The following is a 144,179-nucleotide window of genomic DNA, read 5'->3' on the forward strand; positions in this document are numbered from 1 at the left end:
GAAAGACTGTTCCAAAACATCTTAGCGTTTGGGGGGGGGGGGGGGGGGGATCTAAAAAGTGTGGAGTGCTTTTGAATTTGAGGCGGGGCTTAGTGGAACCAAATTTGGCAGCGGTTACAGCTCCAAGTTGGTTCGGGTGTACGTCTCCATCACCTGTCCACGTCCAGAGACTGGGATCTTTACATATTCTCGATAGACGTGCACAGATTTATCGGTGCCGATTCCCTTCACTTTGGGAGATCGGATGATTTTTACATGTGAAGCCTGTCTTATCTAGCTCAGCAAATGTTTAAAAATCTCCCACAGTCCTCATCTGCTCTCCCTCCAGAGAGGTTTGGCTGACAGACCGGCCCACCAGGTCACGTCTGCACATTTACAGCTAGCAATCGTCACGCCACTGTTGCCAATTCAGCGACTTTCTCGCTATATTGAGCAACTTCTCAGGAAAAAAAAAAAGAAGAAGAAAAGAAATTGGTTTTAGCTAAAATCGGAATCGAGTCAGGTCGGACCTTTTAAAAGATCGGTGAATCGTCCAGGAAGCTGCAATCGGTGCACCCCTAATTCTCGATGCTTTGAGTCTGAAAATGTCACCAGGACTGGCCCAAACTTTGACTTGGTCGTTCTGTGTTTTCCATTTAACCCGTTCTGTTTTAGCTCTCCGAAAACAGTTCAGTTATATAGTGAATTTAAAGGTATAAACACAACAAACACACCATCTCAAATCCCCCCCTTGCAAAAAACCACAAAAACAAAAAACAACCGTGTTTAGCAAAAATATGATCCATTACTTTGTATTCTAAACATTGGACGAATCAAGTTGCCAATTTCCGCCAGAGCTGCTGCGATTACTACGACATTTTGTCTTATAAATGCACAACAACAATAACAAACGCACGCGGCAGTGGCTCGTCTACATCCACATCATCTCCTGAAAGAGCCCTACATTCACATGGCCGCCCGCGTTGACGAAGGCTTTTTGGAAACAGCCGTGTTGCGAAGCAGAGCCCGTCGGTTGTGAGGGGGAGAGATGCATCACCGGTGGGCTGTGAGTCACTGGCATGCGGCCTGCCCCAACCTGAACCCATGGCAACCAACACAAACGCACAGATGATAGCGAGGGGTCTCTGGAACGAGACCAGAGGTTTTATAATCTTATTTTTATTTTCTTTTTTTCTCTCTCTCTCTTTTAAACATTTGCTCAAAGGAACGCATCATCCTGCCCCTCCCAAGCATGTGGTGAGAAGAAACTAAATCCAGCGGGTTTTTTTAGGAAGTGGTGTCGTACGTTAAGTGGGATTACAGTAAAGCCAGGGACTACCGTCCAGGAGTATTTCACATTTCGTTTCAAGGAAAAGCTCATTTTTAAAATTGTAATTTTTTTTTCGTTGTTGTTGCAAATTCTACCGTTTACATATGATCAGGTTATTTTCCAACTATTAAATCAACTTTAAAAAAAAAAAAAGTTTGAAGATTATGAGTTCAGTCGTTCATCTTGACGAGTTCAGGCGTCTGCAAGTATATTGGTTCATGCATAAACAGCATTCAAAGGTCACAGCAGCAAAATTAGAAAAAGAGAACAACTATGTCTGGTTCTATCTATCTATCTATCTATCTATCTATCTATCTATCTATCTATCTATCTATCTATCTATCTATCTATCTATCTATCTATCTATCTATCTATCTATCTATCTATCTATATATATATATATATATATATATATATATATATATATATATATATCTTTCTATCTATCTATCTATCTATCTATCTATCTATCTATCTATCTATCTATATATATATATGTCAGAATTTAGATGCATAGTGATTAAAAAAATATGTAAATCTGAGATATTTATCTAAAATCGTAACTTTAAAAAAAAAATAAAAAATTAACAAATAAAAGATAAGAAAAAAAAGAACCAAACTGTTTTCTGCTGTGCTACACTGACATCTTCTGGCCATTCACCTTATCGCAGCTGTTTGTTAGTCTCCATGGCAACCTGGGACGTAAACGACAACGCGGGGAAAAGCCCTCCGTCTTTGTTTCATCCACATTAAATATGGATGTGGACTTAAATGTGGACTCCCAGTTATTTGCCGAAAAAGTGAAAGAGAGGAAATCAGCTTATAGCTTGTAACAAGGGAACAGGCTAATCAGTTAGTGTTTCATTAAATTAAAAAACAACAACAGAAAATCCTCTTTGCAACTTTATGTCGATCTATCACAGAAAATACCAATAAAATACACCGAAGCTTGTTGATAAATAATAAGATTAGTGCTGGCAACAATTACGGAGACCAAGTAAGTGTTTGAAACGGGGGAGTTTCTTAAAAAGACAGAAGCCCAATTTCAAGGCATTAAATTATGAAGTTAAATTTATTTCATATATATGAAATAAATTTAACTTCATTATTTATGTATATAACAATGGAAGGTGACATACCTAATAAATGATACCATGGGGCTGGAAAACACATAACATGACCCTTTTAAATATTCATTTTTTGCATTTAGTGTAATTCCTTATATTGTTCAAATGTGAGGCTTTGGATGTCCTTGGTATCCGTCGCTCTCCTTCAGAAACACACATCAGCAGCAGATCCAAACTCTGACACGAAAGGTTTTTTTCCTAGCAGTTTGTTACAGCGGCCACAAGAGGGCAGCAGACCCCCACTTGCTGCTGTAGCTTCCTCCATCATTAAACACGGCTGCAGCTTTTAAACCTGATGTTTGCTCGCGGCATTTTCCATCCATTGAGTTCGTGAAGTTTTAAGCAAACACGTTAGTGATGGGCAAATGAAGCCTCATGAAGCAATGAAGCTTCCGGCCCATTGCTTTGCCCAAAAGTTCATTACTCGATGCTTCATTCATTTCTCACTAGTGACACCTGCTGGTGAAGTTGTGACAGCCTTGTTACTCAGACAGACATATTTAAAAACAATTAGTAAATGCAATATTGTCACAAAGTTTTTGTCAAACTCACGTTTAGTAACAGGAGAGTCAATTAAATCCTATTTAACTAATCTGTTTTAGTTATTAAAATTATTTGTTGCCAATCCTAATGGCTGTTTTCTTCTGTCATTGACTGATTTAACAGTAGACATTTGTTTTGGTGTACTCGGAGTGCAGTGCTTGTTGGGGCAGACAGTTTTCTTCGAGTTTTGATTTGCCTCCTGAAAAACTTTCTATTGGCTCTCTGATCTGATCCCTTATATTTTTACTCATAAGCCAGAATTTTACTCATCCAACAGCTTTAAGTCTGTTTCTGCTGTGCAAGACTGATATATTTTTGCAGAACAAAGAAATAGTGGAAATTTCAAGAAGGTGAAAATTTTAGAGGTGAAGGGTTTAATTATTGTTATTTAAGAATCTTGTGAGTGAATCATCTCAAAGTATTCCCAGATGTCAGATTTTTTCTTCTTGCTGGCTCCTTTTCAATCAAGTTTATTTGTGTAGCACATTTCAGCAACAATGCAGTGTCAAAATGTTTTACATAATAAAAACATAAATATAAAGTCATAAAATATGCCACAATCAACCATTGAGAAAACTGGTAACAAACATTACACTTTGAGTGTCATCATCAAAATCATTATTACACATGAACTATAAAAGGTTCCTTTTATTTCGGCCACTTATGAAGACAAATACTCCACTCATGCGATCAAGCAGCGACTCATCACGCTTTTATTTTGAAAACCGACACGCAAAATGAAGCAGTCACGTGACCCATGCCAAACTCTGACACGAGGTTTTTTTCCAGTCACGTGGTTTTCAGTCGAAGCGGGGCTTCATTGACACGCCCTCCATTATTACTCGACGGCTGCAGCCTAAACCTGATGTTTGCCTGGCTTCAGATAGCCCATCACTAAAACACGTGTTCAGTTTATTTGATGTCAGCGTCAGCACGGCCGCTCAGTTCCTTAAAAGTACAGCGCGGTTCACAGCGGCCTGTGTTTACATTCGGTGCTGGTTCGTCGCTATTACGCCTGTGAGGGGAAAAAAAAATCTCTGACCACAAACTGTAACACTAATCTGTTATTTAAACCTCCGAGTTGTTAACATTTACATTCTTGTTTCTCTGTTTAGAAATTTGACTTGAACTAGGTCTGCATGTTTGAAAAAAATAAAAATTAAAAATAAAGATAGAAATATGTCGCATTATGCAGCTGGCGTGAAAAATGTCACACGATTATCTTGTCCAATCATACAGCGCAAATGGTGTTTAAAGGGCCGAATTAAGCTTTGTGGTTGTCGAAATTGTGAAAGCCGGAGAATTCTTTGTTTTAGCGAAGTAAACCAAAAGCTTAGCATGTGGAAATAAAAATAAAAAAGAAAAACTTCCCACAATGCTCCTTAGCTAGCTGACTTTAATGCGTGAATCTGAATTGTAAGTGGCAACCCAAATGTCCTCCGTTTAAACAAATTTCACATCCCTTTTAAAGCGCCACATTTTGGTGATGTGTCAAAATGAAACCATGATAAATCATTTTACAGCTTTCCCACATATAACTTTACAATGGGTTTGTATAATACGGCTAAAAAAGCAAAAAGAAAGGCAAGAAGGGAAAATGTAAAAACATGAGAAAAGCTACAGTAATCTCTAGTTCAGTTTTCCAGTTAAATCAACCAATCAACTTTATTTACACCAATAGGTTGATTTGGCTAACTTTGTTTATAGATTCTTCTTATAGTTTCCATTTTCCCATATACGTTATTGAACTTGAGCCACGGTTTGCAGGGCAAAGAATCCAAATGTTTTGCTTGTCTGAAAGTATCCGTTATAAAACAAATGTCAAACTCAAGGTCCGGGGGCCAAATCCGGCCCGCCATAGCTTCTTATGTGGTCCTCAACACTCCAGCCTCCAAATTCCTCAGTTTTTCAGAATCCATGATGGTTGAAATTTACGCAAACTCAACGGAGCGCCGCATTTATTCCGTGCTAATGCATAATTGTGAGTTTATTGCATATTTTTCACAAAAGTGGGTTTAAGTAACTCTCACCTGTAGGTAAAAGTATACTTACACGACACTGCTGCTTCAGCCTGAATGATGTCAAGTTATAGTACGTGATCAATATGGAGAAGAGCAAAAAGTCAAATGTGACGCCATACTTAAATGTGACGAATGCAAAATTCTTTGCAAATGCGTCTAAAATAGCCACACAAAATTTGCGACTTTGACATCAAAAGATCACAAGAACAACTGCAAAATCCCAGAGGGATTGATTGAGATGAAAATGTGTTCAATATCATTTAATTTTAAGATGTACAACTGTACTTGATGGCTGTTTAAAGGGTTTTATCAATACACTCTGGCACAACCGGCTCTTGAGTAAATTCATGGTCTGGATGTGACCCAAAATGAAAATGAGTTTAAGGCATTTCTTAGTTAATTGCAGTAAAAAAAAATTTAAAAAATTGAGAAAATACAGGACAACAGAGACTCTACAAAACTGAATATTTCTCCAGAATTCCCAAAAAGACCCGGACACATCCCCGGTAGACACACAGATAAGCACTAGGTGGTGCTGGGGCACTGGCACTTTTTTTGCCTGGACCAAAAAAAAAAGTGCCCTTCTGAAATTGATTTATTTTTTCTAACACTGACTAGTGTGCGGCCTGGGGTTGCTTGTGCCTTTTTTTATTTAAACTTGACCTCCCCAAATACATGTTTACATGTCTGTGCATTCAGATATGTGCAGCTCGAGTTCATTTGTCTTGTTCAGAGATTTCTCTTCCGCTTATTTCCAGAAGTTGGGACAATGATTTGTTTTGTTCGCTCCAGGGTTTCACCTTTACTTGATCGCGTCGTCTTAACTGTGACACGGTTTTGTGGCTTCTGCGTGCGGACGACGAAAAGCCGATCCTCATTATGGAATCCGTTGTCTTTATTCCCGCCTCAGTGTTACATGATGCCGCCTTTTGAGATGTAAAAGAGGGACAGAAATCAAAGTGATCTGATGAGCGTGTGTTTTGTGTTTCTCCGGCGGGCCGCCTGCCACGGTGGGGATGGAAATTCGTCTTCTCTGCCAAAATTACAATAAATGAATACCATTTTACTTTACAAAGCGGTCACTGGGTTTTTGTTTGGTTGTTTTTTTTTTTCACTTCACTTTGACTCGTTTGTGCCTCTGCCAAAACTCTGCTTCTTTTAACCAAGGGTTATTATGCTAAATTCATTTTTAAAATCCTCCAAAAACTAAGAATTGTCTGCAAATCAGATGGCTTTTTATCACTTAGCCATTGCTTCTCAATATTAGGCACTTTGGGATTGTTTTCTGTTTGTTTTTTCCTTTTTAAGAAAGCAACACATTTCCCTGCTGTCCAGTTAGTCTACCTAAAATATGCAGAGGTTTTTGTCGGTCTAAGAGCGCCTGTGTTTGCACGGCTTAATCGCAGCATTTAAGAGCAGAGACTCAGAAGAAAGGCGAGTCTTCTGAGTCTCCAGCGAGACATTTCAGGCAAGAGGCTGGACAGGTCGCCAGTCCACCGCAGGGCAGCTCAGCGACAGACAACCACGCAGAATTTAGAGACAGTCATAACCTGACAGTCATGTTTTTGGATCGGAGAACATGCGAACTCTGTGCAGAAAATCCCCTGGCTGGGAATCGAACCCCAGCCCGAACCCATTTTTCTACATCAGTCAATCTAAAAGTGTCTCCCAGAGCTGCTGGACCTGTTAACCCAGACAAGTTGGCGACACTGGGTTTCCTGCATCTGCTGGAAACCTGAAATTCAGTCTATGAGTCGTCATATTAGAGAATCCTCCATAAAGACTTTAGAGTAAAACTGTGTTTTTAATTCTTTTTGCAAGGAGTGGTTCTCTCTCTTTATTCTTTATTTTAATCTGGAGATGTTTAGTGGAACCTTTAAGAGTTAACACTTCTATCTTTGTTGGCCCAAAGACGGTTGTTTAATGAATGCACAACTACAGACCATGTTTATATTTTTCACTCTCTCTGTCTTTCTTTCTTTCTTTCTTTCTTTCTTTCTTTCTCCGTGCATCCACTCCCATCTTTCTCTGCAGCTCAGTCGTCCAGTGATAACATCTTTTTTTTCCCTCCCCTTTTCTTTCTGAGAATCTTCAACCTGACAAATGAGGAGAGAGACGAGAACTGTTTCTTTTCACGGTCCAGTCGGCACTTTGTGTGGACTCTGTTGCCCTGCTGCTGTGAGAGGATTTGAGTTTATCTTTATGCATATTAAGCAAAGGCAGAAAAAGATTATCTAATGTAGGGCAGCGTCACACCTTCAGTTCAATCCAGTGTCCTTTCAGAACAGATACGTGTTTAATCATTGAGACATATTATACCAGATTACTGTGGTATAAAACCATTTCGGCAGTCGCAGTTAGCACGCTTAAACTATTGAACCCCACGCTTCGCTTTTCTTTTTGGTGAGATCATTTGTATTTGTATTTGTTGGTTGTGGGGATGTTACATGTTTGTGCATGTAAACCTGAATCGTTTACATTTTTGCACGGCATGCAAAAATGTAAACTGTTTAGGCTTCGAGGAAAGTGAATTCTTTGTTGTGTTTGGGTAACCAGCTCGACACGAAGCGACCCTGAAAAGAAAGGTGCACTGTGGGACATGAAGGTTGGAGGTGTTGTGGAAGCGTTGACTCTGGTCAACGCCGGCGTTCAATGATACTTAGTTGCTACTAAAGAACCCTTCAGTTGGGCAAGAATATAACTCCTGCAATCTACTATGAGGCAAAATGCATCTAAACTTTTGTGTTGTTCACAAATTTTAACTCTATCGTGCAACGTTGTTGCTGAAATCTAGAGTCATCAAATCAAAGGCTTGTAGTTGTTCAATGCTGGTGAACATCTGTTTTCTCCTGGTGTCTTCTGCTGCTGTAGCCCATCTGCTTCAAGGTCTGATTGAGTTTCTCAATCAGTCAAAGAGACCGATCCACATTCCTTGGTTGTAATGGCCGATTCCTTCAGTTGCTTCTCTCTTTCTGTCTTTTTCAGACACTTCTCTGTAAGCATAAGGTTCAGCTTCAGGTTTGGTCGAGTCCCAAAGGGGAAATTAATGTTACAGCAAGTAAAGAAAGAAAGAAGACGATGACATAAAGATTAAGAAACGTACAATCAAAGTTCTAAAAATGAGGGCTGATCTGTCCACACAAGACAGGGAGAGTAGCAGCATTGTATCATCATCATCATCAACCGACAATTACTATGAGCATCAGTGCAATATGTGGAATAAATAAATGTAGAACGGAGCCAATCAATCCCAACGATGTGATGCAACTCGTCCTGTCCTCCATTAAAATGAGAAATCACTGTAGCTGCAACTTTTGACAGAAAAGCTGAGCCAGAGGCCAAAAGGCAGAAACGGGAAAGGATGAGAGCTATTAGCAAGAAGGACTCTAGTTTTTCTCGATGATCTTTCTATTGAGCGGTTCTCTGAGTGCGCATTGTTCAACTCCCAGAATATCATTACTTGTAACAACAGTTGCTCATGCTGCGTAACGTTTCAGCATTTCCAGAAAACGCGTGGCAGCTTTTCTAACCCCGATGATCAAATTACGCTCGTTCGCCAAAGGCAGAGAAACAGAGGTCTGGAAGTCTGTCAGTTATGCCGTCGCGTGGGTCTCCTCTGCTTTTCAAACACAGTCGATTACGTTAAACATCCAAAACCTACTGGCAGCTGGAGAGTTCATGTTGTCAGAAAAGATGGAAGTACAGATGCGGGGATAATGGTGAGGTGGCTCTGCACAGCGGAGGAATCATTACCAAGCAGAAACTATGTCTGGAATTCATTCTTTGGATGATGGGACGTTCTCGAAAAGGTTTCAAGTTGAAGTTTTAACCTATGACCTGGTTCAACAGCTGCTGCTTTAACCTGCCAGGACTCAGCATGTTGGTTTGTTTTTGTGAGTGTTTGTCAAATGCAAGAGTCCCAAATGCAAGAGTCCTGTTTAAGCCTGACTGTCTCTACATGTGTTGTCTGTAAATCATTTTTGCAACGTCTTAACTCACCTTTCCCCTAATTTAGATTTATTTTTACCAACCCTTTAGGGAATATTTTAGTAATTTTTTATTTTATTTTAATTTCTGCCAAACTTAGACAGCATCGCATTTCACCAGTTTACCTGTTTTATATTGATTGTTTTCTTTAGGTTAAATATGACCAATTTGTTTCCATTTGACATTCTTGTTGTTCCATCGACTCCCATTGAAGGTCACATTTCTAGTACTTGAACATTGCAGTTTAATTAAAATTAAAATTTGACTGATTATTTGATTATATGACTGTTATTTAAAACACTATAGTCCTGAAATAAAAACAAAAACAATGTTGTTGTTTTTCTATGCTGAAGATATTTTTCATGTCCAGCCAATATGAGCTTTATATGAGCAAAGGGATAGAAAAATATGTAAACTTTTTGAGATTTCTTAAACAGTTTTGCTAAAAAATAAGAAAAAAAATCAGAACAAAAATAAGAATCAATGTTGCTGCCTGTTTTTGATTACATTTTGGGCAAAGTATTTTAGATTTTAAGCAATCTAGAGAGAGATTTGCACAGTAAAATAAGCAGCAGGGTTTTGTTGCGACACTAATAGAGTCACTTCCTGCTCTGAGCCAGTCACCATACGGTTCCACCCTGAGAAGTTATAAACGTTGCACTGATCTCACTGTTGGAATTTCAGAGCTGATTTTACTTGCGCTGGAGTTGATCAACACTGTAAAATAAAACAAAATTCGTAGCAACAGTTGTTAAAACGCTTTACCTCTATAAGATGAATGGCATGTAATGGGAGTAAAATGAACTCTGAAGCTCCAGCAGTGAGATCAGTGCAACGTTTATAAGGTGAGATCATGCGTCGAGTCGCTCCGTGTAAAAACCGACACTTAAGGTCCAACTCTGCTTATTTAGAGGACTTTTTCCACGTACGCTGACATGTAGAGATGTTGTGGGAGAAAATATATCACATCCATGTCTTATCAGTTTACGACATTAAGCATTTACCTTTAAGCAACAACAACAACAAAAAACCCATAGCTTTCATGGGGCATATTCAGTTTATACACAAAGAGAAAAGCAAAAGATACAATATTTTGAAAGACAAGCTGTATTTACAGTGGCATTTTTAATCATTTAAAAAAAAACAACAACTTAATAATCAAGATGGTTCCAAGTGTTGTTCCAACAGGAGAGCAGCGAGCGGCTACTTCCTGGTTGATTTGCATAACTGGACATCAAACACCGCATCTGACCTCTGATCCTGATTGGCTCCTTCATGTCTAGACCTCATTCTGTCATGTGACGTCTGGGCTAGAGGCTGTGATTAATAACACTCAGGGAGAATAACTGCACTCCAATGTTGCAACGTTTGAATCAACACTTTAACGGAAAACTGGCCGATAAGGTTTGGTGTGTGTGTGTGTGTGCGTGTGTGTGTGTGTGATGTAGAGCTTGTTGAGAAACACGGTTTTTGTTTTTTTTTTCTTGTAAGCCTGATAGCTGTTTATAGCAAATGTTTATACCTGCAATAAATTCTGCTAATGCAAAGCGTTTCATCTCTAAAGACTAAACAAATGTGAAAACAAGTCAGGTCAGTCAACATCAATCAGATGGTCAGGTAACGTCATACACTGACCAGAAACAGTCTGAGAGAAATCCAGATGGATCACAACGCTGTGCTTCATTTGTGCTCTGAAGTTGCAATTTCCCAGTTATGCACAAATGCACCTGAACGCTCCCTGCAGCATCCAGCGCCACACCTCTGCACTGATGACACAAAAACCTCTGCATGTAGCGGTTGCGTGCATTAATGGAAATGAATTATCATCTTGTAGTGTAAATAATGTCAAGTCTGGTCACTGAGCACAAGAATTTTAGAACTTACAATGTAAAGTTGGGAGAAAAAAACCCAACTTTCTTTGTTTACAATTTTTTTGAATGCAGCAACAGCCGTTTTTGTTGTAGAGTTGAGCAGAGCTATTCACAACCTGATTTTTAGACTATACATACATCCAATATTAATATTGGTCTATATATCAAAAAAGAAAACTCTAGATCAGGGTATCGTGACAATGTGCTCACATAACGACCTCTAGAGATATGCAGTTCCACCAGGTGTTTGCTAATTGCGCCTGGCTAGTCTGAAGGAGCCTGAGGTAGGGAGCTGCAGGGGAGAGGAGCTACATGAGACAGAAGCTTGGAAACTGTCCTTGAAGACAGCGCTGGGTATTACCCAACTCTTTTGCACAGCTGAATGGTTGCCATGGGAGATTTCTCAAACATGCACAAAAGCAACAAGGCAAAACTACAGCCATGTCTTTGATGAGGGAATAACAGCATAACATGACATGAAGATCAAAAAAGTCAATTTTACCCAATGCTGCCCAATGTTTATCAAGTGTTGGTAAATTTCCTTTCCCATGTCCTCCAAAGGACTGTAAAATTTGGGTCAGTTAAAAACCACAAAGCTGGACTGTTTGAATTGTATTTTTTATTTATTTTTTGCTTTGCATTTCACAGTTTCTCTAGTCTATAAAAGGCAAAAAAAAATATGTTTTTTTAAAGGTTTCATTGGCTCTGGTGGCCCCCATCTGACAGTTAATTGAACTGAGCGTCACACGAGTGATCAACAGCCACATATTACTGGGGCAAATCATGAAGAAGAAGAGGACAGGAAGTAGTCTTTTTTGTGGTTTGTGGCTTGGTTTTGTATTTTTCCGAGAATGTGCAGCTGGCTTGGCAGTCCATAGAAAGCTATGTGTAATTCCAAAGTGTTTAGTAAAGTCTTCTGTAAAACCAGCGACTACAATTCCCCCAGACATGCAGCTTCACTGCTGTCAGTGAAAGAGGAATCCAATCACTCACCCGTTTGCAGCCACTAAGTAGTCAGACAAAGGAATGTGACATTTAGTGAGAAGCAGTTTACAAAATGTCGCCTGCGTCTCCGACGGCCTTTTCGCCCTGGGGTCACACTTGAAACCTCCTCCTGATCCACCGAGGGCGGACGATGGAAGCCGACCCGCAGTCGGCGTTCCGGCTGATCCCAAAGCTCTTTAACGGGGTCGGGGTCAGCGCGCCGCGCAATCCAGTCAAGTTCATCCACACCGCGCCGAGCAAAACCCGCGTCTTTATTTATGAAGATAAGCGCGCTGGTAATCTCAACTACATCCCAGCGAACACATTGGTGAGTGACAGCTGGTGACCCTTTGTGTAACCCTGACGACTGCCGGACCATGAGCCAACGGTGGCGTAGAAAGTGGGTCAGAACGGACAGATTACGCTGCCATCAGAGATTGAGGCGTGCCCGGTCAGTGGCTTCCCTCTTCCTTCATTGCTCAACTCCAGATTTGAAGCAATGATATACGCTGACGCCAAAATCCTCTTAGAGCCACTTAAAATGATGACATTAATCAGATTTGGTGGTATTTGTAAATCAAATCCTCCGAGGGATTTTATGTAGCGGAGGCTTGAAACCTTCGCTTGAAAAATTCGCCCCCAAATTTCGCCCCCTCCCCTTTCCACACCTGTTTTTATTGTTGTAGCTTCAAAACATTTAGTCCGATAATATACAGTTGGGATTGTATATACTGCTGCAGGATAAAACCCTCAGAGACACACAGCTCTGGACAGAGAGCTTGAAAAATAAGAATTTGGTGCAAACTTTATTGAGAATTTTCAATTGCACACAGGCTTAAATGTGTACGTGTAGCCTACCACTTTTGTATCTACCAGCATGACCTCATTTTGTCGGTATCCCGGCAACAAGTCAGCTTCTAAACATAATCCACAGATTTTCAATAGATTTTTAAGATGTGATGCTAGCCTGGTTTAGCTATTCCAAAGCCAGCTTTCATGTGTATTTGGGGTTGTTATACCAACAGTTTTGCTTTGTTTTTTCCAAATTTCAACCATCTGACCCAAACTGTCCCCCTCTGGATCAGTGGAACAGGAAAAAACCCAAAACAAGTTTCGTTGTCTAGTGTGAAAAGAAGTGAACATCAGCGTGGATACCAACCAAGAACGACATGCTTGGATGCAAAAATCAACTCCCCCTTTAAGCTCAACTGAACTTGTGCAGCTGCCCTCATCGACGGGCCTTTTGGAGAACGTTGTGTGGTCAGACAAAAACAAAGACTGAACCTCTTGGTCAAAAAGATAAGCATCTTTAGAGAAATAAAAGCCCCAAGTCTGCTTTGCAGCAGATCAACACATTAAATGTGCCAGATTCATTCATTCAGTAAAGTACACTGCTTTTCTGACAGACAAAAAAAAAAAATGCAACTCAACATTCACAAACACTCCGGTAACGTCCAGGAGAGTTCGGTAAAGCGTTCTGTCAAACAGCTCAAACACATTTACATACAGAGAATATGGGAAGCACTAACTCTCAGAAAACCTCCATAAAGGGGTTAACAGTTGTGAAATAACCACATGTGACCAGGGGGATAGAGTGAAAAATATGTCGGGATGAAGATTTCAGCTGCACCTCGTAAATACAGACGTTCCACTGGAAGGTGTTGCTTCACGTTCCAGGGACTCGTGTGTACAGACACACTCTCGTTGTGGCTGGTGGACCTAGTAGTCACTTGTTTGTCTTGCAAGTGAGAGGAAAAGTTTGTTCATAGGGCCAACGGGTCAATGAATTGATACATTTTAATGAATGCAAAAAGTTAATGGGAAGGCAACAAATTAAAATATCTCTATTTTTCTCCCAATTATGCCTTTTATTCGTATCCCAAACGCCCTTTCCCCCCTGCAGTGTCGACGTCGTGTCTTCAACGGCTTCATGGTGTATCCGTCTGGGATTGGCGGTTTGGATTTTTCCATTTTTATGTCACACTGAGCGTGTAGCAACACAGCAAAAAACTTTTATTAGCAGTCAGGACCTAAAAGAAAGAAATTCTGCTCCGTCAGAGGAAGCAGTGTCTGCTGCTGGCAAGTAAGGATGTCAAAACATGAGCAAGAAAGAACCCCTTATGTCTTCAACGCACAAAGCAAATAACCCACACTAAGCGTGACTCGCTGAATGCGTCACTCATGAAAGGAGCAGAGTGGGAGTCGCAGGTGTTAAAGGGGAGGTCGCTGGGTTTGAAGCCCTGATGTTGTGCTCAGAGACATCATACGGGGGTATGTCACTTCCTCACCTCCTCCTGACATGCAGGTGGAAGGTTGTGCTGTTTTTCCGGTGCCACGCATTTGAAGAAAAATTCAGATGCTGCACTGGATAAGATTGTACTTTAATGTTCAAAACATCTACATTTTGAAAGGCGGGGTATTGTGTAAAAATTGACTTTCTAGAGCTTTATATCATGTTGATGTTATTCTCTCATTAAAAACAGACCAGGAGAGTTGCTTTGATCCTTTTATGCATGTCTGAGGACTCCTTTGATCTCTCGTGGGAACCGTTCAGCCGTTGGGCTTAGCCCCGCCTTTGACGACAAAGCTCCTCCCCGGAGCTGCAGTTTCCAAGCCGAGTTTCTTACCCCGCGACTCTTCCACTAAGCTCCTTCAAGCTAGCAAACACCTGGTGGAGCTGCGCATCTGCTGAGCTCATTGTAGGAGCTACGTCTCAGTGAAACGCTTGTAGAAATGTTGCTAAAGGGTTAAGACAGGAATGTTGTGCTGAAGCAAGAGTGACGGAAAGAGCAGGAGCTTCAGAAACCCAGTTTCAAGGAATAAAATTGCAAAGTCAAATTTCATTTAAGTCATGTAGGGTATGTATAGCAACTGTATAAAGTAACACAGTTACTCGAGTGTGCTATGAAATGGCACGATGTGCCTGGTAAGTACATAACGCTGGCCCTTTCAGTGATTTAAAGGAAGATTTTATGCTAAAGACGTAATTAGAAAGCTACCTCACCCGCTTGAGTGGAAAAAACAACAGCTCAAATGACATTAAAACTAAAGCATGTAAAGAGAAACGTGTCACACCCGAGTAGAACGCATTCTTGTTGCATATCATCAGAGCCAAGTCCAGGCAGCGTTTGGTTTGGCTTTCCCAATCTCATATAAAGAGTTTTTCCAAATGAACACAATGAAGTCTTCATACCGCTTGCCATATGAGAGCAACACAGGTTTTATACTCAACAGTAAAAATACTCTAATGTGTCGCGTGACCCCGTCATGCGTTTACAAAAGAACAAATTCAAATTTCTTTGCTGAACGCCAAAGGAATCCTATCGCAGGGCTCCCCTGGTAGAAGAAAAGAGACCTTCAAAGGGCTTTTCATTTATTTCATGGGGCGCATGGATCGGCGGGCCGGCACTGGTGGCGAAGAGGTAGATAAAAGTGAAGCGTAATCCTTTTCCTTTATGCCAGCAAAGGTCACATTCGTGCCTTTCCTCTGCCTCATACATTTAAGAGAGGGGGCTCAGATGCACACTCATGAAAGTAATGAATTGATTTTCTATATGAATGTGCTCAGCTGTATTTGTTCAGTTGCATAATGCCACCTCTAAGCCATCATGTAAACTGTAAGCTTTTGTGGCTGGGTTAAACACACACTCAAAAAAATAGAAAAGAAAAAAACAACACAGAACTGGGAGTATGTGGCACTTTGAAGCCACGTACCCCATTGTGTACAGCTAGAAAAAACACAGTGGCTCTCAGGAAAAGCTAATACAGCTACTCAAAAATAAACAGAGTTTTAATTGGGTCTTATGTAAATCTTGGAGGCACATTTGTTGTCTAACAGGTATTGTCTCTCTGCGCCAGTTTTCCTTTGGTGGTCGCTGCCGGACATAAATCTTTTTTGTATTATATAAAGAGACTTTGTTGGAGGTCTTAAACTGCTCAAGCTGAAACAGTAACTTGTGTTGTTTACATGTAAAAACGTCAACACAAAACCGACATGTTTTCGGTTGCCGTGTATCTCCGCCGAGTCCCGTAAACCCACAGGATTGCATTTTGCGGCTCTGGCTTCTGGCAGAACCAAATCACGACGCAGGTTTTGATCTGCCTCCGCGGCCGCGCTGGAGTCTGCGTACTGAAAGCGCGAGTAATTTTGTGTCCCGGTATTTTTTGAGACGTAATCAACGTCAGATGCAAAAAAAAAAAAAAAAAAAAGGGGGACAGTTTACTTAACACCCGACGTTTTACGGCAACGCTTTTGTTTCCCGCAGGACGTTTTGTCGGATTAACAATACCTGTGAATTTCAACAACAGCAAGGCGAGGAACTTTAACACATTTCAATGTGGGTCAAGGGAATCCTAATGAGAGAAAAACACACTTAAGTACTGTTTCATAGAAATCTGTGAGCATGCCGAGTTTTATAGGGTGTGACTTCATTGCACAGCACACTTGGGGTTAGCTAAGTAATCATACTGACAACCTTTAAAGCATGTATGGAAATAAGAAAAAGCTCTGCGTTTGCAGAGGGTGCATAATACCCATAATACGCCTTCATAATAAGGCGATGAAGGTGTGAGCTGCACCTGCAAGACCAGCATCAGCTCTTAATGGGAGCAAGTGGGACGAGCGCTGCATCTTTAAAAGTGGGCTTAAGGAAGCCTTTCTTATTGTGTCATGTTTGTCACAAAACACAAACCTCTCGAGAGGAGAATCCGTGTGTGTGTGTGTATATATATGTGTATACTTGTATGTACTACTAACAGAGGACCACTTTTGCCTTTTTCACCAACAAACTGAGGTCATTTGTGGAAAGCGAGGAACATGTGAAGAAAGTTTTTGTAAGGGTTGAGATTAGAAATATACTGTTAATGGTTAGTGTTAGTGAAAATGTTTGGGTTATGCATGAAAATGAAAGCAGTTACTAAAATGAGAGGAAGTCAAAACAAAGTTGTAATGTAGAACAGAAAAAACACAACTGTGTGTGTTGTCTCTGCTGCATCCATCCGCAGCTGCATCTTGTTAGGCCTCATCAGGAGGCGACATGAACGGCAGAGGAAAAGGACAGTCACCAGTTTGCTCGTGGCGTCACGGTGATAAATTCCCTTCCTTCCTGACCTGCTGCACGTTCTCCCTGGATTTCAGAACTCCTTCAGAACAAGGTCTTCATTCCTTGTCTCGGCTTCAACGCCAGTCTTCCACCTCCTCAAGACAAAAAAAAAAACAAAAAAAGAAGAAAAAAAAACATCAGCTGGACTTCGTCTTCCTCCTGGGAAACATTTGCATGCCTGTCCGCCCTTTCGCCTGGATCCACACCGCTCCGAAGAGGCAAAGAACAGCGAAAACACGCGGCCAAATCCCCGTTCGCTTCTGCCAGCCTCAGACTCCGTCGATTACGCAGCATCCAGTCCTCCTGAGCTCTCGCCAAAGGAGTCAAGAGACACAGATACCCTTTGTTCCCATCCTGTCTTTACTCCAATCTCATGAACAGTTTTCAACGCAGCTGTTCTTCCTCTTGCCCTGAAAGCAGAAGAACGAACCCTCATTGATCCTTACAATAAAACTCTTAAAGTTCCAACGGGCTCTTTAACGGTCACAACAAGATGAATTATGTTTCAAAAAGGTTAACGCATAATACATACTTTTGACAGCAACTGCATTATGTTTTCAGGTGCCGCTGTCGGAGGGGATTGTCCGATAAATTAGAGTAAAAAGTTTCAGACTTCTACTGACGGGGAACGCTGACATCTCTTTTTTTGTTATACGGTGGCAGATGCATCAAACCTGCATTGACTGCTGGTGTTTACATACCAGGAACTCTACTATGACAGACGGCTCTCATTCACACAAAGAGCTGGCATTGCTCCATGAAAATGAGTCTGCCTGAAGTCCCAACTCTTCCTGGTTGTTCGTTTCAGGCTCCCCTGTTTACGTGGGTCATTTTTGGCCATGGGATTTTCAATGCAGAAGGAAACGATATTCTTCATGTCAACTTGACCTCTAAATTCCAGAGTCCACCAAAAGTGCCGACCAAAGAAGCCACATCGACTCACTTGGGGGTGTGGGGGTGGTTGAAGAGTTTTACGCAAAATTGAAAACCGTATGTGTTGGCTTAAGTGTAAGTCACAAGTGAACATGAGCTAAACATGTTCCATTTGGCATCCACTTGTATCTTTGAAGATCTGACCATCCAGTCAAACTTCCAGTAATCTCTGTCTGGAATACGTCCGTCTTCATGAGCATGTCACTATAGGTCAGACTGGTAACTTCAATAAGTCTTTAATAAGACTCGTCACCCGTTGTGACAGCTGACAGTGATGTATTAGCTGGGTGTTGCTGATGTTGACGCATTTCTTGCTCATGGTGATGTGAAGTTAACGTGTGGGTTGCTACATCGCCACTTTGTTTCCTTAATTCCCTGACATAATTCAGAGCATCCAACTGCCCTCAGAGGTCACATAATTATTAGGGAAAAAAAATCCATAGTGTGTCACTTAAAGAACATACATGAAGACGTGGGATCATGGAGGTCAACGTATGCACCAGGTAGGTCAAAAAACAAAGTGTTAAAACAGTATTCCCAGCTTTGAACGAGTCTCAAAGCTCTGGTCAACACGTCGTCTAAAAACAGAATATGGCACAACTGGAAAGATGCCAAGACACGGCCTTCAAGTTAAGCTAAAAAGTTCGAAAGGAGACCATCAATAAAAGAATCCGGTGGTCACAACACGTTGTGCCTGAGGATACCGCAAATGTCCAAAGTTAACGAGAGAAACCGATGTGCATTCTGGAGATTCTCTGGTGAACTTCAGAAAGGTTTCTAGGTGTTGCTGGACGAGACAACCCAGAGAAAAACCGTCTGTCTTGAGCTTTGTGACAAACCTTCCTTGTCTTGAATGTCAATCTGATCTTGATGCTACTGACGGGAGCACTGAGTGCAGATGACTCTTTGACTAGCAGCTAAAAATGTCAAGAATTTGACAGTCCAAGCAGGCCATCTGTAAACTTTCACCTCCTCCATTTGTGTTCTTTCACGCCGACCTCTGATAAAAGCCAATACCGATGGGAGCAAAACACCCACAAATACTTCAGCTGCAGGGTCCGATTCATTCTTTTCTGCCGTAAGGTGCGGATCTCATGATACGCAGCAGTTTGTGTTTTGGTTTTTCTTTGTGTTCGGATCATTCTGGGTTGTTTATTGCCGTCTTTAGGGTCCTTCCCTGTCCAGTCAATCCCTTTGTGTTGACTATCTTACTTGTTTCTTATTTTCAGTCTAAACAGTTCTTTAGACCGTTCTGTGCCACTGGTTAGTGTACACGGATGTGTTATTTTCTCACCTCCACTCATTTGCAAGGTGTGATTGGCGTTTGTTCTCCCACCGCTGACATGCATCCAGTTCAGTGGAGTGGATTTCCCTGAAACAGACACCGGATGGTTCCACAACATCACTAGTGATCAGGCTTCAACAGCAAGATCCTCTCTTCCGTCTTCATCCCATCTTCTGCCAATCGTAAAGAATTAACTTTTCACCTTTTATCCTCAGAAGTAAAACTTACTTATGCTTATCTAGCAACCAAGAAGTCCAGAGGATGGTTACTTACAACAGGGATTAGAAGTTGGAACCCAGAAAAACTACCTTAGCAATTTCTTTTAGACTCCTCTTTTTCCAAACCAGAAAAGGAATTAGACCAGAAAATACTTACTTATACTTATCTAGCAACCCTGAATAGGAGTATCTAGTTTATTTACTTTGGATCTACATTATTAGCTTTTTCTTCTTTTGCTCTTTTCCTTTGGTTTGTTATTTTGTTTGTATTTCCTTTTAATTCCTGTAAAGCACTTTGTTTTGCCTTGTTGCTGAAAATGTGCTATATAAATAAAATTACCTTTACCTTTACCTCAGTGCCATCCTGGAATCTCTCCTGAATCCAAGGAGAACCTCCATCTTCATCCCACATTTCACAAAACTGTGTAAACGCTCCTATTCGTAGTTGTTGCTTGCACCAAGGTCAACATAACCTCGGTTCAGCTGTCTCTGTGTTAACTGGTCTCCTTCCCTCAGCGACCCGTCTCAGCAGCTGCTCCTCATCCCTCTAATTACTCACCTGGCTTCACTCCTCAGGATTTGATGCTGGGAAGTGGGTAACTATAAGCAGCAGGGTTCTAGTCAAGAAGTCGAAATTTCAACACGGCAATAATCAGTGTGAGCAGAAACCTCTCACAAAAACATCATTTTAAGCACAAATAGCGCTTTCAGTTCGTCCACTTTACAGTTGGAGGCGCTGCATGCAACACCTCAGACGCACCCTGACTGGTGTGTCTTGTAAAATCACTTCTTACTGCTGCTGATGAGAGGAGCGGCCTTGCTAGTCCTAACAGGAGTAGTCGGAGTTGCTCCCGGTTTCCAGAGTGGGAAATCCGACTTCAGAGGGCGTTCCAGTTGATTTATTTATTTTTTTTCTACTTTGAAGTTGGAATTTCCCCAAATTCTGAGTACAACTGTAACACAGCATGAGTTCCTTGGTTTTCTTTATTCTCTGCTGGTTCCCCGTCATGTTCACTTAGTGCAGAGTGTAGGTTCCTATTTGTTTTCGTGTCTCCACCAACACTACGCTGGTTGCATACATAAGAATTTGTCCTATGATTTGCAGTCTGTACACGACGGCCGGCTCACATTTCCTCCATTTCTCAACCGTCATGCCAACAAATGTCAGCTTTTTTTCTGAGCCATTTGCTGACGCTCTCGTAGCTCATTCCACTGGTTTCCTTGGAAGGGCCACTCTAGGACTACCGTTGGTGAAGTCGAGCGAAAAATAAGGTGGATTGCTGGATTATAGCTCTTTAGTTTGGGTAATAAACAGAGAGATCACCTGCAGTTAGCTCCGATAAAACGTTCTAAAAAACTGAAACTTTCCTGGCTTTTATCTCTTTCCGGAGTTCATTCAGTGCGGCGAAAATGTGTTTCATGGCCGGGACACGCTTTCACCATGCAACACAGTTATGTCTGTGTTGCCGAGCAACCGGTGAAGACACAAAGCCAGGCGTGCGCCATTTCATTTTTACCCCCCCACGAACAGATGAGTCAACCCCGGCCACAAACAGCGACTGTTGTTAAAATATGTGGCGGCGGCTTTCAACAAAAAACAGCAGACAAAACCTGGAGGAAAGAACGACAAAAGCCACAGACGGTTGTTTCTTCTGTGGTGTCACAGTGAGAGCCGCGCCGGGTATCGCTTCAGCCATGAATTCATTTAGGAAATGAACGCTACACGCAGCACGTTGAACCTTTTCAACGGAGCTGGGAGCATTTCCAATCAAATATTTTAGAAAAAAAATAAAAAGTCCAGAAAAAGGCAAATGTGAGGTTGCACCATATATCTGTGTCGTTCTCCCTCTTCCTCCCACGGTGCTCAGTGTACGAGCGAAATCATTGCGCGCTTCAAAAGTAGTCAAGAGCGCTTCAAGAGCAACGTTTATTAAAATCCAAATTATTCCTCGTTCTTGTGAGCGTTGGATTTACACAATATACAAATGGTGCGTTTTATAGCAAATATACTATTAGGACAGCAGCAGCAGAATTGGCTTGTACAAAAATACATATTTTGTTTTCACAAACCATACCAAAAAGGATCAAGATAATATTATTATTATTATATATATATTTATACATATATCTGTAACATAAATATTCACAACTATACAGGCTGAACACAATTCAAGGTGGTGGAAATAAACAGAATACTTTTTGAGACGACACTTTACATGGACAATGACACCCGTCCTCTTGCAACACTCACCAAACCTGTTCTTTTACTGAGCTAAAATGACTGAATTACGTGTTTTTATTGTAGCAATTAAGTAAAATGTATTAATTGAGGTAAATTATTAAGAAATAAACTAATATAAACAGGATCATCTTGGCCTCACTTTAAAAACAAAAATTACTTTAGATAGGGAGAGGACTCTAAGAGGCATACGGACAAGATTTATTCATGTTAAATTGGTTGATTTTCCTTGTTAGAATATAGTAGTGACATAAAAGCATCCTCAAAAAGATTTTACCTAGAGAGGCGCACAGAGAAATCAGCTGGTTGGTGAAATAAGCTGCTCCTTCTAGTAGAAATCTCAAGAATCTGATATTTTTTTAACCATCAGTGAAAGCACCAAACCAAAAGTCAACCTGGGACACTAAACTAGATGTTCAGTGTTATTTAAAATGTCAATTCCTTAATAGTTTTGTGCTTTAAAATGATAGTAAAACACAAAAAAATGAATACCGTTGGTTTATGCATTAACCACGATAAGAGAAAATATCAGTATGTGTGGATCAAAACTTTAAAAACCAAGAAGATTTGGAATTTGGCTACAAATCTGTGTTCAGTGCATCTCTAATTTTAACGTCCTGTTAGAGATCAAAACCAGAGCTGTCAATAACAAGAACACTTGTGTGAGCGCAAAGACAGCTTATATATATATATATATATACATACATTTATATATATACATATATTTTTAATATATATATATATATATATATATATATATATATATATATATATATATATATATATATATATATATATACATATATATACACACACACATTCACATGTTTTGAAAAAGATTGAAAAATGCTAAAACACTTCCTGCACATTTAACCCATGGGTAAGAAAAAAGTTATTAGCTGGAACAGCTGTATCAACTGTTCATACAGTCAGAGCGATAATCACTGCTAAATATAATTTCTTGCTAATTGTGGTGCCTATTTGTACCTTTAAAAATACAGAGAACCATTAAAGTACTCAACACTGCAACATAAGAAAAACATGTAATAACATAAAAGGCAACAGCTGTACACAAAAAAACGAAACACATTGTCCCATTTACAGTTTCTCTGTACAGTTTTTATGTTACACATACGACTCTTCTGCAAAGAAGAGCTGTTCGAAGTCCTCCACTCGCGGGTCGCTGCACCGCCTGCTCTGCCACTCTTTCTTATTCTGCACTATCGCCACGGCAACCTCCTGACTCTTCCGCAGGCAGGAGTCGGGGTCTGCCTGACCCTGTGAGGAGAAGTAGTCCCTAACCACCTGGGTGGCGGAAGGAGACAGGCAGAGCTGGGGCCTGGTGTGGTCGGGGTCCACATGCGATGCCCTCCGTCTGCGGCCATTCGGCTGAGTTTTACCGCCCGAAGGTCTGTCTAGGGTGAGGCTCTTGGAGGCGTCCGAATTGGCCGAGACCTTAGCAGGCTCAGAGGCTCGGCGAGGAAGGGTCTTCCTCCCTATGTGGCTTTCGGCAGCAGGGATGAGGGAGTGGGATTTTGGCCTCTGGAGGACCAGAGTGGTGGCCGTCTGTCCATAGAAAACACTCTGCGGAGGTTGGACTCTCTCAGTCCGTGCCGGTCTTTGCGAGACCTTGGCTCCTGCGGCCGGTTTGGGATTGTCCGATGGGTTTGCGCCGGAGGATTTGGAAGCGCAGCTCTGGTCGTGGAGCTGCCTCAACTCTTTGACGGTCAGGGGTTTCTCTGCGCCTCTGTAAAACGGGGAGCGGTTACGCTGGAGCTGGATAAGAGCCTGCTGGTAGGACGGAGGGCTGCTGGACCGCCTTTGGCAGTTTTCGCTTGGCTCTGTGGCTGCTGTGTTATCAACAGCGACAGAGCAACCACCGCCGGTTGGGTAGGAATTTCCGTTCACCACAGGTAAGTCCTCCAAGGGTCCGCAGTCGGGTTGTCTCAGAGACAAGCAGCGGTCCTTCTTGAGCCAGGTGTTCGGGTGGAGTCCGTGGGATTGGGAGATCTGGTTCCCACGAGGCGGATGGACGGATGGTTGCCAATGGGGCGCAGCGTCCCTCTGAGGAGGGGAGTCTCTCGGCGACCGTTGAGTAGCTGCGGCGTTCGTGGCATAGTCAGTGGAGTACTGAGAAAAGGCAGAGTCTAAAGAGCTGAGGGAGGACCCTGTTGGAGAAGTCGCCGGTGAAGACAGGCTGGAACAGCTGGCGTCCAGTCGCAGCGGAGGCGGATGCTTCATCTTCCTCCGCCCACCGCTGGCTCCTTTCTGGACACACCCGTCCTTTACCTCCTCGTTTAGCTGCAGTCTGTTCAAACCCTGCTCCACAAACACCTCGTCCTCTTCCCCCTCCATGGCTGCGTCGTAGCTGGCCTTCCTTAAGGGTAAGTGGTGGTTGTCCGCGTTGACCGCCACCATGCTGGAAGACGGCACATTCGCTAAAGCCAAGGCCGGCTCGGAGCTTCTCCGGAGTCTCCGGGGAGCGTGCGACGAGCCGTTGCGGGGCTGCCGTACGGCAGGGCTGAATCTCCTGGGCCTGGCCAGAGGGGGGAGCTGCAGTAGGTGATCGGTGTCGGGGTCCGGCTCGGGGTCGCCATCGCTTAGGGTGATGACCGAGTCCCGGCTGCGGCTTTCCGGCTTGGCTTTTTCGCGCAGCAGCAGTTGTTCCTGGTAGGGAGACTCGGGGTCATCGTTGAGCTCGTTCTCCAGACTGTCGTAGGATGAGTCGTTCATTTGGAAGGACGAAACATCTAGGGAGGAAACGAAAGGAGAAAAATCAATTAAAAAAAACACCAAACTCAAAAAGTGGAAAATATTTTGGTCTAGTTTCTAGCGCAAATATTTTGGTACACTTGAAATATGAAAGCTAATTTAGAAATAACTTCTCACCGAGATATAGGAGCTTGTTTTACAGCAATAATTCTTGAATATTTATTAAAAGTAGTAGTTCTACTGGCTGATTATTTCTCACATATAACACAGGGAAAACGTCTAGTAATAAATAAAGAAATTTGCCAGAAGACCTGTTTTTTTTTGTTTTTTTTTTCAATTAATATTTAGTAATTATTGACTTAAAACAAGTTTCTATATCTTGCCTAAAAGTTATTTGTGAGTCTATGTTCTAAGATATTCACACAAGAAACTAGACCAAAAGCACTTGGTAAGATCTTGTGCTTTTGCAGTGTTACATGTAGAAACATATATGAAACGTTATCCCTTAACTCATCAGTCTGGCTAAAACAATTGTGGACTAGGAGATAATAAAAAAAAGATTACAGAGGCCCCGTTTGTAAATTCTCACAATACAGCAGCAAAAACGTTTTTTATGGGTAACCAGCTCGTCCTGACCCTGAATTTCAAACGGAAGTTGAAGAACTGAAACATTGTCAAAGAGACCAATTGCTTTGAACGTATCTTTCGCCTAGCTTAGCACCTAGCTAAGCTAAAGTAGCCTAGCACTACTTTAACCATGCTCTGTGTCTAATGTTGACGCCACTGCTACCTGGAGAGTAGGTACTGCAGCACTTTTTTAATTACTTTGTTGAACTTTTGGCTTTTATTCTATTTACAAGGGAGAAAGACTGAAGTGACTAAATTCAGATTTTTTAGTCGTAATGCGACCTGTATCTGATCTATTCAGGACAGTCTGAACAGCACAGGTCGGATTCTTTTTGAATGCGACCCATATCCGATTCGTATCCCATTCAAATGCGACATCCAGGTCGCATTCATCCAAGCTGAACGTCACCGATTCTCAACAAATGTCACTATTCTGCACCCTGACACACGCAAGCGGGAAGAAAAACAACAACTATGATGGATTATAATGAGGATTAAGTTGTTAATATGCTGGCTCCGGCCGGACTACAACTTCAAATATGTAAGCTATGCTCCACCGTTAGCATCCATGTTTACTTTCACAAACACTGAGCACTTCTTCTTTCTATGGCGGTTGGCAGAACACCGAGAACGCTGACGTTATTGCGCCCTCTGCTGCGCATGCGGGACACCTTCAGGTCCTTTGACGGTTCACAGTGGAGAACACACACAGGTCGCATATATTTAACAGTGTGAACGGCCCCGGCTAAAGTGAAGAGAAGGCCTGAGAGCAACTAATGATCTCGACCTCCCAAGCTGAACGAACAAAAATTGGCGAAGATGTGGGGAACAGAGGACAAAAGCTCCATCCTGCCGTGAGCTCTTTGACCTCCGACGGTTATTTTCGACACGAGGGAGAAAATCAGTGGCGTGTATGAAAGAGGGGATTCAGTGGCATTTTAATCAGCACCTGTGACCCTGGCAGTCACTGAAATTACCGGAGGTCAATCTGCTGACTGCAATCAGCAGGACTGAAAGGGCCGAGGCGACTCGGCTAGACAGACGGAGACGGCGAGTCTCAGTCCGCGCCACTTTGAGGGGACAACACAGTGAGGCTTTATCACCGCTTTCAGAAGGGCAACAAATGCTTGAAAAGCACAGAGCAAGCGTTTTTAGCTGCTTTACCCTCCAGTGTTCATAAAATGGGACTAAAAGTATGTCGTTTTTAAATCAAGCTGAAACTTGGACTCTGTCTTTTTCCGTCTCTTGAGTTCTTACCAGATCCGTGGTCGCTGCTGCTCTTCTGGCTGACGTCTTTGAACAACGAGGCCACGTCTCCCAGGACGCTGCTGCAGTTCTCTATGAGGAAGCGCACGAGCTCACACACCTGCAAAAAAACAAAACAAAAAAAAAAACACAGGTTGATTAGATCACATCAATCCCAACTGACTTTACTCATGTATTCTTTGAAACAACTACATGATGACAATCATGAAGAATTGAACTGTGTCTGTATTGGGATGAAAAGTGTAAAATTGATATCCTGTTTCAGTGAAGGGAACATTTTCTTCTTAATGGGTTGTTTCATTATTGGTCGCCTCATCATCTCAGAAAGTTTAGTGCTTTTGTACTCAAACTGTGAATCAACCCAAAGACGCCCCAATTCTAGCAGCTGAATTACTAGTCCAGTTCCTCTCCCACCTCAACCCCTCCAAGCATCCAGCATGCCGATGTGAGTGAGTCTTCACGAGTGCAGACAGCATTACTTAATCAATGTGGAGGCGTGCCATCAATGGGACATTGCAACAATATTTCTTTAGCAACTTTCTATGATTTTGTGGGAGTGGTGTATGTGTGTGACATTTATATCTGAAGACTTGCTTGATGTCTAAAAAGCATTGGAAGCAACCTGGTTCAGCTTGAGATACCAAGTGTGCTACATTGCGCCTTTGGAAAATCTTTATTTACTTAAAGACACACGTAGCAGCTTCTGAATTTCTGGTAACACATTCCTGTTTCATCATAATATTCACAACTGTAAACATGTAAGCTAAAAATCAAGGCCATTTACCATTTGATGTATAGAACATACTGTTGCATATTGACACTGCTTCAGGGTGCTGGAGAGCCTTTCAGCTTTGTTGTAACAATTAATAATTTTTGTAAAACAGCTATCAAAAGTGGTACTTTTTAAGTCTCTTAGTTTATCGTAGTTGTTTGTGCTGCGCTGACGTCAACTTCCCAAGTCCTTCAAGAGTATTTGCATTCCCCAACATCCCTGACTCATCGAGACATCCTTCTGGAACTCCTTCACTCCCTCCCCCCCATTATGGATGATGTCCTGCTGTTTTAATAGAGGTTCCAGCTCTGATATTTGCTCGCTCGGTGAGCAAGACGAGTCCAGAAGGCTCGTCCACTCATCATCCAGCGCCTATCCAGCGTCCTCATTTATCCAGCGCGGGATATAAACCGGAATGTTTTGAGGCTAAGAGGGTCCTAAGAAGTCCTGTTTACTGGAAGGAACGGTCATTCCGACGAGGTCAGGTTCTCGTAAGACACGCCGGCAGTTTCTTTGCTTTGCTATCACCTCAGACTTCAAACAAATGACCAAACTTTGTCTGAAGCTGCCGCCTAGTAAACTAAACAGATAAAATTTACTAAACACCAAAGACGACGTCCTACGCAAACACCGGAGTCCCAAACTGTGGAAAGTTTCCGCTCGAGTCTGCCTGTTGGGTTTACACAAGGAGGAGCTGCTGTTGTTCCCCGCCGCTCTGCCTCCGTGACGAATGCATGCGCAAAAACATTCAAAACAGTTACAACTTTCACCTTTTGTCACGTCGGAACAGCAAAACATTAATGCTTCACAGAACAACACAAAGCAAAGCATACGTAAATAAAGATTTAAGAAAGATGTATGGCAGGCATTTGTCTTCAGCTCCTTTTACTCTCACGCCCCTAAATGAAATCCAGGGCAACATTTTTCCGGGCTGCGTTGTGGCGACACCACAAGCCTAAAGACGCCAAAAGGGAGCTGTGAACAAACGGCTCCAAAATATGTTTCAGGGAAAATATCTGGCAGATAATTCCAGATTTTTGGGGCAGATTAAAGCTGAGATGAATTAGGAAGCAACAAATAAAGACGAAAAGCACCTATTAAGGAAAAACAAATACTACTGTACAATGTCAGCTTAAAGTTTAGAATAATTTCAGAAACATATCGGCAGCAGTGAAGTCTTTGCCGATTCCCAACTGTTCCAACTTTACCTCAGTAGGATGTTACGTTTACCATTTTAAACACGTTAAACACAAAGCTCATCAAATATTTCAAAGAATTAAAAGAAACTCGCTGGCCAAATGGGGACACTTTCATGCAGCGCATTCATTTCCTTTTTCCACATTTTATCATGCTGCAACTTTAAACTTCAGTAAATATTTTGGGGTGATTTTTGATCAACGCATGATGCTTCACTGCTTCGGCTGCAGACATTTTTAAATCATCTCAGTATGATGAATCTACACGCTTTAGTTAAAATCACAGACTTGTTTTCTGTTGTCACACTCACAGTTGAAGGGTTTCTGTATGTTATGTTTTCTCCTACATATTATGTTGTTTTTAAGTTATTTAAGTGCCCAAAGGTCTGTATTAATTATTATTATTATTATTATTGTTTAGACTGAGGAGTTTTCACATCCTGAGTCTAACAGATTTGTCGGTTCTCCAGCTCAGTCAGAACAGTGAAAAATGAATCTTTGAGTCTCGACACAGATTCTGAAATGGATTGATATCTGAACTTTGCCTCGGCCATTTTAACGCACGATTGTGCTAATAATATGATCTCAAATATTCAGTTTGCAGAAGCCTGCCCTCAGAAATGATGCTGCCACCACCGCATTCCAACTCAAGGCGATGACGGAGTCGACTCAACTGGATTCTGATCACGCGCTTCCAATTGTTTTTTAAATTGCGCAAATTTGAGTTCTGGAAATAAATTTGTATAAATGGAAACCTGCTAATTTTGTAAAACCTCACATTTTCCCCACCAAAAATAAATAAATAAATAAATTGCGGTAGGCTGAGGTGTTTTTTTTGGGGGGATCTGTTGAAATTAGTACATTTTTGGAAAACTGCAAAGGAAACACTTTTGTCGAAACTACCGGCGAAAAAGACGACAGGAAGTGGTTGGAGGATGTTTTTTTTTAATGACTTATTGAGTAGGGAAACTTATTCAAGGGTGATTTTATTTGTGTTTCTCACTTAATAAAACGCCGCGGTTCAGAAATTGTTTCTTTTGACATTAGTGGAACAGCGACAAAGTGTTGCTCAAGTTTGAAATGGAAACGCAAAACTTTCCATTTCTCTTCATTGTTTGATTTTGATCTGCAAAATCAAAATAAATCGATTTAATGTCTATATCACACACAAAAAATACAATGAAATGTATAGAGGATTGTGTTCAAAACTGGAAAAAGTCATAGATGCCAGGCACTGTAGATTAGTGCAACACGCTTGGTATCTGAAATTCACTTACGCAGCCAGAGCTGTGGGATAACTTCCTGTTTCAGCGACAGAGAGAAGTCAGCGCAGTTAAAAAAGAAAACAAAACAAAAAAAAAACAGGACTGGCCAGCATTTTTATATATTTTTAACCACAGTCAAGAAAAAAACAACAAAGTGAGCTCAAACTAAAGCTGCAATTACCTCAGAAGCTCCTACACAACTATGTTCAGCCAAAAGCATTTAAATTATATGCTGCTGTGAAGGAGAACCAGACACTCGGGCAAAACAAAATCTGCTAAATCTCAGGGTCCACGTGTCTGACGACAAGGTTAGCAGCCGGAGGGAAGCGTCCAAATCTGACTAGTTGGAAGAAAAGGCTGAATATTGGAACCGACACACACACACCCACGCACACGCGCACACACACACACACACACACACACACACACACACACACACACACACACACACACATCCACTGTGGTGGCAGGGAAAATGTGACCAGGGGAGTATTTGTGAAACTGATCTTCTGGTATTTGAGGGTGTTGAGGATTTTTGTGCTGACAAGTGTGTGCGTGTGTGAAGAAAGAAAGAAAGAAAGAAAGAAAGAAAGGAGGGCAAAAAAAAGAGGGAGGGGGGTTTGCAGTGACATTTCTACACACATATTTGGCTTTGGGATTGTGTAGGAAATTCTTTGCATGTTTTCTCAATGAACTTCAGTCACTCTAAGGAACACACACACACACACACACACACATTTTTGAAACGATAAGCAAATCAGCCACCCACAGAGATCGCATGATGTGCTCAGTGATAACATTTTAAAACCGACCACAAATCAAAACGGAAGTGGAAGTTGGGGTAGAAATCTGACATTTGTTTTATTTTTTGCTGCATTTTAACTGATTTGCTAAACCACCAGAATGTCTGTCATATAAAAATAATTGAAAATACTAACTACAAGAGGTTTAGTAAAAATAATAATAATAAAGACTTGTCAGGTATGGACCTGGAACTGCTCCAGTTTTTCTGCAGCATCTTGCTGTAACCTCAGAGGTTTTATTCTCATCTGAACACAAGAATGTGACGATTTCATTTCAGGTCCGTTTCCATACGAAGGCTTGTGAACGAGACTCTCTCCACGCACGTCTTCCTGCAACGCTCACGTCCATTTCAGAGCAGCGCACGCAGTCATCCTCAAACACTTTACTCATGCGTTAGCATGTCAACACACACTCTCTCGCTGCGTTACTCACACACTAAAACAGATCCGACCATCCAGAGTTTTGTGAAATACGCCTGCTGTATTCCTGGAAGTCAGGCTGATAAGGCTGTGGCTCAATGAGAGGCAGCTGCAGACTCAGGTTACTATGAAATGCAGAAACGAGGAAGCCTGTTTTATTGCAGAAAACTTCCAACGTTGCTCAATTTATTTCCATCGTATTGTTTTCTGTTGGTTAAAAATAAAAAAAATAAAAAACATTCAGAGTAAGAAGGAAAAAAGAAGGAATTTAAAATTTGGTTAATCTCTTGGATTTTACAATTTGGAATCTGAAATCTTGAGCCAACAGTTAAATTCAACAACAATGTTTGCCTGCAAAGGCATTTAAAATTGACTTAATTATACATTTAATTAGAATAAATGCCATCTTGATTTTTAGTCCAAACGCTAAAATTCACTGCCATCTCAAACAAATACATATTCCCAAATAGCCCCCCCCTTCCATCTCATTTTGTTAAATATTTCCACCAAATCTCATCTAATAACCGACCTCATGAACTGAAACACTGGGGGGGGGGGAGCTCCCGGGTTTCGCACCTTTTTCGTGGCCTCTCCCTCCATCTCTGGAGTGCTCGGGGTCGGAGGCCAAAGCATGCTGGGAGCGATGCAGACCGACAGGTTGAAGGCGTTCATCTGGTTGTCGTGGGCGCTGCCTTGGATGTGGTGCAGCACAGCGACCACGTGTCGCAGCAGGAGCCGATTCTCACTGGGCAGCAGCTGCAGCAGCCTGCAACAGGATGATGGACAGACGGAATATTTAACGACAGAAACACGCAGTCTGACGCAGGAGACTGATTCGTGCTCAGTCCCGTGTTTCTTTTTTTTTATAAATATGTAGTTATATGTACAGAAGAGGCTCTAGATCAGCAGCTCGGCTGCAGATGTTGCGTGTTATCTATTTTTCCTTCGGCGGAAGGAATTCAGTTTGCTGCTCCTGGAATAAAAGCGGCGCTGGACGTCGCGCCCTTTAATCTGCATCGCAAACAAACACGACCCCCCGGTGACACAGCTGAGCGGGAACATTCTTAGCAGACAGGAAGGATTCTGGAGCACAAGTATGAACCGGTCCAGGACTTCCAGCTCCTACCTGTGAACACGCGGCAGCCGCTCCTCTCCTCCGTCCCCGTCCATCGCGTCCATCGCGTCCATCCACTGGTCGTACAGATCCACACACAGTATGCTGCCCGGGATGCTTCGCAGGAAGTCCTGGAAGCACAGAACGTAATGACCACTTCTTTTTGTGTCTTTTAGGTTTAGTCGATCTTAAAGACATTCGACAATAACAACAGCAGGTTGCCGATGTTTTACTTTTTATTTGCAACCCTTGAGGTTTGTTGTCTTTTCTTTAACATACGGCTAAAAAAAACAAACAAACAAAAAAAAAACTTTTCATAGAAGCATTTGAACAGCTTCACAACTCTAAGACTGAGAAATAATTTTGCAATCGCTTGTGTTTGCACAACGTTTTGTTGCTGTGCAATCACAAACTACTTTCTATTGTATTGGGACAAACGCAAAATAAGTTCTTAACTGGTCAGACAGAAAGACAACACACTGATTTGCTTTAAAAAAGAAAAGAAAAGAAGATATTTCTCAACAAATCTTCATTGTGAGACACAGTGGAGACACCATCATGTTGTGGGGATGCCTTTTTTTAAAATAAAAGAAAAAAGAAAAATGAAAGTAGCTAAATACAAGGTTGTCCATTGCAGAAAATCATATGCAAACGTGTAGATTTGTATTTCATAAAATAACAACCCAAGTTGTTCTTTTGAGCATCTGATGGGGAAAAATTTCAAAGGGGACGGACATATTTTTAAGACGCTGCAAATAGTTTAAGGTAAATGTAGAAAAACCGAGACAATATCTCATGGATTCTGTTTTAAATTTGCTTGTTTTTCTTCCACCTCCTCCCCAGGCTGAGGGGAAGTGAGTTAAACACCTGAGCTGCTCCTGTGTGGCCTGGAAGCTGAACAAGGCGGCGCCTTGTGAGCGAGTCTGGCTCCCCGCCTGGCCGCCTGCGCCGACACACATCACCCCGTCTGGACTCGGGTGTTTGGACGCGCTTCAGTCGGACTTGCCCTCTGTTGTCTGGTAGCGGACGGGTGAGAGAGCTGGATGCGGGTCGTGAGGTGGCGTTACCTTGAGGACGGCGGCGATGACGAACACAGACTGGTGTGTGATCTCCGGCTCCTCCGTCCCGCTGTCCAGCCTGTCCCGAAGCTCCCTGCAGGCTTTAGCGCCAGCCGACCGCCTGAACACACCCTTGGTGTACGGCCCTTCCTGGTAGAGGAACACTAACATTTCCTAAAGAACAGAAGGAGAGAAAAAAAATTATTTTCACTCCTTTGGTTACTTTTTAACCAAAAATCTTCAATCTGAGTAACCTATAGTCATCTCACCATGACGGGCTTGGGCAAGCTGTGATCTGAAGAGCACACCGAGTTCAGAGGCTGCCCAAACAGCCGTCCCGGGTTAGGAGACAGCAGCGATGGGGAAAGAGGCAGGGCGTCCAGCTGGGTGCTGGAGCCCCTCCAGAAAGGCCAGTTGATCAGGGATCGCTTCCTCTTGAAGGTCTTCTGGTGGCCGGGCTCTAAAGAGGACAAAACGAGTAAAGAACATGGAGGTATTGGCTTCAAATAACGTGTCTTAAACAACATTAACCCGTATTTTAATTCAAAGCAGCTTTAGCTAAGCCTGTAACAATAACAAATTTTGCTGGACGATAAATTGTCCCAGAAGTTATTGCGATAAACGATAACATTGTCATTTTGAGACCATTTTCAAAGGCAATGGTGTAATAATACAGGAACAATTAAATTCAGATGAACATGTGACACTGGAACTGGACGTTATTTTAAATGTATAAAATAAACAAAACAGGAATAACAAATAAAATGACTTATTAAGTCTCTAAACAAAAGAAAAAATGGGCCAGTTGAGACCAAAGCATCAGACTGAAAACTTCTGTCATCCAGTTTTTGGTAGAAACAGAGAGACTGAGAAAAACAATGAATCAGTGGAACTTCCTGAGCTCGTTTTGATTTACGATGGGATTCATTGATTCATCGTTTACTTCTTGGGGTCTTCCTGCAGCTACATTTGAGCAGGTTGAGGTGAGGCGTGTGCAGGCAGGACGGATCCTTTTAGTGCAGCTCCAGGAAAGCAGAACAAGACAGACCCACAGAAGGAGTCGCTGAGGAAAACGAAGGAAGACGTGTGCCGGTGGTTGAGGACAGCGTTTATTTTAAGGCTTGTGTGCGCCAGTAGGATGTGGTTTTGTTTTTCCGTGCGCGGCTGTTCTCCGACACACATGCACGGGGGCCCCGTGGACGTCTCTTCATATTTGTCACTGTGTGTCCTCTGCTGCGTGCCGAGCGGTGAGGTCGCAGTCCGTGCCTGCGCTCTGCAAACACAGGTCTGCCATGCGTCTGCATGTCCTCTGTTCCCTCTGAACCGCCTGTTAGAATTTATGGGCTTGTTTAAAAAATTAATATAAGCATCTATATTTAAAACGTAATAATTGCAGGTCTGAAGGGATGTACTGAATGCAAAGTAGCTACGGCGTCATCTTTGTGGTTGCTGTTCTGTTGGAAGGCAAATCAAGTTCGACTTTAGAGTAAGCCTGTCACAATATAGTCCATTAATAAATGAAAATCAGCTCAATAATTTCCATTCTGATCATTCATATTTTTTGAAGGGTAATTTTGCTGACAAAAACGTCGTAATCCATGTCATTTATGGATTCGGTTGTGTGAGTTTTCTGCTTCTGTTTTAGTTCATAGTTTTTGGTTGTCGTGTTTATTAGTCCTAAGAGGGCAAACTTGAATTATCAATATATCGCTAAAAAATGGTCTCAAAAACAACAATATTAGTGTTTTTTCGCAATAATTTCTGGGACAATTAAGCGACCAGTAAATGGTCGGCCTGGTTTAGATATGAGTCAGAAAATTAAGTTTTGGTCTGAGATGACCCGAGGTTCTGGTTTACCAGATCACTTCTAGTATCTGGTTGCACCAGATTTCATTTGGGGGTCTCAGAGTAAAGGCGACTGAACATAAATGCTCTCTACAGAGCATTTCTTATTTGAACTAAAACTTGAAAATCACGTTTCATTTTCCTTGCAGTTCAGAGTTAACCTCTGCCTTTCGTGGGTGCGCTGGCACGAGTTTGCAGTTGCAACGTAAAATAAAATAAAACGTGTGAAAAGGATTCGAACGCTTCTGTAATCTGTTGATAAAACGTGGAAAATGCAACCGAGAACCGACACATGCAGAAAGACCCCAGGTCAGGATTCAAACCAATGACCTTCCTGCTGCAAGGCAAGAGTGCTTCCTGCACGTTGGGATAGGTTGAGCTAAAACTCGACTTCACCCTTTTCTTTGTGTGATTTACTTACACAAACCCCTAATTATTTCTATCGCCACACATAAAGGGATTTCATATCAACCAGTATCACATAATGTGCTGCTAATAGCAAGTGACCTGGCAAAAAACACGCAACCTCGCAGTAAATCTTTTAACAAGCAACTGCACTCGCACACAACTGCTGCGAATCCGACCTGCCTACGGCCTTGAAATGACGCCATTTGTTTCACTAGGCAGTTGGGATTCGTGTCCCAGGGTGGGGACTTGAACAAAAACAAAAGGTTCTTTAAGCGGGCGGAGGGCCTCGCGGCCAAAACAGGCCCCACGCAAAACACGCCGCATACCGCTCACGATTTAACAGTCGGCCATGGCGCCGTGCCTGAACGCACTCTGCAGCAAAAGTTCAACAGCAACACAGCTACTGGCCCGCTCTGGTACTTCTCATCAATAAGAGCCGCTGACCTTGCTGCGAAATTATTACAACTCAATGAGGAGGCGACAGAGAGACAGACTGTTTGTCCACACGGTGGGCCAAAGCCTCAAGAACACAGCGACTTTAATACCCTAAAACAAAGAAGCTCGTTCTAATTCTAGCCTTCTTCTTTAAGTTGAAACAGTGTCCATTACACTGAAGCTCATAGACTCGTATACGAGAAGCCTGACAGCCTAAATGTCACAGAAAATACGAGATTTGACAAACATGTAACAGAGGGCAACCCCTCAGTTACATGTGGTTGCTACTTTGGTTAGCGGACTAGCTTCAATTTTGTTGAGGTAGAAAGTTGTTCTCAATGGAGCTCAAAAAAAAATGGAATGAGGGAAAAAAGTAAGTGAAGGGATTTTGCTGGAAAAAAAAATTATAATCATAGCATCAAGGAACGGTTTGAAACCCTTGGACACGCACACACACACACACACACACACACACACGCACGCACACACACACACACACCGCAGGCAAAAATGCACCGAGCAATTCAGGTTAATTGCTGAACCTGATGTGCTACTTCTGCTCGCATTCCTGCACTTTGTCAACAACATTTCTGCACTGGTCCAATGTACTGAGGTCACAAACGCAACAAAAGTTCATTCTGAGTTTTCCAAGTGGACAAAATGTGTTTCTTCTACACAGTGTGTCGTTCTGTTTTCTGGGAACATTGTGAAAGTGTTTTATGTACATCAAGTACATTTTTATTCAACAATATACAGAGGAATAGCAAAAAAAACATAAATAAGAATCCTGTCCTTTTAGTGCTTAACTTCGTCCACCTGACAACACTTTTGAGGAGATTGCAAAGGCAGGAAGACTCGGCCATTTTCAATGTCAAGGAAAATGCAAAAAGCTGACAGTTTACTAATTTTAGGGGTTCACCAATTGTTTTCCATCTTGTTGGCCAAAATTTACCAATGAATAAAGAAAATAGTGACCACACTTTGACACTTCACTAGTGCTGCTGATTGAAACAACCTTTGGCTGTTTTGGTGAAATTGCGTTGTCCGAGTCGACCATAAATGTACCACAGTGAACAAATGTATATTTTCATTTATACCAGAAAACACTGAAATATATCCTGAGGTCAATAAGGGAAGTTCTTACAGTGGTTAAAATCAGCGCATCAAAGCTTCTGAAAAATCAGAAACTGGACATCGACTCCAAAACGTGGATCGATGCATCCCCAGTTGTTACATCGCCACGTATCCGTGTATGGTTCTGCTTCACATGCAGGGTCTCTGCATACAACAAACTACCTCCGCTTCAACAGTAGAACGGTAGAGATGTATCTGAGGTCATCAAAACCTAACACACAAACAAAGTAATGATGACAGTTTCCATTATATTTCATCTGATTCCATTGAGAAGCACAGCAGGCTCCATTTAGAGGATTTTGTTCTAAGTCTTCTCTCCGACCTCAGCCAAGAAGCTTCTTTAACCCCAGAAACCACATTTGGAGCAAATCATCTGGAATGTTTTAAAGAGAAATTATAAAGCATGTTTGGGTGACAGAGATGGCATATTGGAAACGTTTTCTTTTATCGGTGTTTAGAGAGGGAGTGACGTGGCGACCACACTTCTCAATCCCATTGCGCAAGCGAAAACGGAGTTGTGTCAAAATAATCCCCCCCCCATAAAGAACCTCGCAAGATAAACCAAACCTGATGATTCATATTCAGCTCCAAAGGATGAAGCACGTAGACGGTTTAATGGCTTAATAATCATGTGTGAATGATGAGGGCCGTGGTGGTCTGGAGAGTCAGACGACGCTGACAGGTCTGGATTAGGTGAGCATCTCCGAGACGTTGCAATGCTTTAGCAGAACATTTTGTATTGAAGTGATTTTTTTCTTCTCTTTTGTGGGCTCTAGTGTCAATTATATGACAGTAGGCTGACAGGAAAGGGGGAAGACATGCGGCAAATGTCGCCGGGTCTGGGAATCGAACCCGTGACGGACTCAAGGCCTCCAAATGTGGGTGGTGCTATCCACTACACCACCACAGCACGCCCAAAGTGATCTTTTGGATAAACGCAGAAAGCAAAAACTTCAAGGAAGGAAGGGTGTGACTGAACCACTTCTGTCATAGCTAGTTGCATTTACTTGACTCACTATTTTTATGGGAAGGGAGAACGTTTAGGAATAGTTTTACTAGATTGTACTTTTTACTTTTACTCCAGTAACTTTATTAAGAAGTGTTGTTACTCTTGGGTAAATATTCTGGGTACTCTACCCACTGTGAGTAACTTCACTAAATGAAGATCAAACATGTTTTAACCAAAGAGTCGCCAGACACACCTGAAGCTTTTGCTAAAATTTCAGAAGTTGGTAACACTTTATTTGAAGGTGTTCATGACAAAACAACTGTCATGAACATGAAGGAGTCTTCATGAATGTTTACAGCTGTTGACATGAAGTGTCATTCGGTAGACAAAGACCCTTTTAATAAAATGTTCTATCAAAACTCGCATTGAAATCCATTAAAAGTGTCATTATTTACCGCTTGACACTTCATGACAACAGTCAAAGCTTCATAAAGACTCCTTCGAGTTCCTAACAGGCGTCATGTTTATTATAATGCCGTGTCAGTCTTATGCACACTCCGTCGAATAAAGTGTCACCCAAAGGTTTCATACTGAAGGAAACAGATTTTGAAGTTTTTGTTGTTTACATGAATTATTTTCAATGTGGTTTTTAAAACGGCAAAACTTCCACATAACTTTACACTTTGGTCTGTCTGCTGATGTAATTTTTAAATATTAATTGTTTGATAAGTAAATCAGTACTTGAGTCACCTTGTTTGTTTTTTTTTACTTTTGAGTGATTTCTTGGATGGATACTTTTTACTTTCAAGAACACTAAAGCACTTGAGTACAATTCTTTTACGCCACCTCTCGCCATTACTTGCGGTGCTTTTCAAAGTATTCGTACCTCTGCAACTTTTACAAGGTTTTCAGAAAATCCTCCAAGTCGAGTACATTTTTTTTTCCATGTCTACATATTGATCCACCATGAGGAAGGACGAGGAGAAAGATGTTTGGTTTCTTTTCTACAACCTGAAAAGGGGATTTTGCCTTGCAGCCACTGGGTCGACGCAAAACACTTGGGAGCTTTCAGTGAGGGTGTGAGCAATTACCCCTCCACGGCTGCGAGGCTGGTATGGAGGAATTGCGTAACACGCTGTTATGGTTGAAGCTAAAGAATCCGAGGAGATGCTTGCGGTGGGTAAACTGGAGCCTCCTCGACTGGAAAACACAGTTTTTTGCTCCACAACTTGTTTTCCTTTAAATCCCATGTCATCCCACTTCTTCTTTTTTGTTTTTTCATTCCGGTTTTGGTATCCGCAGTTTGTCCTCGGCCCCGTCCGCCGCAGCCGTCGTGTTTTTCTTCCTCCCCCCTTACATTTCTCCATCCTGCTCGCATTCGAAGTCCCCCGTTTTCTTTTCCTCCCCCCTCTAGCCAAATTCCTCTCTCTCGCCATCATCCGAGATCGCTTGTTTTTTTTTCCTTCACCTCTGCCGGCCTTCGGTCTTACTCAATAGCTGTGTCATCTCTTTTCGCTTTCCGTCTTCCTATTCTCACACTCGTCTCTGTGCCTTCTGGGCTTTCTGTGCCTCTGTCCAGCTTGACAGGTTTTTTTTTTTGTATTTTGCCTCGGCGTCCGTCCCAAGCCCTGCTGTAAACCTTTGTCGTTTCGATCTCTTCCCACCGTTCTTCTTTTCTTCTCGTGCACCTGTTGCTTCGTCCGAATGACGCCAACCGAGTGCAAACGTGAGGCCGCTTATGTAGGGAAGTACTTTCTGTTCTGCATTAACGCGTCTCTACTCTCCTATTTATTCATGCAGGTTCACAGAGAATCGGACCGACGGGCAGAATCTGGTCAGGCGTGTCAAACTCGTTTTTCGTTTCGCGCCATCAATGTCCTCAAAGGGGAAAAAACCCACCAGCTCTATAAACTGTTCAAATTTCTCTACGTCCAATTAGCACATCTTAAAATGTAGCTACTTTTTTCAACAACTTTTCAGATTGATGTAATTTGGCCCGGTACAAAGAAAAAAGTCATGTTTAGCACAAAACTGTTATCTTAAAAGGTCAATTTATGTGGCCCTCTAGAGCAGGGAGTGGGCTGTCCTGGTCCTGGAGGGTCGGTGTCCTGCAACTCTTAGTCTTCCTGGTCCAACACACCTGAATCCAACAACTGAATCTCCTCCTCAGTGCAGTCAGGTTCTCCAGAGTCCTGCTAATGACCTCATTATTTGACTCAGGTGTGTTGAAGTAGAGACTCATCTAAAAGTTGCAGGAGAACCGGACCCTCCAGGACCAGGAGTTCCCAGCCCTGCTCTAGAGACTAGAAGCATAAAGCTACAGTTTGACCCCTTGGAGTCCATCGCTCCAACTTCATGACTCTCTGTCAGGTGAAAGGTGTATAAATAAAGTAGAAGGGTTTTGTCATAAGCAGTGAAAGTCTCCCTCTGCCAGTTCCAACCAAAGTGAAGGTTATCACCTGATTTTTGTGACCCTTAGCAGCAAAACAAGTGGCGCCAACTGTACATGCATGAAAGCAACAGAAAACTAAATCAAAAGCACAACTAAGAGTAGTTATCTGTTATATCTGGCGCTCATGCGTCCCTTTTCTAATGCCCCCCTGGCCAACTGCCCAAAAGGCCAATATCAGAATTCACAATTAGTTTTTTGTACGAGGAATTTTGTTCCTTTTTTACCAAAATATTTACATTTTTGCAACGTTTCTGATCAGAATGATGGCAATCAAGCACATTTCATCAACAGGGCTGTTCAAAGTGCTTTCAATCATAAAAACGTCACCAATTTGAGAACAAACATTACATCTTATCGAGTGCCATCATCAAAAACATCACTAGGCATCATGTGTTTGTTGGACAATGTTCCATTAATTACGGTTCAAAGGCAACAGTAAACGGGTTTAGTTGATTTAAATGACCTCTGTGTTTTGGCCGTTTTGCAATTTTCTGGAAGTTTGTTCCAGATTGGATGTGATTTGATGAAATGTTGATTTTAAAAACCCACAACTCACCTATAATCTGTGGAGGCTCAAGAACCACTTTGTTGGGTTTGAGGATGAACTGGCACTGGGTGTCTGGGGGAAGGCACTGGTCCAGCAGCAGAACTTCGGGGCAGTCGGTCGGACTCATGGGTTCCCTCCCCAGTCCTCCTCCGTGCCCGCCAGGGCTGCTCCCTCCGTCCCGAATGTGGCTCATCTTGATGCTAAAGGGAAACTCGTGGCCTGAATGGAAAGGTCAGAGCGCAAAGGTTAAGAGGCGGAAGCTGTGGTTTGTGCAGCGCGAGGAGGAGAAGCAAAAGAGAAAGCGTGACAGAAATTAGGGCCGAGTCGGCACAGGGCGACGGCGACGTCTTAAAAACGGAGGGATTCCACGTGAACTACAGAATAAAAAGATTATGGCGAAGGAATGTGAGGGAAATACCACCGCGAGTAAAAGGAAGAAAAAGGAAAATCATCTGGACTGAAACGCTCCCAGATGTTGGTACTTATACAGAAGCGACGCCCCGCTGAGCGGTTTTCTTAGCTTTTACTCTTGCCTGATGTTTTCAACTTGAAACTTGTGATACCATATATAGTAAATAAATAAAATTTAAAAAAAACCTCCGTGGATAATTTCTTAGGAATCATTCCTATCGTTTATTTGTTCACTTGAACTTTATTCTAAATATTAGATCACAAGAATGCTCACCAATGAGAGGATATGGAGGATCATCTTTACAGGAACTGACCCACAATCGGTGATCCTTCACACAACCCTAAACAGAGAAGAAGAAGAAGAAATTTACTTTTGTTTGAAAAAGAGGCAACACATCAAGATCTAGGAACTTGAAAACCTGATCTATTTTCCAGTGGAGTCGTTTACTGTAAGAAGAGTCACATTTGCAACCAGCAAGGCATGTAAAGCTGAAGAGTCTAAAAAGGTAAGCCTCGTGCTCAATAAACACATATCATGTACTTTAGCTGTTTTAAATCTTAAATTGCCATAGCTACTGCACCTTATTGCCAATTTCTTCACATTTTACGTATATTTTTTATGTCTATCTTTATTTTTGTCATTGTGAGGTGTGCAGGTGATCCTTGTGAAAAAGCCTGGACCTCAAAGGGTTTTTATCTGGTTAAATAAACGTTAAAAAAAAAAAAGAGTTTTACAGAAACCGTGTTCCTATCCACCCAGTGTGACAAAGCCTCTGGTGCTAAAGTGAATAACTAATGACTGGTCAGTGCTAGAAGCCTAGAAATCAAAATGTCGAATGAGAACTGAGATCTGTGTTTGCAACCCGAGTTTTACTGAATTCTTCCAGAGATTGTAAATCCTCCACAGCAGCCTGACAGACTAATCTCTGTTCACATGTACGTCACAGTCACTACGCCAAAAACCATGAGATTCTTTAGCATCACATAAACCTGGTTTGCGTTGTTACTCACCGATATGCCAAACTGCTGCAGAGCCATTCGAATCACATCGTCGGTTCTGTCATTGTTGTTGACGGCGAGCGTCTTGGCCTGGAGAAACGTCATGGGATTACGTGCGTGTTGCATAAAATAAAGCGCTGGCAATGCTATTAACAAGCGAAAACATCTCTGTGACGTAGGAATGAAAAGAAAGGGGAAGTAATTGTAAGGAAGCGTACATATGCACAATTTCCAATATCTTTGGCAAATATCTTCAGAGGAATGGTTTTGGGATCGTCCTTCTCTTTTCCTTCGTTTAACCGACTGAACATGGAGAGAAAAAAAGAGGAGAGCAATTAATTATTCTCCATTCAGAATGACTCTCATTATGAAATAACGTCAACGGCTGTCACATAATTCATTTTACACTGAGTTTCACTTTTTATCCACGCAGCGCTGGACCAAAAAACATCGGAACTATTACAAAACATGTGATCTGCATTTGTTCCAGGGAGCAACTCACCCAATGATGAGTGACAACCACTTGTCCTTGATCTCTTCAGAGCTGAAGATAAGAAAAGAAAAATGTTTAAGAAATAAAAAATAATAATTAAAGCTTTAGCGTCTCTCCAAATCCTGAACCGCAGACTTTGCCTGAAGCGAAGGCTTGATTCCTGCTAACAGAAAATGTGATGTGTGTGCGTGTGTGTGTGTGTGGTGCTGACAGGCAGGTGCATAAACACAGCATGGCATGTGCGACTGCGTTTGTTTGTGCTACATGTCGGGACCCGTCACGCGCACACCGCTTCGGAAAAAAAAAACAAAAAGAAAAACGGGAACAGCCACAAACGCTCGAGGGTTTAAGTGATTTTATAGGCGCGCGTTTGATTTGTAGATCCCCCTCCGCGATGTGCTTCTGCATCTCAGAACATTGTGTACCCTTTCAGAAACACAAGCCTGTTGACTCTCAAGAGCGTTTCACGTCGAGCTGGGTAACCTCGGGGGACAGCGCTTGAATGAAATTCTGGACGACGACAAACGACATCAATCTGCTCCTATTTGAATCACATCGCCCTCATTTAAGAATACAGCCTTCGGTGTCTCAGGAAGTCATTTTTCTTACTCTTACTCTGTTTTGGGTACAAGTCTAGATATTTACCTGAAAGTTGCCACAAAGTTACAGGTGGGCCATCCCATGACGAAGCTCCTCTCTGGGTTTGTGCTTCCCTCACACACTCTGACCTGGGCTTTTACTTTGAAATGAGTGGGAGACCTGCAAAGGTACAAAACAACCGTTAGCCCAGATAAAAACTGAAGCCTTGAAAAGCTTTCCAACCGTCGCAGATGTCTAAAGGAGACCCTGTAATGCTGCCTCAGACAGGTTGGGAGAAGTTTATGCAAAACGTGTTCATTAAAATTTTTTTTGCACAAAAACATTGTTGGATTATGAGATCTTAGTCTATTCAGTTCTGAGTTGTTTTAGGGCCTCTGTCTCTTTAAATAAGCTGCTGATGCTGGTCGCTTCATGCTTGCAGCCATTTTCATGTGCAAATGTAAACGGGCATGAATTTACACCACTGTACATCTTCGAAAAGCATTAGTGGAGCCTCCTGTACAACCAACGACAACGCTGTAAGATAGTGTGGTCAAGGATCCTCAAGATGAACGAAACAAACTGCAACAGTTCCAGGATTTTCTGATGAATTTTATTTGGTTTTTAACTCTCTGACAACCATCTGCTCTCCCCTGAGCTTCCAAAACACTGTTTTTAAAGTTTTTAAAGCCGATTGGCAACATAAGTGGACCAAACCACAATTAAACAGGTAAAAAAAACTAAATCTAAACAGAAACAAGAATAACATTATTAATCTAACTTACAAACTCATCAACATAATGAAATAATAAACCCTATAAAACAAGATAACTCCAAAGTTACTTTAAAGAAAAACAAACAAAGCAATACTACAAAGAAAACCCTCTAATTGGTGGAACCCAGCAAGGTAATCAGTGACAACATTTAATCAGGAAACACTGGGCCAGCCGCTCCCACACTCCTGACCTGCTGCAGATCTACAAGGGAGAATGATAAGTAAAAAGAAACACAAATACCATGAATATACTTTGAAACAAAATAAACAAGTTCAATCAATAGTCCAGTAGTAGTGGCTTTAAACTAAACATATAAATAGATGAAAAAACTGCAACATAATGCTAACACATTCAAACCCCGGATAGTCAATGAGGCAAAGTTGCAAACTAATGTTTAAATTTCAGCATTATGATCAGAAAGTGAAAGTATCCAAAACAAGAATGAGGGACAACAGTGAAGAAAAACTGAACCACTTTGTCACAAACGCAGCAAGTGGTTTCTGGATGGCAAGTCGACAACAAAACACTTGTCTTATGCGGCAGCCATTGCACAGCACACGCAGGAGACGAACCAGGCTCCGCTGGGGTTGCTAGGTAACGGCGCAGCGTGACTCAACCAAACGGGGACTTTTGAAACGGCTCGTTTTCCAGACAGCAAACTGAATGCCAATGTGAATTCTGCATCACAGGATTTAACCTTAACCTTAGATTTATTGTGGTGTTACCTGAAGAGTGTAAAAGACGAACGGTGTTCAAAGTACCTGTGTGAAAAGTGTGTAAAGTGTGTTTGTATCCAAACCCTTTTCCTGCAGTCGGGAGTCAAACCGAGAATTCCTGTAGCAAATTATTCATTGTACAAATCACCGACTCAGGAAGAACGAATGAATGTGACTATTAGTTTATACATTCAGTTTGCCTTTACAAAGCACACTGAATACCTTTAACCTTCTCCCAGTATTTTAACTGAATCCAATTTGAGTTTGGAACTTCACAATGTATTTCCGCTACGACACACTTTCTATAAATAAAGACATAAAAAGTTTCTATTTTCAGAGTAAAATGTGCATCCGTTTACCACGTCTCTAATTATAGAGGTAGATGATCCAGTTGAACATATTCGGTCGGTACAACGGAGGGAAAAGCACACATGTACCACTGGATGTCTTTTCCCCTCTCGCCGTTGCACATTCCTCTAACTCAACCACAAAAATATAAATAAATTAAAACATTAAAGCCAATTACAGTGCGTCGCCTCCGTCCTGGAAGCGTCATCTCCACCCCGCTGGCACATGACTGCCGGGACACGCCACAGCCGTCTTGCCGTGTCTGTGTGTACAGTAAGTGCAGAGCTGCAGCCTATTTCTGAATGCAGACCTCAAAAATGTCTCCGTGTGCCTCCAGTCGCTATTTTTGCGAGTCCTTGCGCGATTTAGCTTGTGGGTGGGGACTCCCTCACTGCGTTTTGATGTCGGCCAGGTTTCGTATGGATCTGACCGGCTGGGAAATAATTGTACGCTACGGGAAAAAAATAAATCTGTGAGGACCTGAAGGTGCGAGAGGTAAAACGTAACTAGATCTTTGGAACGCATCAGGAAGAACCAGAACACCCAACGAGTTTGTAAATGTTCTTCCAAAATATTCTCATTCAGATTGCTGTTTTTCCTCCCCCTCGTTTGCATCTTTCTATCTCCATAGATAGAAAGACCTGCTGGACAAACTGCCGCAGAAAGGGACAGTAATTTCAGGACGTTTGGACCAACGAGGAGGAGGGGAGGAGCTTACTTGGCCTTGGCGACTAGCAGCGCGTCGTTGAAGAGGAAGAGGTGTCTCTCCTGGGTCTGCAGGCCCGTCTTCAGCTGCGCCTGGGCGTGACCCAGGAACAGGCGGCCGAGGCATTCGGCCAGGAAAGCCTGGACAAGAGGACACGACTCGGGGCTGACCGGCATCATGCAGCTTTCCCTGGAGGGACGAAAGGAAGAAGAAAGAAGACACACAGTGAAGTTCAGAGCCAATTACCAAAGTACTGACTCATGATGAGTTTGGAGACATGAAAGACGAGACGTTTAGTGAAACAGTGTATTTCAGCTAAAATTCCCCTCAACAATCGGGGGAACGTCAGAGAACAACAAAACCAGGAGGATCGAATTTGCTAAAGGAGGTACAGTTTGGGTCATATCCTGAGTGCACAAGTCCAGGTCGTTTACTGGCAGAGTTAAGAGTAACGTACGACTGGTTTTATATATTTTTTACTCAAGTAAACTGTAACTGTCCAAAAAGGTATCCAAGAGCGAAAAAGAATCTGATGGGAACATTTGGTTTAATGTCTAGATATGATGTAATCAAAGAGACAAAAAACGTAAAATAAAAAAAAAAAGGGACAGATTCAGGCAGCACATTTCCAAATAAGAAAAAAAAATATTTACAGTCAGTAAAGCACATATACTGTATGTTAAAACAGGATGAAGCTGAGCGGGTGTAAAATAATAACATAACAACAAAAAGTAGTACGAGTAGCAAAAACAGCACTCAAGTAAAAGTAAAGTATAGTAAAAATACGAGGACTTTTGTTTCTAAAAAGTTACTCGAGTAAATGTAACCAGTTACTACCCAGCTCTGGTTATGGACATTTTCTAATACAGACATCTCTACCAACATCACGCCGAATCCCCACAGCATGATGCTGCCACCACCGACACGTTACACTGTGCTGCGGTGTTTTGAATGTAGGCCAAAGAGCCCAGAGCTCCATATTCAAAAGTTTGGGTTAATAACCAATGGGTGTAATAATATTTGTGAGGCGCTTTAACTGAAACTAAAGGAAATGAGTTCACAGAATTTGGAATAACAATAGTTTCCTCTAACTACTTAATGCTAAATCTGTCAGGTTAGAAGGAGAATTAAGATCATTGTTGTCAAGGTTAGCAATTAAATCAAATTAGCAGCCATTACTCTTTTAATATGTTTTACCTCAATGACAATACTCGGGTATAAACGTGAAATAGGTCTGGCAAATTGTGAACCAGCAAAAGAAAAATAAAAAAGAAAAAAATCACCCAGATCAAAAATAACCCTGAAATATTTTCCAGTGAGCTTCATCCATAAAAAAAACCCCAAACAAACAAAAAAAAGAACAGAAAATCTCCTCAACTCCACTGTTTTCATCAACACCCGAGTTTTTTTTTTTCCCCCTCCAATTTCATTGACAGTATAAAATAATGATCTGGCGGCGACCGCACAGCTAAAAACACGAACCCCGTGTAGCGGTGAACCAGCGCTGGAAGGGACTGAAAGGGGATTAAATGTCTCAATAGCTCCTCCAAAATTAATGGAATGGAATTTTCGCCGCAATATTTCCCGATTTCTTGCTGCAAAATAAATGCTGGGGCTCGAACAAAGCCACAAATCATGAGCTGCCTAAGCCAGCTGGAAAATGGGTTGCACACGGTTTGTATGGCTTAGATGTGCATAAAAAACCAGCTTTGGAGATGGAAACATTGAGGTTCCTGGCACTTTATAAAGCACCTATTAATTAAAAGAGCTTATAGTTTAAAATATGGTTGTTTTTTTAAAATCTCATTCTGAATTTCATTCAGACTCGACCTTTATTCTCTTGTCAATACACTCCACTGTTAAAGGAAATGAAAAGGAAGAACTTTTTTTTTTTTTAGAAGAAGAAGAAAAAGGAAACAATTAGTGCGCTCCATCCTTTCCTGTTTATCCATCGCTCTCCGATAAAAACACTAAGCTGTCCCCTTCCAGCCACATTTGCTATCTCTGTCTCTTTTATGTACACAAATGGGCACACGTTCTCTGCCCACAGGTCCACACCCTCGTATTAACAAAGCCTCCGCTGCGTGGAAAAAGAGAGCGTGCGTTATTGGTATTCTGGCAGAAAAGCGCCGAATGGTGGATCAGGCTTTGCTGAGGAGCCAAAGAAACTTGGATTCCCTCACAGAAAGATCCTTCCAGCCTCATCAGACGAGTGTTTGGTTGCATAATTAATTAACGAAGAGAAAAGAAAAAGAAAAAGGGGGACACGGTTATAGCGCTCTCTCCTCGTCTTCCAAATGTCAATCTCAAAAAGTGAGGGCCGAGAGATTTCTGGTAAACTGAATTAATGTGATAAATTAAGCACAGGCTTTCCGTGTGGTGCAGATATAAAACTGGAGAATGAACTGTAGAGACTATTCAGAGAGCTGCTCAGTCAAACAATAAAACTATGGAATTTATTTTTCTTTTTTTCTTGTTGTTGCGAAATAAGCTCCACACAGATGTGTTTAAGCCGCGGGCTTATCCCCAGAACAAATGTTTAAATGCCAATTTGTTTTGTTTGAGAGAAACACTCGATGCACTAGTTAATCCCTGAACACGTCATGGACTTGTAGTTTCGTTGTTCAAGCACTAAACTGACTTGCCTTGGAGCCCAGATCTGATGCTGGAAAGAAAACATTTCTAAAACGCAAGGCTTGGAGCAAAGCATGGTTTTCTTTGATTTTTTTATTTTTATTTTATTTTTTTTGTGACCCATGTCGTGTTCTTTTCACTGCACTGAAACTATATTGTCAAATCCAGGACCGCTCCAAGATTTAGGAGGTTTTACATCTGATAGTTTGGTAGACTCTGTTTGACTAGGGATCAAAACTGTAACTTTTGTAACATTTTGCTTTCACTCTGCACTCTGCCAAATGAAACAAACTAATTGAAAAACCTGTTCACCCCCTCGCCTGAGGTGGCGCTGCACCACAAATTACTGAAGGAAACGACAAGGAAACCTCTGAAGAAGACATGAGAGCAACTTCCTTCTCTCCTTGTGGTTTTCCTTCACAAAAAGGAAACCAAAACAGAGTGGCGTCAAACTTTAGTGTTTCTTTTTTGTCGTTAAACGACCACATCCTATTTCTGTCTGCTAGCGCTCGACTCGTTTTGGTTGTATTTACCCAGAATGCCCAGCGCTGCAGTCCACTTCCTGCTTTTGGAGCGGTCCACGGCCCGCTTGGCATTCACATACAGCATGCATTTGATTTGAACCGCACAAGAGTTCACTTCAACTGAACTGAGACTAAGGCTTTTAGGCAGACAAGAGTTTGATTTTTAAGCCGACTGGACGTTCACACCTCCCCAAACAAACCGGACTTTTCAGGCAAACTAGAGTTCGATTAGAGCGGGCTAAACGTGGCTGGCGTGAATGCAACTGTAAACTTTCTCCGTCATACAACATCCTGCATTTTGAAATATTCTCAGCTCTGTGGAAAAGTCACAGTTGAAGTAAGCTGCAATCTCCCAAATGTACAAGTAGAGATGACAAATACCCGGGTCAACGCACTCCTAAGACGTCCCCAGGAAAGCTGAAGCCATTTGTTCAAAACAAACCAAAACTGCAACCAAAAAGCTGGGAAATTTAAGTTTCTTTATGAAGTGTTGCCGAGATAATGGATGCACCTCAGTTCCTGTAATCAGTCCAAATCTCAGAAACCCTCCAGTTAGCACACACACACACACACACGCTTTCACTTCACTCTGCTCCCGCTAATAAAGACAACATCTTCCATATTCACCACACATCCCTCCCTCCCAAATGCCAGATTGACAGCCGAGCCGCAGAGCTAACGTCTCCATTGTGCGACAAGTGATGTTGACAAATTTCATCCCCGCCCCGCCTGAACGGACACACACGTTTCTGCCGAAGCCCGGGCTCTGTGTGGAAGAAATGTTGACTTTTCAGAAACGCACAATAAGAGCGCACAAAAGCCTCACACGACGCTGCATGCTAATCCCCGCGGGATGAATATTCAAGCGGCAAAAATGCGCACAAAAAAAAAAAAAGGTTGATGGATTTTATCAGCATGAGTCACAAAGTTGGACTCTGTCAAGTTGTGAAAGATTAAAAAGCAGGGACCCTTGCTCCTGAGTGAGACTCAGCGGAGAGATGGGACTTTTTCTGTGATGAATGGAGAGCATTCACTCTGAGACACATCTGATTCACCTAAATCAGCTCAGGCCTTCAGAGACTGAACAGCCTGACAAAAACCAGAACCAGCAAGTTTAAGAGATGCTGAAGACAACGGCTACAATAAAAATCCTGCTGGTATTTTTTTTAATTTTGCTTGTTATGTCACCGTAACAGGAAATTTGAGTTGTGGTGGTAGACCAACTTTATCATCCTTTGTTGACCTAGAACACACTGCATGTAACCACAGCTCGGTTAGCAACACCCTTCAGTGTGGAAGTTGCTAGAGTTCACCATTTTTAGGATCATTAGTAGTTTCTGATGAAGTCAGGAGAAGGACGAAATGTGTGCATGAATAGTTATTTCCGTGGAGGCACAATGGCCGTTTATCCAGGCAGCAACAACAAAAAGCTAGACTTTGATGGGTTAAAGGTCATTTCACCTCTTCAATGTGAGCCGTGGGCGACATCTCATTGAACTGGTAAAGGATTGAATTATCACAGGGAGAGCTCGTCTGGATGTGCCAGTGGCAGGTTTCTCCTTTTTAGGACTTTGTCGGTCAAGGATCTACAAGAATCCACAAGGAAACTGCATTGTTAAAAAATAAATAAAAAAAGAGTTGTAGGTGAAACGCCAGAAGCCGTGGCTGCCAGAATTACACCGTGTAATGATGGGTACAACATTTTTTTCTTCTTTCGTGGTTGGATGCTATTGTCTTTGTTGGCGCTACAGTTAAAACATGAGAATGTTTTAAATTAGGGAAAATAACAGTATTTTTCCTAAAATGATTGTACAAATGTAAAAATTACCGTTTTCACCAACTCAATTCACATTAAATCAACAATTTCACATCGTTTTATAGCTTACGGATTTTTTCATGTGACAAAAACCAGAACCAGCAAGTTTAAGAGATGCTGAAGACAACGGCTACAATAAAAATCCTACTGGTGTTTTTTTTATTTTGCTTGTTATGTCACCGTTTATCACTGCTAAACATACAGATTTTCTATAGCATGGTGTTTACAGTAAGGGATGCTAAGAATGCTAATTGTTAATACACGATGCTTAAGACTGGATCATTTTGCGTTTCGTGACACTCACACATAATTTGATGCCTTTGTTATTGTTAACACTGACAGCCTACAGCGGGCCGCCTAGATTGAAAGTATTTTGAACATTGTTAACTACGGTTCTTGGAGACAAATCAACAATGGCGACAGCAGGTTAGACCTTCATCAAAAACTGGAAAAAGCAGTGCATCTAAAATCACCAGCTCAATCCTAGCCCTACTTTTTAAAGTCAAAGTGAAACACGAAAGACGCTGCTGGCGGCCTCCATAAGCCGAAACCCTCCATTTTCCATGCGTCAGGTAACACGGTCCCTCCACCACAGTAAGACGTCACCTGAGCTGTCAGTATGGGGAGCCTTTCACCAGGAAATGACACACTAATGTAACAGTCTGTCCCCTGTTGATAAGATCCCTGAAACAAACCTTGTGATTGCATTTGCTCGTCCGCCGGGACCGAATCCGACACCTTCACTTCCAACAAATATGATTATTTTTGGCATCAGACCAACGGCAACAAGGAACAAGTGAATGCAATGACGGACGCTGGCTGTAAGAGGAAGTACTGTCATTTTTGTTCTTTTTTTTTTCCCTCCGATTTTTCAAGCAAACTTCACAATGACGGGTTGCATCACCAGCAGTCCAGTCAGGGAGACAAAAGAGCGTTTTGCTTACAAAAGACGTCATTCGAGACAGACACACGCCACCCTGTACCATCCAAATCCAGGGTGGCCGCTTTTCTTCAAGGCTACTGTCAAACTGGATTACAGCCGCCACGTGGCGTTACTGTGTGAGGAAACGCACGCAGTAACACACAGGATGAGGTCAGGAAACTTTGACTCTTCCCCTTTTTTATTAGTAAGGCAACCAGAGGATATGAGCCACTGCTTTTTTCACAGTTCAAACCAGAGAATAGTGTTTGTGAGTTTTTGTCATATTGTTTTATCGCAATAAAGCTGCCATGATAAGTTTGACTCATCATCATCTCAATAAATTCCTTTTGTGATGTTTGAAACCCCCTAAAACTGTTCATATTGTTGAGGTTGTTAGTTTTGCTAACTTTTCAATAGAGAGGATCAATACATTTGAAACTATGATTAAACATCGTTGCTGTGTGCAGTGTTAGTGTAACAAATACACACTTCTTAATCTGACCGGAGTCCTACAGAAACCATTGATGAATTGTGTGTTTTTCAAGAGTGTTGTTCATGTTTATGAGGCTGCGATTGCAAAATGACACATGGTTTTTCAGCTTTGCTGCAATCTTTTTTTTTGTTTGTTTTTTTTAAAAAGTGAAAACTTTGGCACCAGATTGCAAGTTACAATTTTTCATGTTTTTGCAATGCTGCCATCTTCCTCCAATGGCATGTGCATTTAATTCCCTAAGAATGATGGAGGTAATCCTATGGTTTGTTTCCATAATCTCTTACTAAAAAAAAAAAAAAATCCAGGAGATTGATGGATTAGATTATTCCTTTGATGCATCTCTATCGCTGTTGGCAGAGGGAGTCACTGCTGGATATTTTTCAGATGAACTGAAGAGAGCGGCATGCTTTAATGTTCAATGACTCAATACTTTGTAAAAACCAACCGGAAGTTTCTATGAGTCTTGCAATCTTTTTGAGGTCCGTCTCTACCAGATTTGAACATCTGGGGTCTGATTGGTTGAATCTGATCTGGCACGATTGGATTATTTTGCTGAGGAGAGTTGACCCTTCACCCCGGTTTCGGGTCTTTTGCAGCCTCCAGCAGCTTTTTCAAGCAGGATTGTTGTGTTTATAATAGCTGCATCTGGATTCCCTGACAACTCCGACCAGCTTCCAGAGTCCCCACAGCATGATGGAGCCACCACCATGGGGAAGATGTTAGCAATGTCACGCATAGCATTTTGCATTCAGGTCAAAAAGTTCAAATTGGGACGAATTTGACCAGAGTGCCTTCTTCCATATGTCTACTGTCTCCAGTGAAAGGATTGTGACAAACTACTTTTTTGTGTTTTTGCACTAGCTTTCATCTTGCCACTCTTCCATAAAGGAAAACTTGTGAAGTCGGCTTCCTGGCCTTCACAGAGCAGTCTTATTAATGTTAAATTACACTCAGGTGGACTTCAGCTACTAACCAGCTGGCCCCTTTATGGAGCCGATTGCACTTGATTTCAGTCAATAGCATCAGAGTAAAGAACACACACAAGTGCGTACTTTTCTTTTCAGATTTTCATTTATGAAACCTCGACATCCTTTCCTTTCTACTTTAGTTTTATGCACCACTTTGTGTTGGTCCGACACTCTGAAGTCAGTGGTTGTACATGGCAAAAAGTGAAAACGAATACATGTGCGGAGCGCCGTATATTTAGGTTTCTTCTCGGATTCCCGCTTCCCAGTAAAAAGAAAAAAATCCTAAACGCGGAAACCAGAAATAGCCTCACCGTTACAGTATGAATGGTGCAAATGGTACATTTTCGTTGCTCTCCCTCCCATCTCGGAGGGATTTACTCGCATAAAGAGCACATTGGTGATGCAATGATACTGAAGCCTCTGCCAAGAGCTGCTGGAAGCACTTATTTATCCGTTTCAACTGCATTTATGTGGCTTAAGGGTTCCAGTGCTTTTCTTTCCAAGGCACGCACAGGGTTAGACAAACCCAACAAAACAAACCAATTTATTACAAAAATGGGCTGTTTTGGCAAACGGCTGGAGCGTAGCGTCAACTGCAGCCAGGACTTCAACCTTCTGACGGTTACAGACACAAAACCTCAAGAAGCTGAACTGGAGATAAATGAACACCTCCCTCCCGACAGCTCCTAATTTAATGTCAAAGGTTAAGAGTGACAGCGGAGAGAGTCAAGTCCTGGCTCCACATCCACTCTCATTTCTCACACACACACACACACACACACACACGCAGACAGTCAGGTCAGACTGGGACAGACTAAGCGGCTCTGTCATGCAGACTATTTGTCTTTCAGTCAATAGAGTTCCTTTCTCAACCTCTCACCACACCTGCCAACAGAATATGTCTCCCCAAATCTCTTTAACACACAAATCCTGACCCAAGAGAACCGACCCATTTAACAGCGCAGGGAGTTTCCCCCTGCACCCCCCCCCCCTCCCACACACACACACACACACATCGCTTCACGCAGTCAAACCTGGACTCCATCCACACCACTAAAAACGGTTCACACCTGAGATACGGCCTGGCATTGACAGCATTCGACTGTAAAAAGGTTTTAAGAGACTGGAAGCAGATTGAGAGAGTAAGCCTGCCTCTAAAAGCTGGCATCGACGAGAGTTAGCCGCAGTTTAGAAGATAAACAAAGCCCTTCGTAAATAAACAGCGCGGCCAAAGGGGATTGGAAGGGCTTATTGCCGACCCTGGTAAAGGAAAAGGAAGGGATCTGAGTGATAAGGTGAAGAGGGGGGTTGGTGATGGAAAGACCGATAGCTCAGGGATAAGTAAGCAGTGAGTGAGTGAGAGAGTAGGCCTCCAAACTTTGAGATTTTTACTCAAAACTGGCAGAAAACATAACTCTTGAGCAAATATCTCAATCATAGACTTAGTCATCCAAAACCACAATCCATCTCACTCAGATCAGCAAGCTAACAGCTTCCACTTTCATTCACCAGAGATCCAGGTTTTAAACCTCTGTTGATTTTATCCCAAGCCTCCAAGGCTCAATCCCCCCCCTCCTTTCTTTAATCTATGCATTATCAGTCTCTCAAATCAGCGCTTAGTGTTTCCTGGGGAAAACTCAATGACAAAAACATGAAAGCTTTGTGAATCGGCTCAGCGACCGACTTGGCAAAATGCTTCACAGCAGTTGGGAAAACGCTCGGCGGACATCGGCGAAGGCACGCGTTAGCATTATGTCAAGTCAGGATCTTTAAAAAGATTCCAGTGTTAGAGAAGGCATGAGGAGTCGCAGTAAAACAGGCATGTGTTGTCGTGGAGTAGAAAGGGGGGGAGGGACATTGGAGGAAAGGATTTTTTATTCAGACGAGTTACTCTTTCTAATCCGTTTGAAAGGTCTGCCATACTGGGAGTAAACATTTATACACGCTAAGAAACTTAGAGCTAACTCAACTGCAGCTTCATCCGTCACATCATACATTTTGTGGAGGACTCAGCCACGAATGTCCCAATCAGGATTTTTGCTTTTGTTTTGTTTTTTGCCCCCGACGCCGAGCGGCGTCATTTAAGACGAGGAATTTGCCAATAAGGCCTGATAATTAACCTCAACGCCATGTTTGGTGAGAACCACACATGGTCTGCATTAGTTTTGTGATTGCGCGGCTTCTAAATCAGCTCATAATAAAATTCTTCCTGATGGCGGCAGATATTTTGTTCCAGTTGGAATTGGTTTTTGTTTTTTTTTATAGGTCAGGCTTAATATGCAATGTTTAAACATGGGGGGGGAGTTAAGCTGGGTCAGTAAAGCTACAAGTATAATGTCCCGACAACAAGTTACCTGAAATGCAGTTAACATTTATTGTGTTTCCCAAACACAAACAGCTACAGTCTCCAGAAACCTTCCATTACGATTGTTTTGTGTTGAGCAGTAAGTGGAAGTGCTAAGCTAGGCCAACACTTCCATGTTTCTCTGTTTTGGTGGGGGGGGGCTAATTGCTAATTGTTTATTTCAGTCAGTTATAGCCAATCCTCTGCAAACAAAACTAATGGGAAAAGTTAATAAATGTATTGCTTTGCCTTAAACGTCATAACATTTAACGACTGGTGCTTCAGCTGCTCTCTATGGATATTCGTGGGCGGCCATGACATGGGAAGAACGATGTTTTCCCATATCCGTTTAGTTATTTCAAGAAAATAACACGCACAGCCTACAATCCAACTTAGCAAGCCCTCCACACAAAAATACGCAGCCGTCTTTTAAAAACGTGCCACGGAAACACGACAAGAACGGATATCGGGAGCAGAGTTTCCTCAATGAAGTCGACTGGGATGCGATCGGGACGTCGCCGGTTTTAACGGCACCGCTTTCAGACCCTTGCCGATGGGAACACAGACAGGCGTGTATTGCAGATACCTGGAAGCGCTTCTCGATCTCGTAAGTGCTTTGCTGATGACCAGCGATGGAGCCGACTGCCTCCTCTGGGCGAGGGTCTTCATCTTCTGAGGGGGGCAGACAGACAGAGCGACACAAAACATGAGTCAGAGCACATGCAGAGATAAAAGTTTGCGTTTTCGGTTACATTCTGTGGCGGTAAGGTTTGTAGGGAGGGGGGACAGAAAGTCCACAGTCAGCACTCTGTGATGCTGCCTCATGGCTGGAAGTTGAGGATTTAAGAGAAAGGAGAGGAGGGGGGAGGTTTGTGACTGACAGAAAAAGCAGAAGAGCCAGAAGCAGTGGAGAAGGGGAGGAGGAAATGACACAGACTAAAACATGAAGGTCACAGGGAGTGAGACAGTTTGCAGAGACTGTGGCACAATGTTTAAGATTCCTCAGAATTTGTTCTCAAGATGGCTAACGGCGTCCTCCCTGACAGGGGCATGCCCGACATCCTCACCGCTGTAACGACAATTAAACGGTAATCCAATAACGATAAACAAATCACTAACAGTGCAACAGAAATTAAACATGACTCCGGAGTTCATTTTAACTCAGGACATTCCTGGAACATTTCTGTTTTAGCAGACTTACATGAGACATATAGGCCACTGTCAGCAAGAGTCCAACATTAAAAAAATTACAAAAAGAGGACCATTGATGAGCATCACGGGACACCAGACCGAGCGCTTGCAGGGGTAAATGGTTTAGCAGTTTGTTTTCTTGAACAAGCCGGCTCTCAGACATTTAGGTCAATTTTAGACTTCATCCAGTTTCAGTTTCTGATTGGCTGTAAGCCACAAGCTGCTGCTGCTGCGATCAGATGAGTCTAAACGCAGACCGCCAGTCCTGTTTCCTTTTCCAGAAAGTGCTCAGTTGACTCTTTTTAAAAAAAAATTTGTCTTTTTTTTTTTTTTTTTGCAAAAATCAAAACTGAAAGCACAACAGTCACTTAAAACACAACCTCTTGTTATTTCTGAATGCAATGAATGACAGGGAGGACACGTGCCGTAACTTTAGGGACTCAGATGCAGAGAGGAAGAGAGTAATGGATAACACAGTTCTTTTTTTTTGTTTGTGTTTGTTGAGTCTATCGGCAAAAAAACAAGAAGATGAAAAGGAAACCTGACGTGCAAATGCAATTTTACACAACATCAGTTCAATGACACATCTTGCAACACATGAATATTTTGAAGGAAACACAACAAAGGATATCTTGAGTCTCTGGAATCAGGTTAATCCTTAACTTTTCTTTCATGATTTATTGAGGCGTAAAATCAAAATAAAGCAAACCAAGCCAAGACATGAACGACCAAAAAAACGTGGCTGTAACACACAGCACTGCAAAGGGTGTAAAAACCAATTAATGTGGGTTATGTTCAAAGCAAAGACATACCAGTTAGAAAAGCTACATAAAACAATAATTAAGTAATGCACATGACAGATTTTTGCATACATTTAACCCGTTTAGGTAAAGCTTAGTAAATACCTGATTTGCTTTAAAAATGCTCTTTTGGTAAAAGAGTATTCTGCGCATAGATGTAGTTACTAGTTTTAAACACGCAAGCGAGTGGGGGCGCTGTTTACAACAAGTTCTCTAAGACTTTCAACGGGATTCTGATAAATCTGAGGGAGATATTGTATATCTACAATGACAATGGCTACTTCTATAGCAAAAAAATAAATAAAATAAAACGCCTTCAAAAATAACCTGTCAATTTATTTTTGCATATTGATATTATAATTGTTTTGTTGAATTTTCTTGGTTCAAGTTTGTTTTTCTATGTGAACACTTTATTATATCTATAAATCCGCAAATAACCTTAAAAAGAACTTTAAAAAGCTTCCCAGGTGTTGGTATTATGTTACGTTTTTTTATCATTATTGTACTCCTCACACAGACTCATTTCAACATTTCTTCAAAACAGTGAAATATCTTCTTTGAATTAAGCTCTAATGAAGAAAAAGCAGACATATTTTTAAAAAAGATAACTCAAACAATTAGTAAATAATGACCTCCAAACATCTTGAATATTTAGATATTCAACATTTTTAGGTAAAACTGAGAAAATAACAGGTTCAGAAAGTATTTTTAGAAGTATTTCATGTTCAAATATATGAGATATAGATTTTACAGTATAAGTTTTGCCACCCAAACTCTATTTTTTCTATAAACAAATGCTCCTTAACCGACCCTTAACAGAAGCCGAGTGTCACGAAGCGCACACCCGAAAATGAGTCCGAGCTCCCTGTTACCTTCTTGTTGTCGGGCAGCGGCTTGCTGTCACCCGTCAGAGAGTCGGACCTGTTCTGTCCCATGCTCCCCTGCTGCGGTGACATGCTTTCCATCAAGGCTGTGTACATCCACGGAGCCGAGCGCACCGGCGATATATTCCCATCATACGAGCAGTAACGTCCACGGTTTACCCGCCAGAGAGGAGAGTGGGAGGAGGATCCATCGCAGAGAAGAAGAAAAAGAAGAAGAAGATCCAACAAAAGAGCCTGTGTGTGACTGAGGAGCCAGCAGCGCTCCGGACTCCGCTTGAGCGATGTTTGGTCTGAGCGCCTATTCCACGGTCTCGCTCAATTCACTCAAATGGTTTGGAGAGTGAGCGAGCATCCGGTTGGTATTTTCAAATTAAAAGGCTCGAGTCCCAGCGTACTTTGACGCATCTAGTCATAGGCATGAGTACGCGTCAGGCATCCACAAACTTATTTTGAGGAAGAAAATGGCGTCATTTTAAAACGCAGAACGCAAACGCAAACTCCCAGAGCGCGCGCGCACCCTGTGCAGACGGTGACGTTGTCGAGGGTTCGATTCCCGGTCTGGGCTTCTCCTTTTTCCTCTCCTCCCAATTTTACTTTTCGATAAAGGTCGCTAGAGCTTTAAAAAGTGAGCTACATATGTTGTAAATGAAACAGTCGTTCAGTGGGTGCTAAATTTATCGAACATTAAACAGAAAAAAAGCGCTGCAGCAATATTTAAATCTGATTATATCTGATCTAAACGTGTTTTCAAAATGAATAAAAACCCATTCCTGTGTCGAGAAAGGCAATGTAAACCATCTTGAATGCAGAAACAGATGATAGACGTGTGTTTAAGGATAAGAAGTTGTTTTATTTACACTTGCTGTGCCTCTTGTGGTGCGTGTGGGTGTGGGAGACTTTCTTTGTTTTGAGTCTGATGTCTCAACTGGGGTAGGTGGGGGTAGGCTTGATTTAGAGTGTTTTGGAGATGGGGGGGAAAAAAATTGCGGAAATTTTTTTTGTATGATTTATATTTCCCAGAATCCTCCAATTATTCTTGTTATTAGCCTATTCAAGCACATTTATTGAGCACGTTCTTTGCTTTTATTTTGAAAAAAAGAGCAGGCTTAATCTAAATAACTTGACACAACTGAGTGAGGAGGACGTGTGTGCGCGTGTGTGCGCGTGTGTGCGTGCGTGTGTGCGTGTGTGTGTGTGCAGTCAGTTCCATATACATAGAAGCGTTCCTAGACTACACGGCAGTGTGGTCCAGTCCAGGTGTAAGAATGCCCGGCCCGAGCCAAGAATAACAGGAGTGATGAGGAGGAATGTTGCCAGTAGTTTCTTTCTTTCTTTTTTTTCTCTCTTTTTTTCCACATTTCATGACGCACTCATTTGACTTATAGGAGCTCCAACAGTAAACCTCACTGTAGGAAACCTTCCTGGGAGGAGGAGAGTGTTTACTCTGAGATGTTGGAGGGGAAATCTGAGAGCACAGCCCTTCATGAAGTCTATAGCTGGACATGCTGGTGGGGAGTTTCAGGATTTTTGATTTTGATCGCTAAAACTCACTACTCAATGGCGGGGCCTTAAAAACTGTAAGGAAACCCAGGAGCTGGCAGCGACAATAATTATCATTACCTTGTAGGTCAGTCAAGTGTGGAATGACAAATGAATAAATGTGCTAACAAATTGTTTTTTCCACTTTTTAAAGCAATTAAAGTAAAAATACTCCAATTAGATACGTTAAAATACTACGATGTCTCAAGATGCAGTATCTATAAGCCTTTATGTGTTTATTTACATGAGTTTTTACAATTTTAAATCTTTTTGCAAAGGAATTCAGACCTCTTGAGCTACAATGTCAAATATTGGGGATTTCTTTGGGAAAGCAACACAAAACGGAGCTTATAACCACAAGGTGGAAATAAACTAACAGAGGATTTTAAAGGTTGTCTACAACCAAAACTGAACAGCTTAGTGTTCATTTTGTATTCAGTCCTCTTTATGGTGATACCTCCAAATAAAATCCACAGTAGCCAGAAAGAGAGTGCAGGCCAAAAGTCACCCTGACCCCGTCATCTCCATGGTGATGGGAGCATCAGGATCTGGGGAGCTGGAGTTTAATGGGAACCAACTCCAGTGCAGCTCTGAAACGAAACTGCAAACGGCTGCAAAAGACTTTTAGCCGGGTGTAGAAATTCAATTTCCAACCCAAAAATAACACTGAACTACAATGGAATGTTTTTGGTCAAAACGTGTTCATGGCCTAGTCAAAGTCCAGAACTAAACTCAATTGAAAATCAAGTAGGAAAAAAGAATTCTGTTTGTAGATGTTCCGGAACAACTTAACTGAGCCTGAGCTAATTTTCAAAGGTAATGAGCAAAAAAAACGTTAATCTCTTAAAGTGCAAAGCTGGTGGAGACGGTTGAGGGCCAAAAAAGAAACTGCAGCCATGTTTGCAACAAAGTAATAACTGCACACACTTTCTGAAGTTTCTCTTCATCAGAAATTTTGAGCAATATCATGTTGTCTTGCTTCCTCTCTAGTTCCTTTTTTCTACGTCTCAATAAAATGCCAGAGAGGTTGTGATTTTAAAGGAGAAAACTTTAGAAATATCCAGGGATCTGAATATTTTTGTTAACTTTTGCGTGAAGCATCTAGAACTCTCATCCTATCATAAACCTATCGCTATTTTGCTCCCCAACAGAGGGGAGGATCAACTGAGATTCAAGCCTACAACAGAAAGTTAGGGAAAGCTCAGTATAATGTAAAAAAAAAAAAAAAAAAAACAACCACAAACTCCCATTCACAAATACAAAGGTATGCGTCAGTTGTTATAGCTTATCTCTCCTCAGAAAAGTGGTTTGCTTAGGATGATAAGAGCACTGATAGCGCTCAGCCGTCCTCTTTGATCCAAGACGACGGCTGAAGAGCCCCGGCTTCTGTTGGGGGAATTTAATCTCTCATTACAGAAGAATAACAACAAAAATCTGCATTCTACTATAGCAAAAACAGCCTCTGGTCCAGCAGGCTGGACCTGTCTTTGTCTGCGACCAGCTTTTTGAGGTGGCGACAGCGGTGTGTGATGCTCTCTGGAGAGACCCGAAGCAGAAAAAAGAAAAAAAAAAAAAAGCCAGGGTGTGTCAGAAATGTGGTTGGGAAAACGTCACCGGCTGACCAGAACCGACTCCGTGCTGCACCGTGTTGTTCCAACCTCTTAAATGTTCCACTTTGTAAGTGGCTGAGTAACAACAATAAAAAGAAAAGAAAAGAAAAAAAGCGAGGCTTTGTTTCCTCTAGTTCCCATAGCAAAATCAACACATCTCCCCCGTGATGGGTTTAAAACACGTCCGCGAAGCCACATTTCGCCGTCGCGCCGCAGCCCGAAAAACTCCACCGTTCTCCTCGGAGCTCGAATCCGGATTAGTCGAGTCGCTCGAGGTCAAGCGGAAACTGGAAGCCTACTCGTGTGGGATTCTCCCCCTTCAATGAAGGACAGAGAATCAATGATGCCCTTGTTAACATCAGCTGGAGTTTTCTCTGAAGTGCGTCAACAAGAGAATGCCTTTCTTCACGCTTGGGGAGGCCGGCTATTGCAAACCCCGAAGCCAGGGAGAGTCTTGACTCCAGACGGAGAAAATGAGCTGGAGGCAGTCCAGGACCTGCAGCTGAAGGGTTTCTCCTAAGGCTGAAACGATTAATCGAATTAATCGTGATTAGTCGATCATTAAGATAATAGTAATCGATTAATCGCTAATTGGAATGTGCACTCAAAATCGGCCATTTGCTGAAAAAAAAATAAACATTTGGAAAGTAACTAAGCCAAAACTGTGAAATAAATGTATAAACTTGCGATTAAGATCAGAACAACTAATCAAATCGTCAAGCGGCATTGTGGTGTAGCTTCAACCAATTCAAATGGTTATAAGCTTTTTTTTTGTTTACAGAAAAAAAAAAAACATATTCAGAGCAGTATACAAGCCAAAATTGTACAATAAATATGCTTTTGAGATAAAAACAACTACCCAAAGCGTCGTTTTTATCTTCGCCAGGTTCAAATGGCCATTTATTTTCTTTATTTCCTGAAAACAACAACATATTCAGAGCAGTAAATAAGCAAAAACTGTACCATAGATATGTACATTTGCATTTAAGAGGAAAGCAACTAGCCATACTCCTCAAGCAGCATAGTTTTAGCGAGTCTATTGCAATGTCTATTGCAATAGACTCGCAATAGACATTGCGAGTCTATTGTAAACAGACTCGCAATGTGGCTGAATGTTTACGTTAAAAAAAACATGCACGAAGACAAACACACGCTCATGTGGAGGGGGCCGGGTGGGAGCCACAAGGATGTGACGAGCGTTTCTGGAGTCCGGAACGGACCCGTGACGGATGGAGCGAGGGAGGGGAAGATGACCGGCTGACGACGGAGGTGTTTCAGTCAGACAGGGAGGTGCTGCGACCCAAAACGGCATCGGCGGTTCGGACGCCTCTACCGCCCCGGCTGCCGCCACCGTCACCACTGCTACTTTAAGAAGGCAGACTGCCATGATGCCAGCCAAAAATAAAAACCCCACTGCTTCCCTGTCTTTCTTTGTGTGTGTGTGTTTTCTTCCTCTGAAAAACATAATTTTAGAGGTTTCTGGCTGACAAACGTTTGAGGCATGGCTGTGAAAATCATGGGCAAAATTATATCTGGAAGGGATTATTGATTTATTATACACACACACATATATATATATATATATATATATATATATATATATATTATTATTATTATTATTTTGTTCTCTACTGTTTCTCAAACATAAGGGTCGTGTAAAACTTCAGTGTCGGGTTACCCAGAACAGATCAAACAGCCGAAAATGACTTAATTATTGCTGTATTTTGTCTGAGTTGTCAAAAAGAAATCGGTGAACAAAAATGCCTTTGGAGTTTGTTTTTGAGCAAAGTTATGATGGATAGCGAAAAAGTGCTGGCCACTTCAAACGGGTCAGAGTACAGATGATTTAAATTTTTAAAAATTGCTAGACGTGGCGTGCTGTGGTGGCGTAGGGGATAGTGCGATCCACATTTGGAGGCCTTCAGTCCTCAACGCGGTGGTCGTGAGTTCGATTCCTGGACCCGGCCGACATTTGCCGCATGTCTTCCCTCCTCTCCTTCCCCCTTTCCTGTCAGCCTACTTTTGAATGAGGGACACTAGAGCCCACAAAAGACCCCCTGGCGGGGGGAGAAAAAAAAAATTGCTAGAAGTCATTATATATTCACATTACACTGCTTGACCTTTTTGACCCTTGCTATGTAGAATTTATATTGAATTTTTTAAAGTTTATCCGTCTTTGTTTCCGTTTATCTGTAAATTATTTCACAGTTTACCATTTCTCAGTGATACCAGTGGGATCATGGGTTCAGCACGCTTTCAGAACGTGCAGCTGGGATTATCGGTACCAAAAAGGGGCGGAGCCTACAGATGGCTCCGTTTATCTAGGTTTTGTATTTCAGTGAGATGTTTTCTCTCTATCGGGCTGACCTTTGTCCCCCATTCAATCTGTCGTACTGCACTGAGTGCTTGAAACACGACCGAACCTGTCGGATCACATAACTGTGTGACAACACTCCATCCTGTCCTTAGAGTTCGTAGCGGTTAAGGATCTGGGACGGCAAACAGAAAAAAAAAACTGAAAAGGAGAAATAGCTTGATTCTCCCACCCATCGAGTGGGAATGGTCTACTCTGTATTTATAGACGTTCTACTTGTATTTTAAATAAATGCTAAATATTTTTACACGCTCTCACTTTTGCGTGTTCCATTTGTTCATCTTGTCAGTTTCTGACTTGAGGATGAGATCTCCTTCTGACTCTCCAAACGCAGATGAGCCTGGCTGGTGCCCAATGCAATTAGGGTTCTGACAAATTGTTACTGTTTCACATAACCACAGTTTTAAAAAACAAAACAAAACAAACTCTTCCTTCAACAAACATAATTCGGCATCAGTTTTTTTCCCCCGAAATTCATGTTTTTCTTTGTTTTCCTAGGCAAAAAAACAGGAATGTTTCTGAGTTTGAAAAGCCAAACATTTGCTAGAAAAAATAAAAAAAATTTAAGATTAATCTCAGAATTTTTTATTTTATTTTATTTATTATTATTATTTTTTTAAAAGGGTAGATTTCCAAGTTTGAAAAATCGCAAATTTGCAAGAAAAAGTCGTGGACATTTTTCATTCTCAAGTCGAAACTTTTTGACTTTTATTCTATTAAATGTTTTTTGGAGAGGGGAGATGCATGCCAGTCTACCTCACCCCTCTGCCCCTGACAGAGAAACCAGAAACGCCGACGTCCATGGATAGCTGCTTTTATCTGTGATAAAGCAGTTTTTACCACCGTAACATTACAATTCTCTGATTCATCAACACGTCTTGTTATGTAAGGCAAGACTTTCTTTTGTAAAGTTTCTGCGTGGCAAAGTTTGTTCATGCGTCGTCACCTAGCGATTTATGTTGACTTCTTGAAAGTCCAGCTGCTGAATGCACAAAAGTTTTGGGGTTTTTTTTTCTGAGATGCTTGTTTAGCCTTTCTGTCTACTGTAAACTCTTAAAACTCTTTGCTGACTTTTCTGTAACGGTTTTGGACCATCAAGGCAGCAGATGAAACCCCCAGGATTTCCCCACATCCATGTTACATAACACTTTACCTCCAAGTTACAATGCTCATTGTTCACAAAACCGAGGAAGATCGTGTTTGGGTGACCATAATATATCTGGTGTTTAAAACAACTGACCAAGACACACATGAAGAACCACTTAAACCTTCGGCACAATGCTGAGTAAACCTCCGTGAAGTAATTATGTGGTCAAAACTGTCCACCTAAAACTATTCCAGAGTATAATGTTACATTAATAGCGCTCTTACAACAAAAGGGATATTTGAGTGAAAGCCTGGTTTTCACGTCCACTGCTTCTGAGCCCCCCCATCATCTGTTTACTCCTCTGGGATTTTACGGATCCAGCTTTTAAAGCCACCGGGACAAACACAAGCGAATACAGGATGATAAGAATTTCACCACTGGCCTAACGCCACAACCAGCGCGTCTTTCTCTCTCTGTTTCTCTCGCTTCGTCTAAATATTGTGGTCTGGAGCCGCCGAGGCACGTCAAGCCTCCTCAGAGACGTGCGGAGGCTCCACCGTTGAACAAAGCCCACGGCGGCAGGGAGGGAGGAAGGGACTCAGGTGGATGGAGGGAGAAAGAGAGAGAGGGATGACGTCCAAACAACGCAGCGCGTGGAGACAGAGGTTGCAGGTTAGCTGGCATCTGCTTTAAACCCAGCCTCAAGTGGTATGACGTTTTGCTTCAAACCCTCTGAAGTAAACGTGGACATTCTGGTGAATTTTATCACTTTAAAACCACATTAAACCAGATAATGTGCAACAAGAAACAAGATTTACACAATTTGCTTCTTTTTTGTGTGTTTGTCTTTCTTGAGGGGTTTAAAAAAAAATGCTCCTTGGCAATGAATGTCTTAATTATTTTTGACTCGGACGCCAAAACTGGAACTTATTTCTTTAGTTTTTTCGTGGCGTACAAGATAAACTGAACAGTGGCTTGCTAAAGTAAAATGTTATAGTTGAAGCTAAAACACAGGAAGAAAGCCTGCTAGCAGTTGAAAAGGCCTTGAGGAGGGAACAAATATTTATCATATTGTTTAATTTTTACTGTAAAAATTGGTAAAAACTTTTTATAATTTTTTTACTTCTCAACTATGCACTAGTCTAATAAATATAATCTCCCACAATGACTGACGTGGAACAGCTTTGGTAAAATCAATTTCACATCAGTTTGAAAGTCTAACACCAAATCGAAGGATGTTGTATCCGTCGTTTCTGTATGTTGTAGTTTTTGTAAACACACAATAAAATTCCACCTATAGTTTTTCTCCATTAATTACCATTTTTATTTATTTCAGTAAGCGAATGTTTTTTCGATTTCAATTTTTGTTATTTTGCCAATTTTACTTTTATACGTTTCATTCTTCATCACAACCAGATTCATATTTATATTTATAAATATGAAAAAGCTCAGAGTCGAATACTTTTGAGAAGGTGCTGTAGGAAAGCGTGCAAAAAAAAAAAAAAAGAAGTTATTTTATGTATTTCTCTGCAGCCTGAAGGCCAAAAGGAAGACAAAGGGACAATGCAGGCTTTGGATTAGCTCCACTGAAGGTAAATTGATCTTTTCCGTGTTATGCTACATAAACAATTTCAGATCTCTAATTTCCATATCTAACTTTATTTTCTGAACTGGCGTCTATAAAACAACTACTAGGGGCTCAAAATGTCTTCTTGACACTCTCGGACTCTTGCAAGGACTTTATCCTTTCCGAGACAGACAGACAGACAGACAGACAGACAGACAGACAGACAGACAGACAGACAGACAAACAGACAGTCACTCAATGAGTCAAAAATACAGAGAAATAAATCAGAGAAACAGACGGTCTAAGCTTGGCTGTTGGTTTGTAACATCTGCTCTCTTATTAGACACGCACACACATGCACACGTTCACACTCATACAGGCTCCTTCCTCCCCTTTTTTGCAGACCTTTTAACCCTTCTAATCTGATTAGGGCTGTGGCCCTAAACATTGAGGATTCGACTGACACACTGCAGCTTGAAGAGGATGGTGGTTGTTATGACTGTATCACTCTGACTGACGTCTAGAGACGATGCAACACAATATAAACTTGGAAAAGTGATCCTAACCCTTGGATTTTTCAGCATTATGACACATTTGCCTCCTAACCAAATCTCAAGTCTTTCTGTTTTTTGTTTTTTTTAAGTTTTATAAGCGTTTTCTACATTGAGCTTCATCAACTCCAACCAGCTTCTCCTGAGTAAAAAACATCCCCATAGCAACGTTTTGGCTCCATCCTTCATGTTCAAATGACAGATTGAACAGAGTTGAGATGTTCTAAGCTTTGGATCTTGTTTCACCTGCATAACTTTACAACTTCCGCCCTGACTTTTAGTCATCACTATATTGTTCTCTATTGCTCCAAAACGATCCGTCTCTAAAGTCCTGACAGAGCAGCTGTTTTTATGCTCGGAGTGAAATGAAGTTGGACTCTTTCTCACGATAGGTGACTTGTGAAGGTGATTGCAAAAACCGAGACGTACAAATAATATTCCCTTTATCCATCCGTCTAAAGAGTTGTTGGCTTTGTTTTCGTTGTTTGTGTATTTCCACTGTTCTGAACCCTGGTGGCATATGAGCATTTGTTGGAGGAAAATAGCAGCTTTTGATCACAGAAATTAAGGCAACATCCTCTGCAAGGCCAGCTCGAAAGATGACTGGATAAGTTACTTAAAAGGGCAGTTTTATGTAAAATTGTCTGTTTTGAGCTGTACGTCATGTTATGATGTTATTCCCTCATCAGAAACATAGCTGGAGTGTCGTTTCGAATCTCGGATGCATGTTTGAGAACTCATGGCAACCGCAAAACGCCTTAGTGGACTCCTCCTCAGAGATGCAGTTTCCAATCTTTCGCCTCACAGACCAGCCCTCTCCCCTCCCCCACTCAGCTCCTTCAGACTAGCCAGCAGCAATTAGCAAACACCTGGTGGAGCTGCACATCTTCTGATCTCACAGGAGCTACTTCTCAGTGCAGCGCTGCTAAAATCATTGTTACAGAGTTAATAGAAGAGTGTTGTTGGGGTAACTTCTCAATACAGTGTCTCTTAAAGAGACAGAGGCTCAATTTCAAGGTGTTAAATTAGGTAACATAGTGCCTTGATTATGTTATAAAATGATATCATGTGCCTGGAAAACACACATTACTGTTGTGTAAGCCGCTGCTATCCAGACTTCTCAGACAGACCAAACAGTCCCACTCATTTTAAAGTAATACTGTGTTTAAAATGGCTGCTTTTCTGACTTCTTGTACAAAGTGGCTGCGCTACAGACGTCAACCTAGCTTTGCATAAAAATGAATAACAAGGAAAAATGGACTTTATCAGTACTTAGGTCAACAACAGGTGGATGATAATCTCACCTCATTAAGAAAAAATACAAAGATGTTTTTTTATTGCTCCTACCTGTAACTACGACTTTCTTCCTCAGAAAAAGCATTTAACGTGTGAAATTCAATAGCACATCACATCCATATGAGATGTTGTGAGATTAAAGTTGCAATAAGTTAGCTATTTGAATCAATGTGTGCTCTTCTGTCTAGCAGAGGATTTAATCACAATGTTACCCTCTTCCCAGGACCTCTGCATCAGGATATTTGCTGATTTTTTATTTTTTTTCTGAAGAGGAATTCTACAAATGTTCTTGTTTTGTCCTTGCATGGTCTCATTCCCCAAGAGCAAACTGTGTCAAGCAGCTCATGTCTGCTCATCTCCGGGGCGAAAGAAACCGTTCCGTCAGAAAGTTATTGAAGAAATACTTCTTAGGAAAATGTCGCCCACGTGACACGTCGACATGTATAAGCGAGACAATGCTAGCTGATAGAGACATCACAGTTTCCAGGGCTGGTATCAGAAGTAGCTGATGTTGTGCTGCCCCCATTTAGATGCTATGAATTCATCAAACTTATTACAAAAATAAAAATCTTACTTTTCACAGAAGTAGCTGTAAATCATATACTAAGGTAAATGTTAGCATTCTGGTACAAACACTATACCGGAATGCGACAGAAGGATGTTTTGTACCAGAATGCTAGAAAAGTGTTTTAAGTTTTTAAAGATTTATAGCTTAAATATTTCAAAATCTAACTGATTTAATTAAATGAATGAATTAAAAAACGAAGATGATCACATGCTTGTCATTGAAGTTACTGTTGGAAATGGTCTCATCCAGCACATAAACTCAACGGTAAACGGTTCAAGCAGTTAAATCTTCATACAAATGTCGCAGGTTAGTTGTCGAAGATGAAACACTAAATCTATTTCTGTCTCAGCATTTGGAGACAAAAATGTGCTTCAATAGTTTCACCTAACCTTTGGATACCGTGAGACAGACCCACGACGGCTTTTACAGAAAAATCTTCAGCGGTGAAGACAAGAATTGGCTTCGTTTCAGTCTGTTATCTACAAAGAAGCCGTTCGCTTATCAGAATTTACAGCCGAAAAGAGTCTGGGGAACGGAGAAATGTGACAACTGGAAGCAAGGATTTCTCTCAAGCAGTTTGACCTTTGTGCAGAGGATTATTTGGTCGGTTAGAGACAGTGTGCAGGAGCTCTTTGTCTCAGACTGGTGTGTGTGTATTTTTTTTAAACCTGCCAACCTATTAATCCACAGGCAGCAAAACTGGAAGTAACACTTTCAGGAGATCTGCCTGAAGTCGCCTCTTTATTTTCACCAAATTAAAAGCTTGCGGCAGCACTGCTGCGTCCTGTAAACAAGTCCAAATGGACGGAATCGCTTTAAGCAAACCTTTATCTTCAGCGGCACGTTGATTTAGGGGGAAGTCGCAGCTCGCTTTGACGGAACGGATCGCTTTAAATCTTTCGTCGGCGATTGTCCAATCAATCAATCTGGTCTCCTGCAAGGCAGCAAGCCGAGGGAATATTGTCGCTGGCCACAGAAAACTATTCAATATATGCTCATATCCGGTCCAGCAGATAAGCTCTCCGCGGGGGGTTTGAACTGGTGACCCCATCGGGCCCGCCTGCAGCAGCTTGTCAAGAAAGAGTCATTAGGAAATATTACTTCCTTTGCTGTCGTCGGGGGTCATTTGTTGTTGTCCAGGATTAGACGTTTAGCAACTCCATCAAAATTAAAAGCACAATTTTAAAGGTCACGGTGTTAGGATTGTTTATTTTTGCCTTCTCTACAGTGAATCTTTCACATTAGTGAAAAATTCAAAAAAATAATGCCTTTTGAATTCGGTAAGAAGAAGAAAAAAAACAGATTTTTCTTTAGAGTAAAGAGGTTTATGCATGAATGTATTTCCATCAGAACAATTTGCTTTGTTATTTTTGCGACAGTAGGCAGACAGGAAGGAGGGTGAGGAGAGGGCAGAAGACATGCGGCAAAGGTCGTCGAGACCGGGAGTTGAACCAGCGACGTCTGCGTCGAGGACTAAGGCCTCCAATCGTGGGGCGTGTCAACCCCCTGCGCCACCACAGCATGTCCCTAAAGCAGAGTCTTTTTTTAAAATCGGATGCTACTACGTTCATAGATCTTTTTTTTTCTTTAAGATTACTTGTTACTATTACAGTGAACAGTACCTGCCGACGTTTTCACGTTAAAATGTATATTATGGATGATACTCGCTTTGGCCCTTCAGTACTTTTGTACTTTTCCAGTTTTGGGCACTTTGTACCAGGTTTTGTTGACTCACTTCGGTCTCTTGAAGAGGGTTTCAGCTTGAGAACCAAAAAAAAACTGGCGCAATTTTCTTTAAGCTACTCATAATCCACATCATTAAAATGTGGTTATGTGACTCCATTAAGCGTTATTCCTTAGCGGGAGGCCACGCTGAGCTGGTTCGGGTGATGAAAACGTCACGTTGCGTCAGAGTCTGCCAGCCAAAACCAAGACCAGACCCACAATTAATGGCCAGAATACCAAACTCTAAGAAACCAATGGACTGATAAATTAAGTGACATATGCTTGGAACTTATCATTTTTATGATTATTCAGTAATTGTATAACGGTTTAAGAACATGGGAATCAAACAGTTTGTTTGCGGTGAAGAGACGGAAGAAAAAAAAAGACTAAATGGGGATTTGAGTTAGTAAGGGAACACATTCATCCTTCTTTAATTTAAAATTTGCTATTTTTTTTCTGTCATAACCATTAAGCTATGTTCCTTTCCCCCCCCTAAAATGTAAGTTTTAATTAAAGTACGTTAACAGTTTTATTTCTATCTTGGAGGTAGCACTGACACAAGAGTGATGTGTGTCCACCTGATCTGTTTGAAAGAGAATTTCTCAGAAGGACCCAGACGGTTGCTGGCTTCCATTAGATGGTCACGTCAATAACGTGTCCAAAAAGCACAGCGGGGTGGAAGCGCGCCCTTCTGCTCTCCACAGGAGCTGCCAGACATGCAGGTCAAAAGAGGGGGAAAAAAAAGAAAGGAAAAACAATCAATCAGGCACTTTAAGAGAAAAGGACGAGAGCGCCTGTGTCCTCCTCTCCAGCTGCTTGTCCCCGTCGTTGACTGAGCAGCGAGGAGTTTCGTACGTTTGCAGACGGCGTTTTTCCGTGTTTAGCACATCCGTCGGCGCTGACAATCAAAGACGCCGTACTGCTGCCAGCCGAGTCTTATCAGCGTCGCGGAGGGTTAAAAAGTGCAGAGGTCAAAGCCCGCATTCCACCGGGGGTCAGGATTAGCGGGCCCATAATTACAAATCTAATCAAGGTAAATTCTTGCTTCTTTAGATTGTATATTTATGCGACACGTCTATACTCTTCAAACCCAAATTGGGTTTGAAAAAAAGGGATGACTCTTCTAATAACACTTCCCACAAGCAACAATCAGGAGTTAGGAGCTGACCTAGATGGAGACTATTCTGGAGAAATATCACATTTTAAGGAAAAGTCGGGAATTCATGCTCTTTAGCTTTAGCACTCATGTGAAAAACCAAACAAAGTCTATAAAATCATAAATTTCCTCAAAGGGCCTCTTGTACCAGAACGTATTGATAAAACTCATCAACAAAATACTACAATATTAATAAATAGTTATATGCTTTCAATAAGTACATCTTAAATTTAAATAATATTGAACATCTTTTTCAGCTTTGATTTGATTAATTAAATAGTAATTAAGTATACAACTGTCTCTGAAAGTTTTTATGTGACTAAAAGCTATGAGTTTGAGTTTGCTTGGTTTTTTTTCATTCTTGTAACACTATGTAGGGGCAATGAATCTCCTACAGTTGGAAACCTGTTTATTTATTTCCCTCTAAATGCTGGCACATTTGTTAGGAAAAATCGTTTGTGGGTTAAGCTGCAGAGCTGTGAACGGCTACACCCAGGAAAAATGTTCCCTTTTGATGCCAAGCAGCTTTTTGGCAGAGACAGTGTGACGGTGTGAGAGGGCGTCTCATTCACACGAAAAACGACGCTATGTCATCATCGCTAGGTCCTTTTAAATCATGACGTCGCTCCAGGATTCCTATTTTATAACCTACTACAGAGTGACACTCGACGAACCAATGAATTATCACTGATGGCGTCACATTCGACAGGTTCAAGACGTTTCAAAATACATCTGAGTGAAACAACATTTGATCAAACGTTTTGTGCTTTTCCGCCACACAACGACAACTATTTCGAAAGAATTTAAAAAGCCGCCAAATGTCTTAAAAGGCAGCTCAGATTTTAACAACCCACCCAAACGTGTTCTTTTTCCATCCAAACGTCCACAAAGCAGGTCCACGGGAAGTTAGCTAGCAAGGAGAAAGAAGCTAAGGCTCAAAAACGCATGCGCGTTTTGACGAAATGCTCAAATCACTGCACCATCTAGTGGCCTGGCATGACAACTACAGCAGATTCATGCTCATCTCTGCGGTGCCGTGTAAATATTTCACCCCATAGAAAGAAAAAAAAATACCGGCAATTTTCAGGCAGTGGTCTCGTATAAACGCAGCTCCAGATTGTTCTGGAAGGTTTTATATCTCGTCTGGCCTGGTAATGCCCCGAAATTCCCCTGAGAATTGCTGGAGACACTAGAGAGGGATGTTTGGGGTTTCCTCCAGGGCCTGTTGCACCTGTGCATCATCATGACTTGATTTCCAATAAGCAGAAGACAGGTTCGGTGATTTTGTTTTTCGCCCGAGCCCTCATGAAACAGACTGGGTGACAAAAAGTGAAACCTCAACCTACCAAATACAGCAAAAATGCAAGGAGACGGATGATTAACAAATATATAATCACGTCCAGCTGGAAATATAAACCATCCCCATATTTACATCTGAATTATTCATACATTTGGTTGTGAAATAGCTACAACCAGTCACTGTGAGAGTGACAGCCTTGAGGAAAGCTGTTTGGAGAGCAAAGCTCCCTTTTTTTTTAACCTCTTCCATGGTTTCACTTACTCTGGAAAAGCAGCCAAGGCCCCGGTCTGGGTTTTATTAAAAGGCATGGACATGTGTGCGCGGTTGAGTTTGCATGTAGTAATGAGAGTGGATGGTGCATCTTGGTTACACAGGACCCAGAAATAAACCAGGATCTGAGCCAGAATTACCAGTGTGGAGCTCCAAACTCCCCCTATTTCTGGACACAATTAACCCTCCTTAGTTAAAGAGTTAAAGAACGCACACACACACACACACACACACACACACACACACACACACGCCCACACACACACACACACACAAACTGTATGCCATGGCATACAAACTCACACACACACACACCCACACACACACATCCTACATCACAAACCGTCTCTCCTTCAGTTTCGCTTAATAGAGGAAACATTTACAACCAGACTAAAGAACGAGAGGTTGGGATATCTGCGAAACTCTGTTATCGTTATTTTGTCGACCGTTTAGTCATGTGACCTGTCAAAACAAAGCGGTGCAGAAACGTGCAGCCGAGAGCCAAACGTAGAAGGGATTTCTGGGCCGACGCCCTGAAACACATCAGGCCTGCTGCGTCAACATCTGGCAGCGTGGTTGAACACGCACAAAGTTTCACCGCATGTAAACCTGACAACCTCATTCTCACTCGTCGAATAAAGTTGGTGATTGAAAGTTCAAACATCAGATTTAAATTTTTTTTTTTTTTTTTACAAAGAATGATTCTTTGTTTTACTCAGAGGATTTTTTTTTTTTTTTTTTTTTTGAGCTACAAAATGATGCTTCAAACGCCTTCAACTTAACTAAATGATCGAACGGCATCTTACAGTTTGGTTTTTGGAAGTATTTCGATAGCGATCGAATCCAATGCAGCAAAGAACTGTGTTGAAAATGTGAGCCAACCTGACTGTGATCTTAAACATATATTTAAAAGCTTAGTCGACCAGCGATTGTTCAGTACGCCTCACCTTGTGCTTATATTTGAAGTAAAAATCAATCGATCAATCCAATTTAATCTGCAGCACCTCTCATCAACAAGGCATTTCAAAGTGCTTTACACCACGAAAACACAAAAAGACAAAGTCCCAACAACTGAAACATTAGGCTACATTTTGCTGCCGTTATACATCAGAATGTTGATCAGCTTTTCATTGATTATGTTTCAAGAGCAATTCTAATCAGAGGCGGAGGGGTTAATCTAGATTTAAAGGCACTCAGCGTTTCGGCTCTTTGTTCCATATTTGTGGTGCGTAGCAGCTGAAATATTTAATCGTAGAAATCATATTTCACTTTGACATTAAAGGTTTCTTTGTCATTATTTTGTCAAAAAAAAGGTCACATTTTGTTGATCATGATTGACTTGTAAAAGCAATAAAAGGGTAAAAAAGAGTGAGTACTTTCTTATAGGTACTCTATATGTATGTAAATAAAGAAATGCATAAGAACAACAAAAAGAAAAAAATGTCCTCTCTACACCAGATCTTATTTGATAAAGTTCAGTCGGGCTCTCACTGTTTCTGGCCAAATCGGGGAGAATCGTGCTTTTCAGTGTGAAAACATGAATATTTTGCCCCGGTGCCTGGCACATGCAAAGAGCAACAAAATGTTTATTTTGTGCCCTGAATGGCAATTAAAATGGCCAGTAAAAATACTTTATTTTAACTTTACTTTTTTTCTTCAGCAGACCCACTGAGCTTTACAGATGGCCTTTGTTTAATCAGACTGAACTCCACCAAAATAATACGAGCTTGTGTTTGTAAATAAAAAATAATTGGCGAGGCATAAATTTCTTTCCCACGCTAGTTTCAGTGGAAGCGTTTATTTGAATTCCTTAAGATAAAGTCCAAAACACCTTGGGAAATCGTGGCAGATTATCGTAGCAGTGCATTAGAACGTCTCATAAAATCCTGCAGATGACAATCCATGTATTATTAAACCATGACCAAATACAAGCTTTTACCAGGAACTCAAAGTATTTTTTCAATCTGAATGACTTTGTTCAGTTAGTTTAAGACTCAGTACGTTTTTGAAATAATCCATTAATAATTAGTTTTTGAGGTTTTTTCATAACTTTTCCTGTAAACTTTGTTGTTGTTGTTTTTATCTTTGTGCACGTGCTGCAGATGCTAATCCACTGTAAGATTAGCTTTTGTGCAAGTCACGATTAGTTTCCGAAGTCCAACGTGTGGAAGGCATTTTTAGAGGCCGTAGAGGAGAGGAGCTGCCAAACAATCCCAGGGTGACCTTCGTGGAAGTACACCAAATTATTTCACTTTTTCCTCTCAAAGGATTTCCATTAAAGTTATGTCGATTAATTACAACTCCAACTTTTGCATGAAACCTTACATTTAACCTTCAGAGAAAAAACCCCCCCAAAACACTGATGATACATTTGTTTTTTCTTGCCAATTTCCACCACTGTGAGACAATGTGAGAGAGCATAGATGTCTATTTATTTCTACTTTGGATTAAGTGAGATCTTTAATATTAACTCTGGACATTCCTGTGGAATTGGGCACCAACTCCAATGTGATTTTGCACAGACAAGCGTGAAGAGACAATATGGATGGACGGTTTGGATGATTTTTAAAAGCTACATCATGGCATTCTTCCAGGTATTATGGCTGCTACAGAAATCTGTTTGGTATGAAACATCCAATTAGGACAACAAAGCAAAACTTAAAAAAAACAAACAAACAAAAAAAAACAAAAGTTGCTTCTTTCTGTTTTTTTTGTTGTTTTTTTTACAGCATTTTACGCACAAACTTTCCAAAAATTATGAACAGATGCATAAAAAGTACTGGCACTTTCTTTTGTGAGTTTGTAAACTCAAAGAGATGAAGATGAATACTGTTACACATATCCAGTGAAATCAAGCTGCCACAGATTCACCCTTTTGAATAAAGCGGAGAGGTTTCAGCTGAACTTCTTGTGACTCGTAGCTTTGCGCTTCCTTCCCAAAAAGATGGATTCCGGCTCTCGGCTTCGACAGCATTTCAGAAAGAGACGCTGAAATAACAAGATAGCCATCGCTTGGTAAAACTCTGAAAATGGAGACCGACGGCACGGTGCGCTTCACTTTGCACTACGTCTCCCTCACGCACACGGCGACGTGCACGGACACGTCCGAAAATAGGCCAAACAGTCCGTGTAGCCGGACGTGTGTAGAAAGTGAAATAAAAGATAAAACTCACCCCAGCTGGGAGGGCTGGGGGAGGAGGGGAGCGTTTCTTTTAGTTTTATTGCTACTATTAACTTTTTCCTTTCAGCCATGATGGAAAAAACAGGATGCAAAATACAACACTATATATTTGTGTGTGTGTGTAGGTGTGGTTTGGGGAAAAGTCATTTCCCAGGAAAAGCATTGAAGCTGGCGAATGAAAGAAGACCAGTCGTCATTTTGTTACTTTACCTGCTCTCGTTAGGAGGCGCTCAGCTGTTTGGGGCTTTTCACGTGAACTCAACGGAGCTCAGATTCTTCTTTTTTCTTTCTCTTGTTGAGAAGTTTCTGCTCTTCTTTCGTGAGTTGAAACACCGTGACGTTTGCCGTAGAGCTCGTCGACGTCGTGTGCCTTGTTTGTCGTCGTCAAACACAAAAACTCGTGTCTAGGATTTGTAGTTTGGACACAACATTCAAGCCTCAATTAATTGCTCCGGGAACTAAATGTCCGCTGATTCTAACTTCTTGCTGCCTGTTTGATGTTCTTGAGAAATGTATTCATTTTCTTCCAACTCAGGGTTAGAAAGAGTCGACTTTCTAGTCTACTGGGAAGCTTTTTTTGTTTTGTTTTGTTTCAATGAAAAGTGTCTGACTGTTACAAGTAAACACACCTAGACGTCAAACCTATTGGGACATTTTTGTAATTGGATGGATACAGAAAGGGGAAACGATTCATTGAAGAGAAGAAAAGAAAAAACAACTAATTGACATGTCAGTGTGTTTCCTGGCCGGAGTCCACGAGAGGGCAAAGGACGCGAGTACACACACACGCGCACACACACACCTTTAAAGGCATATGTGAGAGTTTCGTAGAAGCAATTAAAGCCTTTGTTTCCATAGCAGAGTCTCACAGCTACCTCGGATGAGAAACAGTTTTGTCTCTTAATGAGCCCTGATCTAAAATTAGCCCGGAGCGCTTCTGTTTTCATCCTCTCTCACTTTCCGTTTTCTCAGCGATTCTCTTCTCTTGTCTTATTGTTTGTCAGCCGTCTCTGTATCAGCATGTGGAGAGCCGCGTCTACGAATGGGATCTGACGAAGACCAAGTCATCCAAGTGAAGAGCTGCAACGTCCTTAATCGAACAGTCACATTTGATTAAATTCAATTCTTAAAAGCCGTAGTATGTAAATTTTATAAAGAATATTGTTTTTTGTTTTTTTTTTACACATTTGCTAAAACTGTCACCATGTCATGACAGTTTATTATGAGACTGATAATCTGTGAAAAGTTCGACCTTCTCCACCTCCTTCCTGAGCTGCTATGGCCTTCTGAAGAAATTTGCGGCTCCCGACCAAAAACAACCAATCAGAGCCAAGAGGAGGGTCTTAGCGCTGTCAGTCAAACTATTGCACTCGCTGCTAAATGTGCTAATGTTGGAGAAACAACTTAACAATTACAGGAAAACCGTTTATCTGCCATCATCAGTGCCCATGCTAACTAGCATTAGCATTCACAGCAGTTAAGCTATGCTAGCTTCGGGATAGCAAGATTGACAGCGCCAACAGCCGCCTTTTGACTCTGATTGTTTGATTCTAGTTAGCTTTTATTTTGTTCCTTTTTTACAGATTATCTGTCTCATACTCTCACAACATGAAGACAGTTTCAACAAATACGTGAAACATATTTTTTAAAAATAAGTCACATAACTGCAGCTTTAAGGAGTCTGCATAATTTTGTGTGATTAATGAAGCAGAGTAATTTGAAGTTGAAAGTGAAACAATCCAATTCAAAATAACTTGACGGATTCCAAAACAAATTGGATTCCAAATTCTGAACATATAAGAGGGAACAGTTTTGCTATTTTCGGCAGTGCTAAGAGCGACACGATCTGTAAAACTAAATGTAAAACTCCTGCCTCAAGAGAACTTACCGTGTTTCAGGGCTTTTCATTTTTTCTTTTTTTTTAGATTATGTTCACAAGTGCTTCTGTTGCTCGCATCTTGAAAGCTGCAGACTTCAGAAGCAACAGCAAATCTTCACAAAAAAAAACTTTGCAAGTTTCTGTTTTTATTGTTATGTCTTGTCATTTCTGCAGCCAACAACAACAACAAAAAAAAGAGGCATGCATATCTGCAAAGGCTATTATGTCTCTCCGACTTCTTCCTGTCAGTCAAACAATTAACCAGAAGATTTAATCTGAAGGCGGCAAGCTCTACCCCTTAACCACGACTCATATCTGCGCCCGCAGATCTCTGCACGGCTGCAGCTGCTGCCACTCTCATTGGGTCGGTGACATTTTTGAAGTCGAGTCGAGACGATAACGCCGCTATCGGTCTTGTAGAAAAGTGTCTGCTGGACAAGATTGCGCTGCTGATGGCTAATGAGACATCTGGTTTCAAAATAACATACAACAGAAAAACGCCGTCGTGAGACAGCGTCGAAACAGGAAGCTGTAGCAAACATGAGATGCTCATCTGCGCGTAATGTGCTGAAGTTTCAAAGATGTGTTGATCTGCAGTAAACCCTACACGATAATTAGCAACCAAGCCTCCAGAAGGATGCATTCATCAGATTTAGAAAGAAGAAGAAAAAAAAACATAAATAGGTGTTGATGTCACAAGCATTTTGAAAATTATGTTTGCAATTATTGTAATGCAGCTAAGCTGTGTTTGTGCCATCGTGTAGGAACAGAGGAACGTCTGTATGGTCTAAAACCTCCCATCCTAAAGCTGACCTACATCCTGCTGTGCTATAAAAAGCATTTCTTTCCTGCTGCACTGCAATACCTTTTTTTTTTCCCCCATCGTGCATTAAAATATATTATGATCTATGGTTCCTATTTTGTACCTCTTTCTTTCCTCTGCAATCCATCTCAGAGATTTTCTCTCCCTGATAATGTGAACTTATACATGAATCACTTTCTCCCTCCTCATTTTCCTTCTTGTTTTGGTCTGTTTTTGTCTGTTGTCATCCCATTTGCTTAACTTCCTCGCTCACTGTGTGGCCTCTTAAAGGGAAAGTTGAGCTTTCTTGAAACCAGGTTCTTGTGTGATGCTGCTGTCAGCACCTCTAGCTCATTTTGCTTAGAAAGTCCGGTTCGTTTGTGGGGCTCTGATGCGAACTAAAACAAAAAGATAAATAAAAACGCTCACTCTGGTCGGCCCAAAAGCCGAGCTTCTCGGTTCGGCTGAGGTCACCTCTGGTGCGGTTCGAATGTATACACACATGAAAAAAATAAAAAATAAATAAATAAATTGACCACCTCGTCTTTGTGGTTCATGCAGAGCGCTAACCAAACAGCTTTTACACTTCCTATATTTAAACCATATAGGAAGTGTTTTACACTTGTCTCCTTATTCTGCAAACCACACAATAAGCTTATTGCGCATTCATTCGCATTCTTGGTTTTACGGAACATCGATTAGTCATTAGTACAGCACAAGTGCTACAGCTTAGAGCAAAATTTATTCATCGTTGTAGTTCAGAGTTCTTTCAGGGAGGAAAAATTAGGGAGATAATCCATGAAAAAATGTCAATCTCCTTTGCCTTCTCCCAGCACGAGCTAGAAACAACCAATCATAGCCAGGAGGCGGGTCTTAGAGCTGTCAATCTACCCTTTGTGTTGGAATTCTCGTCCCATACACCCTTTGCTCTCCGATATGCCATGGCTAGGGTAGCATGTTGCGAATGCTAAGTCTAGTTAGCATGGCGGATAAGCCGTTTTCCTGCTGCTTCTCTACCACTAGCACATTTAGCAGCGGGTACATGAGGTTGACTGACGGCGCTAAGACCCTCCTCCTGGCTCTGATTGGTTGTTTTTGGTTGGCATTTCTTCAGAGGGAAGGAGCTAGATATTCTCACAGATTATTTGTCTCGTGGTTATAGTTTTAACATATGTTAATATATATATATATATATATATATATATATATATATATATGTATATATATATATATATATATATATATATATATATATATATATATGTATATTAAAATAAAAGTTACATACTGCACCTTTAATGCAACGTTCTTCTGGAAAGAGACTCAATTCTTGTCTCTTTCAAAGCTGCACGACTTTGATTTTTAATAGCCTCACCGGCTGCTGAACAAACTGTCCTCATAATCTATGAGCAATAGCTAAAGGTTCAGTCAAATATTTTGGTCAGAATAGTCTGCGGTCATGGCAGCAGAGGGAGCCACCTCTCACCCGGCAGGTGGAAAACGTCTTAAAGGGGAGAGTGGGGGCGGGTTAAGACCTCTCTTTAAAAACATTATCCCCATTTTTCTTGTAACCTTTCCTTCTTTTCTTTCCTTCCCCTACGACTATCTCTCCACCACACTTCTTGCTTCCCTTCACCTGCTTGGCTCCTCCTCATGCTCTCTAACTCGGGAATGCCAAGTCAAAGGGACATAATCCTCCCACCTCCCCCAGCCCAACCTCACAGCCAACATAATACCTCCTGCCGCCACACTGAAGTCTTACACTTCATGACCTGCTGTGTCACGAAGACTTTCTGAAGCCAAGTCAAAGGGAATGCAAGCTGACACTGAATCCTTTGCTCTTTCGGTTTCTGGAGAAGCAAATCTCTGAAGACGACATGTGAGGAAGCCGCTTTACGGCCACCCATAAGCCAGGAGAAATTCCAGCCAAAAAAAAAAAAAACACAAACCCACACCGGTTGATCACGGAACGGATAAAATCTCAAGTCTCACACAGGTCCAAACGAGGTCCCCCGTTTGATCAACCGACCGCAGAGATCGAACAAACGACAAACAGTTGCAATTTACGAAGGGAAATTACATCTACCAGGGTAACAAAACAGCTCGCAGTGAAGTTCTGCCACAGTTCTCAAGTCTTGAAAGTCTTAATTTTCAACCCGTTTCAACGTGTTGCTGTTGCTGTCTTCCACATGAGCTGTATTTTTTCAGTTCTTTTGTTCAGTCATATTTTAACTTTAATAATTACTGTGCAACTTAAGGTCTTAGTGTAAAATCCTGGGTTTCAGATTGTTTGCAAATGACTATATAACCTTTGTGAGATTGACGAACGGCCACAGCAGTTTCTATGAAGTTATTGCTTATAAGTCACGATCAATGTGTTGGGTTTTCTAAGGAACTCCCAACAGGTCAGAACCTGTTGGGTGGGGAAAAAAACAAGTCAAGTCGCAAAACAAATACATCCGACGTTTTTAAAAGCAAGTCTCCAGGTTTCTCCAAACAAGAATCCTGTCAGATCCAGACCAGCCGGAGAATGTTGATGGACAGATGATTGTCAGGTCTTCCAGAGCAAAATGAAAGTCAGCTGCAAGGCTTGCTTGCTCAGTGCCAGCCCCGTTCGGGTTTATTATCATTTGCAGTTTTTCACGGGTCAGATTGCGACACCGGCGTGTTTTTGCACCCCTCAAGTTTCAAATCTTCGGAGGCTCGAGTCCCCAGCGTGTCGAGTCTGACCGCCTTTCAGATGCCAGTCATGTCTCAAGCCTTGTTTTTTTTTTTTTTTTGCTAACTTTAATCCGTATCACCAGTGCGACCTCTGCATCCTGAGGCGTATGACCACACACAAGAACTGTCTTTTTTTATTTTTTTATTTATTTTTTTTACCAGTTTTGCCCATCTCACACCAGTTTATCAAGAAAACCTCCCATATAAATATTGTACTATACAATTAGCAAAAATATTCAGCTAAAATAATACAGGACACTTCTGACTGGCTTTCAGTTTTTAAAAAATAAAATATTTGGAAAAGTGTGGCAATCATTTGCATTCAGCCTGAATCGACATTTAGCAGAACGTCTTGGCTTTGCTCATTTAGAGGCTGAATTATGCAGAGCATCCGTGTACCGCGAATCCTAAAATATTGGCACTGACTAATGTGCCGCTACTTTGTCTCCACGGTTTGAACCATGCGGCTTATATGTATGGACGTTTCCAGTTTTTTTTTTCAAAACATTTGTAGGTGCAGCTTATAGTAAGGTGCGCTCTATAGTCCTGAAAGTACGGCACTCTTTTTGTTATTTGACAACTTCTCGCTACAGAGGAAACATTCAGGTAATCCTTCTGCATTGGATTACCTGAATGCAAATGATTCGGTCCAAGAATTGTGGAATCTCTCCTTTGCTATTTTTCTCTTTTCCCCTTTGCTATCCATGACCCACAGCCACACACCCGTTGGTTTGTTTACAACCTGCCTGGCACCGCGCCCAGCTGAACGAAACGTGTCTCAGGCTGTGACGCAAAGCTTCGTTGACAGAAACGTTGAAATTTAATATTTATTCTACACAATTTTATAGCAATGGAAAACGTTAAGAATGATTGTGTCACGTTTGACCCCCTACAGAAACCATATTAAAACAAAAAATATAGATTTCCTACCCCCATCTTTTCCAAATTTTAAACTTTTTTTTTTTAAAGCCCCAGAGAGCCACTAGGGCAGCGCTAAAGAGCAGCGGGTGGCCGACCCAGTGGATTGGGCCATTCTAAAGGCGTACACTGTGAACTGTGAGAATTCACAGTCTGCGGACAGTTGAGATTTCATAGTCGAGCCGACCTGTTGCCTACAGTTTTCCTGACAAATTCCTTCATTTCCCACAATCCAAATAGATGCCAGCAGGTATGAAGAACTAATTGGGGGCCCAGTTATGTTTCTTCTCCACCAGGGCACCAAACACCTGTCTTGAGAACGGCCAAGTCTACGGGAGCTTAAAAACATTCGTATACTTGGATGTAAATCATTGCATTGTAGCTGTGGATGTGTGTTTTAGGGTTCCTGCTTTTTCATAATGACATTCTTTGTGTCTCTCATGCGCATAGAGATCAGATTTGAAGGTGTACAACTAAGCATAAACATAAACATGCCAGTTTGTGTAATGCATTACGTGAATATTAAAAAGAACACAGATGGATAGGAGCTCTTTTGTTCAGCATTGCGTGGTTCTTGCCAGTCACGACACCAAGTCTTAGTTCAAGAATATTTCAGTCTCACCACCAAAGAATGTGAGCCGATTTCTTAAGTTTCTCAATTTGTTTGGCCTCTGGAGGACTTTAGTGGGATTCTTTCTTAAATACAGACAGACTTAAAACATAATATTCCAAATCCACCTGGAAAATTTCTCGCGCACACACCCGGACTTGAATGTTTTTGCGTGAACCCTTGCTGACGTAATTTGTTTTGGAACCCTCCTCTTGCATTTGCTAAATGCCCCCACCCACCTCAAGCATTTGTCTGAAGCTGAAATTAAACCTCAAATTGACCTAGAAATCAGTGCAGTTTGAGATCCTCTCCCAAGCAACCAACACTTAACCAAAGGCCTCAGTTCTCTGGTCAAAACCTCAAACGGGAACCTACAGATAAAATCCACACAAGCTTCACGCACTTCATCTGTACTTCCATACATATGGATGCTAAACCCTCTGAACTCACTCACAAGGCCAAAAACAGAGATTGAGCTCGGAGGGCCACAGGTACAACACATCCCTAAATGCATACACATTGCATCGGCATGGTCGGATTTGTTATGACTTAAGCCGCAATAATGATACACCTGAAGGACTCACGAGATAGCTTTAATGATACAGTTGACTTCATGGCTTGCTGTGTGTGTGTGTGTGTGTGTGTGTGTGTGTGTGTGTGTGTGTGTGATATTGAAGCAGACATATGCCTCACGGTATCTGTGTGCTGTGTTGAACACAAACAGATCTTCATTCCCTCACTGACCTCTGACTCACACAGCTTGCCTTCATAGCTCTCCTCCGCTGCAAGCTCAGCTGTGTTGTTTTCAAGCATGTCTAGAGTCTGATGCACTCCTTTCTCAGAGAGTTTCAGGTCTTTAAATCCAAAATGGTATTTCACTGCAACACACGGAAACCAGCAATTCTCAGAGGTCCAAACCCAGTTTTACGCTTTTACATTTTACGGGCACGGTCCTCCACAGTTCAACCAACAAGGCTGCACACTACTGTGACGCAAATTATAAACATTTACATGATTCAAAACTCTTATCAGCCAATAAAACAAGAGGAAATGCACATAAATTTGTCCTTACACAGTCAAATACAACTGCAAAGAAAACATTCAGAGTCAAATCATCAACAAGTCATATCAAAACAGAGAAGAATCATGCTAATGCTAGCATAGCATCCTGGTAAAGATGAATAGAAAATAATAGAATAGAAATATCCTTTATTGTCTCTCATTGGGGAGATTCTGGTGCACTAGCATCAATGTGGCAGGCGAATAAATAATAAATCGTATAAATAAATAAAACAACGTTGTGTGTTTTAGGCTCCCTTGTTATAGAGAGTTAAGTGGTTGTAAAAACTGATATCATCAGCAGTTGATATCTGTTCTTGGATATCAACAAAATATCTAGGAGGGAACTAAATATCCCTCCTGCACAACAAGTTGTCCACCATTGTTTAGAAATCATAGAAAGTCATTCTCTCTCAACATATCGACCCAGTGGCAGCTGCGAGAATAACTGCACTTGTAGGGTAATATGTTTGGTATTCATGCTACATACTGTACTACTGATGATAAAATTACAAGCAGGCTGTAATTTCTAGCTATGAAGCTCCCTTGTTTGGTTTGCTCAACAGAAAATTAAGCAAATTAAATTTAACGACTTAATATCATCAGTGAATTGAAAAGTCACGTGAAATTAAGTGAAAACCAGAGAGAAAACCTTCGCAACGCCAACCAATTCACAAAGAAACGGATGCTTTCTCCAAATTTTACGTCGCGTACTATTAAGTGGTGTGATTATCTCATCCCAGCCAGCAGCAGATCCCCGTGTTACAGGTATGAGATCATTAAAACAAATCACACCCGGGAGAACCAGGCGGAGACGCGCGCGGTCCAGGCCGATCCCTTACCAACAGCTCAAACATCTGGCAACATGGCCGAGCTCCACTCTTTCCAATCCCCTGTAGATCTTTCTAGGTCTGCTGGATTTAAGTGAAGCGCAGAGAAGTGGTAGTAATAACAACAGGACTTACTCGCCTAAATGCCGCCTAGATTAGGTGCACTTTATTGAATTGAGGAGATTCGTATCGGCTTAAAAAACACACACACCTTGAGTCCAACGTTATGAAACAAAAGTGCTTTTTGGGGAGATTTTCCAACATGTGTCCGTAATGGCGCGGTGCATTCATTTTTCTTGCTTAATCATGCGTGATGTAACTTCTGTTGGGAAAGGAATGTGCAATCTTAACAAAAATCTGTTTTCGCAGTTCGGCCACCAAAGCTAAGAAACAAAAGTAGAACGTTTAGAGAAAGCAGCAAGAGCTGAAGCTGTTGCACCGCAGCTTTTAAAATTGGTTTTGCTGTCTCTTCATGTTTCATTTATTCTGTTTTACATTGTTTTGTACAGCATATGCTTTTCTTTTTTAGTTAGTTTAACTAGGTTTCCTCAAACTTTCCCTCAGACTGGCAGACATTGTTCACCTCACCTCACATTGTTTTATCCCGTAGAGTTGAGATTTCAAGCTCATCTCTGTTTTACGCTGCGTGACTCTTAATGGTCCTACACTATTTAGACAACTCACAGATTGCTGTACGTCACCACCATCACTTGCTCGTTTCAGACTCTCCAGGAAGTTTCAAAGTGTTAACTCACCGTCAATCATTTTTGTCTTTGCTTTTAAATGTTTTGGTTTTGCGGCGACTGCTCTCCTGCACACACAGTGTTCACGTCACCTTGGTTTTCAGTAAAAATAATTCATGAACACTCATGATCATTAAAAAAACATTTTTAATCACTAATAATATATATACATATGTATATTTTTTTAATTCTGTAAACATCAAAACGTCAAGCCATTGTGGGACATTACGGATTGGATTATCCATTTGCTGTTCAGCATAAATGTTTGAGCACAATGTCGCTTCTCTGTCTTAATAAAACTAACCTCGTTCAGTCAAGAGTGCTTTGTGTTAATTCAGAAATATGTTTGTTTATATCTCGGAAAAACAGCTTCCTAAAAAACAAAAAGCTCCTCAGTCCCTGGAACAGAACCAATTGTATTATTATGAGACCAAATCTGACTGGGAATCTTTTAGACAACTCTGAAGTAGTTGTGCACAAATAGAAAATGAGAGTATTGTAAAAAAATAAAATAATAATAATAATAATAATAAAATTCCCCCAAAAGTTATGGCAGACAATTAAAAATATGGAAAATAAACAACAAGCCTGAAGAGATTTCGATGTCCAACAAAACCACAATGATTAATATCCTTAAGAAACATTTTATTGCGTCTGGTAAAGCCTTCTTTATTTCCGCTTCCACCGTTGGTGTCAACCACTGTTATTAAATATCAAATTTACTTCCTTCAAGCAACCTTCCCGTCTCACGTCAACTCTTACAGGAACAAGGAGAACTTCTATAGCTGACGCCTCACAAATCTGCAGGGTTCGATCCTCTCTATCCTTTCCTCCTGAAGTTAGCAGCACACGTTGTTGCCTCACCCGTCACTTATTTGTTTAACATCTCTACTTAATTCAGTAAATTTCCCCAAGACTTGAAATCAGCAGAGGTCAGCCCACTCCTTACCATACCTGTCAAGTTTTGGATTTGAGACAACGGGAATGTGTTAGCCGTCCGCTGCTATCGTAACTGCTGAAAATACGGGAAAACACTAAAACAGGAGCACGACGGGAAAGAGAGGTAAAATACGATGGTTTCCTGGCCAAAATGGGAGACTTGACAGGTACGTTCTATGCAGAGGGTGATACTTTACACTTAAATTCCTATTGGTCTCTTTCAATCTTACCTTCTCTCTCCAAAGTGATTGATTGATTAATCAACAAACCGATTACCCACCATTTTGAAAGCCAACAGAATTCTTCCTAGCCATGCAGTTGGGCTTTGGGTGTATCTCTGTGACACTTAAAGTGTTCAACATGAATACCATTGATTAAAAAAAGAATACTGTGTGACTGTGTGTGTTGTCCTGGCTAAGGTGTTTGATTCTTTAAACCACAACGTTCTGTTTAGCAGACTCCAGGAGACAGATCTCTCAGAAACATCTCTGGCTTGGTTTAAAAGCTACGTCTTGGGTCGTTTTCGGTTGGCGCGAGCTGAAGGTTGCCAGTTCCGCCCTCATCCCTGCCTTCAGGTGTTCCTCCGGGGTCCATTTCAGGACCAACTCTTCAAAATCTAGATCAGTGACATAGTTCATGCTGCTAGTACCTCCCATATCCATCTATACGCTGATGATACCGTCCTGTACATGTTATCTCTGCAGCCATAGTCACCTTGCAAAACAGCTTCAGTAGCCTTCAACCAGCTTTTTCCTTCACTTCCTTTTAGACACAACTAAAACTGAATACGTGATCATTAATTAGCATTTATCTCCCACAGTAACGCTTCATTTCTGGATGGTTTACCACTTCAACTCATCGGTTCCTATAAACACCGAGGTATATGGCTTTACCGTACACTCTCTTGACATTCATTCAGATAAATTACTTCACAAGATCAAATGAAGACTTTTCTTTTTCTGCAACAAATCCTCCTTCACTCACACAGTTTGGTCAAAATGACAATTCTCATTAACTTTGGTGATATCACAAACAAATCTGCATCAAACATACTCCATACGTTTACTCTCTATACAGAGTATAAGTATTCGATGTCATCTATCAGTCTGCATTGCATTTTGTTATTTGCGTCCCTTTTATTACCCACCGCTGCCGTCTTTGCTCACTTGTAAACTGGCCCATCCCTCCATTCACTCATCTGATCAATAAATTGGTACAAATTCATCTATGAAACTGTTATTGGCAAACCTCCTCCACACCTTCACTCACTCCTCAGTATTTCCAACAACACTCACATTTTACATCACTATGACAGCCCTAAAGAGTCCATACATCAGTGAAGTAATCCTAATTTCATTTCATTGCACCCAAAGATTGTACAAAAAAAAACTGCAAAAAACACTAAAGTTCACAATGTTAACATCAATATTGTTTAAAATCTACAGTAAGTGATCAGTGCACCTGTTTTGAAAAGCCGGTGTATCCACTACATTTCGTCAGTACCGATTTGGTTGTACTGTTTGTTGTTATTCTTTTGTATATTATACCACTACAGTATGATGTTTTGACGTTTCTTGAGCAGGTCACTGTTGAAAATGAGAAGTTGTTCTTAGAAATCATAGAAAGTCATTCTCTCTTAACATATCGACCCAGTGGTAGCTGCGACAGTAACTGGATTTGTAGGGTTTAGAGAACAACTCAAGAACCAAGAACAACTTGGATCTATCCCACTGGAATGGGATCTATCCCATTGGAATGGGATCTATCCCGTTGGAATGGGATCTATCCCGTTGTTCCAAATGTCTTCTGGAAAAAGCTGTAATCTTTGGAGGATTTTTCCTCTCGTCTCGCCTTATTTCTCAACAAGGCTTTGTTTTACCTGGTCAAAAAAAAAAAGTTAAGAAAAAATATTTTTTAAATACCTAAATACTGTATGTATTCTCTGCCTTACTGAATAAGAAATTACTCTGTAAAATACTGTCAATAAATCATCCAAAAGACACATTTACTTTGTCTTTTAAAGAAGAATGGATTTCAATTTAAAAAATAAAACAACACATAGTCAACACACCTTTATCCAAAGATTTTGTCTCGTTAAAGACGAGAAATTTGACCGTGTTTCCCAGACCACTTGTTGGTCTCCACTCTGAAGTTCATCCAATGTAAAAGAGGAAACACCGACTTACTTTTAGGCTGTGGAACTCCACACAGCTTCCAGCTCGGCTCCTGGCGCCGTCCACATTCTCATCCTCCGTGCCCACTAACATCTCCAAGTCAGAAAACCTCCGTCCCCCTGCTAGCATAGCGGGTTTGAGCTGCCAGTCTGAGCTGACATCTGCTCAGTCTGATAGTTCCCCCCCCCACTTCCTACTCCTGTTTATCTCCTCCTCTTGTGTCTCAACGTCTCTCCTCTACACCTGCAGCAATGTAGATCCTTGAGGAATCACTAAGAAATTAGATTCATTCAGACGCTAGTCACTGACAAACGAGGACAACGTGTTTCCTTCAGCCAAATCTTGCTTCAGGTTCTCTCAGCCTCTCGGCTCCCGTCTGGCTGGCAGGGGTTTTGGTCCTGTCCAGTTGGTCATCCACACCCCTCCCACTGCCCGCTTATTTCATACCCAGACAAGTCTGTCTGGTCCGATTGGCTAGTCAGAGGGAGGGACTGAGGAACGAGGGAGTTCATGAGGAGAGTGACGGCATCCTCCAAACTGTCACAGAAACAGGAAATGACCAAGGAGTTCTGCTGATCTTTGGGAGATTGAGTCTGTGATCCTTTTCCTGATTTCAGTTGAGGGATCTGCAGGAACAGAGGGATGGTGTGAGGGGATAACAAGATCTCATCTTAAGCCTTTTTCATGGCTGAAATTATTCAAAACAAGGAAACATTACACACAGAAAATCAGGGCTAGACAGTAAATGACGGTGTGCGTGTGGGTGTGTGTGTGGATGTAAGTCCTCCTCCCACAGACAGATACCGTACCACTGTGTGTGTCGTCATTCACCTCCACCCAGCAGCCTCTGCTATTCAGATGCAATGAGCTGAAATGAGAATAGGCTCCATTGTGTTTATCCTGGTAACCCCCATGTGGAGAGTTTTACACACACACACACGCCTAAACACACATACAGTAAGTTTGAATAGAGATAGCTTGTATATTAATGTTTAGAAAGTTAAAAAAACTCAAATTTCCATACACGCCCGAGTGTCAGGAAACGCAGCACATTCTGCTACAAATCAACCCATGGACAAACACCTGAACTCATTTGTCTGAAGTCTGAAGAAAGGAATTAAAATAAATATCAGGCTGTTCAGAAAGTTGAAAAGAAAAGGACTGTTTAAACTGAAAAGTGTTTGAAGAATGGTCTGTCCTGTGAACAAGTGAGCTAACATTTAGTTGTCTCAGCATGATTTCTGAGAACCGCTCCACATCTGTCGACCTGGAGCCGATATCGCATCTCAGGACATTTGGACCGCGTTCATCCGCTCCTCTGCTGATTTCACCTCAGAAACAGCATTTGTGACGTTAACATGCGAGTTTTCCATTAGACTAAACCCTTTCTGTCCTAAATTTAAAATCTCCGCCTGAATATCCATCCATCCATCCATCCATTTTCTGTTCACCCTTGTCCCTAGTGGGGTCAGGAGGGTTGCTGGTTCCTCTCCAGCTGCGTTCCGGGCGAGAGGCGGGGTCACCCTGGACAGGTCGCCAGTCTGTCACAGCCGCCTGAATATTTTTGCTCATTTTAATTGTACGCAGTTCTTTAACTGTTCTGTGAGAAAGTATATTTGTTTATCCTTGACAACTGGAACGTTCGAAAACTAGCACGTTATTTTTGGCAAATTACTGTCTATTAAAAGAGTGTCCCTCAGATTAATTTCACTCCCTGCTGCAGCGGGAGTTTAATTACCGTAATAAGTCGACATTGACTGGAAAGCGCAACGTCTCCCCTTTCAGAAACCGTCGGCATTTTTCAGACAGCACAACTGTGGAATTACGGTACTGAAAATCTGGATGGATCACCAGTTTCTGACCCGGCCACTCTGTTAGTTTCATCTAGTTGGTCCGGCACCAACCTACGGATGTTTTGGTGCTGCTGTCCTGTTAGAAACAGAACATTTTAAAGGTGTTTTGTCTAACATGTCATCTTCATGTAATTGCATGTGTTCAAACTGTACATAGGACACCACAGCATTGTGCTTGGAGGAGTCAAATGATCGCTTTTTCACCAACATAAAATGTTACAGACAGTTTAGTTCTAATCTCCTTTTTTTTATATATAATGGGGCTTTGAAGGACTTTTTTTTTTTGCCAACAGCTTCACTTCGAATGGCTGCAGCAACCAAATATAGCTCTTGTTATCTTTGAGCTCATTATTATTATTATAAGCTCAGTTTTGGCGATTTTTCTCCTGCCCCCTATTGTACGATAGATTTAAATTTTCTCCCACCTCTTTCTGGTTTTGGTTTCCATTTTAAAGCCTTTCAGATCATTTCACTTGACCGGCCACTTCCTGCACTTACGTTTCCCCCTAGCTAATGAAAATTTTATTCAGTGCAATCTGTTCTTCTCGGGAGGATACGGAGGGAGAGGGAAGAAAACATTTCACTCAGTTTTTCAGAGACAAATCTGCAGTAATCATCCCAGAGGAAGGACCACATATGTGCCACCTGTTTTCCCACATAAACATCCTCACTGACCGAACTTCTCTGACTCAGTTAGACGGAATCGACAACATGCCGCAATATTTAACTACAATAGCAAACAGAGTGGATCTGTGTGTAATTTCATCTCGGTATAAATACAGCTGTCCTGGGAAAGGAACTGGACGTTTGCTAGAGAACGTCAGTCGCCAAACGGCGTCGCGAAAACGAAGAAACACAACAGACGGGTCAGGGAGAAAGTTGTTCGAAATCAGAGTTAAAATGTTCCAGCGTGTCTCGGGGATTTTGGGATATTCTATTCAGTCCATAATCTGAAGAGGGAAACAGTAAAACAAAACTGCTAACACACCAAGATGTGGCTAAACAAGGGGAGTGTTATTTTGAGAATTACCCAAGAGGATCTTTGTACATCTGGAGGAGCTGAGATCCACAGCTCAGATGGGAGAATCTGTTTTCAGGACAACTATTAGTAGTGTACCTTACAGTCTGCCCTTTTTTGAAACAGTGACAATTAGTTTGCCTCCAAAGCAATGCAAGGAACACAGCGAAAGCATGAAAGAAACAAGTTATATCAAATAAGGCTAACATGATCTATTTTGGGTTCAATATAAAACCCAATGTGCGTCTTCAGACCAGTGGTAAAATGTGCAGATATTTTTTTTCAGCAGGGGAAATTTAAGCTGGTCAGATATGACGAGGGAATGGATGGAGCCAGAATCAGGAAAGTCCCACAGGAAAATCGATTAGAAGCTTCAAAACCACTGAAATTGGGGAAGAAGGTCATCTTCCACCTGGACGACCCTGGACATGTTGCTCTTGATGAGCTTCAACATTTTTAGTTCGTTTCCACATTTTTCTTGTTTTAAATGCTACAAACATCAGAAAGGGAATCATTCATTGACAAATCATGGATGTAAATAATCAACAGGACATTCACTGGACTTCCTGACTGTGTTGTAAAATCGATTTTTTCAAGCTTTTCATGTTATAATATTATTTTCCCATTAAAAACAAAACAAACCTGGAGTGTTGCCTTGATTCTTTTATGCTTGTTTGAGAAATACTTTAATCTTCCATGGCAACCATTCAGCAGACAAAAACACCTGGGTGAACCTAGCCCCGCCTTCGAGGACGATGCTCCTCCTCCAAGTTGCAGTTTCCAAGCTTCCTCCTCACGAATCCCCCATTCAGCTCCTTCAGACTAGCCAGCAGCAATTAGCAAACACCTGGTGGATCTGCACATCAGCTGAGCTCATTATAGGAGCTGCATCTCAGTGCAACACTGGTAGAAACCTTGTTAAAGGCAAATAGAGAAGCCATGTTGTGGTGACTTTCTGAAGGCAGCACTTCAGAAAGAGCAGGAGTTTCTTAAAGAGACAGAGGCTCCATTTCAAGCCGTTAAATTACAAAGTCAAATTTCTCCTAAGTCATGTTTCATTTTTACAACAAGCAAAGTTACAATCATAGTTACGAGATTGCGCTGTGAAATTGAAAACACATAATACTGCCCCTTTAAGTCTTGAGTGCTGACCTAATACAATCCTGTCAGGAAGATGAATTATGCACAGTGAAGTATTTTAGCAAGAATCTAGTTGGCTACGATCATTTCATGATGTCACTAATTCGACATTATGCACCTTTACTATGTCGACTCAGTTCTAACAATGTAAAAATGAGGAGAAGTGATGCGAGTTTCAGAAATTTGCCTCCTTCTGTTAGTGTAGTAATTCTAGCTTCCCTGCTCTGTTTTGGCAGCTGTTCCAGCTGTGCGTGAATGTTGGTGCACGTGAGTCTCTGCTGTGCAGTCAGCTAGAGGTGACCGTTCAGATTTTACTCAGTCACCAGATGTTAAGCAAGCTCCTTCTGAGATGAAAAGCACCCAGACGGCTCTGAGTCGGCTCTGGTTTCATTTTCACTGCTGTTGCTTTCAGTTTGACGTCCAGGTGCTTTAGTGTATCGCCAGTGTGTACTTAAATATTTTAAGTACACACGAGTCGCGTCAAAAAAAAGTAGCAGTTCCAGGTCCAGTATAAGTGAACCATTTCCCATCGGCTAGTAAAACTATTCATACTCTCAAAGCATTTTACTGGGATAAAAAAAAAAAAAAGAATAAAAAAATAGACCAGCACAAAGCCGCATATATTTATGAAAAAATTATAAATTCAAATCTTAAAAGTTCTGGGGCCTCATGCATAAATCGTGCGTGCGCACAAAAAAATGTGCGGCGCCAAGTCGGCATGCGTAAAAATGAACGTTGTGTCATAGTGTGTGTAAATACAACAGCACACTTTTTTTGCTGGTGTGAAAATGTGATGCAGTCACCCAAACTTTTCCTGTGGACAACATCAAACTACAAAGCGTCAAAACTCACCTAAATACGCTGAAACTGACGACATTCAGTGTCATCTAGACCAAGAAGCATCAAATCCGACGTTTTTCGAGATTTTAATATTTTATTGTTCAAACGTAATCGATGAAACTGAACCGCATTTATCCTCAGACGATAAGCTAACTTTTAACTTTTCAACTTTTGTCTCATAAAGATGTAACGCATTGGTCGGTGCGCCAAAGTGCCTTTGGGGTTATTTCATTCTCACTAAAAGAAGAAAACGAGTTAGATCACCAGATTAACTCAAACCTGCTGATTAAAAGTAATCAACAGGTTTGATTATTTTCAAAGAGATCAAGGCGTGTATGCAATCACACATATATAATGAGTAGCTGCATAAAGCTGAGCCGCGTAAATGTGGAGAGCTTTGGCTCTGATGGAGAACATCGCCAATGGAAGGATTCAGAGGGAGCGATTGATCAGAGATCATATTGATCTGCTGGGAAATGTCGCTGATGGTTTATGAGCGTTTAGATTAATCCAGGCTGATCATCCTGGAGCTGTGAGCAAAAGAGCCATGCGGCATCGGTACCGGCCCATCTGCACTCATCCTTCAGTCGAATCACCCGCTTTGTGAATGCGCCTTATGGACATAAAGCGTCCTTATTCTGTAAATGTACAACTTCTGCACATGATTCTACTATTTAGAATAAACGTGGAATGGAAGTCCTAAATCACATCCAGTGCAAACAACAGCCTTCACTCTGATAATCATCTGTGGTTATAGTATAATTTAAACTTAGAACAAACCTCTCTTCCTGTGAAGGCCTCAGAGGTTTGTAAGAGGAAAGAAGTGAACAAACAGCAGCAAAAAGATCAAAGGACACCGCAGACAGAAATATCTATTTGGTGATGATATCATCTTATCTGTCCATCATCCAAAATAAAAAAAAACTTTAAAAACTTACAGCATAACTGCTAACATATCAAGTCTTGACAGGTGACCTTAATCAGAGAACTATGGTGGTAACTATGGAGGAGCTGCAGAGATCAGCAGCTCTAATGGGAGAATCTGTTGAGAAGACAACTTTTAGTTTAGTTCACAAATCTTTAACTTTTTGCAGTGCTGTTTACAGGTTGCCACAGCCTTATCAAGGGCACAGAAAGTATGTGGGAGAAGGTGAGAACAAAACACAAGCACCAGGACCACCACCGCAATCTCTAGATGTGCAAATGAATTAGACTAAAACCTCACAAGATAAGTTACTACAGCTTAAGCACAAAGTGTCTAAAGTTCACACTGAAGGAGTTTTACCACAAATCCACATCACTCTTTTGACTTCTTTCTAGAAAATGTCAATGCTATGTATAATTTTTCTTCTTGGTTGTGCTAATTTACATTGGTCAATCAGATAAACTCCCAGTTAAATGAAGGTCTTAAAAAATAAAAGTTCAAATGTAGATTTTGGACTGTTGGTCTAGACTCTAGAGAAACCACTGCAGTTATATACATTCCTTGTCATGATGTGTTGTTTGAAGAGGACCCAAATGCAGAGAGGCAGAGGCGGAGTGTGAATTTTGAAGATTTCATGAAAAAAAAATGAACAAAAGCTTACAAAAACAACCATGGGGTTGACAGGGAGCCAGGGGAGAACAAAAAACATCAGGAACAAATAAAAGCACAAGGAGAATCACTGCGAGACCGAGATCTAAAAGGAGAAACCATCCAAGAGTGAGAGAAGAAGAAGTGTTTAAGTACTGGGAGAGTGAATGCTGGTGCAAAAGACCTGGACTGATTAGCTAATGGGTTGCAGGTGTCTCTCTCTGAGTGGAGAGAGACAGGAAGTGACACAGAGGCGAGAGAGAGCACACTGGGGGCTAAAAAATAAATAAAACCTTATAAAGTAACTAGACATAAGAAACATAATTAAACTAGAGTTACAAAGAATAACTAGACACAAGACATAAGCATATTTAACTAGAATCACTAAGAAAGCACCAATCTAAAGCAAAGCAGAAGCAAGGCTGACTACAGTAACACAGGATGTTGAAATTAGACCCAAACTCCAAAACAATCCAGCACCCGACAGTCGAATCATTTTAATCACTCAAACATTTTTAGGAAAGTAATACTTAGGTATCATTTGCAATTTTCTGTCCCTTCAGATTAGAGGATGTTTGATGTCCTGTGTATGAGTTTAGGTTTCACCAGTTAATCCTTCAGTTTTCAGAACAATAGTTTAAAACTTGTTGGGAGTTTGATGTGATCAGAACAAAGCAACTTTAATACCATACTATATTTTTTTTTGCTGTTGTTTTGTGCATGTGGAAGTACTTTTCAATAGCCCAAGGGCCCATTGTTCTCTTCGTACGACTGAACTAAAAGCTTCGCCTTTAGCCTTAAATCGGAGCATCGCAAAGCTGCAGGCATGTCTGCGAATCTTAAACCAGAAACTCTATCTCTGGCAGCGCCACAGTGTCACCATGGTAACAGAGAAGTTGTTTTCCTTTCCTCTGTGGAGAGACTAAAACCCAAGAAGTCGCTTAAAAATTAAATCCTTCCATCTGTTCTGAAAGTTGATGTCATGAGATGGAGTTGCTTGTATGGACTCACCTTTCGAGAATAATAGCGTTCAGGACAGTTTAATGGGCGCACACACGTGCCAGAGGTTAAAAACATCTCAGAAAAAGACAGATGGTACAAATTACGGGGTAGAACCATAACAGCTGTAATCTCTGACCAAGTGAGGGATTATCAGCTACTTAAAGTTAGTCTCATGGACCCAGCAGGGATGAAACAGACAGGTTCATAACTCCAGCCGATTTGTTGCCGATATTCTGGAACTAAGGAGGCTCTGTACTTGTCACAGCTTCTGACTTTAACAAGAATGTGCTGTTTGTGAAAATCTCAGATTCATTTATTCCCGAGTGATTATTTGGGGGGGAAGGGGAGATGCCAAAGGTGTTTGTATTCCTGCCTTTCCGAAGAAAGACACTTTTTGTGTTTTGCATCCTTATCTTTTACTGACTGTTGCATCCACCCAAGTGCACAAACACCTATGCTGATGGTTGGCCTTCTGTAAAGCAAACCCCAAGGTTGACTCAGAAGACGTGCCAGCATAGAGACGGTGCTGAAGTACGGGGGGGGGAATCCTGCCAACATTTGGTTTTTCTCAGCTTTTAGAAGCTCGCACAAGTTTTTTATTCTACATTCTATCACCTTCGCTACAATTTCAGACCCGTTTCTGTCTCTTAGCTTGCTGGCCTGTATCAAAACTTAAACAGTAAACTGGGTAGTGGAAGTAAATGTACAAAAAAAACAACTTTCTCTGAGTGATGTTGAAAAAGTAGTTCATGCCTTTCCTCTTTTACTCTGGATTATTGTGTATGTTTTTGTCCAGTCGACTGAATTCATTACTTCCAGTTCCTGAGTGACTAATTTAATAAGAAATTAGGACATTTCTCATTCATTTGCATTACCACCTATGAAATACAGAAATGCATGTAAAAAAAATGCAGCTCATAATCAATAAAGGCCCAAATGGCCAGGCAATAACCAACAACAAGAATATAATCTTTCCATGTTACCAATCTCATCCTTTACGTTTCCAGCACACTGAAAGAGAATTGTTTACAATATTTAGGTAATAACGTCCAGTTAACGTCAAGTTATTATTTTCTTTAAATGTATAAATACTTCATTTTTGCTTGGAATTTGGGAGACATGATGTCAGTAGTTCATAAAATAAAAGAACAATGTTCATTGTACTCAAAAGTACACCTAGAAAGAGTAAAATCAGAGAAACTGGTCGATTTTCCAGAGTAATGTTTCTAAGGCAAGGCAAGTTAACTTGTACTTCACATTTCAGCAACGGGGCAATTCACGGTGCCTTGTATGATGAGAACATAAATCAAAAAACACAATTGAAACTATAAACAAAATCAACAACCGGAACAACGACGAGAGTTCATATGTTCCAGTTATTATTCAGAAACGGGATTTTAGTTTAGTGGTTTAAAGGAAATCAGTTCTCTGGTTAACAGAACAGGCTTTGATGAATAGCAAGCTTTCAAATATATTTTGTCCACCTGCATGTGTAAACACTTTACCACCAACTCATGCTGCTTGTAAAACTTGTAGAGATAAATGGTACTTAATAATTTGTTGTGACTAAAAAGATTAATTATCCAAGCTGGTTTATCCATTCAGATCATCTAAATGCCGTGCTGTTAGACTTCTCGCACGCACCGAGGATTATTGAGACTGCCAAAGCGTCCGTCAAAAGCCAGCGCTGACTAATTAGATTACGGCTCACTCGGGCTTCCATAATACCAGACGGACAGCTGACAAAGGCAACCAGACAAAGAGTTTCGGAGCCTCGCGGAGCAGAATTATGAATGAACGTAGGAAATGGCAAATCGTGAATGACGGACAAGCAAAAACCTTCCCAACACTCTCAGAGGAACGGTTCTAAAACTTTCTTATCACAAGAACATGTCGAACTTAGACTTATCGCCACGTAGAGTACAGTCGGTTTTTCTAGTCGTGTTTGCCAATGAATGAAAAGGAGGAAACTCTTACCTTGCCAGTAAAAACATCATTCTCCTTTGGTTATGAACTGTCATATTTTCTACCCAGTTATACGTAAACTGGCTGTACGCTTCACTGGCAGCGTCAGCTGGTTCTCCATGTCGATGCATGAAAATACTCATAATTCTGACTTCACTTGGTGTTTGACGTCTGCTGTGGACCTAGCCAAGTGTTTTCTGCCCACTGAGGCCGTCCTGCAGGTTTTAGATGTCTCCCTGCTTTAACGCACTTGATTTCGACAACTGCAGTTCAGTAAAAGCCTGTTGATCAGCCATCAATTAAAACCAGGTGTGCTGAGGCAGGAAAACACCTAAAACCTGCAGGACCATTGTTGGAAAAACGAGTCCATTCAAACAACTTCTGGAATTGCCAAGTTATAATGAAAATATGGACAAAAGTTAAACATATTTGCTCCCAATGCCATGTTTTTAAATATCAGACGTTACCACAAGAACATTGCACGGCTTCCCGTTTTAACAAATAAACAAAACTTCCCAAAAGCCAGCAGTGACAAATCCTGGAGCGTCAAACTGTTGTGGTAAACAGATCTGGGAATGACAAGAGGCCGAGGGGGAAAAAAATGTGTTTGAAAGCCAAGAGAGACATTTGTGAAATAAAAATCCTCCACAGATGCGATCGTTTCCCTGCGAGAGGCCGCAGGGTGAAACTGACGAAGGACAATATCAGCAATAACAAGAAATGTTGATATAAATCACAGGTAGTTTGTGCATTGTAAATGTAAAATGTGTGTATTTCATGAGTAAATGTCCTCTGACGTACGTATGAGACGAGAGGACAGATCCCAAATCCTGAACGTATCCTAGAACACTTTGGGTTCTGGCTGCAGCATTAAGGGTCGCTTTGAAACACAGTAAAACAATTATGGAAGAATGAATGGACGGCATGGAGGAGATTGCATTTTTTCAAATGACATTATCTGAAGGATTACAGCAAAGATGAGAAAAATTGAGAGAGCCCATCCAGGGAACGTTTCTGGATCAGTATTGGATGTCATACGTTAGACGTTGAGCAGGTTGCAGAACATGAGAAACAGATTTCCAATCATCTTTATCTGTATCTCCTGCAGCTGTGCATTATTATTTCATGTTGGAGCCAACACTCATGGCTATGTGAATAACCTTGTATAACGACAGCTCTAACAAGAACTATTAGTGCCTACTTATTTGTTCTGACGGTGTTCCTTTTTTTTCTCTTTTTTTTTAATCAATAAACATTTTAATTGCAACAACAACAAAAAAGTTGAAAATAGTTTCAAACAGATTTTCCTCTTGATTCACTGTTATTTCTGTTTGGAGCCACACCAACGGAGAGAGAGAAAAATAATAAATCTTTCTGCTCGTCTTAGTTCTGGCCAAAGAGATAACGGAGAACTGGAAACCTATGAAAACAGCAGCAGAGACACACTCCACTTCCTTCTGTTGGAACGAAATCAAAAGAGCTCGACAAAAATGTTACAAAATACAACTAAGCTAATGAAATTGTCTGGGCTCCTAAAATTATTAAGTACATAAACATGTTGGTTGTAATATTTTAAAAAGTATCGGAACTGGATGCCAGGTTTAAGGAATGGACATCCAAGGGAATCACTGCTTTGTGCACAATAATGAACAACAACATCTTAAATGATTTCGAAACACTCAAAAGAAAATATTCTTTGGACAAACAGGACTTTTATCGATATTTGCAAATAAGGAATTTTGTTAACTTAAAAATTAAACCAATCACTGACAAGAAGATGAACTTAATGGAAATTTTTATTAATGCCTATAAATCAAAAATTAAAGGGAAAATTATCTCGCTTATTTATAAAAACCTTATAGACCTAAAAAACAATTCAACCCTACATATCAAAACAAGATGGGAGAGAGAGGGCAATTTGACAATAACAGAGGAGGAATGGACAATAATATGGAGATATCAATGGACATATAATAAATCACTACAATGGCAAGAATTTGGATGGAAAAATTTGGTAAGATTCTTTATCACACCTGCTCAGAAATGTCACTATGATGGAAATCCTCCTGCATGTTGGAGAAAATGTAGAAATCAAAATGCAAACCATTATCATGTCTTCTGGGACTGCCCAATTATAAAACATTACTGGAAAGAGATAAAAAGTGCTCTACAAGACATTTTTAAGCAAAACATTCCTTTGGAGTTCAAGCTTATGTATTTAGGTATAATTCCTCAAGATGCCATAAAAAGAAACAAATATCTGATGACTATTTTATTGACAGCAAGTAAGAAAAACATTACAAGAAAATGGTTATCACATGACAAACCAACATTAGACGACTGGATTAACATAACATTCAACATCTATGAAATGGAAAAATAACAGCCTCTCTCAATCACAGGACTGAACAATTTGATCAGTGTTGGAAGATTTGGGTAGTCACTATGTAAGACCTAAAAGACTTGATTACATTAAACTGTTAAACTTCCTCAGCAATCCACTCTCCTAGAATAGCCACGCTTTATAATTATTTTATATTATAATGTTTTGTTACTGTATTCCCCTTTTTTTTCTTTCTTCTTCCTTAGTTTTTTTCTTTCACACTTTTTTTCTTTATAATCACTTTAAAATCTTTCTCAGAGAAGTGTAGTTACATTTTTGATTTGACTGTTATAAGGCAATGGTCTATATGTTAATCTTATTTCAAATGTTGAAGTTAGTTTGGTGATGCCTATTGTCATGTAAATGATACTTTCTCGAGAATCAATAAAGATATAATCAAAAAAAAAAGAAATTGTCTGGGCTCCTAAAATTATTAAGTACATAAACATGTTGGTTGTAATATTTTAAAAAGTATCGGTACCAGTCAAAAGTGGATTTTTTTTTTTTTGGGGGGGGATCTAAACAGTTTTGAAGACAGACAAATGATTAAGAGAAAAACAGAATCAAAACCTATATGAACAACTGCGCCAACATGGCAACCCACGTGGCTTGGTTGTCCATGCGTGCTTGTGTTTTTGAAGTGTTGCAGAGGATCGTTTTTAACATGCAGGTTGGAGACCAGATTCTCTAATTCGAAAAGATTCCTAGCTCTCTCCTACAAACACACGAGTTCCTGCTGCTGATTTAATAAGCATCCCCAGCTCCACTAATGAAAGCATTTCCCTCCACCATGATTACTCCAAGCAAACTAATAACGTTGCAAGTTATTGATGGGGCAATAAAAGCTTTGCAGCAAATGTTTATCAGTTTTATTACCCTGCTCATGCTGATAGCGCCGGTTCATTTCTGGAGTGAAATTAGCTTGCTGGAACCAGTCCTCAGTTTCTTGAGAACGATCATATGTATTTCCCAGCAGATTTTCCTCTTGCTGTTGAGATTTTGTTGTTGTTGTTGTTGTTGTTGTTGTTTTATAGGTAAGACGTTGGACAGGACCAAAACAAAACTTCGGGATTTAAACAACAGCCCGGCAGCAGGCATTGAAATGTTTACTTTGTATCATTTGTATCTGATCCAAAAGCCTGATGCTGCTGGTTCTGGATGTTTCATGTGGCCTTGACACATAAAGAAAAAACTGTCTAAAAAAAAAAAAGACGGGTCACAGGAGATGTTTAGTCACTCTTTAAAATAACAGTGTAAATTAAATTAAAGTTGCAGAACGACCACTCTTTCATTTTGAACAAAGTGAGACATGATTTTCAATCTGAAGTCTGTTGACATGGCGACAATGAACTCACTTCTTCTTTTTCTCATTCGTCCATAATTTCTCATGTGGTTTAATCTGACACATGAATTCAGGTTGTTAAATTTCCCACATTTACTTTTGAAATTTGACCCTAATTACAGCTGTCACAAACAACCACAAACCTCGACGATCAAAATTCGGATTTTTGTATGATCGCGCAAGAAAACGTAGTCCATCACGGACTACGTTTTCTTGCGCGTAGTCCGTGATGGACCGTTAAGTTCAAATAAATATTTGAACTTAAGTTCAAAATAGTTATTTTGAACTTAAGTTCAAAATAACTATCTTTGAATTTAAGTGTTCAAAGATAGTTATTTAGCTTTTCATGAATTGTTAAAAAAATCAATAAATTTAATTCCAGGTGTCGCACATCTTACACGATGCTATTCTGTTGTGTAGATATTTATTTAAAGGTTTTAAGTGGAAACCTAAACAAGCAAAACTTGAAGTACAAATTAAAAATAAGACTGAAGTAAATTCCAGCGTTTGGTTTGAAGTTCCAATCCAGCTTCTTTTCAATATTTATGATAATGAAAGAGAAATTATTTGAGTTTCCTATCTTTTTTTTTTTTATCACGTCGTATGGCACAGAAATCTCTTTGAGTTGAACTGGGACTGGGTCTATTCTGAAAGGACTTGGATCAGTTCAGGATAAAATATTTAATAAAAACAAAACAGGTTATTTGGGAGGCATTTCAAATAACCTGCACAACTCCCAAATACGATTAATGGAACCTTAATCAAACTCATTTGAAAACCATATTTTAAATATCGAACCTTCAGCAGGCACGAATGTAGAGGTCCCAGATGACACGGTCAGCCAAAGTGAATCAGGAGGCAAATGCACCAGTCTGTCTGACGAATGTGGATCTCAAGCCAGTTTCCATTTTTATAAATCTTCAGGCAATTACTAGATAATCCTTCATCCTCAGACAGAGCAGGTTTCAAACCGCAGCATCTCGTGACCATGCATCAGGTTTTAGAGACAGAAAGTCTCTGTCAAGGACAGCTCTGGATGTGGCATTAATTTAAACGCACATTTGTGCAAATTAACTCAGAGCAGACACAACGGATTGTATTTTTTTGCAAGATGGGAAGATTGTTGGTTGGGAATGAGAAAGCTTTGAACTTTCTGTCTGTCTTTCCAAGGATCTTGGTGCATATGCACGGAGCAGAAACCCCACCTGCACACTGACCCAAAAACCTCTATCTCAACCAAACAATCCTGCCTAATCTAATGATATTATTTACTCAGAGAGGGAGTTGAAATATGCTCCTTCTCCAGAGAGCTTCGAATTAAAGGCGCGCAGTAACAGGCTGTGACTCACAGTTCAAGTATTAACCCCGTGTTCGCAGTCCGCGAAACGGCACTCAGTCGACACAAGATGAGTACTCTGTGCTTTCACACACTATTGAATTACTGCATCAAATCCCTTTACTTACAAGCAATCTAAAGGGTATTTTTCCTCAATAACGGAAGAAAGATTCCAGTAACTTTGCTAACGAAAAAGCTCTCACAGATTAAGGTGAAATAACCCGTTGGGTTGTCTGAACGACAGACCTCTAATCTGGACAAATTCAAATTTTAAATTCGTAAGATTGGATTTGTCTTGACTATATTTTGTTGTTGCTTTAATGTTTCTTTAACCCTTTACATCTGAATGTAGGTGAGCATTTGAACAAACAAGTTGTCATCTGTCAATCTGGGAGGTAAATGTTTTGATATTGATGGCAGGAAAAATGCCAGAAATGAAAACTTGTGGCTCTTTTAACTGTTTCATGTTTTAGTACAGGAAGTGAGAAGTGTGCAGAAATGAGACTTTGAATGGGCCACTTGACAGTGTCTTCTGTCAACATTCACATGCGTTATTTCATATTGTATGTCTTCTTAAAAGGCCGGTATTTTGTATTTTTCTAGACACATAGTAGCACAGTCAAGCAACTGTTTTAACTTCAGTTGTCATAAAAATGCTGTGTATATCAAATATAACTTAAAATAAATTTTACTTCCTAATTTAAGGCCTTGAAATTGGGCCTCTGTCTCTTTAAGAAACTGCTGTTCTTTGTGAAGGCCTTCAGGAAGTCATCTCAACATGGCTCCTCTATTAACCCTTTACGTTTTTACCACTGTTGCACTGAGAAGTCGTTTCTATAAGGAGCTCAGCAGGTGTGCAGTTTGACCAGGTGTTTGCTAAGTGCTGTTGACTAGTCTGAAGGAGCTGAGTGGGGGAGGGCTGCTCTATGGGTCGGAAACTTGCTGCAGCTCCAAAAGCGGGGCTAGGTCCACGTAGGCGTTTTGCATAGCTGAACGGTTGCCATGGAAATGAAAGGATTTCTCAAACATGCATGAAAGAATCAAAGCAAAAATCCAGGTATGTTTTTGATGAAGGAATAACATTCTAACATGTAAAGCAAAAGTCAATTTTACATAATACTGTCCCTTTAACATTTTCCCTTTAGCGTTCCCATTTCCCTTTACTTTAGATCGAGGTTGCACTGTGTTCAGCATGGATACATTAGAACATCATTTGTAAACTACAAGTCTCCTGTTTTATTCAGTTTCAGTCTAATATAAAACATAACCTCAGCAGATTTTGCTTCGTTGTCGCTGGTTATGTAGTTAAGAGCCAGAAATGTTTTGCTCTCAGGACAGGATGCCTAAAGAGCTGGCAGATGATGGAGAGTCTCATTAATCGAATTTATTATGGCCATCATCATCTTGAAAATAAACTTCATCTTGGACTCTGTGCGTATTAGCTGGCTCTCTGGTTCGCTGCCAACATGGTATTAGTGCATCGGATTAACTCTGCGTGCTGATGAGGTCCATTTTTTTTCTGCACGGAAGAAAAACCAAATGTTGTGTTTCAGAACACTGAGCACTAAGAGGGCTAAACGTTGGGAGCGTAAATCGCGTTGGGATCAACGAAGAGAACAGAAAGTGACTCTCATTCCTGGAGGAATGTCAGTGGTGAAACGGTGTGTTTCCCACCTGAAGGTCACACATTCTGTGTTTGGTGTTAGGAGCATGATTCTGAGTCCAGTTATGTTTGGCCCGCTGTGGGATGCCTTTCTTTGGCCATTTGCCAATCTTCCAATTGGAGCATTTCATTATATTCCTCTTTAGACGGAGCTGAACGGGGAGATGCAAGACAAAATGAAAAATAATAAAACTCTGTTTAGCAGCTACAGAGCCGCTGAGTTGGTTTTGGCAGCACTTTTCATTTTGTCCTTAAAAGTTTTGGCATCACTGGCCTTCCATCCACAATAGCTCTCAAATATATTGTCTTAGCAATATTGATATCTGAAATGGGGTTTGGTGTTGACTGTTGCATGCCGTGTTTTGTAAATAATCAGTGCAGATGATATGATAGTAATGGTCACTTTGACATTTAGTGAGAAATGTGTGGATTTTTACCTAGTCATATCTTCAGCTTAATATATGCCTGTACAAATTATTACCACAATAAAGTAGACATTGTTAAGCCTAACCATTGCCGAACTTCACATGTTCAAACTGAAATGCTCGATTCAATTTGCATGACTTAACCGGCTGATGAGCAACTCCCCTCAAAACTCGTTTTCACAGTGTACAGTTCAGCATACAGTCTCTTAATTTTCATAGATAAATCAAAACGCTGTCACATTCCACCGTACGGGAAGGGAGGAGATGGACACGTTTGGAAGAGGAGATTTTTTATTAGAAACCAAGTTGAGTTATGGAAGGCAAAGTGAACTGATTCGGAAAATAAGCAAAGGCTTGGTGAGACTGATTAATGCTACAGGCAGGAAAAGGACGAGCAGGTACGACGATCAGGGAACCAGAATCTGGTCACGAAGCAACACGTTCATGTTGTTCAAAACCAACGGGAGGCGGCTGCTTTTTGCACTTCCCACAAAGTGTGTCCCGGCTCATTGTTAAAGATAGTTTAGATGTACATACTTAACTTATGGTTGCTTAAAAAGGCCATTTTTAACAGAGCTTTACCTCTCCAGAAACAAACAATGCCATGCAAAAGTGTTTGGACCCTTTGTATTTTTTACAACCGCAAACTTTAGCATATTTTCTTGGAAATTTATGTTGTAGATTAACATAGTTTTAAAAAAAAAAATCTTTTGAAAAAAAATCTGAAAGGTGTGGCATACATTTTCACTTATCTTCCTTTATTCTTATATCCCTAAAAAAAAAGATCTGTCATTCTCCTAATGAGTGCAAATTGCATAAATACAGTTAAAATGTTTGGTGAAAACAAAGTACAGCATCCCAGGAAAGCAAATATTCACATGTGAACCATGGAGATGTAAGCATCATGATGGGGGAATGCTTTGCTGCAGCAGAACCTCAAAGAATCCACCGTGAGTCCTACGGTTAAATTTAGGTGTTTACGTGTAATTAAATAACTTTTAAAAAAAAAGATTAAACATCAGTACATGAACATTTCTTCTGGGAGAACTATTTCATATTTCACACCTGATGGTCCGGTAGACTCGGTTCGATTGAGGACCAAATTTGTTCCATTTTCAGCAGGTTTGCTTTCACACTTGAAAGGTTGTGAAAAGCCTGTTCCCCTCCTCGCCTGTGGTGGCACTGCACCAAGAACCCTGAAAGAAACGACATGAAAAACCTCCAAGGAAGACATTAGGACAACGTCCTACTTTGGAAAATGTGAACAAAAATGGAGGAGCTTCAGATTTTGTTGATCGGAGGATTTTTCTTTTGTCTTTAGTAAAAGAGCACAAGCTACTTCTGCTGCTAGCGTTAAACTCTCGCCTGAAATTTTGGTCATATTTACCCAGAATGCCCTGCTTTTTGACCAAAACAAGGCCTAGGTTTTTAGACGGAGCAGAGTTCACTTTTTTTTGGTCCAAAGCTAAAGTTCGATTGCGCATTCACACGTCTCCAAACGAACCAGACTTTCTATCTAGGCAAACCGACGAGAGTTTAAAGTAATTGCGCCCCTATGCGCTTCTTCTCCTAAACACACTCCATGTTTTGGAATTATGATCACAGCTCTCCTCTTAAATATGGCAGCACAATATCGCCCAAAGGAGCAACGTCCAGTAAACGGGTTCTTCCACAGGATGACTGATGCAGAGCCAGCCACATGGAGGATGAGGGGCCGCTGGTTATGTGAGAAACGCCTCCAAATACATGAACCTTTCCCCCACAGGAGGAATGGCACTAAGAGGTTTGTGACATTCTCAGCGATTGTGGTGCGTTCTGGAAGCGGGTTAATATCCAAAACCAACAGTCGCATGTGTTATGAATCTGCAAGTCAACAGAGGAATCCCATCACTCAGGCGTGATGAAGTGAAACCAATTAGTTGAGGTTATTAATGTTGTTGTTTTGACAGAATATTTCCCCGCTTGAACTTCATCAGAATCTGCCCCCAAAACACCATCCATTATGGTTCATATTCAGACTGATATAAATCTGTCTCAGTTAAGGGTTTCTCTGGACCAAAAGAAGGGTTTGAAATGTAAAAAAAAAAAAATTTTTAAATGGCGAGATATTAGTGGAAAGTCACCAGTAGAGAATAAAGTGGGTCAACAGCTGTGCTTGAGCACAAAAAGACCTTTAGATGCTATACGTCTTCAAGATGTTCGTCCTCCCTGCTAAAATTTAAAGCCCTGGCCGTTGCAGAGGTCTCCTCTGCAGAAGGATAATCTCTGTAACTACAGTGTTTACATCGGTCCCTCATTCCTCATATTATTAGCTTCGGTCGTCGTAAAATCTGGTGTTAACGCTCATAAACAACCTGCATTCCAGAGGGAAGCTCTTTGAAAGAGAGATGAGGACAATCCCACTGCTGCCAGCGCTCCGATTGTTCCCTTAAAGGGAAGAAGAAAGTGCTGTGAACCAGGTGCCCTTGTTTTGTGTTATAGATTGGTGATCTATCATGCTTCCTTGAACAGGTTAGGATATGTGTATACAAAACATGTTAATTGCATTTTTTTTTTTAACAAAATCATTCTTAGGTAGCGCTGCACAGTGGTGCAGTTGGTAGAGCTGTTGCCTTGCAGCAAGAAGGTTCTGGGTTCGATTCCCGGCCCGGGGTCTTTCTGCATGGAGTTTGCATGTTCTCCCTGTGCATGGTGGGTTCTCTCCGGGTTCTCTGGTTTCCTCCCACAGTCCAAAAACATGACTGTCAGGTTAATTGGTCTCTCTAAATTCTCTGTGTGTGTGCATGGTTGTTTGTCTTGTGTGTCTCTGTGTTGCCCTGCCACAGACTGGTGACCTGTCACCAGGGTGACCCCGCCTCTCGCCCGGGACGCAGCTGGAGAGGAACCAGCAACCCTCCTGACCCCATCAGGAACAAAGGGTGTTCAGATAATGGATGGATGGATGGATTCTTAGGTAATGACATTAGAGTCTGATCAGTTTGGCATATTATGAGGCGTTCTAGGGACTCCTGTCACTTTAAATCCAAATAAGCTGCTGCTGGCCACGCCCCCCCGCAACAAACGAGGCCTCGCATTGCATGGGTCACGTGACTGCTTCATTTTGCGTGTCGGTTTTCAAAATAAAAGCGTGATGAGCCGCTGCTTGATCGCATCAGAGGAGTATTTGTCTTCAGCAGTGGCCGAAATAAAAGGAACCTTTTATAGTTCATGTGTATTAATGATTTTGATGATGACACTCATCAAAATGTAATGTTTGTTACCAGTTTTCTCAATGGTTGATTATTGAGACAATTTTGTGACTTTATATTTATGTTTTTATTATGTAAAACATTTTGACACTGTATTGTTGCTGAAATGTGCTACACAAATAAACTTGATTGAAAAGGAGCCAGCAAGAAGAAAAAATCTGACATCAGGGAATACTTGAGATGATTCACTCACAAGATTCTTAAATAACAATAATTAAACCCTTCACCTCCAAAATTCTCACCTTCTTGAAATTTCCACTATTTCTTTGTTCTGCAAAAATATATCAGTCTTGCACAGCAGAAACAGACTTAAAGCTGTTGGAAAAGTAAAATTCTGGCTGATGAGTAAAAATACAAGGGATCAGATCCGAGAGCCAATAGAAATCCAAGAAAAAGAACTTTTGAAGAATTTTACATTTTCATGAGGCAAATCAAAACTCAAAGAAAACTGTCTGCCCCAATAAGCACAGCACTCCGAGTACACTAAAACAAATGTCTATTGTCAAATCAGTCAATGACAGAAGAAATCAGCCACTAACAGTAAACATATACCAGGATTGGCTCCAAATAATTTTAATAACTAAAAAAGATTAGTTAAATAGGATTTAATTGACTCTCCTATTACTAAACGTGAGTTTGACAAAAACTTTGTGACAATGTTGTATTTACTAATTGTTTTTAAATATATCTGTCTGAGTGACAAGGCTGTCACACCTTCAACAGCAGATGTCACTAGTGAGAAATGAATGAAGCATCGAGTGATGAACCTTTGGGCAAAGCAACGGCCGGGAAACTTCATTGCTTCATGAGGCTTCATTTGGCCATCACTAGCGGAAGGCAAAAGCTCACAAATGGCAGCAACTGGCAACATAGAATGCAACGCAACAGAACAGATTGGTTCGACAAGACGAGGACCCGACAAAGACACAGAAACACAGGTGGCATTAAATACACAGAGGGTAATCACAGAATGAGACACGCCTGGGAACCATCAAGGGGTAGACAGGACAACATGGAGACTTGACACAGAAATCCAAACTAAACACACAGAAAACTCAAATCAACACAGAAGAAAACCCAATCTTGACACAAATTAAATCAGCTGATGTTCTTGAAGCCCTTGGAGTACTTGCAAAGTTTAGTCTATTTACACAAATATTAAATTTTGCATTTTAGGAAACATGTTTTGACTGTAATCAGTATGCAGCTGTTCTGTTTGTAACACACACAAAAAATTAACATTTTTGCTTTGCCAAGATATTTTGTGTTCTATGTAAATACACATTGAGGTATGTACTGAAAAATACAATAAAACTGTAGAATGAAATATTCTGTGTGTGGATTTCAAAATTGATCAAAACAAAATTTACATTTTTGGACATGTTTTTGTGTGATGATGTTTGTTTTAATAGTGCAACATGCCCATGCAGCATGAGATCTCGGAATAGGGTGGGACTGATGTAAAAAAATTTCCACCAGCAGTTTGTACCCTGTGCCATGCAACGCCGTGTTTATAAGCTTTACTACTACATCATAATTGAGACCCTTTCCACTGGTGCCATCAGTTTTTCCCTTATAAACAAAAAAGTCCCAAGTGTAACCATTGCTGGAGTCAGCAAACAATTTTTGCAATGTCCTTGGTGTCAACCAGAGGCATTTTGGTCTGGTGTAGCTTAGAAGTAGAAAAATAGGCTTAAAAGTAAAATTAAAAGTAAAAATCCAACAATTCTTAAATCTGAAGTAACCCATTGATGGGGATAGACAATATAACGCTCGCTTTGATTGTTACCGTAATGTCCCATTGATTGTCAGTGGGAAATAAAGTGGCATTTACCACTAAGTGACTGGTAAAGTTTCAATCAGCTTTGGTAGGGAGACTAAGTGTCCTCTTTTCCCCACACATGTCCACTTTTCATGCTTTGTCTGGAGCATCTGGGTAGATTTCTTTGATTAAAATGTCCTGTATTTCATCATTTTTCAGGAACCAAATCCTAAATTAATTGTCACATTGCAAATAATACGCCAGCTTTTCTTTCATCTGATCTCCTCCCCATCCTAAGCTTCTACCGCCACCATAAAAACACTATATAGTAACTAGTTATAAAACACCAATTATGAAACATTATTTTTGTCAAATGCCATCATCAAAATCATCAGGGAGATATACATAAACTATGATGATCAATGTTCCAGTTATTATGAATCAAAAACAATTCTAAACAGGTAGGTTTATGTTTTGCAATTTTCTGTAAGCTGGAAGTTTTCAGACGATCGGAGCATCAAACCTGAATGCTGCGTTTCCATGGTTGGTTCTGGTTTTGGGTATGCAGGCCATACAGCCTTAGTGGGTCTGGACGACTTACACAACATGTCTTTAACATACTTTTTAGTTCTAAGACATTCAGAGATTTAAAAACTAGCAAAAGTATTTTAAAGCATATTGTCAGAGCTACAGAAAGCCAGTGTAAGGACTTATGAACTGGGGTGATGTGCACTATTTTTCTTTTATTAGTGAAAATGCGAGCAGTAGGGTTTGAAATCAGTTGCAGGTGTCTGACTGACATTTTAGGCAGATCTGTGAAGACATTGTTGCAGTAATAAATGCGACTAAAGATAAACATATGGATGAGTTTCTCTAGATTGCTGGGACGTAAGGTCTTTAATTCTGGAATTAAAGACCTTTCAAGTGATGGAAGAATGACTTTTTAATTAACTTTTATGTGTCTGAAGGTTCAGGTTTGAGTCTGTTACTACACCCAGATTTCAGGCCTGATCTCTACTTTCTAGCTGTAATGATTGTTGATTCTTGATCTTCCCTCTTTAGGTCAAAAGATAACCTCAGTTTTGTTTCTAATAAGTTGGGGAACTTTACAGCACATACAACACATTGATTTACTCTAGGCATCTGTTCAGTGCTTTGATAGGTTCAGAGTTACCCAGTGACACCGTAATGTGGAAGTGTGTATCATCTGTGAAGTTAGTGTAGCTATATGCATATGTGACGTCTGTCTACACTAATGAGAAGTTACCTACTGAAACAAAAAAACAGATAATTCTTAACATTCACATGGCTCAGTCTATTGTGACAAGCACTGTTAAAAATGCTAATAAATTTGAAAGACCTTTCTAAAGAGTAGAGACAAAGAAAAAAACAGAACATAACCTCTGCATTCTGTGCAGCTCTATAGTAACTTGCTTAGTTAGTAGTTCTGTGAAGTGAGGGTCAGTTGTTCTTTACATTCGCTCAGGTATAAAAGGAAAGGGTTAAACCAGGTAGGAAGGCAGAACAGGAGCAAGAGCAACCACTCATCAGCAGCCAACATGAGCACCACTGAGACGAGCAACACTGACATGTACATGAGGGGCAAGGTAGGCAATCTATAGGGATTGAAAAATACTTATTCTGTCACATAGGAATTGATTTCAAAAGGTGGTTTTCTCTTTTCCAGATCATCTTCTATGAGGATAGGAACTTTATGGGTCGCCACTATGAGTGCATGAGCGACTGTGCTGACATGTCCTCCTACATGAGCAGGTGTCACTCCTGCAGGGTGGAGAGCGGCTGCTTCATGGTCTATGACCGCCCCAACTACATGGGAAACCAGTATTTCTTCAGGAGGGGAGAATACGCTGACTACATGAGTATGATGGGCTGGAGGGACTGGATCAGGTCTTGTCGTATGATTCCCATGGTGGGTTGGTGAAGCTTTCTGCTAATCTGAACTAACAGCAGCGTATTCATTACCTTTACATTTGATTTTTTTGTTCTTTTACAGTACAGGGGATCCTACAGGATGAGGATCTATGAAAGAGAGAACTGGTCACATGCATGAGTGTATGGATGACTGTGACTCCTTCATGGATCGTTACCACATGTCTGACTGCATGTCCTGCCATGTGATGGACGGCCACTGGCTGATGTACGAGCACCCTCACTACAGAGGCAGGATGATGTACATGAGGCCTGGAGAGTACAGGAGCTTCAGGGAGATGGGATATGGAGGCATGAGGTTCATGAGCATGAGGAGAATCATGGATTCCTGGTATTAAATATGTCATGTTTAATGCTGGTGAATAAAAGTATTTTGAAATTATGATAATTTTTTCATGGCTGTATATTAACACCTGGTCTAAAAGACTCATCAAAATAGGAAACATCAAGGGTTGACATAGCACCATATCCATGTCAATTGAGACCTTAGTTTTTCTCTTCTGCTTGGTGAGTGGCGCATCCTACAGAGTTGTCTCCAGAGTATTTGGGATGCCTCATTCCACTGTCAATGACATCGTCAGATCTAGTCTTCTGTGACCCTCTGAGGTCACAGAAGGGGTAGTTGACATTTGCCACCAAGTCATCCACCTCCTTAAAACCCCAGAGGACCCAAGTACACCTCACTGCACCAAACAGGAAGGGGCAGGGACGTCACCTTGCTCAATTAAGTTTCTTATGTATACATTCTATGTATACATATGTATGGCTTTTTTTTTATCATAGTTGATCATGTTGCTTTTCATGTCTCCTTATTTTTTATTCATCCTATAATTGTGATAGAACTATTGCAAGGCTTGGATGCCACAGAGCCTTTGTAAAGACTGTGGGTGCAATCGACGGGTACCACATCCACATCAAGTGTCCAAGCGTCCCTGATGGTCAGTGCTATCGGAATAGGAAACTATTCCCATCCATTGTACTACTATCCATTTGTGATCATCAGGGCAGCTTCGACACCTACGTGGGCTGGCCCGATGTACAGTCCAGACCAAAAGTTTGGACACACCTTCTGATTGAATTCGATATTGGTCCCATGGCCAAGGTTGAACCAGATTGGTGCAGCTCCACAAGACTCTTCCTGATGTCCTGACCAATTTATTTTTTGACTTTCCCATCATGTCAAACAAGACAGCAATGTGTCCAGGTCTGACCTTAACATACATCCACAGTTGTGTTTGCAGAAACATCAAGAAGAGTTAGATGAAACGTATAAAGAAAACGCATGCTGTGTTTTTATTTGATCTAGATTAAAATGGATTGAGGAAGGTGAAAAAAATACCAAATACTTTATTAATATGGAAAACAGAAACTTTGAAATAAAATCATTATCCAAATTAAATATAAATAATTCTGTAACAGAAGATAATTCAGTAATTTCAAAATATATATAAATTTTTTATAGAGATCTTAATAAAAATGCTAACTGCACAGATACCACAGATGTATTAAACTCTTTAGTAGAAGTGAACAATGCTAATGACTCTTTAAAAGAGGATTGTGATGAAAAAATCTGTATTGAGGAGATAAAATGGGGCATCAATAACCTTAAATCTAACAAGTCACCAGGCAATGATGGTTTGACATCAGAATTTTATCGCAAATTCTTGACGGAAACTTCAGAATTTCTTCTCGCAGTTTATAATGAATCCATTAACAATGACTTATTGTTAATGGATTATAAGACCCTGTTTCATTGACCCTATCTTATCAGTCTGATCCCTAAACCAAATAAAGACCATTTAATAACAGGTAACTGGCGTGGCATCACTTTATGAAATAATGACTATAAAATTGTGGCCTCCATTTTAGTTAAAAGACTGAAAAATGGTTTAAATGATATTATCCACGAATCTCAAAACGGCTTCATGCCTGGATGGAACATTTCTGACAATATTCGATTAGTACTAGATTTAGTTGATTATAAAGATGTGACGATCTGTGTTTTTCTGTGTATTTATTTTGTTTCCTGTCTCTTGAGTTTCTGTGTTCCCGTCTTCCCTAGATTGTTTCCCAGGTGTGTCTCGTTCTGTGATTACCCTCTGTGTATTTAACCCCACCTGTTCTTTGTTCCTCGTCGCGTCATTCTGTCTGTTCGTTTGCCACTCGAGGATAGGATCAAATAATTTTCATTTATGATTTTGCATAGATATTATCCAGTTAAAAATATTTGTCTCTTCTCTCCAGATGTCAGCAACAACTGCTCTTTTTGTCAATGTGAAGGTGAAAGTATTGAACATTTATATGTGGAACGTTCTCACACTAAAATATTTTAGTCAGGCTTGCAAAAACAGAAAAAAATGGAAAAAATATTGTTTTATCAAATTTACATATCTTACTCATCTTTAATGATTCAACTCTTTTGTTACATTAAATACATATAGTGAATCTTATAATCCTAGTAAAATATTATGTCCACAAGATGAAATAGAGTGAAAAAAATCCCCTCTTTTAATAATTTTCAAAAAACTGACTTAAAAATGTATATTGCCTCTGTTGAAAAACTTAACTTTAATGATAAGAAACAGGTAAAAACTTTAACTCTTCTCCAAAACTTTAACTCAAAACATTAACTCATAAGCAGATCCTTCTGTTATTTTTTCTTTTCTTTTCTTTGCTTTGTTCTTTTTGCTATAATTTATCCTTCTTCATATGTATTTGAATATATTTTTGACACCTAACTGAAAAAGTTCACATCATTTAATTTTTTTACCTATATTTATATAACTTTTAAGTCTTTAAGTAACATCAACTTCTTCAATATCTATAAATATTATTTATTTGTTTTTATTATTAGAATATTTTAATATTTGTCTTTGAGTTAACATCTGTATGTATGTTCATGTTATTTGTTTGAAATAATAATAATATATTTTTTTTAAACTCAACCGACGCTCGTCACAGTCGCTCTTGTCTTCCCAAACTACAGGAGTTTTCTAGTTGTTCTGCTGACGAAGTGACATCAGTTTGTGACATCACGCAAATTGATGTCACAAACTGATGTCACAAAGGGCCAGGGTGTGTCACAAAGCTGCACTCCTGAATTCTAGTCATAACCGCTGCAGAAGAGAGAGAGAGAGGACGTGAAACGATTGACTCCAAGAGAAAGATTTTCAGCGCCATAAAGATTCATCGTCAGAGTATCAACAATGAGTAACAGCAACACAGCATCCTTTTCCGATTCAGAGGATGAGACAACTGTATGGACCTTGGCAAGAGAGACACAGGATATTGATGAAATATTGGAACAAGTAAACACAATGACCATTGAAAGACAGTCGCTAATCAGAACAATCGAGGAACTGAAAATTAAAGTTACAGAAACGGAAAAGGCTTCACAAGAAAAAGATGAGCAATTAAAAAGACTGTTTGATGAAAACAAACATTTAAAAGAACGTAATACCACCCTGGAAGAAGAAAAAAGTGCCCTAGAGCAGAAAAACACCAACCTGGAGAATGAAAACATCCTTTTTAAAGAGATAAATACCTTCTTGGAGGAGGAAAACCTGTCCTTCGAGCAGACAAGTGAGGGACTGCAAAGAGAAAAGACTGCCTTGGAACAGAGAACGTCCAGATTAGAAAATGAAAACACAGCACAGAGAGAAAGAATATCCGAATTAGAACACGAAGTCAGAGATAGGATACAAACAATATACACAATGGAAAATCAAAACATGGCTCTGAGGGAGAGAATTTCTGAAGCAGTGAGGGCAAATGGCCTCCTGCAGCACAGGATAGATGTTTTGGAACCGGATAATGTTACTCTTGACCGCGAGAACAGAGATCTTCATTACATTCTAAATTTGAGAAGACGGGAACGGGAGGGAGAAAGAAACACCTGGATGGTAACGGTCAGTGCTCTGGAGGTGGCATGCATTGAGCTGGGGCAGAAAAACATTAACCTGGAGGAGGAAAAGACCGCTCTAGAAATGAAAAACACCGCTCTGGAACTTGTAAACAAGGTCTTTGAGAAAGTAAATAGTAACCTGCAGCTTGAAATGGAACAGCTGAACAAAAGGTTGAGGGACAAAGTGGAACAACAGAACCAGCCGACTATAGTCACTGCCCTGGAGGAGCAAAAGACTGCCCTGGAGGAGGAAAAGACCGCCCTGGAGAAGGAAAAGACTGCCCTGGAGGAGGAAAAGACCGCCCTGCAGGAGGAAAAGACCGCCCTGGAGCAAAAAAGTGCTGCCCTGAAGCAGAGAATAACCAACTTGGACCATGAAAACAAGAGTTTGGAGCTGAAAAAGGCCTTCCTGGAGCAGGAGAACAGCTCTCTGGAGCTGAAAAGCATCTCTCTGGAGGTTATAAATACTGTGTTTGAGCAGGTAAACACCAACCTGCAGGTTGAAATGGAACAGCTGAGCGAAAGGTTGAGGGACAGAGAGGAACAGCAGAACCAGCAGCCATCTGGAGAGGAAACACACAGCCAGTCGGATTCAGACCAGCCCCAGAATCAGCCAAATGTTTTCAGAAGTGTGATTGGAGGCGTCTCCAACATACTTCTGAAAATGCACCAAACAGGAACTCTGAGGTACTGGATTGATTTATAAAGAAAAACATAACATGAGGGCTCCAAGCTTTATGCTTGATTATCGGTGCCATCCAGGACTGACTCCAGGACTGACTCCAGGACTGCCTCCAGGACTGACTCCAGGACTGCCTCCCTCCAGGACTGCCTCCAGGACTGCTTCCAGGACTGCCTCCAGGACTGACTCCAGGACTGCCTCCAGGACTGCCTCCAGGACTGCCTCCAGGACTGCTCCAGGACTGTTCCAGGACTGACTCCAGGATTGCCTCCAGGACTGTTCCAGGACTGCCTCCAGGATTGCCTCCAGGACTGACTCCAGGACTGCCTCCAGGATTGCCTCCAGGACTGACTCCAGGACTGCCTCCAGGATTGCCTCCAGGACTGACTCCAGGACTGACTCCAGGATTGCCTCCAGGACTGCCTCCAGCATTGCCTCCAGGATTGCCTCCAGGACTGTTCCAGGACTGCCTCCAGGATTGCCTCCAGGACTGTTCCAGGACTGCCTCCAGGATTGCCTCCAGGACTGTCTCCAGGACTGCCTCCAGGATTGCCTCCAGGACTGACTCCAGGACTGCCTCCAGGACTGACTCCAGGACTGACTCCAGGACTGCCTCCAGGACTGACTCCAGGACTGCCTCCAGGATTGCCTCCAGGACTGACTCCAGGACTGCCTCCAGGATTGCCTCCAGGACTGACTCCAGGACTGTTCCAGGACTGCCTCCAGGATTGCCTCCAGGACTGACTCCAGGACTGCCTCCAGGATTGCCTCCAGGACTGACTCCAGGACTGCCTCCAGGATTGCCTCCAGGACTGACTCCAGGACTGACTCCAGGATTGCCTCCAGGACTGACTCCAGGACTGCCTCCAGGATTGCCTCCAGGACTGACTCCAGGACTGACTCCAGGACTGCCTCCAGGATTGCCTCCAGGACTGACTCCAGGACTGACTCCAGAACTGCCTCCAGGATTGCCTCCAGGACTGTTCCAGGACTGCCTCCAGGATTGCCTCCAGGACTGCCTCCAGGACTGTTCCAGGACCGACTCCAGGACCGCCTCCAGGACCCCCTCCAGGACCCCCTCCAGGACTGCCTCCAGGGCTTCATGGCGAGTCCTGTCGGTCTCCGGGCTGTAGTGATGTTACGTGATGTAGCGAGGCTTCGAGGCCTGTCGAGTAATGGAGGGGGCGTTTCCGTAAAGCGTGTATCGAAGCTTGCTTCATTTAGGGGAGGAGCCAAAACGTCCAAAGCCTCGCTGCCCGGCTGTACCACGTGACTGCTTCAGGAAGTGGCTCAGATTTTGGCACGGGGTTTAGAAACCACACAGGCTCCATTCAAAATGTGGGTTGTTGTAGGTGAGTTGCGGTCAGTTGAGAGTGGATAGAGTTTAGATAGTTTGGATTGTGGTTATTTAGTTTGAGACAGGTAGGGAGAATATATATATATGTAATACATATATATATATAGAGAGAGAGAGAGAGACAGAAAAAAAGAGACAGAGAGACACAGATACAGAAAGAGGGAGAGAAAAAAAGACAGAGGCAAAGAGAGAGAGATATAGATCTAGAGATAGAGAAACAGAAAAATAAAAAATAGATATATACAGAGACAGAGAAAGAGATAGATACATACAGACAGAAAAAGAGAAAGAAATATAGATATATATCTATTTATCTATATCTATCTATATATAGATCTATATATAGATAGATAGATCTATATATATATATATATATATATATGTCTATATATCTCTAGATATATATATATATATAGATATATATATATATATATATATATATATATATATATAGATATATATATATATAGATATATAAAGATGAAAACAGAAATATATATATATATATATTTCCATCCATTATCTGTACACCCTTCTTCCCTAATGGGGTCGGGAGGGTTGAGAGGTGGGGTCACCCTGGACAGGTCGCCAGTCTGTCGCAGGGCAACACAAAGACATACAAGACAAACAACCATTTGTAACACAGTAGAGAAGGGTATTATATATTTTGGATAAATGGGCCAATAGGTTCGGCTATCGGAGCACAGTGGAGTGTTTAAATGACACACAAGGGCAGTTGGGTGTATTTAAAGAACTGGTTTTAGTAACAGAAAACACACAATTAACAGTTGCACAAAACACACAATTATGAAAATAAAATTACACACAATAAAATGCAAAAAAAAAAAATATAACAATAATACTTGGCCAAGTGCTAATTCTTAATTTCAAATAATTGGGGTGCACTCTGGTAATCAAATAAAAAAATAAAAAAAAAACAATAATAATGGAGAATGTCAGTTGTAGGTCTCACACATAACTGTGTGTGAAGATATATGTTACTCTCCTACCACACCGCAGGGTGCAGCAGGACTCCAAATGGGAAATCTGGTTCTCTCTTTAGGTCCAGGTGGGAAGGCTCGCCATCAAAATCAAAGGAGGGATCCACTTCAGGAATGATCCAGTATTAAAAAAAACCTGACCTGTCAACAGACAGGACCAGCAGAAATACAGGACTTTACCAAGCCGTTCTAGCTTTAATCCTTCTTTCTAATACAGTAACAAAACATTACCTAGTTACTAAAACAACGGATATTTTTTAGCAACAATGCAACAAACGACAAAAACACAAATAAAAGGCTCCGAATATGCTCACCGATCTCAGTGCGACACACCTCAGACAACCGTATAGTGGGTCTCAATCCGGATGTGTGGGGCACTAGACGATGTAACAAGGCATATTTAATCTAAATAATATAAACTTAATAAAATAAAATTATGTTAAAGCCTAAATTTTACCTTTTATCTATGAAGAACAAGCTGAAATAACTGCCAGAAAGAGCCAACGATTCCTAACGGCTCTAACGGTAAAAAAACTGAAGTTCAGTTTATATTCATTTAATAAATATTTCCAGCACAAAAGCTGGACAACCAACATAAAATCCATTCACAAAAGAGTTTATCCACAACACAGCTTGTAAATAACACAGCACGTAAAAAATACTTTTAACTGTCGGGATACATACTCTGGCGCTGCCCCGCTCAGCAGTCTCACCGCGGCGGATCTCTAGAGCGGCGGTTTTCAAAGTGTGAGGCGCGCCTCCCCTGGGGGGCGCCAGAGCACTTTAGGGGAGGCGCGGTGCGAGGCAAAAAAATAAACCGGAAAAGCTATCTGCTTGCTGTCTACTGATGTGAGAGAAACGTCTTTTACGCATACCCATCAACTCTGTGGATTTAGGAAAAGTTGGTACTGTGGGTGCGTGTGGAGCGGGGATCAGTGGAAATGTTTCCCACCTTAGAGGATGTTTTGGCCAGTGATGTCAGTGACGTTACTGACATCAACCACTTTTTTCTGTAACGAATAATATAACGCGTTGCTATTTCAAATACAATAGTCAGATTACAGTTACTTATCAAAATCATTTTTGCGTTACTATCTTCTTTTGTTATTGAATCGTATTTCCTCTACTCGTCTTGTCGAGTGACCGACGTCTCTATGCGACAGAAATGTAAACAATGGAGGGAGATGCGCATTTTGTTGGTGGAAAAACTGGAACTATTTTCAGTTTCTGTCGCCAAGTCCGATTATTATAAACGGCTTTGGGCTTCATCTTTTAAAAGTTAAAGTTGCAAATTTAATGAGCGGCGGGTTGCGCCTTTTTGGGCTCGTTTTTGAACGTGAAGTTGCTCATTTGGGGTTGGAAATAAGCAGAGACTCATAATAAATCCCAGAATTTGTCCATCATTAAGGTAGTTTTAGTCAGTCTCTCCCTGTTCATCATTTCCTGGATGATCCGTCCCGCTGTGTCTTTGTTAATGTCAAGTTAATTTATTACCTCTGAATGACGTCAAGCTTCGCGTTGCGCTCCAGAAAACTGCAAATATCGAGACTCCTTCAAGGAGCTTCAAGGCATTAAGCTCCTTGAAGGGGGGCTCACCCTTTCATACTTTGAAAACCCCTGCTCTAGAGCAAAACCAACGGTACTGCAGACCCGGGGGAGAAGGGCGGGATCTACAACGGCAGCCTGCACCCTGATTGGTCCAGACGCTCTGGAAACCAAACTTCTAATTGGCCAGGCAGACCACCCAGCTTCCTTAACCTCTTCTCTTAAAGTGGCATACCCACTTTATGTTGGTTACACCCTCCCCTCTGAAGGGTATGCCCGTCCCTGGGCATCTGCAATGTGACATGGAGTCACACAGCTTAAGGATGCCTGACGGAATTATGGGATACATTCTCAAAACCATTCAAGGAGCTAGTCAATGCATCACTTAGACCCTGGAACAGAGAATTCACCACCATTATCAGAGGATTTCCTAGTGTTACATAATCTAATCTGTTAGGCTTTGTGTGCACTCTTTGAGATCGACGGAGAGATGTTTCAGCATCTTGAAGTCCATCAGTCTGAAACTTTAAAGGTTCAGGCTGGGCAGTGACAGGTTCATTTACTTCACAAAACCCATCATTGCATGCTGCATCTGAGCTCATCTCATTATCTGGAGGAGTTTCTTCAGATTGCTGCAGATCGAAACACTGAGGGGATCTGTTTACTGAGTTCAGTTCAGGTGAAACGTTTGCTTCGGATAATCTGTCTTGTTCAGGTGAGTTGACACTTTCAGGTGAGTTGACACTTGATGCACCCTGAATATCTCCAGTACTTCCATCTCTTACAAGGGATTGAGTTGTTGGGGCATCAGGTGAGAGGGAATTTTCAGACTCCTCTGTTTCTGCTGAGTGTCGGACTGCACAAGGAGGCTCACTCAACTTGTGAGTTTCAGGCACCATGACATGTGCATCAGATTTTGACATAACACGAGGGAAGAATGTCCAATCAGGTACATCATCCAAATCTGAGATGATCTCCTCTTCACTCTCGACGACTGGACGTTGTCTTGTTCTGGGCCTCCTGTTTCGACAAGGCTTGACTGTTTCAGTTTCTGCAGCTACTGACAGGAATCCACATGGCAGAAGCAAGTCTCTGTGCAGAGTTCGCACTGGTCCATCTTTACTTTCTGGTTTAACTGTGTAAACTGGCATTTCTCCAGCTCGCTTGAGGACAATATAAACATCCTCCTCCCACTTGTCTGCCAATTTATGTTTTCCACGCAGCTTCACATTTCGTACGAGAACTCTGTCTCCTGTCTGCAAGGTTGATTCAATCACTCGCCGGTCAAATCTGGCTTTATTGTGACTTGCGTTCTTTCCTGCCTTGCTAGTAGCAATACGGTAACTTTCTTCCAACCGAGATTTTAAATTGCCAACATACTGAGAATGAGTCTGCTTAGTAGCATTGGTGGGCAATCTGAAAATCAAATCAATGGGTAATCTGGGCTGTCTCCCGAACATTAATTCGTACGGGGAGAATCCAGTCACATCACTCTTTGTACAATTATAAGCATGTACCAGAGGTTTGACAAAGTCTTTCCAGCGGAGTTTATCTGACTTATCAAGTGTTCCAAGCATTTGAAGAAGAGTGCGGTTGAATCTTTCAACCGGATTTCCCCTAGGATGGTAAGGGGTTGTGCGCACTTTCCTCATGCCAATGAGTTCACAGAGTTCTTTTATGGTTTTTGATTCGAAATCAGCACCCTGATCACTAAGGAGCTTCTCAGGAAAACCATAATGAACAATGAAATTTTCCCAGAGGCATTTTGCTATGGTCTGTGCTCGCTGGTTTGGAGTTGGTATAGCCACTGCATATTTTGTAAAATGATCAGTTATTACTAAAATGTCTTTAGTGTTTGCGCGATCTGGCTCTATTGATAGAAAATCAATGCACACCAGTTCGAGAGGTCGGTAGGTTTTAATGTTCATAAGTGGAGCAGCTTTTTCTGGATGTGTTTTTCGACGAACACATCTCTCACAGGCTTTAACCATTTTATCTATGGTCATGTACATTTTCGGCCAGTAAAATCTGGTTCTTGCCAAATCTACTGTTCGTTCGACTCCAAGGTGGCCCATATCATGATGAAGACTCCTAAGTGCTGTAGCTCTTAGCGCCTCAGGAAGCACAAGCTGATATGAGACATTTGGACCGTCTTTTCGCTTACGATAGAGAATTCCATTCTGGATCTCTAATCGCGACAACTCTCTGAGTAACAAAGGTAGTTCTGGGAGTTCCAACCTAAGGCTGGGACATGGAGTTTCACCAGTCTCCAAGAGTACAATGACTGCATTGATAGCAGGATCTAATGTTTGGTTTTGCCTCAACTCTTCTTCTGAAAACGAATGGACCAGAGGGGACCCATCCACTTGTTCCTGCTGGAAGCAGTCGGGAATGGCTGTGGACTGGTGAGTGAGGGATTCAACTAATGTCAACCCAGGAGCGGTGGCTTGAACGCCAGCTACAGATGAAGTAACCATATGACGTTCACAAATTGCCTTTATCACTTCCTTGGGAACAGTTTCTGGATTGTCAGGATTGCTCAGATGGTACAGTGTGAACTGCCGGATTCTCTCACTCTCCTTCTTGGATGCATAATCATCCTTTGGTGGATCGTGAGGTCGGCGAGAGAGTGCGTCAGCATCTAGATTTTGCTTTCCGGCTCTGTACTGAAGATTGAATGAGTAAGTAGAAAGACTGGACAACCACCTGTACCCTGTCGCATCAAGCTTTGCGGATGTTAAAATATATGTCAGTGGGTTGCTGTCAGTCACTACTGTGAAGTCTGTACCATATAGGTAATCAGAAAATTTTTCTGTGACTGCCCACTTAAGGGCCAAGAATTCGAGCTTATGAGCCGGGTACTTCCTCTCGCTCTTTGAAAGTCCTCGACTCGCAAAAGCTATGACTCGAGATTGACCATCTTGAACGTGATATAATGCAGCCCCAAGGCCAACAATGCTGGCACCTGTATGTAGGACATACGGAAGTTGGGGGTCTGCAAATCCTAAGACTGGAGCTGATGTTAGCTTTCTTATTATGTCATCAAAGGCTTTCTGACATTGGGATGTCCACCGCTCACCAAAGGATTCCTTTGGGTTGCGATACTCTGCACTTGGATTTATCTTCTGCTTCTTGTTCAGCTTTCTGAGTGGTGGATAACCAGACGTTAGTTCATTAAGTGGTTTTACAATAGTAGAGTACCCTTGAATGAACCGTCGGTAGTATCCAGCAAATCCTAAAAAGGATTGAAGTTCTTTAAGATTTGCGGGGATTGGCCAGGTATTTAAGGCCGCAACTTTTTCAGGATCAGTTTCAACTCCTCTCTCAGAAACAATGTGACCAAGGTATTTCACTGATGTTTGAAAGAACTTGCACTTCTCTGGTGCCAGTTTCAAACCATATGTCATCAATCGTCCAAGAACACGCTGCAAGCGCTGTTCATATTCTTCCAGGGACGATGAGAAAATAATCAGGTCGTCAATGAACACTAAAACTTCTTTTAGGTTCATATCACCAACACACTTTTCCATCAGTCTTTAGAAAGTTGAAGGCGCATTCGTTATTCCTTGGGGCATCCTGTTAAATTCCCAGAATCCAACTGGACACAAATGCAGTCTTATGCTTGTCTGCTTCTTCCATTTCGACCTGATAGTAGCCTGACTTGAGGTCTAAAACGGAGAACCACTTAGAACCAGCAAGTGCAGTGAAAGCATCTTCCAGTTTTGGAAGAGCGTAGGCGTCTTTAATGGTCTGCATATTCAGCTTTCTGTAATCCACACACAGACGAACAGAACCATTCTTTTTGCGAACCACAACGATTGGGGAAGCAAATGGGGATTCAGATTCCCGTATGACTCCAGATTCAAGGAGTTCCTGTAGATGTTGTCTCACAGCATCCACATCGTTGGGATGTATCGGACGTGCTCTTTGCTTAAAAGGCGTCTCATCGCTGAGCTTGATTCTGTGTTTCACCTTATCAGTATGGCCAAAATCTAGGTCATTCTGAGAGAAAACGTTTGGCATGGTGTTTAACATTTTTGTTATTCGCCTTTTCCATTCAGTGGATAAAGGTGAATCTCCAAAATCAAAGCTCAGTTCTTTATGTGGGTTACACACACACACTCACACCTAGGGAGAATTTAGAGAGACCAATTAACCTGACAGTCATGTTTTTGGACTGTGGGAGGAAGCCGGAGAACCCACCATGCACAGGGAGAACATGCAAACTCCATGCAGAAAGACCCCGGGCCAGGAATTGAACCCAGGACCTTCTTGCTGCAAGGCAACAGCTCTACCAACTGCGCCACTGTGCATATATATATATACACACACACACACACACAGAGAGAGAGAGGGAGACACAGAGAAAGGAAAAAAGAGAAAATCCTATCCTGTCCCACAGCTATCCTATTTTTAATTTTAATTCTAATATTAAGGATACGTGAGTTTTCACCACTTGATTTAACTCGAGTTATATTGAACTCCAATACCATCATCACACATCATAAGCAGATTTGGTCTGGAATAAGCAAGGTATTGATCTAAATGAATTTTTTTTCCCTTCCCCCTTTATTTATTTTTCTGGGATTAATATTTAATGATTTTAGACTTTATTATTTCAGGACTTATAATTGGGTTATTTATTTAATTTGGACTTTTTACTAATAATCTCACTTTTACAAATAGGATTGGTTAGTTAGTTTTAAAGTTCTTAATTTTTATATTAGGATTTTTAAGATAGCTGTGGGAAAGGATAGGATTTTCTCTTTTTTCCTTTCTCTGTGTCTCCTTCTCTCTCTCTCTTTCTCTCTGTATATATATATGTATATTTCTCTCTATCTCTATATATCTCTTTCTCTCTCTCTTTGTCTCTTTTTTTTTTCACCTTTTGTGAATTAATTCCCAAGAGCCATAATAGAAAAAAATTCAATGCATCACACGTATTAAGATACAGCTGGCTGTGATTATACACCTGGCCAGTAGGTGGTTTCGTGTGCAGATGAAGCTTCAAGAAATGAACCCTTTCTCGAACCAGTTGGCTCAAGTGGTTCAATGCCTCATGAGGCTTCATCTCACCATCACTAGTTCCTAGATGGTAAATCAACAACAAAACACTTTTCCAGCAGCCAGTGTGCAGCACATACATCAGTGAAGCTGATGTATGTGCTGCACACGTGTTGGAGCTCTGCTTGGGTTGCTAAGTAACGGGCTGGGCTTTATTGGTGTTGCTAGGTGAGAGGGAGCACCTGCTGACTTGTCATGTTTCATTCCAAAGGTTTTAGAAAGGGCTCATTTTCTAGACACCAAAAAACAACTGGGTGTTTCTTTTAACCCTTTATGTCCTTTATTTAAAATCTCCGCCTGGATATTTTTGCTTATTTTAATTGAACGCAGTTCTTTAAATGTCCTGTGAATAAATATATTTGCCCATTTATCCATAACAATAGAAACTTTTAATATCTAGCAAGCTATTTTCCCAATTTACCGTCAATTAAAAAAGCGCTCCTCAGATTAATTTCACTTCCTGCTTTGGCGGGAGTGAAATTACCATAGTAACCCGATATTGGCTGGAAGTCGCAACCTCTCCCCTTTCAGAAACCGTGGGAATTTTTCAGATAGCCCAAAGAAATGTGGTGGAATTACGGTAGCGCAAACTCGTCTGGATCGCCTGCGCCCTGTTTAGAACTTGGAGGTTTAAGCGCTTGGCATGTTTTTAGAAGCAGCAGAAACCGAAATGGAAGTGCAAAAAGAATGTACAAAATGTGAATAGGTCCCCTTTAAACTCTAAGTGACCTGAGAACATATTAGTTATGTGAGTTGCTCAAACACAACCAGCTTTTCTTCTGGAAGTTAGATCCACCTCCACCCTGTCTCCTGCTTTAGGTCCTAAATACAGATACGCATCAATGTAAGCACAGAACCAGGCTGCACTCTGAAATATGAGCATGTAAACACATTTTCCATCCCACAACCCTCCGTGGCAGTGTTTCGAGGAATGCAACACAGCGCGCGCACACTAACATACCTCAGCATAGGACGATGTTGTTTCACTGAAGGGCTCAGAGGTGAACCGTCTCACCCAGAGGGAATGAGAAGCAGAAGTCTCAGATCTAGAGGACGTTTGTGTGGAATGAAGGTAAGAGCCCACTGGCAGGCGGCACGACCACAAACAATCCCACCGGGCACAAAAACCCCTCTGGCAAAGAAAGCTCTAAATGGACACTGAGGGCAGGAAAGCTTTACACTTCTATACTATAAACTTCAAGGAGATTCCCAAAAGAAGACGTCTGCAGAGAAAGACCAGCTTACAGCGATACGGCTATTAGTCAAGCACTTCACAAATCCTATGAAAAATGTCCTGGCTGTTTTCTGCTAAGTTTAAGTTAGAAAATGACGCATGGCTCAAATGGTTCACAACTCAGCACACGTGAATCAAATGAACATGTCATTTGTCAGCTGTGTTTCCTTTACCAATGTGTGCAAAACTTTGACGATACGCCACTAATGTCAAAAAGAGCACAATTTCAAAACTGTGTTGTTTCTGTTTAATAAGAAACACGTTTAAATTCGTTCACGCGCCGAGTCGTTAAAAAAACATGCATGGTCCTCCTACAAGAAGGACAACTTCCTTTTGTCTTCTTTGTCTTTTCCACCAGAAGTAACATCCAGGAGTTCATCAATTACATCAATTTTGTAGCCGCCAAAAAAAAGAAGAAAAAACACTTCATCCTAGGGCAAAAAGTTTGTGTGTTTTTGAATCTCTCATGTTCTCTCATTTTCCAATCATTCCAGCATAAACACGCCTCAAAGTTTCAAGTTCTGAACCCCGAAGGTTGGAGTTTGGGACCACTGATCATCAGATTCAGCTGTTGTCTCGTCTTTTTCACATACAAACCAAGACTCTGGTTGACAAAGCAGGAATCCCTGGGACATCATGTTGAGAAAAACAATTGTCCTTTCTAATATTCTGGGACGTATTCGGGTCAAATTCTGCTCAAAGATCCTGCTACATACAAAAGCAGAGCAAAGCCGTGCGAACAAAATCAACTGCGCTTTAGTGCAGCATAAATGTTTCCGTCTTTGGAAACACGGGGGAATGAGTAAAAATCAGGAAATCAGGAAAAACATTTACAAGAGAGTAGTCCAGGTGTCCAGATGTGCATCTCCTAGAGACAATAGATGCTGTTTAACCGATGAGTCACGAAGGAAAAAGCTATCATTAACATCCCTGTTGTTCTCTTCGTTCTCTTCAGTTTTTATTTTTAGTTTAATTCTTGGATTTAATTGACGGACGCTTGACCCTCGCGGCAGAGGTCATGAGTCCTGGTTCAATTCCAGACCTTTGCAACATTTCTTGCATTCCTTCTCTATTCCTGCCCACTTTCTGGATAATTGCTGTAAATAAAGGCGACTAGTGCAGCAAAATCTTGAAAAAAATCAAATCATTAAGTGTCATTTGCCAACTGACACCTGATTATAAACAGTACAGGTTCAACTTTTTAACCTTCAGCAATGTTTCAGGCAGCCTACATGGCATACATTTAATGGGACAATATTGATTTCAGACTTGAAACTTGACTTTGACCTGGAGCAATGACCTTTAGACCTGACTTGACCTGGACTTTGGGGGAAAAAATGACAGGAACTGATCCCTGGACATTTGGGCAGGCCTGGCAGCATGGGGGGGCACTGGGGGTTATTGCCCACCCACAGAGTCAGCCGTGCCCCCCCTGAACTAGAAGCTGTTATTTTTACCTTACACTGTATTCCAAATTATTATGCAAATTGGATTTAAGTGTCATAAAGATTACATTTTTTGTTGTGCCATTAAATTTATAGATGGTATTGTGTGTCAGGGCTCTTTGAATCACTATCATTAATTTCAGAGAGCTGGTTGATTAGTTTGTCTGGTGAGCTCAATTAAAGGAAATCTACTTAAGAAGGATGTTCCACATTATTATGCAGGCCACAGGTTTCAAGCAATATGAGAAAGAGAAAGAATCTCTGCTGACGAAAATCATCAGATAGTGTAGTTACATATGACAAGGTATGAAAACATTAGATATTTAACGAAAACTGAAGTGTTATCGTACTGTGAAGAGATTTGTGGATGATTCAGAACAAAGATGGGTTTGTACAGATAAAGACATAATGAGGAAGGTTTCTGTTAGACACATTCATGGGATTTAGAGAGCAGCTGTTAAAATGCCTTTAGCAGCAAACAGTTATTTGAAGCTGCTGGAGCCTCTGGAACCTCAAGATGGAGGATCCTCCAGAGGCTTGTGGTGCATCAATCTACTATTGGGGCCCTAACCAGAGATCACAAGCAGAAATGGTGGCAGTGGGCCCAACTGTACATGAAGATTCATTTTCACAGACTTGTACACTCATGACTGCTGTGCAACCCTGGATGGTCCAGATGGACGCAGTAGTGTATTGGTGGTGGACGACCACCACGTCCCAACATGGGAGAGTCTCTCAATCATAACAACACTTTTTTGGGGGATGAAGCAGCTCCAGTCCTGAGCCAAAGTCTGCTCTTCCCTCCACTCCTGTGGAGAAGGGTGTTGATGAAAATGCCCCCATATGGTTTCTGTTTCATTCTGGTTCTGCTTGCAGTGTTCATCTAGGAGAAATTAATTAAAACAAAATCATGACTGAGATGACTAACGCCAGTTAAATGCAGTCGGAAATTATGCCTTGCGGATCCGGGGGGGGGGGAGAGGTGATATGAAAACAAAAACAAACAGACAAAAGTGATATTAGTCACCTCCGGTGGCGGGTTCCACCCCCGATTTGGAAAGCGCTGATTTGAATTTCCAGCAAAGTAAAATACTAACAGGTTTTGTGAAATCATGAGGATAAAACCGAGACATTAAATCCCTTGAATATATTGAAAGAGTAAAGTGAAGACATTTTTTGAAACAGCCCTAAGCTAAAAACGAGAACATTTAGAGACCATTAGCATTAAGAGACAGTAATGATGGCTTTTCAAAGCCAAGAACAACCATTTAAAAAATATGTTACATTTATACCATAAAAAACAAGCTGTAAATTCTTCCTAAAGTCTGATTGTTTTGGGACAAACTCCCTGATGTGCAATCTGTTCCTCATTGAATGACTCCATCCCACTCGCACCGGGTCCCAGTCCCCCCAGTATCCATGGGAGAAAAACACCAACTTGTTACTTGTGAATATGTAACATTCGACTTGGAAAACGTGTTCTCATTTTTCAATTTGAAAATGTTGATGTTTTTTACTTTTTGTTTTAAAACCCCCGCAAAAAATGACGTGGAATTGTTTTCGCCTTGAGTTTTTGATTTTTCAACAGATAGTCAGCCAGACAACTACGCTCCAACAACCAAACGTCTTTCTTTTTTACTTGTTTATTGAAGAGTGCCCTCGGACCACTGCCCTCATTTTGCCCATCATAAACTGCAACATACAAGGCTTAGCATTAGCTAACGAACATCGCAAATTAGCCATTCTTACTTCGAGCTAAAATTAAATAAATAAATAAATCATAAATGACTTAAACGTATAAATTACTCACACCACCGCTACACAAAACAAAGAGACAATTATTATTTTCACAATTAACCAATACCTACGAACAAATCTTGTCTGAAACACAACGTATTAAGATTATGATCAGCTTAATTTCACAAACCGTTCAGTGTTACGTTCCACCATCTTGAATCTCTATTTTGTTTTGTTTTTTTAGCGCCACCAAACAATGTAGCAAAATATCCACCAGGGGGCGATCTAGTGCGGTTTTCAAAACCTTGCTGGTCCAGCTTAACATACAAAAGACAGCACAATGCTAATTTTACATGCTAGGTGTTTATTGAACGATTTGACCTACATTTATTTAAAGAATTTAAATATGCATATATTAACAGTTTTTCAATTAATGTATTGTTTTTTCAATTTTAATCAGGCTACCAATACATAGGGTTGTTTTTTTAAGGTTCTATGACACTGGACAAATTCTAGATTGTAAGGAGCGAGGACAAAAAAGGCTGACGCATATTTTTCTTCAAACTTTATGCCACTCCATACTACAGATCCAGAGCTGTTTGCGCTTTATTAATAAGTAATTCATTCAAGTGTTTGCAGAGAAAAGTTGAAATTCCAATTTTTTTCTTCTTCTACAGAGTGGAACATTTTTGCCGCTGGGAGTGTCCCGTTTCTTTGCTTTCATTTTGCAACTATTTCTTTACTTTGACCTTCATTGTTGAAACGAATTGATTTTCTCGTTACAATGGCAGCTGTCAGAAAATGTTCTATATTAGTTAGACATTGCCGGCGTGTTACCAGGCACGAAGGCAGCAAAGAGAATCCCATGTAACCGAAGAGGTACTGGGCTAAAGGGGGTTTAAATTTTATGATAGAAAGTTAATTGTGGAGTCATGTAACTAAAGCTACATAGCTAATTACACTGCATAATCAAAACTCTACCATTAAGGTCATCAGATTTATAGAGAAAGCAGTAAGTCTTTCAAATGTATTAACATTGTGACCCACATCTGTCTTAAAGGGGAGAGGGAATGGCCTCGACCAATTTTTCCTTCAGAATTTACATTTGGAAACTAGCATCCATCAAGAATATGATGTTTACAGTTTGGGACAGTTCTTTGGCAACATCTGAACCCCTTACATGCTGATTTATTCAAGCACATAATGAAGTGATTTCTTTCTTTCTTTCTTGACGTTCCTTTTAAAATAAATGACTTGCAGAAACATCTGTGGCACGAAGCTGCCATTATCCTCCTTCTCCGTGTTACCACCACTCCGCCCTGCTCCTGCAGCTCCTCTCCACAGCGGCTTGTGCTTTGGTCGCTTTTCCACAGGGTGTATATAGACATGGGTTCACATGTCTCCAAGCCACCAACCAAGGGTAACCACAGTCCCAGACTTCTCCCAGGAAAACCCTTCATGTGGCAGGGCCAAGAAGAAAGAGATTGGGTTGGTTTTTTTTTTAGAGATGCTAAAAATAACTACTAAACTTGTGGGCCCAATGTGCTTTTTTTTTTTTTTTTTTAAAGGGGAAGCAGTTAATCTCTGAAGTAACATCAAGAGAGTCTGTTTTTTTTTCTAAAAAGACAGGAAAAAGTTGGAGTTACATCAGATCATTGCATTTGTCTGATCTGACAACAAGATTTTAAAGTCATCATGAAGCTTCATCTGGTTTCTCCATAAATACCACCAATGTGCGAGCGAAACAATAGAGAACAATCTGTAGAATGGTGCAGCAGCTCGATTCATATGTGAAATGTGTTTTTTTTCTATGCTCAGCATACTGCAGGGAAATATGGTTATGAGCTTAAAATGGGTCGTAATCCCTCTTTTGGAAGAAAAAGGACTATAGTTGGTTCTTGCAGGAATGGTGCCCTGGACAAGCCCCCACTTCTGCCTCAATCCAACCAATTAAAGTGGTTGGTGTTGATGGAGACCAGGGCTTCCATCCCTAATGAATGATTTTTGATATTATTTTGGTTAGTTTATTTACAGATCAAATGGAATTTCTTCTGTTCTTTACTAAATGTTTACATTGACATTTAGTTAAACATTCTGGCCATCCTTCCTGTACAGGAAGATTGTGGTTAAAATGTCATTTTGTTCCTGATTTCTATTCGTTTAATTTGAGTTTGCTAATTGTTTAAGAGCTTTGCAGGGTGTGTCTCCTCATCAGGGTGGAGCAGCAAAGAGAGATCCAGGTGCTGCTGAAAGCTCCTGGAACATACCATTTTCAATTAAGAGTGGTAGTGCTCTGAAGAGTTATATTAAGTTAAATTTAATCTTTACTTGACCTTAGTTTAGTTTAGTTCTAATGATTTGCATGCATGTAAATATTTATTGGTACCATTTATTTTTTTGTGTTGGGTTTGTGTAAATAATGATTTCTTGTTTGGTTCCGTCACCCCTTTACCTGGTACGAGTGTCTAAAATTGACTTTTTTGAGCTTTACAACATATTATAATGTTATTTCTTCATCAAAAACATACCTGGAGTGTTGCCTAGGTTCTTTCATCCATGTTTGAGAAATCTGCTGGTCTCCCTCGGCAACCTATCAGCTGTGCAAAACGCCTGGCTGAACCTAGCAAGGCCTTCAAGCCGTAGCTCCTTCTCTGAGCTGCCGCCTCCAGTGCTTACGCTCCCATTCAGCTACTTCAGACTAGCCAACAGCAATTAGCAAACACTTGGTGGAACATCTACTGAGCACATTGTAGGAGCTACTTCTCAGTACATCGCTGGGAAAAATGTTGTTAAAGGGTTAATAGAGAAGCCATGTTGAGATGACTTCCTGAAGGCGGAGTTTCAGGAGGAGCAGGAGCTTCTTAAAGAGACAGAGGCCCAATTTCAAGGCGTTAATTTAGGAAGTAAAACAATTTTTTATGTCACATTTGATGAATAAGGCATTTTTATGCATTACATAAACTGAAGAACTGCTTGGCTACATTTCCCAAGAAACATCCTGAAGAGCTTGGATTTTGGATTTCTCTTCTTGCTTGTTAGTTCCTCTTCGCCAACTGTGGATGTTTGCTATGTGTTAGAGATGTTCCTGCCACCTCAGTACTTAACAAATATTGCAGCATAACGTTAGCTGAGCTTTGACGTCTAGGCATTCCTCTCATGTCACTTTTACAGCCCGGTGCATATAAATGTTTAATGTATGTGTGCAAAGGGCTCCACAGTGATAAATTACTGTGCACACACCAGCAACTAAAAACTGCAGCTCTTGTTGTTTACAGCTAACAATGTATCTGTCTCACACGCTCCTTCGCATTCATTACATTCATCCATTGCAGACAGTGCTGTTACTCTATAATCTTAAAATAAGAACAAAGCTCAACTGTAGACTCACATATTTCCATGTACATGATTGTTCATATTTCAATTCATTTATTTTACATTTAGATCACCTTTTAACATTGCTATTTCACACTTGTGCTAAGCATATTTTTGCTAACACTTTGGACAGAGTGTGTATTTTTTTTTTTTTTTTTTCCTTGGGAATCAGTCAAGTATTTTCTGATTCTGAATCCCATACTCCACTCGATTGGACTTGTCCTGATGCTGCTGAACTCTCAGCATCCAGACAGGACACGTCTGATTTCCCTCCCATGCTCCTCGAACATCCCAGTTACGTAAACGCCCGTGTCCTCTACGTAACCCTTCCCCGCTCGACTGAGCGGAGTTCGCGCCGGTGTCCGTCCTGCAACCCTGGTGTTGCGTAAGCCTCGGGTTTGGCAGGGACAGCTGTGTGGAACCTTTGGTCTGGCTCAAACGCATCAAGAGACCTTTCCCGTCTTTCTTAAATGAAATTTAAATGCCCCGGCTCAGTGGATGAAGCCAGCCTCCCAGGGAAGACGACTTAGCGCAAGCTTCACATCTTACTACATCTTTACGGAGAGATTGCACTGAAAATACCTCCACACATCTCCCACCAACACCAAGGATTGAGAGAAAGCCAGTTTTCTTTTGTCGAACCTTTATGACACATGTATGAAGGAGGAAAGTCTCACTGGGTGGTAAAAAAAAAATTCTTGTATCCTCATTTGTGATACAGGAAATTTTGAGATTTCAAGTTTAAATGTAGACATGAGCAAAGAAAACAGGATGGAAAGAAAAGTGATAAAAGCTCAGAAGTATTAAAAGACGTATCACAGTGCATAATCCACGGATTTGGGAATAATAGGTAAGCTGCTGGGGCTTTTTCGCTTTGTGTGTTTTTTTTTTTTATTATCATTTTATTGGCAATCCAGCATTGTTAAATCAAAATGCTTTCTCCTGATTGGCCATTCTCCAGGAAGAGTCAGAACTATAAGCAGGTGAGTTTTTTCCTTTCAACTCACATCAAATGTTTTATTAACTCGCTAACATATTAAATAAATCGATTTCAACATTTGTTTCGGGCATCGATGGGAGATCATCAGAAACAAGGCAACGTAGCAAATACATGCAAAGTCTGTTAGATAAATAGTTTCTTTATAAAAAAATTAGATGAAGAAATAAGTACCCACTGGGTTCAGAAAGTATTTGTGGACACATTTCTTCTGTTTTAATTTTTTTTTTTTTTTTTTTCGCACACTAGAATTTTCTAGATCATAAAGCACATGTAATATCAAGCAAAGTAGACCTGAGTAAATACAAAATGCACATTTCAAATCCTGGTTTCATTTACTGGGGAAAAACATATCCAACCAACTTTGGCCTAAATGTGAAAAATTAATTGGGCTCTAAAGTTGCTACCACGTTGTTGCCACCTGTGGCGATAATTACCATCTTCAAAGGTTTTGAGTTAGCTGGAAATAAGGAATTTAAAGAGCTGTTGAGAATTTTTTCAATTCAGCCTCTCTGCAGGGATTTGAAGCCCGACCAACCTGGTTAGCATCGTGCCGCAGCATTTCAACCGGGCTTAAGCTCGGACACGCCAAAATCTTGATTTTATTCGTTAGTTTTAGAACCCGTGAGGATAAGTTGCAGCTGCGCTTTGGATTTGCTGCGCAACCCAAATGCGCTGGAGTTTAAAGTCACCAATTGATTTTGGCTCAGTGTATTTCTTTCTAACTTTACCAAACAAACATCCTAAAAAAAATACTTAAAGACATATGTAGTCAATTTAACACAATCACATCATATAAACTACTCGCCTACATTCTAATTTCTGATTCTAGTTATAAAACGATGTAGCCAAGTTCAGTTTATCATCCAATTGGTTAAAAAAATGTTTCAAACTAGGTTTTTATTTTTTTTTACTTCATAGTGGAAATGGAAAGACGTTCTTTTAACTAAAGAAAACGGCCGTTTAGAGCAACCAAACCGGCGGCTGGATGAGAGCAGAAATCAGGGTTTTACTCATTTCCTCAAGTCGTTCAGGTTGGGAAGAAGAAACAGCCCTGGACCATCACATTATTACAACAACCCTGGGGTGCTAGTATAATATTCTTTTTTTGAAACGCTGGTATTACTACACCAGATGTAACGCACACCTTCCAACAGGGAGTCTTTGTCCAGTCAGTCCATATAATATATGTCCACAGATGGGATTTTTGGCAAACCTAAACTGGGTCTTTGTTCTTTTTGGTCAGCGGTGATTTTTGGCTTTTGTAAGATTTAAAGCCTCCATGACAGGAGAACATAGTGCTTTGCCCACTTCATGCACATAAAGCACATCATAATCCTGCCCTAATCAGAAAATCAGTTCAATCCTGGCTATAAACTGAAAACAACTCTCAGAATAACCGCATGGATCTCCAGTTGGAATATGTGTTATTCTGAGCAATCTGAAACAATTTAGTTAGTTTTATTAAAGCTTATTCTAAGGACTGTCCACATTAAATATTGAATCCGCCGTCAACCCTCTAAAGTTGATGGATAAAAACAAACAAACAAACAAAAACAAAACGGCGCTATGTTTTGCTAAGTTCTCATAGTGTTATTGTTTTGGAGTTGATTCAAGGACAAGCAAGCAGAGAAAAAAATCTTTGGGTTTTCCTGTGAGACCCTTGGAGGAACACCAACCACTTGGTAAAGACAGTCAGACCTACAACAAGGAACATTTCTGTGATTTTCATCAGCGTAAATCAACCTTTTATTGCAGCAGCAAAGTCAATGCTAGACTGCTAAAATGCTGTAGGCTCAAACAACATCTTAACATTTAAATTATTATAGCAATAAATCAGAAATAACAATTCCTAATCTGTCTTAACACATAAATATTTTTGTAATGGTCTACACAGTCTTGAAGAAGACATGCTGAAAAGAATACAAATTTGACCTGGAAAATCTTTAGGACTGCAGTATAAGAAAGGCATCGCATTTAAAGGGGCAGTATTGCAGCAAGGCCTTTCTAAATGCGATTTACATATTTATTAGCAGAGTTGAACTGGGAAGGAGCTCCGATGATGAGACTTGCAGCTCCACCAGGTGTTTGCTATTCTGCCAGTCTTTGTATTCTTCAACATCGTCATCATTCTCGCTCTTCCTACTGTTTGCCATTTACTCCTTGTCGGCAGCGCCACCTAGTGGCCTGGAGGGACATAACCCTACATAAATAGTGCCATTTTCTTGTACTAGTAGCTGTTACCTTCAATGCTGTCTCTAAAAGAAGCTCCAACTCTGTCCGACACACTTTATCGTCAAAACAAAATTTGACGCTGGCTTTAGGAGTCAAGGTGCTGAGGTTGTCTGTTTGAAACAACTTAAACACTGATGAGTTTTATATTTTTTTTTTAACATAACATGTTTTAGCAATTTCTCCAGGACTTTTTTATGTAAAACAGATTTCATTCAGTCTCACAGGTCCCAGGAGTTGTTGTTCACCGTAGATTCGAATCTGTTTTCACTCGTCTCAGTCAGCTGTGCTCAGAGATGCTGCCGGAAAACGTAGAAAAGAAAAGAAAAGGCGTCGGATAGATGTGAGTGCTGCTTGTTTCTCCTGTTTCCAGATGGTGAATGGGGGACGTAATTGGGTCAGAGATGTTTCCAATTTTCTTCATGTTCCACAAGAGAGCGAAAGAAAAAAATAATAATAATAACAAATAAAGTCCTTGTGGAAAACCTTTTAAAGCTCAGAAACTCTCTGTCATCTAATGTCATATTAACGTTAAAATATGAAACGGCTTATAGTGTATTCTTAGTTTTATTTCTATTCTTTATGGAGGAATTTTATAAAGAGTCTGCCATTCTTTACTAGTCTACATGCTAACAACTTCAGCAAATACAGTGAGAAGTCCTGGATAAAAGATCAAAAAATTTGGAAAAGTTAATTGGGATGAGACAACTGAAACAACTTTTGCTTGATTTTTTTTTAAGACTTTACAGTTGGTGTTTAGGTTTTGCTAATAATGTCTTCCAACAACACATAATTACTTAGACATATTTTCAAATCTCCTGTCAACTTTAACTCAAAACACGGCGGGCCGCTGGATGACTGCCCTAGTGCGCTACCACCAGGCTCAGCAAGTTTTCTGAGGGAAACCCTGGGCCCGACATAAACTCTAATGTTCAGCATCAACTTTCTCCATCCCACTTTTGTCACAACAATAATGGTGGAAGAAATCCTTTGGTTTACCAAGCAATTGCTTCTACTTTGTAACTTATACCTCACCTTTTTAATCTTCTAGTCAAACATGACGTGTTCACCCATTTAAAATCAAGCAGCTAGCTGGTCACATAAACGACAAGATCATCAACACGTCACTGTAGTTCTGGCTCGGCCCTGTAGAAGTCTGTCGATGTGGACCTCTGTCTACCCCGCTTGGCCAGGCATGGTTCTACGCCACTCGCCACGTCAGTCTATTCACAAAACGCATGTAGACGGCAGGAAGGCGCCTTAATCCTCATTTTAAGTGTTTTTTTCAATGGGGTTTTACCAATATTTTAGAGCAAACAACATTTAGAACTCACTTTAGTATCTAGCGATTAACACAGTTCTCTCAAAAGGATTCAAAGCATCTTGACACAAACTGAGCCTTCCTGTTATCCGATTCAGCGCTTGCTCTAATAGACCTTTTTGTTCTTTTATTTCAGTTCTTCTCTGCTGAGTTAGTACCATACACACTGTCAACATTTAACTTGACGAGGGCTCATAGTCAGGCCTTAGGTGAAACTGGGTCCATAACAGTTTGTTTTCACAATACTAACTCATCCTAAATAAGATTTCAGAGAAGCCTGCGCAAACTTTTATTTTCTAGAAACATCTCCATTCCTTTTCAGCTCGAGGTCATGCAGGTTTCCTCACAAACAGGAAGGAATGAAGGAAGGAAGCGCGGCGGATCTGGACGGACTCATCCCACAACAAACAAGCTCGTCTGACACACCTGACCTCTCATACCAGCAGTCATGAGACGCTCAGACACCTCAAATCCACGCGCATGACTCTTACGTAACTGCAAAACAGCTCACCTTTTCCTTATTGTGTGAAAATCTGGAGAACTGCAAGGGCTGGGATTGTGGGTAGCAGTGCAAGAAATTGCTTTACAAATGTAAATCAAGTTTCGACTTGTGTGCCATCGTGTAGAAATTTCATTATACTAATGTTTTCCCCTCCCTTTCACTGTTTGTTCAGCTTTTGAAAAAAGAAAGCCATCGCTTCACACCAGCAGACATCTGGAGAAGCTGATCATTTCCCCCCCACAGCCACAAACGTCTGCCGCTTGCTGCTTTGGTCTGCCCGGAGCTTCATCGGCGCGTACAACTTTATTAGGAGGCCGTCACGTGCCAGAGTGAATCCAATCAAGTTTATTCATACAGTGGGAATGTAGAAAACAATGGGACGAAATTCTGACGTGAAGGCTACAGCCAAAAACAATTTAGAACAAATACAAAATACATCAGCTGTGATAGCGCAAGTCGCGTTTAAAAATGAACCTTCTTTTGGCTACAGAGGTTCGGCTGAGTGGGAATACGTGTCAATCTCGTGGGGCTGTGATAAAAATCCGAGCTGACATCGCTTAAACCCGGTAATCCTGCAGTGAACGTGATAACACACGGACAGCCGGACGTCGCTGTGGGCTGAATGTCCAGACGTGCGCTGCGAGGTCTTCGTTAAAGCCATGTCAGACGACAGTGTCGGCAAGTATCAGGTCCTCCCCCATCATACGTCTGTCTCCAAGCACGCTGTGTGTCCTTAAAGCCTTTCAGTCAGGGGTAAACGAAGATGCAATTCTTCCCGTGGCTTTTATGGCCACATAGCCACACGTTTTATTGATATGGATAAATGTGTTTTGTCATGTCAGAAGTAAGAAAAATCCAGTTTTGTGTGTCCTCCGAGAGGCGATTGTTGCACTTTAGTGAAGCTGAAAGACTCTGTGGGAGCAAATGTGAGCTTCAGTTTTAAAAGTGTTAAGAAATTGTTTTTTAAGAATTGGTTTTATTTAAACGTAATAAGCGGCTATAGCTTTAGCGAGCAACTCAATCCTACAAAATGCTTCCAACCTTGCTCCTGTTGTTTTTTTATCTATTAAACAACCCCACTGGGTGAGGCCCCACACACCAAATTTGCAACACTGGACGCACAAAATGAAGCACTTGCAGTTCTGGAATAAACTGAACCCCATTGAAAACGCCAAGGTTATTCAACCAAATATTGATTGGTGAACTCTTCCTGAGTTAAAGCATTAGTGTTGTTTTTTCTAAATGAATCTGAACTTGTTTTCTTTGCATTATTTGAGGTCTAAAAGCACCGCATCCTTTTCGTTATTTTGACCATTTGTCATTTTCTGCTAATAAACACCAAATTATTATTTTTCTTGGAATTTCGTCAACATGTCAGTAGTTCATAGAATAAAAGAACAATGTTCATTTTACTCAAACATATACCTATAAAAAGTAAAATAAGAGAAACCGATCGTTTTAAGTGGTTTCTTAATATTTTTCCAGAGATGTACATACAATTCAACTTCTCAACTACAAACTGGAAGCTACTGGAAACTAGAAATTATTACAACTTTTCCTGCTGATGAGCTCAACCTCTGTCCAAATTTCAGCACACCATTCCTCCCACTCATCATCTTTTGTGGACAGCTTTACAGCCCTGTCGTGACTCACTTCCGACGTGTTTTTACGCACATTCTTCTTCTGTAGCTGCAGAATAATAATAACAGACCTCCAGTGACGACGCACATCTGTCTGCAAGTGGCCTCACGTGCCTCCTTTTGCTGTAACATAAACCTCCGACCCGGTCAGGCCTGACAGGTGGAGAGGGCTTGGCGGGCACCAAATGAAGCTGTTTTGTTCGCTTAACTGACATGTTTGACGCTAATAACAGGGATACGTTTCACAGTTTGGCCTCATGGCAGCGCGACACGCCGCGCAGCTCTCACGTGCGAGCCCGGAGCCTTCAAGGTAAATTGCTGGTGTTCCGTTTCCCTGTTTAACCTAAATACCAAAGTTAATTACAAGGATACATTTCATCATTTGCTTTGACAAACTTAATATCCCGTCAGCGGTGTTCAAATGCCAACCCCGGGTGTGCGTGTTGCGACTTTTACAAGCGAGAGGAGGAAAAAAGAAAATGGCTACAACGGAGTGGGAAACGATAAACTACTCAGTACTCTGATTCTGTTCTTGTTCACGTTCAGTCGTGTTCATTGTTTCCCAGCTGTATAGAGAAGTCTTTTTTTTTGTTTTTTTTTGTTTTTAAACTTTATTTACAAATAACAATATACAATTGCAGACAGTAGTATGCTCGAGGTGCTGGGGTAACAAATCCACAGGATTGCATGACAAAAAAAGAGATAAATAAATAAAATAACAGTTTACAAATCAAATTCATCACTTATAATAAGTTTCATAGCTTTAGAGTTGTTGCACATTTTTAAAGAGTCCAAAAATATCTTACATAAGCTCTAAAAACAGTTAGGGCTGGGGCAGCTGTTCAGTACAAGTAAGAAAGTTTTAGATCATTTTTTATAAAAATCTGCAATAAACTCCCTGTTATGTATTAGTGCAAAAAAGTGCAGGAATTTGTTTACTTTGCGTGAATTTGCACAATAATTCGCCAGAAACTGGAGAGACGGACAAAATTTGGCAGTAAAAAGATAAAAACTGCTTGATTTGATTGAAAACATAATATTTAAGCACACTTAATATTTAGCCTAGAAATTAGGCCACGTAAAAAGCAATCGCGGGCCTGATTTGGCCCACGCGCCGCGAGTTCGACATCTGACGTAGAGGTTGGCGTCTGCACCTCTTCAGACTTCTCAATACAAACATGGTTATTGCCAAGAAAGTTTTTTGACTCACATAAAGTACGGGAGGTATCTCTTAAAATTCTACACAGATGTTACCCTGTAAATTCAGTACTGACCAAATATATTCCAAATATTGATCCTCTTTGTTCCTTTTGTCACATCGAACAAGAAACCTTAATCCACCTTTTTTGGGAATGCTCTTTCAGCAACATTTTTTGGTGTGACTTCAAAATTTTCTTTAGTCAGAAATGTAATATACTTATTCCTTTGAATGTTAAACATGTTTCCTTTGGTATTTCCAATAACAGTATGTCTGGGAAAGAATGTATTATCAATTTTCTTATTCTGTTGGCTAAGTTCCACATACATCCCTGTAAATTTGCTAAAAACAAACCCAACCTCACTGATGTCAGATTATAGTCTGTGATCTATATTAAAAGTTTCATTTACCGTCATAAATAACAGCAAATATCTCAAATATGTCCAAATTAGTTCCACAAATACTTGGATTTTTATTGAAAAAAAAAAATCACAAAGTATCACAAAATCCTGGAGAGACTGAGATGTTCAATAACATTATCTAAGAATTATTTTAAGAATTCATTGGTATTTTAACAGTTTGTGATCAGGTTTTATCAATACATTCTGGCACAACTGGCTCTTTAAGAGCATTTATGATTCTTGATTTGGCCCAAAACGAAAATGAGTTTGACACCGTTGCTCTACGTAGAAATGATAAATCCTCAATTTAATCTTTAAAGCAGTATCACACGTCATATCCTGCTGAATGTGATTTTGATGTGAGCGTTGTACACGTTTCTCTGTGCAACAGATCAAGGATGAATGTTCTTGTTTCTGACTTCAGTCCGGCAGTCGGAGCGGTTCCGTTCACGATACTCTCCGTACGTTTTGTCTCAGCTTGTGATTTTTGTTCATGACTAATTAAGGAGCGTTGGCCTCTTTTTAAAATTCCCTGCAGGCCCCATAAAACCCTGACCCTCTGCCTCTTATTAGTGTTGCCAAGAAGAGCCAACACAGGTGCAGAGTGTCCATCTGCCAACTCCCATCGCTTCTCCCTCTGTGCTTTTTTTTCCAGTACATCTTTAAATTCAGTTTCCTCGAAATGAATTGTTCTGCTAAACGTCCTCCTCTCTCCCCTGTCAGCTCCACTATGGTTACAGAGCTGGTTTGGTCTGTGTTTGGATGAGCTCATCGGGAAAGGATGCACAACATCTTCTCTACGTTGTCTTTTATCTTTTTCCCCTGGACAGAAACTTGGACAAAACATCCTGATGCTGTTGAGCAAAACGGGTTAGACTTTCAGGCACGAGAGACAGAAAAAGAGAGAGATCGAGTACAGGATTTAAAGCAGTCTGTTTTTGTACTTTTCCTGCTTTTTTTTGTGTGTCACAATTACAAGTTTTATTATCAAAGAAATGTTGTTTTTAATTATTTCCTGAGATGTTCTGAGGGAGACCTGATTTTTGCAGAATTCATGGTTTAATCAACGGCAGCGTGTTGCTCAGATCCTGAAGCAGTAAATCTCTCCTCATTTCTGTTAAGCACATTGTTAAATACAGCCAAGTTGAGAATTCAATCGTTAACATGAAAATCACCGATGCATTTCATGACATATCCCACAATGCAGTGTGTCTGTATGCTGCCGCCTAACCTGGATCCAAACCACACAGGATACGTTGGTGTTTTTTGTTTTTTTCAACATGAGAATATAATAAGGGCTCTAGTGTCCCTTATATGACAGTAGGCTGACAGGAAAGAGAGGGGGGAAGACATGCAGCAAATGTCGGTCGGGTCCGGGAATCGAACTTGCGACTGAAGGCCTCCAAATGTGGGTCGCGCTATCCCCTCCGCCACCACAGCACGCCCCACGTTGGTGGTTCTTAATGGTTTTTGGTATCTAATGTTTGCTGTTTGACTGGCTTCAAGATCAATTTTATGTTCAAGATGTTGAAAGTTTCATTTGGATTGAGATCCTGCTGCTCTGGTACCACATCGGTTGGTCTCTCAGGAGAGATGGAAGCTTTTTGTGCAATCAAGATGGAAGATTTCATTGTGTTGCAGCAAGATTACAATATTTTAAGAGGAAGCAAACAGTACTGCAGTACAATGTTAAAACTGTTGCCATAACTACAAATTTGTTTAGGACAGCTGTACAAGGCTCATTTTTGTAACCCAAAAGTTAATTTATCCTCCTTTGAGAGACAAAATTTCAAGGAAATCACAGATTAGTAATAAAAAAAAAAAATTTGCAAATGCATTAACTGGATAAAAATAGTGCAACTCTTCCACATAGAGTTAGATAACCGAATGAACTCTTGGTTTTGTGCCGTTATCACACACAA

At 41.0% G+C, this 144,179-nt stretch overlaps 1 protein-coding gene, 2 long non-coding RNA genes and 1 pseudogene across 6 annotated transcripts; 1 reads left to right on the forward strand and 3 right to left on the reverse strand.

The window, feature by feature from the left end:
• Window positions 1-16,764: 16,764 nt before the first annotated feature.
• LOC122839839 lies at window positions 16,765-21,131 on the reverse strand. Of its 2 annotated transcripts, none has more exons than XR_006372126.1 (3): window positions 19,733-21,131; window positions 19,172-19,249; window positions 16,765-17,354 (listed from the first exon to the last, which is right to left on the reverse strand). It is a non-coding gene; the product is annotated as an uncharacterized LOC122839839 (long non-coding RNA). The 2 variants fall into 2 exon arrangements; XR_006372125.1 differs by having other exon boundaries at window positions 19,727-21,131.
• A 1,279-nt stretch (window positions 21,132-22,410) lies between these two features.
• On the reverse strand, window positions 22,411-98,728 carry arhgap20 (Rho GTPase activating protein 20). Of its 3 annotated transcripts, XM_044131818.1 has the most exons (16): window positions 98,529-98,728; window positions 89,138-89,751; window positions 55,938-56,023; window positions 45,663-45,839; window positions 43,171-43,284; window positions 42,535-42,576; window positions 42,251-42,335; window positions 42,045-42,122; window positions 41,308-41,374; window positions 40,632-40,841; window positions 33,122-33,312; window positions 32,862-33,026; window positions 31,807-31,925; window positions 31,257-31,446; window positions 26,216-26,324; window positions 22,411-24,369 (listed from the first exon to the last, which is right to left on the reverse strand). In XM_044131818.1, the coding sequence occupies exons 2-16, from the start codon at window positions 89,252-89,254 to the stop codon at window positions 22,745-22,747; spliced, it is 3,375 nt and encodes a 1,124-aa protein (XP_043987753.1). In that variant the 5' UTR covers window positions 89,255-89,751; window positions 98,529-98,728; the 3' UTR covers window positions 22,411-22,744. The 3 variants fall into 3 exon arrangements, with proteins under 3 accessions (XP_043987753.1, XP_043987755.1, XP_043987754.1); XM_044131820.1 differs by lacking the exons at window positions 89,138-89,751; window positions 98,529-98,728 and adding an exon at window positions 72,554-72,630; XM_044131819.1 differs by lacking the exons at window positions 89,138-89,751; window positions 98,529-98,728 and adding an exon at window positions 58,215-58,783.
• A 13,473-nt stretch (window positions 98,729-112,201) lies between these two features.
• LOC122839842 lies at window positions 112,202-112,963 on the forward strand (annotated as a pseudogene).
• Window positions 112,964-119,309: 6,346 nt separating this feature from the next.
• LOC122839843 lies at window positions 119,310-120,305 on the reverse strand. Its single transcript, XR_006372127.1, has 4 exons — window positions 120,254-120,305; window positions 120,027-120,088; window positions 119,884-119,946; window positions 119,310-119,710 (listed from the first exon to the last, which is right to left on the reverse strand). It is a non-coding gene; the product is annotated as an uncharacterized LOC122839843 (long non-coding RNA).
• Window positions 120,306-144,179: the final 23,874 nt, after the last annotated feature.

The sequence above is a fragment of the Gambusia affinis genome, linkage group LG11 (genome assembly GCF_019740435.1).
Source record: "Gambusia affinis linkage group LG11, SWU_Gaff_1.0, whole genome shotgun sequence".
Taxonomy (NCBI): domain Eukaryota; kingdom Metazoa; phylum Chordata; class Actinopteri; order Cyprinodontiformes; family Poeciliidae; genus Gambusia; species Gambusia affinis.

Bases quoted from the DNA above. Each gene is read 5' to 3' on its own strand.
- arhgap20 (XM_044131818.1), bottom strand. From the start codon at position 89,254: ATGCTAGCAGGGGGACGGAGGTTTTCTGACTTGGAGATGTTAGTGGGC. The intron at 42,577-43,170 runs GTAAATATCTAG...TCTTATCTTCAG, and splicing joins AACTTTGTGGCAACTTTCAG to CTCTGAAGAGATCAAGGACA. The intron at 42,123-42,250 runs GTACGCTTCCTT...ACGTTTCTCCAG, and splicing joins ATATTGGAAATTGTGCATAT to GCCAAGACGCTCGCCGTCAA.